This window comes from Gekko japonicus, unplaced genomic scaffold (assembly GCF_001447785.1).
Source record: "Gekko japonicus isolate JY-2015 unplaced genomic scaffold, Gekko_japonicus_V1.1 scaffold103, whole genome shotgun sequence".
Lineage (NCBI taxonomy): Eukaryota > Metazoa > Chordata > Lepidosauria > Squamata > Gekkonidae > Gekko > Gekko japonicus.
Window position 1 is genome coordinate 629,202 of NW_015160210.1, and position 111,544 is coordinate 740,745.

Here is a 111,544-nt window from a genome sequence, read left to right on the forward strand (position 1 = left end):
ATCCGTTTCGATAATTTTTTTCAAGAACCGTGCCGGATTCAACATTTCAAAGAGACATGTAGGCATCCACAAAGTGTATTCCAAGACAGCAATCCTCAAGTGGTTCCCAGTGGTGAATCAACCATTTCTTGGAACCTCCCTTCAGAATTCTGAAGCATTTCAACACTATGCCATTGTCATTAGAGGGAATTCTTTTTGTAAAAACTCTACCTATGGGTTTCTACCTGTGATTAACTTCACTTGTGAATTTCTACCTGTCTGTTTATTGTGTCACAGGAAAATTCGTTCTGAGTACTATACATGTCATATCTGTATAACTTACTAAATCATTAGTGGCTGCAGGTTTTCCGGGATGTGCGGCCGTGGTCTTGGCACGTGGTTTCGCTGGGTCCTGCAATGCCAAGACCACGGCCGCACCACCCGGAAAATCTACAGCCACTAATGAATTCCAGCCAAGAAAGCCTTCAATAACATATTAAATAATGGGTTTTTGGTGTTTAAATTTGGGCATGTGCATTTCCCCCCCTCTCGTTTACATATATTGCTGTTTCCAGTGTTCCCTCTAAGCTGTGGAGTCTTGTGAGCAAAAATTCTACTTTGTGAGCTACTGGCATTAAAGTTCTGAGCGAGCAATTTGGCTGCTGCATTAAATCAGTGTGCTCTGGAGCCATCCTTCCTGAGCTGAGAAAAAAATGTGTGAGCCAGAGGCTAAAAAACTGTGAGCTAGCTCACACTGACTCAGCTTAGAGGGAACACTGGTTGCCACTGCCTTTCATCTTGTAGCCCATGGGTAGCAGGGCAGTCGCTGATACCTTTTGTGGTGCCCACTGAGTGTTTTTAGAAAGTGGTTGGTGCGCTCTGACCTGGATAGTCCAGGGAAGCCCCATTTCGGCTGACCCTGTATTGTGTAGTGGGTTGCCGCATGGAAGGATGACAGATGACGACGTAGTGCATAGCACACTTTATTAGGTACACAACAAGATGGGGGAACAATGGCCCGGGGGCCAACTATATACATCCCTGGGGACACACCCCTGGTCACCATTGGTGGGTTTGAATCTCCCGCCACGGATCCCATTGGCTCCCCAGTGGAGGGACTAGGAGCCTAGTCCCTATTGTTGTTCCAGAGTCAAGCTCTGGCAGCTCCGGCTGACCGCTGCCCCCCCCCGGTGGCAGTCCGCATACACAACATCCCTCCCCCCATAGTTCCGACCCATCCTAGGTGACATAGTCCTTCAAATAAGACGGGGACCGTCGTTCTCTGGTGGATCGTCAGGCATCCACTATACTCAACTTACCTTTTAGAGTGTATCTTTGGATTGATATTGGCCCCAGTTTTGTTTTCTTTGGAGTGTGGTTACTGGGAGGTCTGTTTTGTTTGGATTTGGCTCCCAGTTCCCAGCAGGGGGGGTTGTCTGCTTTTGGGGGCTCCGATCCACTGCCAGCCAGTGGGCCGGTGGGGGAAGCCCGACCCCCAAACAGGTACACTGTTGTGCAATGTCCCCGGCACGAGGACATCACCCAGAAGCAACACTGCACGTGACTCTGTGTTTTCGGGGGCACACTCTGTGATTTTGAAGCAGAAAACCCATATAGAGGTTTGGCCCAAAAACCAGACCGTCACGTGTGACGTCACCGACGTGATGATGTCACGTCTGGGTGATGTCATTGCAGCAGGGACATCGCACGTGGCAGCCCGCCCATGCTTTGAACGCCCCTCCAAATCACCACCACAATGGCAAGGGGACCTGTGGTGACCCTAAGAGGAGACTGCCAAGGAATCCAGGGCCTGGATGCAGAGGCAGGCCAACAGCAAGCTGCCTCTCCGAGACATCGACGCCCCACTAGGGAGTCAACAGAGGTCAGCCATGACTTCCAGGCACACATGCGCATACGCATGCACGCACATGCACACACTCACTCGCTTTGGGTCCCCCCTGGGGGAGAAAGGCGAGGTTACAAATGAATTAAATAAATACAGTTAATAAATACCTACTCTGCTCTCTCAGCAGGCCAGGGAATGGCCTGCTTCTCTGCTTTCGCACGTGGGAATCCCTATCGCTACGTCAGGGGTGGGGCGGGGCCATTCAAGGACTTGCCTCTTTGCCTGAAGGAACTGCATGGGTCCCTTTCAAGGTCTTTACACTCAACCGCAAGCCTTTACTCCCTGCCTGATCTGTGCCTGCCACTTCCTCTGGCCAAAAGGAATCAAATGGGGACATCTAGTGGACCGTCTTAAGTCCTGCAGTGGTTCCCAGACTTATTTGGCCAAATGACTCGACGCTCCCCCCTTGAAATCTACCTTCAAGAAGTGGACAAAGAGATGTAGTAATCAATTTGCACACAGCAAAGAAAGACGTTGTTGTAAATGAGACACTTTGGAGCTCGAAATCATAAAAGTATTTTTTAAAATCAACCATAGTAACATTTGCAGTAAAGGTTCCCTTGCTCGAAAGCCAGTCGAGTTCGACTCTAGGGTTGCGGTGCTCATTTCCGTTTCAAAGCCGAAGAGCCAGCGCTGTCTGAAGACGTTTCCGTGGTCATGTGGCCGGCATGACTAAACACCAATGCGCACGGAACGCTGTTACCTTCCCACCGTAGTGGTACCTATTTATCTACTTGCAATTTCTTGCTTTCAAACTGCTAGGTTGGCAGGAGCTGGAACTAGAGACGGGAGCTCACTCCGTCATGCGGCAACTCGGGTCTCAAACTGCTGAACTACTGACCTTCCACAGCCTGCAGTTCAGCGTCTTAACATACACACAGAAAATTAAGATAACAAAAGATAACATAAAAAAAATCACAAATCACAAATAACATTTATAAAAAATCCTAATGAGGCGGATGAACCTGGTGCGCCACTATCAATTTATTAGTGCTTGGCTCTATTTTTGTCAGCAGCAATCTTAAATCCCCACGATTAGCTACTTGCAGTCGGTTTCTTTTTTTAGTTAACAGACTTGTGACCGCACTGAACCCACGTTCCACTAAATACGTTGAAGGAAATGCAATTAGAAACTTTTGTACTATAGCCCATAATCAAGGATAAAGTGTAGGTATCTGCTTTTGCAGCCAGAACTGTTGGCCAGAGTTTTAAAGCCAAAGGAAAATACCTGCACAACACTCTCAGAGATCAGAAAAGCACAACAAGACAGAGACACAAAGCCCTGGCCTAAAACTGGGGAACACACTCCGAGAAGTGACTAAAGCAAACCCCAGTCCTCCCCCAAAAAAGATCAACCACAGAACACAACCAAACAGCCCCACAGCAGCAAGCCGCCCCCCGTCAAAAACCAGCAACAAACCAGCAAAAACACAACTGTTTGTCTGACACGCCACAGCACAGAAGCAAGGCCCACACACTCCCACACCCACCGCCAGTAACCCTCCCAAGCAACCAAAAGGAATAAATAAAGCAGAACTTTTAAAAAGAAGACCTTCACGAATCACAATGGAAAACCACAACAGAACAACACCAGAGCAATATCAGGGACAACCAACGCACAACACTGAACCCACAAACAGCAACAGCCCTCCCAGCTAACCAAAACACACAAAGGAAATGGCAGTGCAGTCTCAAGAAATATATTTAAAAACCCAAGCAGAAAACTATAATATTTAAACATCCACCAGTAACAAAAGCTCAATCTCAAAATTAAAAACGTTGAGCAAAACCCCCACCACACCAACAAGCAACTACTACAGCTAACTACAGTTAATCCTACAGAAATGCTCTTAAACGCAAACCAAACTTTTGAAACTGTCACCCAACATCTTTAACTTTAAAAGATTCAGCCAAACCCCCACCCCACCCCCAACAAGCAACTACAGTTAATTTAAAAACAATCCTACAGAAATACTTTTAAATGCAAACCAAACTTCTAAAACTTTCCCCCCAAATTATTAATTGTAAGAGAGTAAGGCTTGGCCAACCCCCACCCCACACCCAACAGAATTGTAACCCAAAGCTACCCCAGGCAGGCCGCCCAACCTAAAGTAAAGGGACACTAATTTAACAGGTCCTTTTACTAATATCCTCCATTTAAAAATATGTGTTTTCCCCAAATCTTACCTTTTAGATATCTTGTTCAGTACAGGTAGAGTCCACCACAATCCACGCAAGCAAGCCAAGGCAGGAACAGAGCAGCAGCAACTGAAGGCCTGAAGCCAGCAGTAGCCACCACACAATAGCCAAACAGCAACACCTGCCTTACAAGGGTGCACATGCATTTGCAATTTGCAAATGTATTTGCAAATGCATGGCTGTGATTGGCTCTGGGGATACCTCTCCCCCTCCCTCCATAAGAACATAAGAGAAGCCAATGTTGGATCAGGCCAATGGCCCATCTAGTCCAACACTCTGTCACACAGTGGCCAAAAATACCAGGTGCCATCAGGAGGTCCAGCAGTGGGGCCAGGACACTAGAAGCCCTCCCAGTGTTGCCCCCCAAGCACCAAGAATACAGAGCATCACTTGCCCCAGACATAAGAGCATAAGAGAAGCCAATGTTGGATCAGGCCAATGGCCCATCTAGTCCAACACTCTGTCACACAGTGGCCAAAAATACCACGTGCCATCAGGAGGTCCAGCAGTGGGGCCAGGACATGAGAAGCCCTCCCACTGTTGCCCCCCCCAAGCACCAAGAATACAGAGCATCACCTGCCCCAGCCTGAGAGTTCCTACCTATACCTTGTGGCTAAGAGCCACTGATGGACCTCTGCTCCATATTAAGAACATAAGAGAAGCCAATGTTGGATCAGGCCAATGGCCCATCTAGTCCAACACTCTGTCACACAGTGGCCAAGAATACCAGGTGCCATCAGGAGGTCCAGCAGTGGGGCCGGGACACTAGAAGCCCACCCACTGTTGCCCCCACTCCCCCAAGCACCAAGAATACAGAGCATCACCTGCCCCAGTCTGATAGTTCCTGTCTATACCTTATGGCTAATAGCCACTGATGGACCTCTGCTCTATATGCTTATCTAATTCCCTCTTGAAGCTGCCCATGCTTGTAGCCGCCACCACCTCCTGTGGCAGTGAATTCCATGTGTGAATCACTCTTTGGGTGAAGAAGTACTTCCTTTTATCCGTTCTAACCCGACCGCTCAGCAATTTCAGAGTGCCCACGAGTTCTTGTCTTGTGAGAAAGGGAGAAAAGTATTTCTTTCTCTACCTGCTCTATCCCATGCATAATTTTATAAACCTCGTCACCCCTCAGCCATCGTTTCTCCAAGCTAAAGAGCCCCAAGCGCTTTAACCTTTCTTCATAGGGAAAGTGTTCCAACCCTTTTGTCATTCTAGTTGCTCTGATCCCAGGGAAGACCAGAAGGCAGAAAAGGGCTGCTTTAAATAGTTTCTGGACTCTTCTTTCTTTATGCTTCCACCGCCCCCTTATTTTTATTCAACACCCCCCCCCCCCAATTGCACCCAAGGCTCCTACCGCCCACCTGGATCGTTCCAGCGTCCCCCAGGGGGCGGTATGGTCCACTTTGAGAACCAGTGCTCCAAAGCAATAGAACAAATTTGGAGTCCAGTGGCACCTTTAAGACCAACAAAGTTTTATTCAAGGTATGAACTTGAATACGTTGAATACAACTTTGTTTGGTCTTAAAGGTGCCACTGGACTCCAAATTTGTTCTATTGCTTCGGACCAACACGGCTAACCACCTGGGTTTACTTCTAAAGTTTGAGTCCAGTGGCACCTTTAACACCAACAAAGTTTAATTCTGGGTATAAGCTTTTGTGTTTCGTGTGCCTGCACACGAAAGCTTATACACCTTGAATAAAACTTTGTTGGTTTTAACGGTGCCACTGGACTTGAACTTTGTTCTGCATTAAAACAGTGTTAGTCATGACGGCATTTGCTTTTGCCTCCTGGCAGTTATAAATGTGTTGATTTTAACTAGTTTTTTACTATGGGTTTTTTTTACTGTGTTTTGTCATTGTTTACATTGTAAGCCGTCTGGAGTTTCTATATGGTGGAAAGGCGGCTCGCGAATATTTTACATAAATAAAGGAATAAGTACAATACATCCAATGTAACGGTATAATGCATACAAATAACATGAACTGGATTGCAAAAATTGGCAAGCTGGTCCATAAAATGGTATAATGTAACATCACGTATATATGAGCTGGGCTATATTTTCCCACCCTACTATTTAAAAATGTCCTCCAAAATAACTTCATTTGACACATTCTGTTGAATTTGTTTAGTAATTTATTTACATTCCCTTTTCTCCCGAGTGGTGATGCAATGCAGCTAACATTTCATCCTCGCAACAGCCCTGTGTGGTAGGTTCGCTGTGAGTGTGTGTGTGCGTGTGTGTGCGTGTGACTAGCCCAAGGCCACCCAGCAAGCTGCCGTGCCAGGGTGGGGGCCGCAACCAGGCTCTCCTAGAGTCTTATCCTCTCAACAACCCTGCAAGGTAGGCTAGGCTGAGAATGTGTGACTGGCCCAGGGTCACCCCACAATCTCCCATGGCAGAGCAGGGATTCAAACCTGGGTCCCCCAGAAACTTTCTCTAGTGCTCTAACCGCTACACCATGCTTGTTCCAAATATAATAACATAGTAATATTTACATGAAGTTGAGCAAACTCTGGAGGACGACGGAGGACAGGAGGGCCGGGCGTGATGTGGTCCACGGGGCTGCTAAGCCTCGGACTGCACTGTGCCACTGAACAACAACAACACATATTTATATTACAAATAATATTAGGTACATAATTAATATTGCTGTATAATATGTGTGTGGTTTTATTATCTGAAATTATGTAACTGATTTATTAATTTTAACACTGCTTTAACTGTTGTACATCACCCAGAGCCTTGTGCGCAATGCTCCCTCTAACCTGTGAAGCCTCCTGGACAAAAATTCTACTTTGTGAGGGACAAAAAATCTACTTTGTGAACTATTGACATTAAAGTTGTGAGTGAGGAATTTGGCTCCTGCATCAATTAGTTTGCTCTGGAGCCCTCCTTCCTGGGCTAAGACAAAAATGTGTGAGCCAGAGGCTAAAAGACTGTGAGCTAGCTCACACTCAGTCAGCTTAGAGGGAACACTGCTTATGTGTGCAGGGATTGGGTGATTCACAAATCTTAAACAATAAATAAATAGTAAATGAATTAAAAATAAACACATGCATTAAAAAATTAAATTCCTGATAAATAAATACATAAAAATAAACGCTAGTTCCTGTTGTGCGTCTCTGCCCCGCTCCGCCCGCTCTCTCCTTCCCATTAGAACGGCCAGGCAACGTCGCCCCGCCCCTCCGCCGTCCCCGGCGCTGCGTCAGGAAGAAGATTGTCCCAGGCGGCTCGCCGTCGGCCCGGCCCGTTGCCAAGGAAGGCGCGCCGCGCGGCCCTTAGCAACGGGCCCGCTTTCAACCCCGCCAGGCCCCATGGCGGTCGCCGCCGCCAACCCCACCGTCTTCCTCCTCATGGTCAGCGGGCAGATCGAGAGCGCGCAGGTGGGCGAGCGGGGCCTGGCCGGGGGCCGGTTTCCTAGGAGAAGGTTGCCAACTTACCAAGCGCCTCTGCACGATGCCGTCGTGAGAGGTGGCTGGAGGGAGGGTCGGGCCCCGTCCGGAGAGTGCTTCTTCTCGAGAGTGTTCTCTCTCTCTCTCTTTGGAAGGGGGAGCCCTGTTTGGCAAATGAATCCTTTTTTTTAAATTATTATTAATGCATTAGCACAGCACCCTCCTGTTATTTTTTGCACGCTCCCCCGACATGCCGATATTTAAATAGGGGTTTGGGAGGGGAGGTCCTTGCGTTTAATTTGCAAAACCGAAGCTGGGGAGCGCACATGCTCCTGTGCAAATTAAGAGCCGCAAGCGTCCCTTTCATCCCCCCCCCCCCCCTTTCTTCCCCAGGGCAGGGAAAGGGCCGTCCGCCCCCCCCGCCGCCTCCCATTTGCAATGGGGTGGTGACAAACCAGGAGAGTTGGCAACCTCGGGTGGGAACTCGGTAGGGTTGCCATGTTTCCCAACCAGCTCTGCTCCTGTGTCTTTAGCACGCTCCCCAGCCTGGGGTTTTCCACTTAAAACGAAGAATTTCTGCATCTTGGGTTAGCATGCAAATATGCTGAATTGATGCACTGTAATGCATTAATGAAAAAGGCTTTGTTTGCAGACAGGGTTCCTTCCCCCCTTTCCCCCCAAAAAAACCCAACCAAAAAACACCATCCTCTCAAGCAGAAGCGCTTTTCTCCCAGGACTTTTCAACCGCTTCAACAATTGCATCATTTGTAGGAGCTGAGAAAAGCAGAGGAGCTCGGTCCTATACAGCATATGGCAATCCTATGTCTTCAGACTGCTTACAGACATCGTTTAAGTACTAAACTGTGGTCTTTCCTGCTTTATTACTGTTTAGTTACGTCATAAGCCTCCTTGAGTTCCACAAGATAGCAAGTGACTGATAAATGCTTTAAATAAAATAAATACCTACGAGTGAAGAATTTCGACTGAAGTCTCTTTTTCCTCCTCCCCAGTTCCCACAGTACGACGACCTCTACTGCAAATACTGCTTCGTGTACGGCCAAGACTGGGCCCCCACCACGGTAAACTCTTTCTCCAACCTCCTCTGGGTGTTTTTGGCACGATGCAAAAATAATGAAAATACGTAACGTTGCCTTTTAACAGCTTGATGGTTATCAGTTTTTGCATTATATTTTTACCTTTGCAGATCTGTCGACTCTGGAACAGAGCCTTGCTTTGCTCGGATTTGGCCGGCCCAGGTGCAATTTAATGTTGAAGTTTCAAGGCGGAGTAGATCGCTGCTGCCTTAAGATCTTGTTAATTCCCCCTTTTTAATTACTCATTGTTCAGTCCCTATAGCAATTGACACACACAAATGTGAAGCTGACTTCTACTGCTGAATCAGACCGTCGGTTCATCAAGGTCAATATTGTCTACTCAGACTGGCAGTGGTTCCCCAGGATCTCAGGCAGAGGTCTTTCCCATCACCTCCTCCCTGGTCCTTTTTAACTGGAAATGCTGGGGACTGAACCTGGGACCTTCGGCATGCCAAGCAGAGGCTCCGCCACTGAGCCACAGCCTCTCTTTACAGCTCTCCAGGGTCTCAGGCGGAGAAAGGTCTTTCCCGTCACCTCCTGCCTGATCCTTTTTAGCTGGAGATGCCGGGGACTGAACCTGGGACCTTCGGCATGCCAAGCAGAGGCTCCGCCACTGAGCCACAGCCTCTCTTTACAGCTCTCCAGGGTCTCAGGCGGAGAAAGGTCTTTCCCGTCACCTCCTGCCTGATCCTTTTTAGCTGGAGATGCCGGGGACTGAACCTGGGACCTTCGGCATGCCAAGCAGAGGCTCCGCCACTGAGCCACAGCCTCTCTTTACAGCTCTCCAGGGTCTCAGGCGGAGAAAGGTCTTTCCCGTCACCTCCTGCCTGATCCTTTTTAGCTGGAGATGCCGGGGACTGAACCTGGGACCTTCGGCATGCCAAGCAGAGGCTCCGCCACTGAGCCACAGCCTCTCTTTACAGCTCTCCAGGGTCTCAGGCGGAGAAAGGTCTTTCCCATCACCTCCTGCCTGGTCCTTTTTAAAGGGAGATGCTGCCAGGGACTGAACTAGGGACCTTCTGCATGCCAAGCAGATGCTCTTCCACTGAGCCACGGCCCCTCTTTACAGCTCTCCAGGGTCTCAGGCAGAAGTCTTTCCTATCACCTCCTGCCTGGTCCTTTTTAACTGGAGATGCCGGGGACTGAACCAGGGACCTTCTGCGTGCCAAGCAGATGCTCTCCCACTGAGCCACAGCACCTCTTTATGGCTCTCCAGGGTCTCAGGCGGAGGTCTTTCCCATCACCTCCTGCCTGGTCCTTTTTAACTGGAGATGCTGCCGGGGACTGAACCTGGGACCTTCTGCATGCCAAGCAGAGGCTCTGCCTCTGAGCCACAGCCCCTCTTTACAGCTCTCCAGGGTCTCAGGTGGAGGTCTTTCCCATCACCTCCTGCCTGGTCCTTTTCACTGGAGATTGAAACTGGGATCTTCTGCATGCCAAGCAAAGCCACTTCCACTGAGCCACTTCGGAGGCCACCTACCTCCCATTTTATCAGCTAGGCTCCAAATACCATGATTGGTTAACAACAGCTGTGATGATCAGTGTATGTATCCTAACAAGTACCTTATAATTTTAAGATCAGAAGAGGGGCAGAAATGTGCGGGATATGAGGTTTCAGGAGCACCTTAAAGACCAATGACACACTTGACGAAGGGCGCTTTGACACTTGAAAGCTCATATCCCAAAGATCTTGTTGGTCTCCGCGTTGATACTGGACTGCGATATCCCTGTTCGGAAGCACGTGATATATTTGTGAGTTTGCTCTGGCCTGCAGAAAAGCTTGTTGGTTTGCGGTTCTCCATTCTTTGGACGCTGGGTGATTGTAAGCACCGCTGTCTGCCTCCCACCCTCTCCCCTTGTTTTTAGGGTTTGGAAGAAGGTATCTCACAGATCACATCGAAGAACAGGGGCTCTCAGCAGGACCTGGTGTGGAACTTCCCCATCGACATCACCTTCAAAAGCACCAACCCCTTTGGCTGTAAGAGACGTTTCAGGAGGTCGGGAAGCCAGCAGGAACGGGGAGGGTGAGACTGGGCACCAGCTGTTCACAGGACGAGATTGGGTGTAACAAGTTCACAGGCCTCGCGTTGCGTGTTAGTGAGGCTTCGGGTCTTCCTGTACAGAGAGACTGAGCTGACTGAGGACATCAGAAGAGCCCTGCTGGATCAGACCAGGGGTCAATCTAATCCAGCATCCCATTTCACACAGTGGCCAACCAGTTTCTCTGGAGGGCCAACAACAGGGCACAGAGGCCGAGGCCTTACCCTGATAAGAACTTCGGAAGACGGAAGAGCCCTACTAGATCAGACCAGTGGGGGTCCACCTAGTCCAGCATCCCCTCTCCCACGGTGGCCAACCAGTTACTATGGAGGGCCAACAACAGGGCAGAGAGGCCGAGGCCTTCCCCTGATAAGGACACCAGAAGAGCCCTGATGGGTCAGACCAGTGAGGGTCCATCTAGTCCAGCATCTTGTCTCACACAGGGGCCAGCCAGTTCCTCTGGAGGGCCAACAACAGGGCAGAGAGGCTGAAGCCTTCCCCTGATAAGAACTTCAGAAGAGCCCTGCTGGATCAGACCAGGGGTCAATCAAATCCAGCCTCCCATCTCACACAGTGGCCAACCAGTTCCTCTGGAGGGCCAACAACAGGGCAGAGAGGTCGAGGCCTTCCCCTGATAAGAACCTCAGAAGAGCCCTGCTGGATCAGACCAGTGAGGGTCCACCTAGTCCAGCATCCCCTCTCACATGGTGGCCAACCAGTTACTATGGAGGGCCAACAACAGGGCACAGAGGCCGAAGCCTTCCCCTGATAAGAATATCAGAAGAGCCATGTGGGATCCAAGCAGTGAGGGTCCATCTAGTCCAGCATCCCATCTCACATGGTGGCCAACCGGTTACTATGGACAACAGGGCAGAGAGGCTGAGGCCTTCCCCTGATAAGAACTTCAGAAGAGCCCTGCTGGATCAAACCAGTGAGGGTCCATCTTGTCCACCATCCTGTCTCACACGGTGGCCAACCAGTTACTATGGAGGGCCAACAACAGGGCACAGAGGCCAAGGCTGGAGGTCAGCTGGAGGTCTCAGCTTTGCGTCCCTAGTTCTGACAAGAGCTGTCCTTGAAAAAGAGCAGTTTCTGTCAGAGCTCTCTCAGTCCCACCTACCTCACAGGCAATGTTCCCTCTAAGCCAGTTTGGTGTAGTGGTTAAGTGTATGGACTCTAATCTGGGAGAACCGGGTTTGATTCCCCACTCCTCCACTTGCACCTGCTGATGTGACCTTGGGTCAGTCACAAGCTCTGGCACAGCTGTCCTTGAAAAAGAGCAGTTTGTGTCAGAGTTCTCTCAGCCCCACCCACCTCACAGAGTGTCTGTTGTGGGGAGGGGAAGGGAAAGGAGTTTGTAAGCCGCTCTGAGACTCCAAGTGAAGGGCGGGGTATATATCAAATCTCTTCTTCTTCTTCTTCTTCTTCTTCTTCTTCTTCTTCTTCTTCTTCTTCTTCTTCTTCTTCTTCTTCTTCTTCTTCTTCTTCTTCTTAGCTGTGGAGTCTTGTGAGCAAACATTCTGCTTTGTGAGCTACCGGCATAAAAGTTGTGAGCAAACGATTTGGCTACTGCATAAATCAGTTTGCTCTGGAGCCATCCTCCCTGAGCTGAGACAAAATTCTGTGAGCCAAAGGCAAAAAAACTGTGAGCTGGCTCAAACTAACTCAGTTTAGAGGGAACGCTGCTCACAGGGTGCCTGTTGTGGGGAGGGGAAGGGAAAGGAGTTTGTAAGCCGCTCTGAGACTCCTCTGGGTAGTGAAGGGCGGGGTATAAATCCAATCTCTTCTTCTTAGCAGAACCATGTCATCTTTAGTAAGCCCCTGCACTTTCCTCAAGCTCCCTTTTTTGGGGTGGTTTGGTGCATTCCCCACCCAGAAAGAAGAGATTGTGCTTATACCCCGCCCTTCACTACCCAAAGGAGTCTCTGAGTGGCTTACAATCTCCTTTCCCTTCCCCTCCCCACAACAGACACCCTGTGAGGTAGGTGGGGCTGAGAAAGCACTGAGAGAACTGCTCCTGAGTGAACAGCTCTGAGAGAACTTGTGACTGACCCAAGGTCACACCAGCCAGCTGCATGTGAAGGAGTGGAGAATCAAACCCGGTTCTCCCAGGTTAGAGTCCGTGCTCCTAACCACTACGCCAAACTGGCTAATAGGTCATCTAGAAGGATAAGGTAATTCCCTTGCCACTGGGGGCACGTTTGGAAAAACCTGGAGTGGGCATCCTGCTTTGCCTTCTGTCTCAGAACAGACTGTTTCCTCCATTCTGAAATGACTCGAACAAAGGATCACACGTTGTCCTTGTTGTACCGGCTACGCAGGATAAACTTGGACGTTTCATGTTTTGCTTCGTTTATGCTTTTCCACTGCAATACCACAAGCCCTGGCTGTTTCTTGTGCCACTTTCCTGCACCGGGGCTGATCACTCAGTAGCGTCAGTTTGGTGTAGTGAGAACCGGGTTGGATTCCCCACTCCTCCACTTGCAGCTGCTGGTGTAACCTTGGGTGAGTTACAAGTTCTCTCAGAGCTGTTCTGGAAAGAGCTCTCTCAGCCCCACCCACCTCACAGGGTGTCTGTTGTGGGGAGGGGGAGGAAAAGGAGTTTGTAAGCCGCACTGAGACTCCGAGTGAAGTGCGGGGAAGAAATCCAATCTCTTCATCTTATTATTATTGTTAAAAGCCTTGCTCGGGTCTTGGTGAAGTCCGTCCGTCTCATGTTGGGCCTTCCTCATCTCCTGCTGCCTTCGACTTTTCCTAGCTTTTTTGTCTTTTTGGGTGAATCTTGTCTATAAATGGTTCGTAGATCGGCCTATAAACGAACAGCTGGAGAGACAGCACTCTGCCAGAGGTTTTGAGAGGTTTTTGACCTTGCTGAGGCAGTGAGATAAGCTGGGCGGGGGGGGGCACCGAGTAGGCATCTCAGGTATCCACCAACGGTGGGCAAACTCCTGGCAATTCTTTCCAGTGACCTCCAACGCCCATCAGGCTGGCAGGCAGGAAGCAGGCAGGCAAAACGGGAGGGAGGAATTATCTCCAGCAGGGCGCAGTGACATCACTTCCGGCATGACCTGGAAGCGCCAGCATCGGGGCGACGCTCTAGGCTTTGCCCAGAAACACTATGGTTTCCAGAGTTTCTAAGCAAGTGCTAGAGCATCAACCCCACTGTGATGCCAGCACTTCCCAGGTCATACTGTGAGTGACGTCATTGCGCAGCAACAAAGAACCACCACCCCACAATAAGGACAATGCCTCCCCCTTCTCCTGCTGTACAGAGTGACGGCTGAGATGTAATTCTACTTGCCACCCCCTTCCACTAGACCCAAGATGTCTGACAAAAGTGATCCTAGCCAGGACCTTGGAATTCCTGACTTAAGGGGTCCAAACCAGGTCTTTAGACCTGGCGATAAAATGCATATTCCCACTGATGTAAGATTCCCCACTCCTCCACATGCAGCTGCTGGTGTGACCTTGGGTCAGTCACAAGTTCTCTCAGCACTGTTCTCGCAAGTGCAGTTCTCTCAGTGCTCTCTCAGCCCCACCTACCTTACAGGGTGTCTGTTGTGGGAAAGGGATTGTAAGCCGCTCTGAGTGGGCGGGGTAGAAATACAATCTCTTCTTTGTGTCTTCCAGACCACACTTGGTTGATGCACAAGGTCAGTTATTTACAAAACTACAAAAAATGGCTATGGGCAAGGGACTAACCTGCTACCTTCCATTCAGGGGAAAAAAAACAAGGCCATATTGTCATAGTAACAAACGTAACTGCTCATAAGCCCGAGCTTTATAGACTCTCTCTCTCTCTGTTTCTTCCTCAGGGCCTCAGATAGTCTTAAGTGTGTACGGCCCAGATAGTTTCGGCAATGATGTGGTTCGAGGCTACGGAGCTGTCCACATTCCTTTCACTCCAGGAAGGTAAGTCCGTGTTTCCTTCCCACACTGAGCATCTGTGTTTGAGCAGACCGTAATCTTCATCGGCTGCTTCTTCTCAGGAAAACCCGGTTCCAAGCAAGCAAGACAGGTGATGAGGAAAATGTGAGATTTAAGCCACACCAAAAAAAATGCAAGGGGTATTATGGGCACACCCTGTACTGGTGGTTGACAAGGCCGGGCTCGTGACTGCTGTGGTGTGAGGATAATTTTTGACAACTTAATAATGTATAGTTTCATTAAGTCCTGGCCAAAGACGTTCCAGTCCCTTGTAGACCGTCACATCAAGCACTCCCACTGGGTCCTGCTTCACACACATTTGCTTCTTGAACTGCCACTGTTGGGCTGCATTTGGAGGGTATTCTGGTTTGAAAAAGTGCAACACACACACCCCCTGTTTTATTCCCAAAGGAAATGAGGCAGGTCATGACAAATCTATCATAATTTATTATCAGCTCCCTGTAAATCAGAGAATGCTTTCATGCCCCCTGGTGGGTGAGGGTCCTCTTGCTCACCATGATGCAAGTTGACCCTCCACTGCTTTCTGTCTTCCCTAAGTGCTTAAACCCCACTCACAGATCTAATCCAAGTGGTGAAATTCTGTTTCAGCCATAAAAGAACCATCCCGATGTTTGTCCCGGAATCGACGTCCAAGCTGCAGAAGTTCACAAGGTACTGAAAGAAATTAGCAATGTGGATTGAATTTTGACGGAGAGCGAAGATTCAAGGCCAGCACCACCTTAGAGACCAACAAGTTTCGGGGGCACGAGTTTTCGAGAGTCAAAGCTCTTTTCGACAGACACCTGGCGGAGGGAGCTGGTTAGGGGTGTGCATTCGGCAAAGAGGAATAAATACCCCAGGCCGGCTGGGGAAGTGAATGGGTGGGAGAGCGGGTCAGTTTCACTCCCCCTCCGCTTGGAAGTGGAGGGGCAGTGAAACTGACACGGCTCAAGTTACACCGAATATTTTCGGCAATGCCGAGTATTTCTTGAATCCCAGTATACTACCAGGATTTAGGAATATCGGTATTTACCAATATTTTTCGGGTTTGGTTTACCCGAACTGTAAAATACCGATATTTTTTCCTGTGCACACTCCTAGAGCTGGTGCACGGAGATATTTGACCAAGCGGGAACTTTGACTCTCGAAATCTCATACCCTAACAATCTTGTCGGTTTCTAATGTGCGACCGGGCGGGCTCTTCCTCTCCAGACCAAGGAAGCTGCCCTCCTAAAACTATTTTAATGGGGAGTCCTGCCCAAATGATCCATCTCTCTGAGCCACGTTGCGGCGGAATTCGTTCTGTGTCCCCTTGGGGGTGCCTGCTCATGTCGCTAGCCCTGGCCGAGGAGAAGTTTTGACTTACTGTGCCCCACATCTTGAGACTTGGCAAACTGGGATCTTGTGGGATTTGGCTCTACGAAAAGCGGGCCGGGCGGAGCTGTCTGGCTGCTGTAGTACTGACTTGGCCTGCCTCGGCTTTCCCCCCAGCTGGCTCATGGGACGACAGCCGGAGTTCACGGACCCCAAAGTGGTGGCGCAGGGAGAGGGCCGGGAAGGTGAGTGCTTGGAAACAGATGCCGCTTCTTTCTTTCTTTCTCTTTCTTTCTTTCTTTCTTTCTTTCTTTCTTTCTTTCTTTCTTTCTTTCTGCCGTCAAGTCACAGCTGACTTAGGGCAACCCTGTGGGGTTTTCAAGGCAAGAGACGTTCAGAGGTGATTTGCCTTTGCCTGCCTCTGCGTGGCAACCCAGGACTTACATAAGAACATAAGAGAAGCCAATGTTGGATCAGGCCAGTGGCCCATCCAGTCCAACACTCTGTGTCACACAGTGGCCAAAAATACCAGGTGCCCTCAGGAGGTCCACCAGTGGGGCCAGGACATTAGAAGCCCTCCCACTGTTGACCCCACCAAGCACCAAGAAGACAGAGGATCCCTTGCCCCAGACCGAAAGTTCCTATCTATATCTTGTGGCTAATAGCCACTGATGGACCTCTGCTCCATATTAAGAACATGAGAGAAGCCAATGTGGGATCAGGCCAAAGGCCCATCCAGTCCAACACTCTGTCACACAGTGGCCAAAAATACCAGGTGCCACCAGGAGGTCCAGCAGTGGGGCCAGGACACTAGAAGCCCTCCCACTGTTGCCCCCCCCCCCCAGGCACCAAGAATACAGAGCATCACTTGCCCCAGACCGAGAGTTCCTATCTCTACCTTGTGGCTAGGAGTCACGGATGGCCCTCTGCTCCATATGTTCATCCAATCCCCTCTTGAAGCTGACCAGGCTTGTAGCCGCCGCTACCTCCTGTGGCAGTGAGTTCCACGTGTTCATCATGACTTCCCTATAGGGTTCTCCCATCCAAGGACTAGCCAGGGCCGACCTTGCTTCGCTTCTGAGACTTGATGACATTGGGCTAGTGTGGGCTATCCATGCCAGGAGTTTTTAGTTGCAAGCAAGGCTCCCTCTAAGCTGTAGAATCTAGTGAGCAAAAATTCTACTTTGTGAGCGACTGGCATTAAAGTTGTGGGCGAGCGATTTAGCTACTGCATCAGTTAGTTTGCTCTGGAGCCATCCTTCCTGAGCTAAGACAAAAATGTGTGAGCCGGAGGCTAAAAACCTGTGAGCTGGCTCACACTGACTCAGCTTAGGGGGAACACTGGTTGCAGGTAAAGAGGTCTCTCCGGGCCTTGTAGGAGCACAGACTCTGGAGGGGGCAAGAGTCACGGACAGAGGATAAAACCGGGGCTTTACCAAACTTCAGAACAGGTTTAGAAGGGCACCGTCCCTGCCTACCCTTAAAGACTGTGCCAAGGGAGGGTTTTTGTCTGACCAAAAGGAAGGTGTTCACTGGTGAAATTAAAGGGTGTGTGAAAAAAATGACCACTTTGGTTTTAAAACTGCTAAATCCGGAGGAGAAATACACAGTCAGTATGTTGGAGGGGGGGGGGCACAGTGTTGCTGCAAGGAAGTTGTACGCCTTCGTTATCGGGTGCCTTAACCGCACAAGGCAGCGTGGCGTACATGCTTAAATAAAGATAAACGAAACATCGGTTATAAATACGTAGGGCGGGGTTCCCCAACTTGGTGCCCCTGCTTTTAGAAGCTGCTGGAGATTTGATTGCCTGTGTATATTTGGCAGCATCTGGCACCACAGCACGACTATCTTCGCTGTGTGACTGAGGATAAGCTGTGGCCGCCATTTTGTGGCCGGCTCCGCCCCCCTTGTGGCAGCCATTTTGTGGCTGGCTCCACCCCCTTGTGGCAGCCATTTTGTGGCCAGCTCCGCCCCTTGTGGCAGCCATTTTGTGGCTGCGCCCACCACGCCATGTCGTAATTCAAAGGTGCCCGCAGGCTCAACAAGGTCAGAGACCCCCGCCGTAGGGTACGGGATAACAGGCAGCATTATCCGCTACCGTCTTTTAAGGGAAGTTTCGTGTTTGTCTTTTGAGCCCCACTGACGGCTGGGTTGTCTCCTCTCCAGTGACCCGGGTGCGTTCCCAGGGCTTTGTGACTCTCTCGTTCAACGTGGTGACCAAGGAGATGAAGAAGCTGGGTTACGACGTGAGCCCAGCCGGAATGCCCAGCCCCTCGCTGGCCTCCATGGGAGACGGCCTCCATAGATACTAAAGCGGAGGATGGGCCCCGTTCGGCCTCCGCTCAACAGCTGCGTTTCCAACCAGCCGGGGGTTTGAACCGGACTGCCTGATGCCCATTCAGTTCTCACAGGATTCGTCTGCAGGGCGGTAGGGGATTCAGAACCTCGGGCGCTGGATAACAACATGTCAAAGTAGGTGCCGTTCAGCTTTTTAACGCCCTTTCGTGTGACGCGCTCCCTGCTCTTTAGGAAACTGAAGTTATCAGGGAGCGAAGATCTGCACAGCTCTCGTGGTGCAGGGCGTTTCGTTGCTGTGAACAGGCATGAGAGGGCAAGTTAAAATGACAATTCCACATTGCACCCCGCAGAGCGATGGCATTTTTAGTGACCTAATGCCTTTATGGGAGAGTGATGAATGAACTGTCACCCACACCGCTGGGGCCGCTCGAGTTATCCCGAGCGAGGTTGCTCACAGTATTTGCACTTGTGTTAAAGCAATATAAGAAAGAGCGACGGAAATGCCTCTCTCTGTACAAAACGAACCAGCTCCTTCATGTGTTACCGTTTTCCCTGAAAGCAGCGTTCCTGTAGATCTCCGAAATGTCACTGTTATCACTGGCCTTTAAGACTAAGGTCTTCAGATGTTACTTTGACCGTTTTCGAGAAGACATGTCTACTTGTTTAACTTTCCCACACATTTGGATGGCCATTTAGCATGCAGCCTACTGGGCATGAAGTAGAGAAGATCAATGTCAGGACACACAAGAGCTTTTTGCATGTTGTTCACAAGACGTTAAATGATACACACACACACCCAAGTCTCATCAAAAGCCACGTGGTCCACTTTGATGAAACCTCTCTTTGTCAAACCGTTCCCGTCTGTATGCAGATTTTTCGTAAATTCCGACAGAATTCGGAGCAGGCCAAAAAAGGGAACTTCGCTGCTGTCAACGCAATACTTTTTAAAGAAAAACTAAATAAAGATCTTTTTTTCATGGTTGTAGCAAAGAGCCTTGTGAATATTGGAGGATGCGTAAGAGAAAGAGAGTGAGACGGTTCCTACAAGGAAAGGAGAAGGGTTTTTGCAGAAAAATGCTATTCTGAGTTTCTGCGGCAGGTGTGGAAAGATTCAGGGATTCCCACGACCAACGCTCCCTCTAAGCTGTGGAGTCTTGTGAGCAAAAATTCTACTTTGTGAGCTACTGGCATTAAAGTTGTGAGCGGGCTGCATAAATTAGTTTGCTCTGGAGCCCCATCCTTCCCGAGCTAAGACAAAAATCTGTGCGCCAGAGGCTAAAAAACTGTGAGCTAGCTCACACTCACTCAGCTTAGAGGGAACACTGCCCACAACCTGGGCATCAGGCTAGAAGGTGAAAGGACAGATTTGCACATGGCTTCCAGCTAAAACACTTTCGCTAGGGGGAGTTGGAGATCTGTTCACACACTCTCACACAGCCAAACAATGCCCACTACGGATGTTGCCGCCACTGCAGGGAGTACTTGTTTGTTACGGACACATTCCCGTCCTTTCCCCAAGGAACTCAGTTTTAAAAGCGTTGGAAACGCAGTTGGTTAAACCTAAAGACAGAGCACACACACACAGACACCGTACAGAACAAAAAACAATTTTTAAGACGTTTTCTTTCAATTTCCAAACACTGATATGACAATTTGCTTAAGACGGGAGACCAAAAATGTGATCAATACCGACCTAATTTTATACTTCACGTTAAAAATGCACGTAGCAGCACATCTCTGAGCTGAAGGCAGAGTTCTTGATTAAAGGCACAGGAGATCTGCCTGGCTTCTCTCCTCTTGTACACGTTCGCCAGATACCGATTGTCTCTGCGCACAGGCAGCTTCCTGTTCCGTCTCTGGTTTCTGCTTCTATCGCCTTGACCTTTTCAGGAAATTCCAGCCACCTGCTCCGGGCGGCTCGCCAAGCGACTGGCGTAAAGGAGATTTGACAGAGATTTTCGACATACCGAAGAGAAGATTACATCAAGGTTATTTTACAGTCGTGACAAGTTGTAATTCTCCAGCAATTCCATTTATATTCTGATTACCTAGAAATGTTATCGGGAAGGTTATAAAAACCGGGCTGTTCACCCTCTTCCCTTTAATATCCCTCCCCAAAATTCAAGACCAAGAAGAAATTAGATCTACCTCCAAGCATCAATTTAAGCAGCTCGAGAAGAGAGAACAGAGAGAGAGGCACAAAGTAGGACGCCCCACATTCTTCTGCCCTACAAGTGTACTTCACGCTTTAATAAAAATGCAATAAATACTGAGAAAGTCAAAAGCCAAGAAAAATAACCACACGCAAAAAAAATCGAGCCAAAATGGCAGAGCCAGATCATAGATTTCCCTCTAAAGGAGAAAAAACAGCTCTGCTAAACATGCGGCTGTGTTACACATTCCGCTACACCCAGGGGTCATTTCGTAGAAAAAGAGATGCAGGAGCCTATTAGTATAACTCATTAGCATAACTTATTTGCATATGCCACACCCCCTGACATCACCAGAAGTGTGTCAGAAGGCAACACCCACCGCTCAGGCTTCACAGGACTCTGGGATTGCTAGCTATGGGGGGGATGCGCAGATCTGCCCTCACAGAGGAGGGAAAGCTTGTACCTGAATAAACCTTGGCCTTAAAGGTGCCAACTGGACTCCTTTGGATTGCTATTGGGGGGGGGGGCTCTGCAACTTACCTGGCTGCTTCTTGCTCCTTGTGGCCCCAGGGCTGCTAGGGGCAGGGCTTGTTGCATGTGCCCACCCCCTGGGCTCTTTACTGCCGGAGCTCCGCTCCTGTGCGCTCTTGCAGGAAATGACCCCCGGCTACACCCCTTTGAGACTGCAGATTTTTTGCACTTGCAAATGAGACACTGCAGATCCTACCAGAGGGAACTTTCCTGTCTCCTCCCATTGCTCATTGTCATTTATCAGTACATGGTCAGGTTCAAGTCAATGAGACGTATGCTCAGCCAGTTTCCAAACCAGCCCACTAAGGCAGTGGTCCCCAAGGTGGCATGCCTGGTTGCCACGGCGCTCGCCGAAGTGTTTCCTTCCTCCCCAGAGCTTCTCTTCCACAAAGCTAAGAGCCAATCCTGAACTTTTCTCCCCTTCACTGGAGTAGAAGAAGAAGAGGAGATTGGATGTATACCCCGTCCTTCACTACTCAAAGGTTTCTCAGAGCGGCTGACAAACTCCTTCCCCTTCCCCTCCCCACAACAGACACCCTGTGAGGTAGGTGGGGCTGAGAGATCTCTTGACAGAAACTGCTCTTTTTCAAGGACAGTTGTGCCAGAGCTTGTGACTGACCCAAGGTCACATCAGCAGGTGCAAGTGGAGGAGTGGGGAATCAAACCCGGTTCTCCCAGAGTAGAGTCCGTGCACTTAACCACTACACCAAACTGGCCCATGAAGCCTGTCCCCTCTGCGTCCACGGGGAGCACCAGGGTTGGGAACAGCCGCCTCCAGTCTGGAACGCCCAATATTTTGCAATTGGATGCTGCTCCCCCCCCCCGGCAGCCATTTTCTAGTGGCGCCCAATAATCTGTCCTAGAAATTCCAAAAATGCCCAGCATTTCAACAGAAGCAGGGCTCTCTGCTCCAAAAGCAAGCAGGGAAACAGTAACTAAGCCCACCCATTGTGAAGGTCTTGACTCCAAGGGGGCTGTGGCTCAGGAGCAGAGTACCTGCTTGGCATGCAGGATTGTTGAATCCCTGGCATCTCCAGTTTTTAAAACAATTATAATCAACAGAGGTTGCAGACGTCTTCTACCTGAGGCTCTGGAAAGCAGCTGCCAGTCAGAGTAGACAATACTGATCTTGAGGGACATTGATGGCCTGATGTAGTGGTGAAGTGCGCGAACTCTAATCTGGGAGAACCGTGTTTGATCCCCCACTTGCAGCTGCTGGATGACCTTGGACAAGCCCTAGTTCTGTCAGAGCTGTCCTTGAAAAAGAGCAGTTTCTGTCAGAGCTCTCTCAGCCCCACCTACCTCACAGGGTGCCTGTTGTGGGGAGGGGGAAGGGAAAGGAATCTGTAAGCTGCTCTCAGACTCCGAGTGAAGGGCGGGGTCTAAATCCAATCTCCTCCTCAGGAGGAGGGGGGTGTTATTTGTTTGGTGTCATGGTTAAGTGCGCGGACCCTAATCTGGGAGAACCAGGTTTGATCCCCCACTCCTCTACTTGCAGCTGCTGGATGACCTTGGGCAAGCGCTAGTTCTGTCAGAGGTATTCTTGAAAAGAGCAGTTTCTGTCAGAGCTCTCTCAGCCCTGCCTACCTCACAGGCAGTGTTCCCTCTAAGCTGAGTTAGTGTGCGCTAGCTCACAGTCTTTTAGCCTCCAGCTCACATTTTGCCTTCGCTCAGGAAGGATGGCGCCAGAGCAAACTAATTTATGTAGTAGCCAAATCGCTTGCTCACAACTTTAATGCCCGCAGCTCACAAAGTACAATGTTTGCTCACAAGACTCCACAGCTTAGAGGGAGCCTTGCTCACAGGGGGTGCCTGTTGTGGGGAGGGGAAGGGAAAGGAGACTGTAAGCCGCTGTGAGACACCTTTGGGTAGTGAAGGGCCATGGGGTATAAGTCCAATCTCTTCTTATCTTCTTCTGATTCAGCGTAAGATAGCATCATGTGTCATCCTGTTGAGGACATACCTGAAGAACTGTGGACTCAAGCCATGTAAGGCAACTCAAATCAAACGGTGGTGCTGAATTAGGGGTGTGAACCCCCAAAGTTGTTGTGTTTCTCCCCCCCCCCCCCACAAATGTATTGAACTGAAAAAAATGGTCAGGTTTCCCAAAAAATGTTTAAATCCCAATATAGGTGCAGTATTTGGGTCTGGGATTTTTTGGAAATCCCAAATTTTGGGGGGAGGGGGTCCAATAGACCTGAGAATAAAAAGAACAGTTTAAACTGAGCTGCAAGAGAAGCTTACCATCTGGAGGAGAAGGAGGAGGAGGAGATTGGATTTATACCCCGCCCTTCACTACCCGAAGGAGGCTCAGAGTGGCTTACAAACTCCTCTCCCTTCCCCTCCCCACAACAGACACCCTGGGAGGTGGGCGGGGCTGAGAGAACTCTGACACAAACGGCTCTTTTTCAAGGACAGCTGTGCCAGAGCTTGTGACTGACCCAAGGTCACATCAGCAGGTGCAAGTGGAGGAGTGGGGAATCAAACCCGGTTCTCCCAGATTAGAGTCTGTTCTGTACAGACCAGGGGTAGCCAAACTGTGGTTCGGGTGCCGCATGCGGCTCTTTCACACACGTTGTCCAGCTCCCGGCAGGGCGGCCGGGGAAGCTCAATATCATTCGCAAAAAGGTATCACTGGACAAATAAATATCATGACCCATGTCTGCTTTTACCCCTTTTGTTGTTATTTCCGGCAGTCTCATTTATAACATTAATAAAAACCAGATTTGCTTCTTTTCCAATAAAAACATGTAATGTCTGTTCGTGTCCGGCAGCTCTTACGTTAAGCGGGTTTGGCCACCCCTGGAATGGACAAACATACCTGAATAAAAGCCGGGGGGGGGGGGGGGGGGCGCCAAAATAGGGCCGGGGGGGGGGGGGGGGAGCTATACCGGTAGCCAGTCAGCTATACCGGGACTCAGCTATACCGGTAGCCAGTCAGATTCTCTGATCCGTATTTGGCTTAAATGATATTTTAAAAAAATAACGGGGAGATATTTGGCCGGTATTTCTCCAGCTCAATTTATGCCAAATGCACACCCGTATTCTGACTTCTGGACATCGAACAGGGGTCACTGGGGGTGTGGGGGGGAGGTATTTGTGAATTTCCTGCATTGTGCAGGGGGTTGGACTAGATGACCCTGGAGGTCCCTTCCAACTCGGATTCTATGATTAATAGCTGGTCTGTTGAAGAAGAGCTTGGATTTATACCCCGCCCTTCACTCAGAGTGGCTTACAAACTCCTTTCCCCTCCCCACAACAGCCACTCTGTGAGGTAGGTGGGGCTGAGAGAGCACTGACAGAAACTGCTCTTTTTCAAGAACAGCTCTGACAGAACTATGGCTTGCCCAAGGTCATCCAGCAGCTGCGAGTGGAGAAGTGGGGAATCCAACCCGGTTCTCCCAGATTAGAGTCCGCGCACTTAACCACACTGAACCCAAGAAGGCGACTTCAAGCTCAAACCAAAACACTCCTTTTAAAAAGTTAAAACCCCAGTTGCAGCAGGCGAGGTTCTCAGCTGCCAAGAAAGACTTCTGGAAAACTCCAGAGCATTTCAGGACTGGTCGAAGGAGCGGTAAACGTTAAAAGCTGAGCAACAATAAACCACCACGGCGGCTGGACAAGGGGGGGGGGGATCGCAAGCCCGCATACACAAAGAAAAAATTCTAAAAATCAGGCCTGCTGAGAAACCAGAACAGCTGTCCAGTGACGAGAACAGGAAGGGGGGGGGAGGCAGGGTGGTGGAATCTGCAGGCCTGTCGCACTCGGCAGCAGATGGCCCCGTGCATTGGCTCAGCAGAGGAACCAAAAAGAAAAAACGGATACAGAATTAATCGCCCTGAGAAGACTTGATAGAGCTGTTCAGTCCTGAGGGCCTGGAGGCAGCAGGAACACCGCTACAGACCAGCCCCAGCTCTGCCACTCATTTTTCAGTGGGGCCAACGCTCCCTCTAAGCCGTGGAGTCTTGTGAGCAAAAATCCTACTTTGTGAGTGACCGGCATTGGAGTTGGGAGCGAGCTATTTGGCTCCTGCATAAATGAGTTTGCCCTGGAGCCCTCCTCCCTGAGCGGAGGCGGAAATATGTGAGCCGGAGGCTAATGAACTGTGAGCTGGCTCAAACTGACTCAGCTTAGAGGGAGCACCGGCTGGGACCGGGGAGACCCAAGGACAAGGCCCCACTCAGCTGCCAGAACCCTCTAGTGGGTCCAGCGTCCCCTCAAGCCACACCCGACTTTACAGTGACACTGCAGAATTTCAAAGCCAGTTCCGTGCGCCTTGGTGTTTAGTCATGCCGGCCACATGACCACGGAAACGTCTTCGGACAGCGCTGGCTCTTCGGCTTGGAAACGGAGATGAGCACTGCAACCCTAGAGTCGGACTCGACTGGCTTTTGAGCAAGGGAACCTTTACCTTTATAAAGAACACAGGTGGTTTGCCTTTGACTCCACAGAGCTGCGCAACCCTCGGTGGTCTCCCCTCTGAGTCCTAACCGAGGCCAACCCTGCTTAGCTTCCCAAATCTGACAAGATCAAGCTAGCTGGGGCGATCCAGGTCAGGGCAAGAGAGAAAAAGAGGAGAGATTGGACTTACACCCCATGGCCCTTCACTACCCGAAGGAGTCTCAGAGCGGCTGACAATCTCCGTTCCCTTCCTCTCCCCACCACAGGCACCCTGTGAGGTAGGCGGGGCTGAGAGAGGTCTTTTGAGAGAACAGCTCTGAGAGAACTTGTGACTGACCCAAGGTCACACCACCAGCTGAATGTGGAGGAGTGGGGAATCAAGCCCCACCTAGCGCGTGCATTTCTCCCGGACTGCGGTGGGTTTGGGCTGGAGAAGATTTCAGGCGCTGTGAAGCCTGAAACGCCCACGTCTTCGCAGTAGCCTGCCTCCCACACATGTAAGGTTAAGGGAGAGCAGCCTGTCTGGCTAAAACCACAGCGTCTCTTTTCGACCCCCACCTCCCCACGCCTACCCTCCAAAGCCGAGCCGGAATTGCACGCGGCTTCCAGCAACCTTCCCGTTCAGAGCCACATTTGCACACGTAAGAAACATGAGACTGGCAGCCAGGTCTGAGCCCAACGAGATTTGGGGGGACATGAGCTTTCACGGAAGAAGGGAGCTTTGACCCCTCGACAGGTCATGCCCCCCAAAAATCTTGTTGGGCTCTCAGGCGCTACTGGGCTCGAATTGAGCTCTTCTACTGGACACCGACACAACTACCCTCTGAGACAAAACTGGCACAGAGCTCCAACACAAAGAAGTACTTCATTCTTCCTCACTGAGAGTCTCAGCCCTGGATCTGTACAGGAACCGCACTGGGCAGGGAGGGCCTGGGGAACAACGTCAACGTTACGTCCCCGGGGGAGTGGGCGTTGTGCTCCTCAGATAACAACTTGCTGGTGGGTCCCCGGCCCTACAGTTATTCAGGTGTCCTCGACCAGGGCCGGGGCCTTTTCGGGGCTGGCCCCAACCCGGTGGGACTCTCTACCAATTACCATCAGGGCCCTACAGTTTGGTGTGGTGGTTAAGTGCAGGAGGACTCTAATCTGGGAGAACCGGGTTTGATTCCCCACTCCTCCACTTGCAGCTGCTGGTGTGACCTTGGGCAAGCCATAGTTCTCTCAGGGCTGTTCTCTCAAGGACAGTTCTGGAAAAAGCTCTCTCGGCCCCACCGACCTGACAGGGTGTCTGTTGTGGGGAGGGGAAGGCGTTTGTAAGCCATTCTGAGACTCCGAGTGGAGGGCGGGTTATAAATCCAATCTCCTCTTCTTCTGCAGGGCCTGTAAAGCAGAGATGTTCCGCCACGCTTTTTGGCTGAGGGCGGCAACGGTTTCCATCCTAGCGGGCAGCCTTTCCCGCTCCGGCTGCTTTTCACACCTTCCTTGCCCTCCTCTCCCCTGCCCACAAAGCAGCCAGGAACTGGATACATTAGTACATGCCATCTGATCTGTTTGAAATGTGTTATTAGTGTTTTTATGTTGAATGTGTTTTTATGAATGTTGTACATTGGCCAGAGCCCTGCACTAGCAGGGATCGGGAAATTTAACAAATTTAATATAGAAACAAATATAGAAATAAACGGGGACCAATTCAGTTTTAAAGACTCAAAATAAGCACCTGGAAAGGCATGCCGACTCAGAGGTCAAAAGGTAAAGGTTTCCCTTGCTCGAAAGCCAGTCGAATCCGACTCTAGGGTTGCGGTGCTTATCTCCGCTTCAAAGCTGAAGAGCCAGTGCTGTCCGAAGACATTTCCGTAATCATGTGGCCGGCATGACTAAACACCAAGGCGAACGGAACGCTGTTACCTTCCCACCGAAGTGGTACCTATTTATCTGCTTGCAATTTCTTGCTTTCGAACTGCTAGGTTGGCAGGAGATGGAACTAGAGACGGGAGCTCACTCTGTCATGCGGCACCCGGGTCTCCAACTGCTGAACTACCGACCTTCCACAGCCTGCAGTTTAGCATCTTAACCACTTGAGCCACCGCAGCTCAAGAACCCCCCTTCTATCCCATTCATGCACAGGTGAACGTAGTATGGATCACAGCAAGTCTTCCCACCCGCCAAATCCAGTGTTTTCTGGGCTGCGTCCCCCTTCACCCAACTCTTCCCTGCTCTCTGGCCCTTTTCAGCCCCTGCGCAACGCAGCAGAAAGGTTCACCACAGGTGGCATCGCTTAGAAGCAGCGTCTGCTCGCCAACCTCTTCCCTCCCCCCCAGGGCTTCGAGCCCCCAAGAGTTCACGAACCCCAGAGTAAACAACAGGTGAAAAAGTCATGAGTACTACCGTGCCACTAAGACAGAGAGTCTGGTTTTAAAAGGAGAGGGGGGTTGCAGAAGGTGTGGTCCTTGCCATTTTCCCACCAGCCCACGTCACGTGCCACTGAGGCACTTCTCGAGTGGGAGACCCACGAATACTGCAGAGAACGCCCTGCCTAGGGTTCAAAAGGCTAAAGCCACTCTGGAATATAAGCGACGCACAATAAATTCTGACAACACACCCTTCCTACCAAGAGGAGGAGGAGATTGGATTTATACCCCGCCCTTCACTTGGCGTCTCAGAGCGGCTTACAAACTCCTTTCCCTCCCCCCCCCAAACAGACACCCTTGTGAGGTAGGTGGGGCTGAGAGAGCTCTGACAGAAACTGCTCTTTTTTTCAAGAACAGCTCTTATCAGAACTACGGCTTGCCCAAGGTCATCCAGCAGCTGCATGTGGAGGAGGAGTGGGGAATCAAACCTGGTCCTCCCAAATTAGAGTCTGTGCACTTAACCACTATACCAAACTTGCTCTCAATGCTCCTTCTAAACTCTGGAGTCTTGTGAGCAGAAATTCTACTTTGTGAGCTCCTGGCATCTTAAAGTTGTGAGTGAGCAATTTGGCTACTGCTTAAATTAGTTTGCTCTGGAGCCACCCCTTCCTGAGCCGAGACAAAAATGTGTGAGCCGGAGGCTAAAAAACTGTGAGCTAGCTCACACTAACTCAGCTTAGAGGGAACACTGCTTCCTACTTTTTAAAAAGGCGTTTAACAACCCATTTCTGCAATGCAGCTGAAGGAGAAAAGAGGGCTCGATAAGAGCATTATGATGCATAATAAATTCAAGCCACACAATAAAACATGAGCAGCTCAAATGCCATCAAAAGTTACCTGCTCCCGGTTTTAAGAAAATAGCTTGCGGGCGGTTAACATTTTGTTCTAAACAGCAGAGGCTTTTCGTACACTTGCGTGTTTTTAAGGCCCTGCCATGAAAAATAAAAAAACACAGATATTATTCCATGACATCTACAAGAGTAATGTCTTCAGTACACGGTAAAAAGTGCTCCAAAGGGAAGAGAAACTGGTTGTTTTTGTAAGAGCTGTCCTAAGGAGCCATTTTAGGGTGAACCGGCAGAGATACATTCCGAACTTCGCTCACAGTTAAGAGCTCCGAAGCAAGGCACTAGAGCAGTGATGGTGAACCTTTTGGAGACCGAGTGCCCAAACTGCGACCCAAAACCCACTTATTTATCGCAAAGTGCCAACACGGCAATCTAACCTGAATGCTGAGGTTTTACTTTAGAAAAAACACACACAATAACTTAAGATGATCCAAACAAAGTAAGGAAAGCAATCCCAAATGCTTTCATTTGCTTAAAATTATTTGGCAGAGAATTCGACACTTTAATGATGGTCTGGGCCTGGCTGGGGCGATGGCACGCGTGCCCACAGAGAGTGCCACCTCTGGCACCCGTGCCATAGGTTCGCCACCATTGCACTAGAGATCAGAGGGTCGGCGGAAAAGGCTGTCAAGCTGCGGCCGACCTACGGTGACCCCAGAGGGTTTTCAAGGCAAGTGTCATTCAGAGGTGGTTTTGCCCATTGCCTGCCTCTGCGTAGCAACCCTGGACTTCCTTGGTGGTCTCCCATCCAAGTACTAACCAGGGCCGACCCTGCTTAGCTTCTGAGACCTGATCAGACTGGGCTAACACGTGTGGTCTTTAGGAAGCTTCAACCTTGGAGAAGCAGAGAAACATCCCATTAGCCAACATTAGCACTGACGTCCTGCTTATCTAAAGCACTGGGATTTGGCGAGGTAAGGAACCTAGGACAGCAGGCTCTGTGAGCACTGGGCCTCATTGCCGGCCCTTGGAACAGCAGACGGCCACAACATAAATTTGGGATTCTTCGTTTCAAAAGTATCTCTTTGCCAGCGTGGCATGGGAGACAACAACTATTTGAGAAATGGAAACCTAAAGTCCCTGGAGCCTGAAGATCTAGGGAGACATAAAGTTTCCCTTGTTCGAAAGCGAGTCGAATCCAACTCTAGGGGGCGGTGCTCATCTCCGCTTCGAAGCCGAAGAGCCAGCGCTGTCCGAAGACTTCTCCATGGTCACGTGGCCGACATGACTAGACGCCGAGGGCCACAGAATGCTGTTCCCTTCCCACTGAAGCGGTGCCTATTTATCTACCTGCAATTTCTTGCTTTTGAACTGCTAGGTTGGCAAGAGCTGGGGCCCGAGACAGGAGCTCACTCCCGTCACGCGGCACTCAGGTCTCGAACTGCTGAACTACAGACCCTTCAGTCTGCAGCTTCAGCATCTTAACCTCTGAGCCGCGGAGGCTCCTTCTAGGGAGACGTTTGTCAGCTTAAAAGTCAGGCTAAACTGCCAAGTGAGAAGAGCACTGAAACGCTCAGTACCAGTGTCCACTCTTTTGAGAAATTCTTTGGTAGTCTGAGTTTGTGTTACAGCACGGAGTGTCAGCTCGCTGCCATGCTTTCATTGTTTTCGTTCATCCTTTGCTTAACTATCGGGAGGCACTCAAGAGACCGTGCAAACTGGCTCTGCCAGAGGGTGTTCTCTCTGTAACCTTGAGGAGGAGGGGGAGCTTGCATTCCACCGCTGGTGTGACTATTTCTGCTCTCATGGAGCGAGGAGAGTCTCCCGTTCATGATGTAATGTCCCGCCGGGAGAAGGATTTCATTTGCTTAGCCAACTGCCGCATCAGAGTATATGTACTGATGCATCTGCTCTAACCGTTATTCCTAACAATGTACTTGTATAACCTGGCAACAGACTTGTATTCTAATAAAGCATAACTTTTCCCTGAGAAGTATGTGGAGACTTGCATGCTGCGCTGAACCTCACGCAGAGCAACCCTCCATAAGACATGTTTCAGTTTTAAGGCGCAACGTGGTTATGATGATAAAAGAGTTCGTTCTTTTTGAAATTCCTTTATTTGGAAGAAGCAAGAAGAGCAATGGCTGGACCCCGTCAGAAGTGCACACTACCGGCCCATCTCCAGTCACTCTCCCCTTTCTGGAGGAGAGCAAGAAAACAACTATTTCGGTATTCGGCTCACTGTGCCACGATAGTCCGGGCGCACTGTGCCACGAGCACGCGCTGCATTTTGACAAAAGGTATATGAAACAAGTAGGAAGAACACCAAAACGTCACTAAATCAAAGTCACCGGCACGAGGAAGGTAAGTTGCAGCAGCAATTTTGCGGCTACGCCCACCACCCCGTGTCCGAATCCCAAAAGTGCCCATGGACTCGAAAAGGTTGGAGGAGGACCCCTGGCTTAGAGTCTTCCTTCCAGCCCAGTAATATGTTTTCAAAGCATCTCTCGACTCCCACTCGGACGGACGAGACGCTAGAAAGATGGCCAGAACGTTGGCACCGACAGAAAGAAATGGAACTGCCGCGTTTGCAGACTTTCTTCCTCTGCGTTCGTCCGAGTCCTGTGAGCTGGAATTTCCCGCAAAATATTCACAAAGGAGACTTCATCAAAGTGAAATGTGTATGTTGTCTAAATCTATCCATCTAACCCATCATAGGAAAATGAAGAAGCCAAAGAATAAATATACAAGATAAATATCCAAAAAGTCTAAGTATCCGAAAAGTCCAACACTTTTCCTAGGTAATTTTTCCAGTGTTTCAGACTTCTGGTCCTGAATCACTGAAGCAGCCTTTAGGGGTGCAGATTAGAGCTAAGGAGACCTGACCCAATGTTGAAGTAAGAGAAAAGCATTCTCTTAAGAGAAAAGCATTCTCTTAAAAGGAGACGGCATGAGACTCTCAGTAGTCATTCCTTGTTCCGGAGGAAGGAACAGAAGTCTGAAACGCTGGGGAAATTGCCTAGGAAAAGTGTTGGACTTTTCGGATATTTATCTTCTATATTTATTCTTTGGCTTCTGCATTTTCCTATGATTATATTGATAGATTCAGACAACAGATGCATCATCATCATCATCATCATCATCATCATTTCGTTTTGACAAAGTCTTCTTTGTCAATTTTTTGTGGGAAATTCCAGCTCACACAGTTGTCTTTTGTTATTCTTTGCTACTTTTGACTGTGTGCTGTGCTGTTGTTGTAGTTAGTTCAAGTTTGCCATTCTGGCAGGGCAGACGGTCCCTTGAGACCACACACAGCTGGAACCGACGTTGCCTTCCTTCTAGCCTAGGGGTCCTCAGCACCTGCGGACGCCTTCCCTGGTGCCTGCCAAGTGTTTTCAGAAAGCGGGCAAGGCCAGGCGGGGCTTTTACAGAATCATAAGAGTCGGAAGGGACCTCCAGAGTCGTCTAGTCCAACCACCTGCACGATGCAGGGAATTCACAACTACTTCCACCCAAGCTTCTGATCGGCTACACCAGTTTGGTGTAGTGGTGAAGTCTGCGGACTCTCATCTGGGAGAACCAGGTTTGATTCCGCACTCCTCCACTTGCACCTGGCTGGATGACCTTGGGCAAGCCGTAGTTCTCTCAGAGCTGTTCTTGAAAAAGAGCCATTTCTGTCAGAGCTCTCTCAGCCCCACCTGCCTCACAGGGTGCCTGTTGTGGGGAGGTGAAGGGAAAGGATTTTGTAAGCTGCTCTGAGACTCCCTTGGGTAGTGAAGGGCGGGGTAGAAATCCAATATCTTCTTCTTCTCTTTGTAGATTTTTAAAAAAACATTGGTTTGGCAACAACTGCCACCACAACTCTGTATGACTGAACGGAAAGCTGTGTGTACGCAAGAAAATATTTCTTAAAGGGCATGTTCATTTTAAAAAAAGTATTCTGTCAAGAGGACCTGCCTGCCTGCCAAATTGGAGAGTTACTGTCGGAGTTACGTGTTACCTCATTCCCTGGTATTTTGTGGTTGGCTTCGCCTCTTACGGCAGCCATTTTGTGGCTGCACCCACCACACTGTGTCAGAATTTCAAAGATATCTGTATGCTCAAAAAGGTCGGGGAACCCCTGCAATTCTCCCTCTAAGCTGTGGAGTCTTGTGAGCAGAAATTCAGCTTTGTGGTTCAGGTTCAGGCTTCAGTTTATGTGCCTTATTAGCCACAGGCCGTGTTCATCAGCTCCGTAACTCGCATGGTACTGGCTTTGACTCTTCGCATGGGACATATACATACGTCTCCTCTCGAGGCGCTAGTACAATCGATTATATTTGTGTTTCATCCTCGCTCCTACCTCATGATCTTCACTTTAGTGTTGAAGACAGGCCTGAGAGCGAGCATAGTCCATGAAGTCTAACCGCAACCCAAAGAATACACCTGATGGCGTTCGTTTCGGAGAAAGCAGAATTAGATGGTCCTTGCGGCTAAGCCAAAATATTGAGGAGCTTTGTGAGCTACTGGCATTAAAGTTGTGAGCGAGTAATTTGGCTACTGCATAAATTAGTTTGCTCTGGAGCCATCCTTCCTGGGCGAAGACAACAATGTGTGAGCCGGAGGCTAAAAAACTGTGAGCTAGCTCACACCAACTCAGCTTAGAGGGAACACTGGACCCCTGTTCTAGCGTCTCCTCGACTAAAAGCTTACACCTCGGATGTTTCTGTGGTCTTTGCTACAAAGCGTGGAGAATTTCAAAGCAAGTTTTTTAAAAAACACGGTAACTTCAAATGAAGCTTATTGACAATGTAAGTCCAGGGATTTTTTTTTTTAAAGTTCACCTGCAATGAAACTGTAAACAGAGTCTGTTGTTAGCACAGAGTGCACCTTTAGTTAGAAGAATTTAGTCGATTAGAATTAACAACATTCATACAACAGTATTTGTTCATTTTTTAAAGTTTCCCAAAGTATTACAAGAGAGAAGTTGCTCCTTTTGTGATCTTCTGGCTATAAAAGGCTTTAAAAGTCTTTTCATTTGGATTGGGAAGGGAGATTAATCGTAGAACAGGAAGGGAAAAGGCAAAAAAGGCAACTTTAGTGTTTTCCTTTTGAAACGCTGCATTCGTGTCCCACTCCGAATTTCTGCCGCGTCAGCACGTCTCTTTTCATTAAGAAACCTGTTTGTTCCAAAGCAAAACAGCTCGCAAATATTTCCCTTTTAAAATGTTCTTTACAGAAACAAAAGAGCTAAAATATATATATATATATATATATATTTATAAATAAGAGGGCATCAAATCATAAAAACTGACAGTGTCTTGATTTTTTTTTTCCAGCCAGACCTGATAAAAGTCTCAGCGATGCTACAGACTTGTTAAATAAGAACATTATAAAAATTAGCAAGAGAGAAACTTCAGGGCCCAATTATGCCCGTTCAGGTCTGAAACGGTACTAAAATCCCCACCCCTCCGCCCCCCCCAAAAAAACCCAAAAGTGCAAAAGTATACAAGGATAACTGCATAATAATGGCAAAGTTCATCCCAAAACTATTTCCCCAAACATGCCCCGGTTGAAACGGAATTCATTGCTGCCCCACTGTTTCCCTATTTTCGCAAGAACTTGCAATGCAAGTCAAATTTAAAAAAAAAACAAAAAACACCCCACACACGCGCACAATAATTTCCAAACGAAGTCACTTATCGGACAAGCACGAAGCAGAGAGCCACTCCGGAACGCGGCAACGCCAGCCGCTCGGACAGGAAAGTCCTTTTAAGAGTCCCCCGGGAAGAAGAAAGAAGCACACAGATTTCAACACTGCATATGGAAACGGCACACTTCGAGAAGTTCACAACTGGAGGGGAGAGCTGTGCTTCGGTCCCTCCCCCTCCCCTCCTGACAAATTCGCCTTCTGGGTCAACCCCAACCCCCCCAACCGACCCCCGGGGTGGGGGGGCGGGAAGGGGAGAGTTTTGCATGACAGTTTTGTTGTTGCTTTTTGTTGTTGTTGTTGCTTTTTTTTAGAGAGAGAGAGATCCAGTTTGGTGTAGTGGTTAACTGCGCAGACGCTAATCTGGGAGAACCGGGTTTGATTCCCCACTCCTCCACTTGCGCCGTAGTTCTGACAAGAGCTGTCCTTGAATAAGAGCAGTTTCTGTCAGAGCTCTCTCAGCCTCACCTACCTCCCAGGGTGTCTGTTGTGGGGAGGGGAAGGGAAAGGAGTTTGTAAGCCGCTCTGAGACACCTTTGGGTAGTGAAGAGCGGGGTATAAATCCAATCTCTTCTTCTTCTTCTTCTTCTTCTTAAAGTGTGCAAGGGGGAAAAATTATATATATAAATAACTTCTGTCCACTGCAAATCCTCCTTTTTTCCTACGATTTCATAAGGACGATGGGTGACCCAACAGTCTAGAACACTACGGATGTTCTGTGCAAATGCAGACACACCAGCACTTTAGGTCTGTATTCTTTGTGAACGCGGGACCCCTACAGACCTGGGTCGCGGCCTGCTTCGGGGCTGAGGGCATCGTCTACAAAATATAGCAAAAAGGGGCGGGGGGGGAGTTTAAAACAGGGCAAGGTTCTTCCTATGATCTGGGAGGAGAGAGAGAAGGAATCTAAAACTTTGGCGACAGGAGCTCCGGGCATTTTACGCAAACTCTCCCACAAGCCAAAAGTTAAGCACCACCATCTGCAGGGGAAAGTTGAGATTAAATAGGTGGGGGGGGCGGGGAGAGAGAGAGAGAGAGAGAGAGAGAGAGAGAGAGAGAGAGAGAGAACTCTTCCAAGAACCTAACCGTAAACCGAAAAAGTCTCTTGCGTGTTCTGGCTCGGTCCAAAGGAGCCTAGGGCATTTCCAGCTCAGTTCCGCAAACCCCGTAAGCAGAGTCATATTCCCGGTGCCGGAGCTCTTATAGGAGGAAAGGGTTAGTCATGTTTGCAGGCTGTGAGGCGGAGGGGGGGATTCCAGTACTGTGGAGAGGCGCTGCCAGAGGCCCTATGATGCTCACGCCCATTCCCGGGCCCATCCTGGCGAGGGACACCGTTGTGCCCATGGTGGGCACGGGCGCCATCCCCACCGCCATGGGCGCCACGGCTGGGAGAGGTACGGGCTCCACGCCCACCGCCGGCACGGCGTGGAAGGACGGACTGGTGCCCATGACGGGGCTCGACCGCATCTGATTGAGGGTGAGCGGCTGGGGCTGATTCACTTGGAAAGGGTTGATTGGAGCAGGAGCGGCAGGCGCAGCAGCGGCCCCTAGTGGTGAGGAAGGGGAATAAAAAAGAGAGAGAGAGAAAGAGAGAATCCAACTGGTCAGTATTTCCAATCCGAAGGAGAGCCCTGTACAGAATCTCACGGCAGTAACCTTCTCAGCCTCCCCCAAAAGCTACGCTTGTCCAAGCTGACCAAGTTGCGTGAGACAGTAGGCGTCTCTTGCATTGTCCCCTTTCTGTTCTCTGGGCAGGAGCCACAGACCAAAGAAAGGCACGTGGGAAGCAGGGCGTCTCTATGTTTCAACAAGAGCTGCTATCCGAACACCGGGGGGGGGGAGTAGAAAGAAAAAGCCGTCGTCCCGTGGTTGACAGAAGCAAGATACATTCAGGAGGGTTCCCCCCATCTTTAAAACAAAGAGGAGGAGGAGGAGAGGAGATTGGATTTATACCCCGCCCTTCACTCGGAGTTTCAGAGCGGCTCACAAACTCCTTTCCCTTCCCCTCCCCACAACAGGCACCCTGTGAGGCAGGTGGGGCTGAGAGTGCTCTAAGAGAACTGCCCTTTCAAGGACAGCTCTGACAGAAGTATGGCTTGCCCAAGGTCATCCAGCAGGTGCAAGTGGAGGAGTGGGGAATCAAACCTGGTTCTCCCAGATTAGAGTCTGCACACTTAACCACTCCACCAAACTGACTCTCAGGTACACTAAATAAATAAAGTATTAACGTGAACCGCCTTGAACCATGAGGAAAGACGGGATGTAAACATTTTAATTAACAAACAAATAAATCTGAGGTAGGTTCTAGACAATCTATTCCACTGGTTCCCAGAGTGGGCAATACCGCCCCCTCGGAGGCGCTAGAACGATCCAGGTGCAGATCCACAAACTGCATCTTTTTGTCCACTCCTTGAAGGTAGATGTCCCGGGGGGGAGGGGGGGCGCTGAGTAATTTCTTTTTTCTGAAAAGGGTGCGGGTAGGCCAAATATGTTTGGGAACCTCTGATCTATTCAGATCAGCTCTCGCAGGCAAGCGTGGAATATCAGCAGTTGAATCCCTGCTCCGGAAAGAGCATGCATGGATCAGGTTTGTTAACCAGACCACCGATGATTTCTAAAGCCACACTTTTAGCCGGACGAACAGCAGCATCCCTCCCGGTCAAGGGTAAGAGCTATGCCAGAGGAATGTGCGTGGACCGGTGGACATCCGGGAGGACTTCCGGCCACTTTCACATGGCACAGAGGGCCTGCAGTCTGAGAAACAAAATCCCAAAGCTACGCAGGAATGTGCAGAACTCAGGGCACAGTCCTTTGGATCCTGATCCACATTTAACAGCTTTGTTGACTTTATTTATATATAAAAGCTATTTCCAAATACACCAGCCGCTAGGAAAGAGGAAAGAAGAACTTTCCCAGGATATGACGCTTTGGCCTACTGCCAAAACGACAAATTCCTTGTAATATAAACAACACAACTGGGTTTCCGGGGACAGCTTTGGTGACCTCTGCTGGGGGGGGGGGGGGGGGTTCTGTGGCTACTGATAGCAGAGGGGAAGAGCATTTCCTGGTGAATTTGACAAGGCCCTTTGTCAGACACGGCACCAACCCCGAAAACAAGCTTCCATGATTTTAGAAGGGGGGGGGGGCACGCAACCAGGGGACCACGGCATAATGATACAGCCTCTGCTTGTCACACGGAAGGTCCCAGATTCAATCCCTGGCATCTCCAGTTAAAAAGACCAGGCAGGAGGTGACGGGAAAGACCTCTGCCTGAGGTCCTGGAGAGCTGTCAAGAGGGGCCGTGGCTCAGTGGTGGAGCCTCTGCTTGGCATGCAGAAGGTCCCAGGTTCAATCCCCAGCCGCATCTCCAGGTAAAAAGTACCAGGCAGGAGGGGATGGGAAAGACCTCCGCCTGAGACCCTGGAGAGCTGTCAAGAGGGGCCGTGGCTCAGTGGTGGAGCCTCTGCTTGGCATGCAGAAGGTCCCAGGTTCAATCCCCAGCCGCATCTCCAGGTAAAAAGTACCAGGCAGGAGGGGATGGGAAAGACCTCCGCCTGAGACCCTGGAGAGCTGTCAAGAGGGGCCGTGGCTCAGTGGTGGAGCCTCTGCTTGGCATGCAGAAGGTCCCTGGTTCAGTCCCCAGCAGCAACTCCAGTTCAAAGGAAATAACAGCAGGTGGTGGGAAAGACGTCATGCTTGAGCCCTTGGAGAGCTGCACTGGCTGATGAGGAGTCCAGGCCAAGCAGCCTCTGAATCTCCTGGAAAGTTAAATGGCCAGTCCGACTCTCCTCATCTGCTCAGCTTGGCCAGTGAGAACTTTCCAGAAGAAAGAATGAGGACTGTTTTGCATAGAGACCTCTTTAAAATAAATTCACCTCACTTTCTTGGAAAGCCAGTTTGATGTAGTGGTGAAGTGCGCAAACTTTAATCTGGGAGAACCGGGTTTAATTTCCCACTCCTCCACTTGCAGCTGCTGGATGACCTTGGTCAAGCCATAGCTCTGTCAGAGCTGTTCTTGAAAAAGAGCAGTTCTCAAAAGAGCTCTCTCAGCCCCGCCTACCTCACAGGGTGTCTGTTGTGGGGAGGGGGAAGGGAAAGGAGACTGTAAGCTGCTGTGAGACTCCGAGTGAAGGGTGGGGTATAAATCCAATCTCTTCGTCTTCTTCTTGATGCCGCTAAGAGAGAGGTCCATCCTTCACTTCAGCTTCCATTTTCCAAGGCAGTGTTTGCCTCTAGCTAGAGCAGCGGGTGAGTGCGTATGCTGGGGTAGCTCCGGTTCAAATCTGTCTCCAGTTGGCACCTCGCTGGCTACTCTTTCAGCCTCTTTTGCTCTGGCTTTCACACCAGCTGCGGTGTGGCCGTAACAACCTACAGGAAGGCCTCTGGGCCCAGTTCTGTAGACGGGCTCTCTCCCTGATCGTGAACGCCCCTGGCAAGAGGGAGACGGCACTAGGTGGAGCCCAACGGCTTGGCACAACATATCAGTTGACCACCAACTTTTTTTAAAGATCTGCTGTCCCCACCCCGGTTCCAAGAACAAAACCTTTGTTAAGACATACCTGCCGCCAAGAACGGATTCAGTGAAGGGGCAGGTTGTGTCGGCTTTGATATCAACGAATCCAGGTTGACCAAGGCAGCGTTGGGGCCCAAGAAAGACTCCGGGGTTTTCCGTGCGGTGTTCTGTTTATCCAGCGCCGAATTTGAAGGCTGGGACTCAAAGAGATCGGGGCTGGTTGTACCGCTGTTCTGGGCCGACAAGCTGGAAACTGAATCAGCTGGAACGAAACAGGGAAATTCCAAGGATGATAAAGAATTGCTCATGTTCACGTCAGAATAAATCATTCACCTCTCCTCGTTACTTACTGTCAAATTAAAGGCCGCGATCCTAAGCTGGTGTACTTGGAATTCAGCGAGCCTGCTTCCAAGTACATGCGCTTAGGAGAGAGGCAAAAACCTGATAAAGGGATTGGGGGAATTAAGAGCGCAAGAGAATTTCCGATCCGTTCATTTTCATTTTCATTTCCCCAGAAATAATTTAATGGGATCATTTAAAAAGCAGGCGCTGCCGTCTTTACCCAGGTCCAGACGCAAGCCCTACCCTATCTTGCAGAAAATTTTAGGACTCTAGAATTGCAATCACGGGGGTGAAGAGAAAATAAAGTTTCTACAAACTGACCTTGGTATCCTTCTTTAGAATGCTGTTGGATACAGACACGGATTAACTGTCTCTATGGAGAAGACATATCAGAAGCATCAGATATATTTTTTTAACCCTCCCCCTCTCTAATCTATTGCCGTTATAAAACTGCGCATTCACTCACACCTCCCAATCAGAGGTATTGACCCTTTAAAAAAGAAAAGACAGAGAGAGAGAGAGAGAAAGAACCTGACCGGCCTTCAGCCCGATCAAACGAACAGTGTTTTAATAAAATTAATGATCCAGTTGGTCTGAAGCAGTGCAACAAATTCAGAGTCCAGCGGCACCTTTAAGACCAACGATGGTTCATTCAAGGTAGGCGCTTTCGTGTGCAAGGCGCACTTGATCGAATACGTAGAATGGCAACAAAGGTTCAAACTTATAGCCAGATAATTAGCAGCAAATTAACATGCAACATGATGAGGATCAAGATATGCAAAGTGACACTAAATAACAAGTTAACGTTAAAAGGTCAATAAATATGTCAGACTAGCAGATAAATGTCTAAAGGTGTATTTTCTAATTGTGGGAAGCGACTGGGAATCTTCATTCTCTCCTGTCAGGTGGGGGGGGGCACTTAACACTACACCCCCCTCCAAAAAATGCTGCTATGTCAGCAGACATCCTAATATCTCTTGCATACATTCAGTATTCTAATATACTATTATGAAAAAGAAATACACTAAAATACATTTAAAAGACTGAGGATTTATAGTCCTTCTTGTTGAGAATACATATGTGAGGACTGAATGAGTTAGCATATGTAATGGGATAAAAAACCCAATATCCCTGTTGAGTCCTGGGGAGGTTTTTGTTCCAAGTGTTGTAATAAGTTGTCATTCAGCAATTTCCCTTTCCATTCTGTTTCTGAAATTCCTTTGTAATAAAACAGCTACTTTGAGGTCACAAAATAAATGGTTCTAAATACGCAAGTTGAAATCAGTTTCAGGGGGTAGCCATGTTGGTCTGCAGTAGAAGAGCCAGGTTCAAGTCCTGCAGCACCTCAGAGGTGAGCATGATTTTCAGGGCATAAGCTTTCAAACAGAAAGAAGAAGAGACTGGATTTATACCCCACTCTTCACTCGGAGTCTCAGAATGGCTTACAATCTCCTTCCCTTCCTCTCCCCACCACTAAGAGAGCTCTGGGAGAACTGCTCTTGAGAGAACAGCTCCGAAAGAACGTGTGACTGACCCAAGGTCACCCAGCTGACTGCATGTGGAGGAGGAGTGGGGAATCAAACCCGGTTCCCCCAGATTAGAGTCTGCGCTCCTAAGCACTACACTAAACTGGCTTTTCTCATGAGAAAGGGAGCTTTGACGCGCAAAAGCTCATCCCCTGTCACAGATTTTAATACGTCTTTAAGGTGCTCCTGGACTCTATTGCTCTCTTCAGGCAGGGATATAAAGACACCAAGATCTCCATCCCTACTAATATCTGATGAAGGGATCTTTGACTCTCGAAAGCTTATACCCTGAAAATCCTGTTGGTCTCTAAGGAGCCACTGAACTCAAATCTAGGTTGAAATAAAGACTTTTTTTTTTTTTTTAACATTCCACACAAAACGATTTCTGCCATCTCCAAGATATGGGAATCGAGCGTGCATCCGCGCAACCCTGGACTATGCAGATGCCTCTCATCTGAGCGGAGTCACCACAATTTTGGAACGGCAATGGAGATTTCTGCCACCTGAACTTCTGCAGAACCTTGGAGCTGGGGCGGGCATGCCCAAACAACCCTGGGCAAAGATGGCCTCAAGTCCAGTGGAAACTTTGCAGCGACTGAAACGAACCAGAGCCAACCCGCTGCAAGGATCTTGTGTGATCTGGATCTACTTTAACAGCAACTGCACAGGGGTAACTGACTTGTCTCGGCTCGCCTGCTTTTCGAATCCACAGCTCAATAGTCTCCATCTAAATAAAGCTCCATCAAGTTCCAGTTTCTAGGAAACTCTCCACTAAATTACCATTGACTGAATCTCACCGTTTCCAACCTCCAAAGACCAACAGCTGGAAACATTACGTCTTCATTAAATTATCAAAGGACAACAATTTAACCCCCCCCAAATAAATAAAATACTACCGCTCAGGGAACAAGAGGGCTAGAACGCCCTCCAAAAAATATCGGCATTTTACGGATATTCCATTTATAGTAAACAGAACATTTTTTGCTGCCTGAGCTTTGGGTGGGGGAAAAGGACACGCAGCTGAAGTTCTGTATTTCAGTCCGCCACAAGCTCTGGCACGCTACAACTTTGCTTTGAGGCTTATTTCACACGTACCTTGCTTTTTAGACGTCCGAAGTCTGTCAAAGTCGGAAAAGTCGTCTTTAACCGTCCCGTTCAGATTGCTGAAGAGGTCAAAGGATTTGCTTCCTGCAGGGCACAGCAAGAAGGCAGTTATGCCATCGGTGGTATAACGTGGCCAGGGCTAGATCCACAAATCTAAGAGGGAACCGTGTCCTCCCTTTTCCCACCAGCAGCTAAAACACTCCCAGAGCCAGTTTGGTGTAGTGGTTAAGTGCGCGGAATCTAATCTGGGAAAACCAGGTCTGATTCGCCAATCCTCCACTTGCAGCTGCTGGATGACCTTGGGCAAGCCATAGTTCTGTCAGAGCTGTTCCTTCAAGGACTGTTCTCTCAGAGCTCTCTCTCAGCCCCACCTACCTTCACAGGGTGTCTGTTGTGGGGAGGGGGAGGGGAAGAAGAAGAAGAGATTGGATTTATACCCAGCCCTTCACTACCCAAAGGTGTCTCAGAGCGGCTTACAAACTCCTTTCCCTTCCCCTCCCCACAACAGACACCCTGTGAGGTGGGTGGGGCTGAGAGAGTGACAGAAACTGCTCTTTTTCAAGAACAGCTCTTATCAGAACTACGACTTGCCCAAGGTCATCCAGCCAGGTGCAAGTGGAGGAGTAGGGAATCAAACCTGGTTCTCCCAGATTAGAGTCCGAGCACTTCACCACTACACCAAACTGGGAAGGGAAAGGAGTTTGTATGCCGCTCTGAGACTCCAAGTGAAGAGCGGGGTATAAATCCAATCTCTTTTTCTTCTTCTTCTTCTACTAATTCTCTAGGATTAGCAGGACAAAGGGATTTGCCTCCTTTGGAAAGACTGGAAGTCTTTCATTTTTAAAATCTTTCTTACTTCACTAATTAACCAGCTCTTCCTCCATGGAACAGTTCGGGCCATACTGCTTCAATAGCAGAGTTATCCGCGTGAAGTGGGGGCAGGTGTCCAGTGGACATTTCCAGAAGTGGCCTCCTGGACGTGGCACTCCCTCTTGGCATAGTTGCCTGGCACCTTTCTGACACAGGGCAACAGGCTAACTCCACCGTAAACCTTTAAGGGCAATTAAGATCTTTCCGACTGCAACTGTTGATGAACACGGTCCATCACCTATCTTAATCTGGACCGTATTGTTGCTGTTTGATACCTGAGATATTTTACAAGCGCACACAGAAGCAACCTGGAGGATTTTCCTCAGTGGAAAAGTGGGGTGCACAGGATAGTGGTTAGGGTACAGTTGAGGGTCTAGGAGACCCAGGTTCGAATGTGCCACGGTCCAGCCTTTGCCCACTCACATCTGCTCAGCCTCGCCTACTTCACAAGGTCGTTTTGAGGATAAAATGAAGGAGAGGAGAATGAGGTAAGGCTATCTGGGTCCCCTTGTTGGGGAGAAAGACGGCTTGCAGGTGAAGTCGATTAAATTTAATTTAAATCAGATCCCTGGGCTATCACAGGGCTATTGCAACATTTGAAACAAGGTAGTCTGAATTCAGAGCTGTGGTGGCTCAGAGGTCAAGATACTGAGTTGCAGACCGGAAGGTGTGTAGTTCTGCAGTTCGAGACCCGTCTCTGGCCCCAGCCAGCCTAGCAGTTCGAAAGCAAGAAATTGCAAGTCAATAAATAGGTACTGCTTCGGTGGGAAGGGAACAGCATTCCATGCACCTCGGCATTTAGTCATGCCAGCCACATGACCACGGAAACGTCTTCGGACAGCGCTGGCTCTTCGGCTTGGAAGCAGAGATGGGCACCGCCTCCTAGAGTTGGATTCAACTGGCTTTCGAGCAAGGGAAACCTTTACCTTTAAGCCTGAATCCAGACAATTCAAAAGAGAACACAAAAGTCATAGTGCCCCCCCGTGACCTAAGATCCTTGGGGAGATAAACCATGCCTAGAAGCACATCTCTGAGCCTAATGCATTCTGAGCCTCTCCACCCGCTGAAAAGAATGGAAGACCATCAGGTGATTTTGATAACGGCCTACAGCTGAACAAAGTCACCTTTGAATGGAGTAGGCAAAATAAGCTGCTAACAACCGTCGCTCACCAGAAGTGGAAATGGGCTTGTTCACAGAGGTGGGCCCCCACGGGTCAGCGGGGGCTTTGGCCGCCACAGAAGGTGGCTGTGAGGAATGCCAGGGGTCTACATTCTTCGAGAGGGGCTGGGGGGGAGGCAAGGCTGCAGGAGATCCCCAGGGGTCAACGGAGGCGGCTGGCTTGGCACCTGCAGGCAAAAGGAAAGCAGAGACACACAACCCATCGTGGGCGTATACAAGGAAGCCATTCGACACAGTTAAAATGTCCCCGTGTGCATTCCTACGGGGATTATGGACCGGTGATATTGTCTGTACCCCTTTAACTGCTTATTACTTATTTATTTATTAGTTAGATTTCTATCCTGCTCTTCTGCCGAAGCGGCTCAGGGCGGCTTACATACAGTTCTAAAACCAGCAAATGCATAGATAAAATACAATAAAATTCCAAATAAATAAAGTTAAAACCATTAAATGTGGCGGCATCGTATAAAAAAGCGCAAGTGCAGTGCAGCCGATGAAATCGATTCTTACAAAAACGCCTGACGGAAAAGCTCAGTTTCCACGGCCCCGCGGAATTGCTGGAGGTCCCGCAGTGCTCTGATCTCACTGGGGAGCTCGTTCCAGAGCATCGGTGCCACTAGGGAGAACGCCCTGGTCCTAGTCGCCGCCAACCTGGCATCCCTAGGCCCGGGGGGGGGGGGGGGGGGGGGTTTTGGTTTCCGTGCTCTCCGGGGGACATACGGGGAAAGGCGGTTCCTCAGGTAGGCAGGCCCCTGGCCATTAAGGGCTTTAAAGGTCAAAACCAGCACCCTGAAGTGAATCCGGAACGGAATTGGTAGCCAGTGCAATGACTTTAGCACAGGCTGGATGTGCTCCCACATATTATCTTACTTTTTTGGCTTTTCAAGGGGTAGATGGATACAATTCATTCACGGTCATTGACCAACACATAAAACGATGACATTTTGTAACATGGGTAAAAGATGATCACATTAAAATAGGAACAGAATGTTAAGACCAGTTATTAAAAAAACACCATAAAAACCATAATGGTTAAAATTAATAAAACTTAATCTTAATTTTTCCTCTTTTCGGGCTACTATAGATTTTCTAGTTCTTCGGGCAAGCCGTCCGAACCTAACCACCCGATAAGTAACTTCTGCCCCAGCTATCCGATAGCAAATTTCTTAAAAGGCAGGTTCTACAGACTCAATACCATCCACACAACAGCGGCGTATCCTTTCTTCGTCAGGAGTCATTCTATTTCCCTTCCAGGACTGCAGATGGGAGTACATCCCAACGCGTTAGTGTAAACGTTCTTCTGTAGTCCTGATTTAATAAACGGGAAAGGCAAGGCATAGGGATTACTCTGTTATCTGGAGCCACTTTTCAAGGGGGAAGAGACGGATGCAAGAGGAAATTAACCTCAGGTCACTCCATCCATAGGAGGTTTCTCCCCAGATATCAGGAAAGCTCCCGCTAAAGTATGTTTTTACACAAACTACTTGACGTATTTTATTTTGTAAGCCACCCTGAGCTTCACTCCAGGTTCTTCCCCAGAGAAGTCAGTTTTGCTGGTGTTACCCCAAGTTTAGTTTTTCATCTGAAAAGATCACAGCCTACACCTTGCAGGGCTGCAACAAGCTACCAGTGCACTGGTACCTCCGACCCTCAAAGGCACCGAACACTCAGGTGCTGCAGAAAAGATAGATTCAAGTCCAGTAGCACCTGACTTCAATCACCCAGGCTCCCCCGATCCTGTCAGATCTTGGAAACTAAGCAGGGTCGGCCTTGGCTAGTATTTGGAAAGGTGACCTCCAAGGAACACCAGAGGCATGACGCAAAGGCAAACCACTTCTGAAACGTCTCTTGCCTTGAAAACAAGTCTAGCTTGCCACCTGGTGGTGCATAGCACTAAAAGGGCTAGAACTTCAGGCTGCCAGACAATCTTAGGATCTCCTGGCTAGTCTACGCACCATGCCATACGATCATTAATTAATTAGTACCTCGGAAACCAACAAAATAATACTCGGGCTCTCGAGAGTTTATATCCCAGAAATCTTGTTGGTCTCGAAATCTGCCTCCATGGATACGCTCTGAAACTACCAGGCGCTATAAAAAGGTCTGGAAGGGACCCTCTTGTCTTCCCCCCCCCCCTCTCTCTCTCTCTCTCTGTCTGTCTCTCTCTGTCTCTCTCTCTCAGATTCTGCCTCTAACCAGGGAGTGTTTCCACCCCCACCCCCACCCTCACCCCCTCCCCATTTCGTCATGTGCTTTCCCAAACCACCCCCAGCCAAGCACCGACACACGCACTTGTAGATCAACCTAAAGCACCAGCCAGTATTTTTGTTAAACAGAACGTGTGTTTACTAAAACAGCACAACATAAAACAGTTTTTGTTCTGATACCCTGAATAACTTCTAAGTTATTCTTCAGCGGATGCTGGCTTCCATCTAGGTTTCCAGCACTAAGGACAGATGTGGAAAAAGAAATTAGGGCCGCGACTCAAGAACGGCACTGGATGGACATAGGTATGTACGGAGCTGCCTTGTACTGAATTGGTCCAGCAAGGTCAGTATTGCATACTCAGACTGGCAGCAGCTCTCCAGGGTCCCAGGCTGAGGTCTTCCCCGTCACCTGATCCTTTTAATTGGAGAGATCGGGGATTGAACCTGGGATATTCTGCATGCCAAACAGATGGGCTACCACTAGGTTTCCCTTGCTCGAAAGCCAGTCGAATCCGACTCTAGGCTCATCTCCGTTTCCAAGCCGAAGAGCCAGCGCTGTCTGAAGACGTTTCTGTTGTCATGTGGCCACCGTGACTAAACGCCGAGGCGCACGGAACGCTGTTACATTCCCACCAAAGTGGTACCTATTTATCTACTTGCAATTTCTGCTTTCGAACTGCTCGGTTGGCAGGAGGCTCTACCACCAGCTCGGGGTAATAAGGTGACTCTGTTTGCCTCGGGTGCAGCCGATGCAGTTAAGCTGAACTTCTGCTCTTAAAACCTCATTCCCATTTACGAAAGGCACGCCAGCAGGAAAGAAGCGCTGTCGGGATTTCTGAACTGCAGACCTCACAGGTGGCAGGGGTGTGTGTCTGCGTGTGTGTGTGTGTTCCAGCTTCTGCTGTTTCCCAACGACAGGAAACACCGAAATGCTTTTAAGAGAAATGGGCTCCGTTTCCTCCCCCCCCCCCTTTGCCTTTCTATCAATGATGCCATGCAGGAAAATGCTAATCGGCAAGGGCTGCCGTAAATGGAAGTTTCCAGAACAGGCGCTCTATTCACGAGACAGATAACAAAAGACAGAGACAACGGGGAAGGAGAAGCGTGGAGGGCGACACCTTCCTCTGAGGGATCTCTTATTCCCACTCCCACTAAAATGCCACGGCCCCGGCGAAGGAAGAATTTAAAATCTCTGTTCCGCTCTGAGTAGCTCGCTCTTTCTTTCTTTCTTTCTTTCTTTCTTTCTTTCTTTCTTTCTTTCTTTCTTTCTTTCTTTCTTTCTTTCTTTCTTTCTTTTAAACCAGCTTTAAGATACATAAATCTGGGTCCTTCAGAACGATTCTCGGGGCACCCAAAGAGTTTGGCAGCGTAGAACAAGGGGATGGTTATCACCGGCCCAGATGAATGCTGAAAAGGAGGAGAAAACGCCGCAGCTGTGGCGGAGAGCGTGACGCGAGACTCTGGCTTCTTTCTTTCTCTTCACACACAGAGCCGATTTAGTTCGGCCGCACAAGGCGGAACTTCAAGGAGAGCCATCACAGCCTGAGAACCAGGGTTTCCTCGGCCTCTGCCAGCAACAAAGTGCAAGTCACCCTAGGGATTGTGCCACTCCGAGAAGAAATGCACGCCCAGAATTAGCTGTTAAATTGTTGAACTCGGGACACTACTGATGCAGACCCCCAAGTTCATTAGGGTCAGTAGTATCTACTCAGACCGGCAGCAGCCCTCCAGGGTCTCAGGCGGAGGTCTTTCCCATTCCCTCCTGCCTGGTCCTTTTTAACTGGAGATGCTGCGGATTGAACCTGGGACCTCCTGCATGCCAAGCAAAGGCTCTGCCACTGAGCCACAGCCCCTCTTGACAACTCTCCAGAGTCTCAGGCAGAGGTCTTTCCCATCACCTCCTGCTTGGTCCTTTTTAACTGGAGATGCTTCTGGGAATTGAACCTGGGACCTCCTGCAGGCCAAGTAGACGTTCTGCCACTGAGCCACGGCCCCCTCTTTACAGCTCTCTGGGGTCTCAGGTGGAGGTCTTTCCCGTCACCTCCTGCCTGGTCTTTTTAACTGGAGATGCCGGGGAGTCCAGGACTGGACCTGGGACCTTCTACATGCCAAGTAGACGCTCTGCCACTGAGCCACAGCTCCTCTTGACAACTCTCCAGGGTCTCAGGCAGAGGTCTTTCCCACCACCTCCTGCCTGGTTCTTTTTAACTGGAGATGCTGGAAACTGAATCTGGGACCTTCTGCATGCCAAGCAGAGGCTCTGCCACTGAGCCACAGCCCCTCTTGACAGCTCTCAATGGTCTTGGGAGGAGGTCTTTCCCATCACCTTCTGCCTGGTCCTTTTTAACTGGAGATGCCGGGGATTGAACCTGGGACCTCCTGCCTGCCAAGCAGGGGCTCTGCCACTGAGCCACAGCCCCTATTGACAGCTCTCCAGGGTCTCAGGCGGAGGTCTTTCCCATCACCTCCTGCCTGGTTCTTTTTAACTGGAGATGCCGGGGACTGAACCTGGGACCTTCTGCATGCCAAGCAGAGGCTCTGCCACTGAGCCACAGCCCCTCTTTACAGCTCTCCAGGGTCTCAGGCAGAGGTCTTTCCCATCACCTCCTGCCTGGTCCTTTTAACTGGAGATGCCGGGGACTGAACCTGGGACCCTCTGCATGCCAAGCAGATGCTTTACCACTGAGTCACAGCCCCTCCCTAAAGGAAACCTTGAGTCAGACTCTTGGTCTATCAAGAGCAGTATTGTCTACTCAGACTAGCAGTGGCTCTCCAGGGTCAGTCTGAGGTCTTCCACATCACCTACACTTCCCGTGCTTTTCAGCTAGAGATGCCAAGGACTGAACCTTCTGCATGCCAAGCAAAGGCTCCATCAGTAAGCCACAGCTGCTTCCCAACTTAAAATACTAACAGACCCGCCCACCCCGCCAAAAAGACAAGTAGGGAGGCTCTATCTCTGAGCCACAGCCCCCCTATACTGGGGATCCCGCCCCCTCCCCAGGAACTACAGACCTTTACTCGACAATCTTGCGTTTCCAGCCAAAAATTGCCAGCCAAGGAAGCTGTTAATAAACAGCTCCAAGAATCCCTGGGTGAAACAGGTTCCTTCGATTTCAATATGAAGTAGAAACTCCCCTTTCATTGGGGAGGAGGAGAAAAAGGGAGGGGCGTGACCACCTGTCTGTACCAGGGGAGGCAGCAAGCCAGTTTGGTTTAGTGGCTAGCAGCGCGGACTCTAGTCCGGGAGAACCGGGGTTGATTCCCCACTCCTCCTCCACATGCAGCCGGCTGGGTGACCTTGGGTCAGTCACAAGTTCCTTCAGAGCCGTTTTCTCACAAGCAGTTCTCTCAGAGCTCTCTCAGTGGTGGGGAGAGGAAGGGAAGGAGACTGTAAGGCACGCTCTCTCAGCCCCACCTACCTCACAGGCAGTGTTCCCTCTAAGCTGAGATAGTGTGAGCTAGCTCACAGTCTTTTAGCCTCCGGCTCACGCATTTTTGTCTTAGCTCAGGAAGGGTGGGGCTCCAGAGCAAACTAATTTATTCAACAGCCAAATCGCTCGCTCACCACTTTAATGCCAGGAGCTCACAAAGTGGAATTTGTGCTCACAAGACTCCACAGCTTAGAGGGAGCATTGCTCACAGGGTGTCTGTTGTGGGGAGGAGAAGGGAAAGGAGATGGTAAGCCGCTCTGAGACTCCGCCGGGTAGTGAAGGGCCGGGTACAAATCCAATCTCTTCCTCTTTCTCTTCTTAAGACAGAAGAAGGTGGTCTTGGTGGGTATTAGGGGCGGCCAGAAGTCTGGTGGGGTGCACTGTAGCTTTAAAAGGGCCCTGGAGGCGAAAGGTCTCCCAGCAGGCATCACTGGGACCCAGCTTATTTCCCTCCCAGGTCCTCCGCTGCTGGGTCCTTCCCGTCCCAGAGGCTTGGCTTAACCTCTGCCTTCCGCCTCCTGCTCCCACGGTCCTGAGTTCAGGGGACGCGGTGTCACTACTAGTACACGGATGAGCTCTGTTCCTCCTCTCCCTCGCCACCAAGCAAGGCAGTTTCACTCCTGAACGACGGCCTGAAGTTGGCGGCAAATTGCACGAGGACGACAAAGGCAAAGCTTAAGCCTGACAAGGACGGAACTGGTCACTCCCGACCAGGAGTCATTTCCTGCGGGAGCGCACAGGAGCGGAGCTCCGGCAGTAAGGAGCCCAGGGGGGCGGGCACATGCAACAAGCCCCGCCCCCTGCTCCCAGCAGCCCTCAGTCAGAGCAAGAAGCAGCCAGGTGCAGAGCCCCCCCGAGCCCGCCCTCCGGGACCCGCTCTCCCTCCTCTGTGAGGGCAGATCTGCACGTTCCCCCTCCCCATAGCTAGCAATCCAAAACAGTCCAGTGGCACCTTTAAGACCAAGTTTTATTCAGGTACAAGCTCTCCCTCCTCTGTGAAGGCAGATCTGCACATCCCCCCCCCCCAAAATTGCTAGCAATCCAAAACAGTCCAGTGGAGCCTGAGCGGTGGGTGTTGCCTTCTGACACACTTCTGGTGATGTCAGGGGGTGTGGCATATGCAAATAAGTTATACTAATGAGCTCCTACACCTCTTCTTCAACTAAATGACCCCTACTCCCGACAATCCCTAGTTTTGGTGGAAATGGTCTGAACGGAAACTAGCAGACAAGCACCTTGGGAGCACTTCTGGAGCCAGGCCTCCTCCTGGACACCAGAGGTGGAAACACTGGCCAGGATCTGCTTTGGCTACTCTGCCAATTACTCCCCACCCCACGGTCTTGAAAGAATCCGGCTGCCACGACGCACGCCCTGGTAAATGCTCCCTCTAAGCTATGGAGTCTTGTGAGCAAAAATTCTACATTGCGAGCTACCGGCATTAAAGTCGGTGAGCGAGCGATTTGGGCGCTGCATAAATTAGTTTGCTCTGGAGCCATCCCTTCCTGAGCGAAGACAAAAATGTGTGAGACGGAGGCTTAAAAAACTGTGAGCTAGCCCACACTAACTCAGCTTAGAGGGAACACTGGCCCTGGTCGTTTCCCAAAGAGAACTCTTGATTTTCACCAAATCATAAAATCATTTTTAGGGCTTGCTCCCAGAAGAGCTTTCCTAGGACTGCACAGAAGACTGTGTAAGGGGGGGGGAAATTATGAAGCACTGCTTTTAGAGTTGCTTTGTTCCTCATAGAAAAAAGACTCTATTGAAGAGAGCGTGAGAGGGGTGCTCCTTCTTATCCAGAGCTTCATGCGCTTACCGAACGATTGCCAAGGGTCTGAGGTGGTACTGCCCGCTGTACTGCCCGCTGCACGGCCCCCCCAGGGGTCGGTTTTGTTGGCTGCCGCCGGAGGGCCCCACGGTTCTGTTTTCTGGGGAGCCGGGGCCGAGGAGGGCAGGGCGTCCATCAGATCCAACAGAGTCGTGTGCTGCTAAAAACACAGAGGGTTTTTTTTTTAAAAAGAGCTTTGCACAAACATGCCACATTTCATTCTTTTGCACGCCCTTATTTTGATTCTTCCGGCATTTATCCCAACACAGAAAGGATTTTAATGACCTCTCTCTCTGGTCCTTTCCGCAGTTGGATCTCATCCCTGGTTTTATCAGAGTTCAACCCGGGACACCATACCTTGCATTTATCCCTGGTTATAACAGCATGAGAGCCAGTTCAGTGTAGTGCTTCAGTGCGTGGACTCTAGTGAAGGGCGGGGTATAAATCCAATCTCCTCCTCCTCCTCCAGTTTGGTGTAGTGGCTGAGTGCGCGGACTCTAATCTGGGAGAACCGGGTTTGATTCCCCACTCCTCCACTTGCAGCTGCTGAATGACCTTAGGCAAGCCATAGTTCTGTCAGAGCTGCTCTTGAAAAAGAGCAGTTTCTCTCAGAGCTATCTCACCCCATCCACCTCACAGGGTGTCTGTTGTGGGGAGGGGAAGGGACAGGAGTTTGTAAGCTGCTCTGAGACTCCTTCGGGTAGTGAAGGGCGGGGTATAAATCCTATCTCCTCGCTGAGTGCGCGGACTCTAATCTGGGAGAACCGGGTTTGATTCCCCACTCCTCCACTTGCATCTGACTGGATGACCTTGGGCAAGCCGTAGTTCTGACAAGAGCTGTTCTTGAAAAAGAGCAGTTTCTGTCAGAGCTCTCTCGGCCCCACCCACCTCACAGGGTGTCTGTTGTGGGGAGGGAAAGGGAAAGGAGTTTGTAAGCCGCTCTGAGACTCCTTCGGGTAGTGAAGGGCGGGGTATAAATCCAATCTCCTCCTCCTCCTCCAGTTTGGTGTAGTGGTTAAGTGCGCAGACTCTAATCTGGGAGAACCAGGTTTGATCCCCCACTCTCTCTCTTGCTGGATGATCTTGGGCAAGCCATAGTTCTGTCAGAGCTGTCCTTGAAAAAGAGCCGTTTCTCTCAGAGCTCTCTCAGCCCCACCCACCTCACAGGGTGTCTGTCGTGGGGAAGGGAAGGGAAAGGAGATTGTCAGCCGCTCTGAGACTCCTTCAGGTAGTGAAGGGCGGGGTATAAATCCAATCTCCTCCTCCTCCAGTTTGGTGTAGTGGTTAAGTGCGTGGACTCTAATCTGGGAGAACCGGGTTTGATCCCCCACTCCTCCACTTGCACCTGCTGGATGACCTTGGGCAAGCCGTAGTTCTCTCAGAGCTGTCCTTGAAAAGGAGCAGTTTCTGTCAGAGCTCTCCCAGCCCCACCCGCCTCACAGGGTGTCTGTTATGGGGAGGGGAAGGGAAAGGAGATTGTCAGTCGCTCTGAGATTCCTTTGGATAGTGAAGGGTGGGGGTATAAATCTAATCTCTTCTCCTCCTTCTTTTATCCTGGGACAAGGGTGGGACGAAACTGGGGTGACCTCAATGTAATGTGGAAACAAAAAATACCCAGAGATAATTACAGGGGTGAACTCGTGTTTAGTGTAGAATGTAAGTTCGAGGACAAGGCTAAACCAGGATTTAAGGTCTAGTGTGGAAAGAACTTCTCTCTCTCTCTCTCACACACACACACACACACACACACACACACACACCAGGGGTATCCCAAGAATGCAATAATCCTGAAGCATGTCTCTAGTGCAAACTCACTTTCTCTGCAAAAATGGGATCCCCCCACCCCCGCCCACCCCTGGCCAGGGCCTACCTCTTTCTTTTTGGGAATTTTCACTGTATCTCTGCGACTCTCCTCCAAAGCCATCTGCAATCTCAGATCATCGCCACGTCGAAGGCGTTCCTCCTGGCAAAATGTCAGGCAACCATTACCACTTGTTACCTACTTCAAACTAAATGACCGTTTGTTTTTGTAAAGGTCGATGGAGCTGGGCGTGTTTCACAATAAAGGGGGGAGGCCAGTTCCTTCCAAGGAGACCTCGATATTTAATTTCTGAAAACACTCCAAAAGTCTCGAGGTCATCCCCGTCGTCTGCGAGATCCCTTTTCTAGGTCCAGAAACAAAAGCAGAACCTTGACGAGGCAACTGGAACGGAACCCAAGTTACCCATGGAGCTGCAGAATAATTACCGAGCATAAACACTGGAATCCACTCACAGTTTAAAAAAATGTAAAACTTATGTAGAAACAGTTGCAGCGCAACAAGAAGTCCCGTTCAGGAAATGCCTTCTGAGCATCTTGGCTCGGCAATGAAAACAAGCGGAAAGAGAGCAGGCGGATCTCATTTCCGAAGGACTTTACAGAGTGTGGGGTGCCAACACCAAGAAAGCCCTGCCTGACATAAAACGAGGCCTCCCTGCAAATGTACAAAGATGAGTCAAAATACTTCCCCCACACCCAGTTTCACAGCTTCCGACACTTTGCCCCAAACAGCCTTTGCTTTCTGACATATCCCACTTCAGTAGCAGGACTTTCTGCTCAGAGAGTTTTTCTTTCTTATTTACAGAGGACACAAAACCCACCAGCCTCCCAGAGGTAACGTTTGACTGCCCAGACCAAAAACCAGACCGGCACAGTAAACCCATTGTCCTGCACTGTAAACTGAGCTTCTTCTTTCAGACAAGTGGTTTCGTTATTTCCATACAGACTATGTTCTCTCTCTCACATGCTCACACACACAAACAGGGAGAGGGAGCTGTTTTGCAAGACGGCCGTCCTAATTCAATAACCCAAGGTGTGAAAACTGCTCATTGCCACATCGGGCAATCATCCCACAACAGAAGCCAGGGAGGTGGCTTCTCACATATGCCTGTCACATGAGCACGGAATTCCTTAATAAGAGGAGAAACCACCTAGTCCCAGATGGTTCCTCCTCCCCCCTCCCCGCCCACCCGGGGTGGGTGTCTTAAGGCAGGCCGTGGTGAACGGTAGCCTGCAAAGGAACTAACCTGCTCCGCAACCTCTCTGCTCATAGCCAGGGCAAGCTGCAACTGGAGTTCTTCCTCCCCGCTCGTCTGCGGCCGCGCCTGCTCCAGTTCGGAAGACACTCGAGGCGAGGTGGCTGTGGACGAAAGCAGAGAGAGAGAGAGAGAGAGAGGGGGGGGGGGCACAATCATGAACGTGTGCATTTAACTGCAGCTGGCAAGTCGGCGTTGTCAAACCCACATTCTCCCCTTTTTAATAGCCCTTCTTCAAAACTAGCTTGTTCTAAACTAGCAGCAGGACTGAGAAGTTGATGTTTCCTGTTTGACGCAACTGTACGTGCACGGCTCCCGGGGAGGTTGGGAGCCCGAACCACAAGCGAAGAGGTTGGGGCGATTCTGATATGGGAGGAATCTGGACGTCGATCCAGCAACTTCAGCATGTAGCATTACATTTATTTAGTTAGATCGTTTAAACTCCACCTTTCTCCCTAAAGGGGAGAAACAACAACAACAACTCTGAGACTGGCCCCTGTGTGAGACGAGATGCCGGACTAGATGGACCCTCACTGGTCTGATCCAGCAGGGCTCTTCTGAGGTTCTTATGAGGGGAAGGCCTCGGCCTCTATGCCCTGTTGCTGGCCCTCCAGAGGAACTGGTTGGCCACTGTGTGAGAGGGGATGCTGGACTAGATGGACCCTCACTGGTCTGATCCAGCAGGGCTCTTCTGAGGTTCTTATCAGGGGAAGGCCTCGGCCTCTATGCCCTGTTGTTGGCCCTCCAGAGGAACTGGTTGGCCACTGTGTGAGACAAGATGCTGGACTAGATGGGCCCTCACTGGTCTGGTCCAGCAGGGCTCTTCTGAGGTTCTTATCAGGGGAAGGTCTCGGCCTCTCTGCCCTGTTGCTGGCCCTCCGGAGGAACTGGTTGGCCACTGTGTGAGACAGGATGCTGGACTGGATGGACCCTCCTTGGTCTGATCCAGCAGGGCTCTTCTGGTGTTTGTATCAAGGAAAGACCTCGGCCTCTGTGCCCTGTTGTTGACCATCAGAGGAACTGGTTGCCCACTGGGTGAGACGGGATGCTGGACTAGATGGACCCTCACTGGTCTGATCCAGCAGGACTCTTCTGGTGTTTGTACCAAGACCTCGACCTCCATGCCCTGTTGTTGGCCCTCCAAAGGAACTCTGTGTGAGGCAGGATGCTGGGCTGGATGGACCCCTCACTGGTCTGATCCAGCAGGGCTCTTATCCGATCCAGTAGCACCTTAAAGAACAAATAAGATTTCCAGGGCATAAGCTTTAGAGTGTCAATCCTGGGAATCCGGTTGGTCTTCTAAGGTGCTCCTGGACTTAGATTTAGGTCTCCTATCGCAGACTAGGGATGGGCATGAACCCACAAATGAACCCCAGTTCGAGCACGAACCAGGCCTGTTTGTGGTTTGCAAACCAGGGGTTCAAGAGAACTGCCTCCCACAATCCGCCCACAAACCTCCATGGAGGTTCGTGGGAGGGTTTGTGCAGGCGCCGACGACATTTAAATGCCTTCAGAGCTTACTTCCAGGTTGGCGGCCTGACCCCAGTGAGCTCCGAAGGCATTTAAATCCCTCTGGAGCCCACCTCCAGGTTAGGCCACCCCAACTGAGCTCACTCTCGGAGCTTAGTCGGGTCGGCCTGACCCGGAGGAGGGCTCCAGAGGGATTTAAATGCCTTCGGAGCTCACTTCCAGAGGGGACTACGACCCCACGAACTTCCCCGAAGCATGAACTGGTTCGTGCAGTGGACAAGTTCGTAGAAGTTCATGGTTCAGTGGTTCGCAAAAACCCAGAACCACAAACCTCCATTTTGTTCGCGGCTACCCCTACTGCTGACCAATACAAAGACCCACGTGAAACAAATCTTCAAAATGTACTCAAGGCCATTTATGGTTTGGTTTGTTTTCAAAGTGACAGACAACCCTCAGTTGCCGGCTACCTAGTCACAAACGGCTTCAACATCATTCTGCAAGGATGTTTATGCTATACAACCCCCCACATCCTTTTTGCACTAAGCATTACTTTCTTTTTCTTAAACATTATCTTTATTAGAATGTTAGCAAATTTACTAGAACAAAATATCCCTTATCAACACAACATCTTATTGCAGATACGTTCCAATTTTTCACAAAGTATTAACTTTCCATTTTCTTATCTTATTTGTCATAACCAAACAATTATATACTGCTATATTTACATATATCTATTATATCCAAATTAATCACCATCAGCTAAATTCAACTATTCTTCCCTACCGTCTTTCCTTTAACCATCTATAAAATTTTGGCCAATATTTATCAAATTTTTCAAAACCTTTTTCCTGTAGAAAAAAAGTTAATTTCTCCATCTCCGCCACCTCTAACAGTCTCGAGATCACTTCTGCCCTAAGCATGACTTCCAATGCCTTGCCACACGGGAAAGATTTGCTAACAGAAGTGGAATCCAGACTATACCACTTTATCATCATCCCTTCTGTGTTATTCGAGCCCAGTTAGCGCCTTAGAGACCATCAAGATTTTTGACGTATGAGCTTTCAAGTCAAGACTCTCAAAAACTCATGCCCCGAAAATCTTTGTGGTCCCTGAGGTGCTGCTGGACTCGAATTCAGCTGTTCTTACTACAGAACAACAGGGCCGCCCTCTGAAATTCCCTTCTGCTTCGCTGGAAGGCTGATTTTATTCTTCTTCTTTGCTACCTAAACCTTTGTCAAACAGCTTGCAGCCGTCGTGTCAAAGTCATTTATTACAAGGGCCGGAGCTGACATAAACGTCACTTTGTCGGGCCGGCCCATGTGCGCCATAAAACGTAATGCCAGGTACCAGAGATAGAAATGGTATAAAGGACAGCGGCTGGTAAGCTCCGAGTTGGTGTGTCCTCACTGCAAGGCCCCCTGGGCTGGGAGAGGGGTGCAAAGGAAAACCCACCTGGGCGGACCGGAGAGGTTGGGGTGCAGCGCTGGGCAGATGCTCCCATGATGCTTGACTGCTGCAGACGAGGTTGTTCTGCCGTGCTGAAGCCACAATGGAGTGGCCCCGCCCACTCCCCCCAGCACTCCCTCCCTTGCAGCAGTTGCTTGTGGGCTGCATAAGAGCCCTTTCCGGCCCCCGGGCCTTATGTTTGACACCTCTGGCTTGCAGGGTGCAATTCTTGAGCTGAGCACTGAAACAAAACTTAATCCTTTGCTGTTTCCTACAATGGCCAGCATCGACTTTGGGGAAAAGGGGTACAATTCTATACACACCGGTGTTCCCTCTAAGCTGAGTTAATGTGAGCTAGCTCACAGCTTTTTAGCCTCTGGCTCACACTTTTTTTTCCCTCTGCTCAGGAAGGACAAACTGATTTATGCAGCAGCCAAATTACTTACTTACAACTTTAATGCCAGTAGCTCACAAAGTAGAATTTTCGCCCACAAGACTCCACAGCTTAGAGGGAGAGCATTGATACACACTATATGAACTTGTTACTTGCTTCTAAGTAAACATACACAGGCTTGTGCCATAAAACCACACAACTGAGATGTTACTGCAACTCAAGTTTTCAGCAAAGCTATTTGGTCACGTTTCCTTTTAAATGAACCCCCCTTCATTTAAAGTAATGGCTCTGGTTTTTGTTTTTTTAAAAAGATACTTCCTAAAGTGAACATGTTTTCATTCAGGGGTTGTTTTTTTTGGGGGGGGGGGGGGATAAAAATGCATCTAACCCTCTGCCATGTCCCACCAATCTCATTTTGGCACGAGATTCAGGTCCCTGAATAAAGCTAGTGTTGCCATTGATCTCCTGCCCCCCCCCCCCTTAAAATCCTCCAGCTATAACGGTAGTATCAGCAAAACGCTTTGTGTGCCAGGATCCAGCGTAAAAGGGATTGCCTTCGCAATACTGCCAAACAATGCAACTTTTATCTCACAGTGCATGACAGTTAACTCAGATGCTTATGTAAGATGGTACTGGATAGATCTGATTTTGACCTCCCAAGCCCTCCTTTGTTTCTGTTGTGAGATATTTTATTTTAAAAAGGGGAGGAAAAAAAAGATCTGGGATTCACAAACCACAGGGGAATCACTGAGGGAGATGTCTGCTGTGACTAAAACCCCGTTGCATGGTTTTTACTCTAGCCGAAGGCTGGCTGCAAAGAACGAAACATTCCCAGCTCCCAGTAATCGCTGGAGTGGGATCTCAGCTCTTCCCATCTGAACCTATCTATGACTTCGTATACATTTTGAAAAGAGCTAGATTCGAGCCCGGTAGCATCTTAGAGACCAGCAAGATTTTGGGGGCATTAGTTTCCAGGAGAAGGGAGCTTTGATGTTGTGGTTAGGAGTGCGGACTCTAATCTGGGAGAACCAGGTTTGATTTCCCCACGCCTCCACTCGCAGCTGCTGGATGACCTTGGGCAAGCCATAGTTCTGTCAGAGTTGTTCTTGAAAAAGAGCAGTTTCTCTCAGAGCTCTCTCAGCCCCACCTACCTCCCAAGAGTGTCTCTTGTGGGGAGGGGGAGGGAAAGGAGTTTGTGAGCCGCTCTGAGGCTCCTTTGGGTAGTGAAGGACGGGGTATAAATCCAATCTCTTCTTCTTCTTCTTCTACTACTGCAGGCCAACACAGTTACCCTCCTGCAAACTATTTTATCCAGACGGTGTTCTGCGAATTGCACTGGCTACCAATGGAGTCCCGGATCCACTTCAAGGTGTTGGGTGTTGACCACCTCTCCCACATGTGCCCCAGAGAAATGTCCGCTGGTTGTCCTTGGACCTAAAGATGCCCGCCTAGCCTCCGTTTTCGGTCCTGGCCCCAGCCTGGTGGACTCCCGGCTGAGATCTGGGCCCTGCGAAACGTGTTGCAATTGTGCGGGGCCTGTAAAACGGAGCTGTTCCACCAGGCCTTCGGTTCAGGCGGCGGGCATCTACCAGCTGGCCTCCCTACGGCGGCTACAGGAGACCACCATGGCTTAGCATCGGACCACTTATTTTCCTGGCTGTAGTAACGGGAATTGCATTGCATTGCACTGCCCCACTTTAAGTATTTTAAATACTTTAATCTTTAATCTGGTTTTATCATTTGTATTTATTGTATTAATATAGACTGTATTTATTGCTGTAAGCTGCCCTGAGCCCGTTCACAGGAAGGGCGGGATGTAAACTGAAATAATTAATTAATAAATTGTCCGCCTTTCTCACTTGGACTCAAGGAGTGATTCAAGACAATTGACGGGATGGGGGCGTCCAACAAACAATACAATAAAATCAGGGTTGCAGAACCAACCAGAGGCCTAGAAACAGAACTGAAGCAAAGCCTACGTCTTAACGTGACACACTGAATGATGCAAAATTACATAGCAGGATCCTAGTGTCTTGCAAGCCATACATGTAGACCACAGCCCCTAATAATTTGTCCAGGTAATCATTCAGTACAGTGTGACTCCACTGCCCATGTAGAAAAGCCTTCCCGGATAATTCAGTTTTGCATAGTTTGTGGAAAACCAGGAGGACACCCGGCAGGCCGTATGGAGGCAGTATGGGGAATTTTTTACCTTTTAGATGATTAACTTGTAATAGAGACTCTAAGGGTGTGTTCAGACGCGCCATTTGATCTGGTGTCGTGCCAGTTCACAGTCAACATCTGCCTCCCGTTCCCAGTCGTCGCTTTCCGGCTCAAATCCCCTTTAAACTGGAGTATTTTGATAACAGGTCCCCAAGTGTGTTTTCCTGATTCTCCGTTTCCAGTTGCATTTTCCCCCCTGTGTGATTGCTCCTCCAGTGTTGAGCCACTTCTGGTTTAAACCCCCTCCCCACTCAAAAGCTGCCCGAGGCTTCCTCTTTTCGCCCACCATTTTTTTAAAGCGTTGGTGGGCGCATAGGCGGAGCTCCGCCACCGCGTTATTAAAAACGTTTAAACGGTGCCTAGTTTTAGCCTTTAGACGAGTTCGGGGTAAACGTTTAAAGGGAAGTGTTCCTTTAAAGTTTAAAAGGAAGTGTTACAGCAGTTGGGTTGAAGTGGAAATCACTGTTCTGTGCACACTCGAAAATTTTAGTTCTACAGATGGCCGCCTGTGCACATGCCCAAACTGAGAGAGAAAAAAACAACACTGACACACGCTCCCACGTGTGGACGGCAGGGAGCGACGTGGCTGCGCAGCGATCCGGAGCAAGGAGGTGAGTGTGATCACGATTCTCCAGGTTAAAAAAACCCGCATCGGGGCCGGAGCAATTTAAACTGCTCCCAGCACGCCACCGTCTGACCGCACCCTAAGTGGCGTCCGCTTGAGCCCTGTGACCCGTTTCTGTTGAAGACCTGGGTGTTGTTTTTCTTTAAGAGCTCCACACCTGCAAATAATAATTAGTTACGTGGCCTTGATTGGCGGGCAGGTGGTTTAATATTGGACACACCTTTCTTTAGAAGGGACTAACTCACCTTTCAAAACATGTGGGTCTCAGACCTTGAAACTTTGTCTATGCTGGTATGTTTGTTTTTTCACTGGCACCATACAGTGATTTGTTATTTTTCTTTGATCATCTTCAGTAAACTTTGTCGGGCTTCCCAAAAGCTGGAGTGTGGAGCGGCCTTGTCAATGGGTGACTCCCGCCCCTTTTCCCAGAGCCGAACGGGAGCCTGAAGAGGTGAGCCCTTAAAGAGCAGAGTGCTGAGAAGGACTCTGAATTGTGCCTTTGAGAACTTTGGTTCCTGGGGATGATTGGGGGCACTGTTATTGGGCAGTTAAATGTAAATTGGGAGGGTAAAAAGTTCTAAAAGTTTGACACAGTTCATAAAAAGAACGAGGAAAAGACTGGATGCATATAAGCTAGTTGGAGGATCTCCTCTCTTGGGTTTTTAGATAGTAGTGGATATTTTACTTTCTCCCGTATGTGTAGTTTTCCCCTCCCCTTTTTTCTGTTGTACTTTTTTGTAGTGATAAAAAATCAATAAAAAATCCCCTCCGGGGGCTTAAAAAAATAAAAAAGAGCAGAGTGCTGTGAGTCCTGCCAAAGTAAATAAACTGCTTCTTGCCAACTTGAGGCCTGGAGCTCCTGTAGACTTTGGGAGAAGAACCAAGAGAGAAGCTCCTGGTCCATACAGCCAATGCTCCCTCTAAGCTACGGAGTCCTGTGAGCAAAAATCCTGCTTTGTGAGCTACTGGCATTGAAGCTGTGAGCAAGTGATCTGGCTACTGCATAACTTAAGTCTGCTCTGGAGCCATCCCTTCCTGAGCTAAAACAAAAAATCTGTGAGCCGGAGGCTAAAAAACTGAGCTGGCTCACACTAACTCAGCTTAGAGGGAACACTGGTGGGGGCCACTTTTGGAAGAGGATTTCCTGTATTCTGGCTAGCTTCCCGCATTCTGGGGTGCTTCAGAGCCCCCACCCTTAGAATATTTGTGGCTCCCGTAAATGTCACACACACACAGGTCGCAAAAACTCTTTTTAACGGTACAGGGCAATTATCACCTGGAAAGGAGGAGGGAAACAGACATTTCAGCAAGTGACGTCTGACTCGGGGACTGAGGGAGCAACAAGCATGTTACTCTACACCAACGGCTGCAACCAAAAATGGCAGCCTTCGATCACATGTACATGGCTTCGTCACGCTCTGACTTCTCCTGACTCGACCAGACAACGTGGGCAGAGACAGGAGTCACGTGACACAATGACATCACAGCACAGCTAAACATTCCCGAAATTGCCCCGGGGGGTGGGTCAACACATTATAGAGCCACATTACTGACCACATTGGAGCTGCGGTGGCTCAAGTGGTTAAGACGCTGAATTGCAGGCTGTGGAAGGTCAGTAGTTCAGCAGTTCGAGACCCAAGTGTGCCGCATGACGGAGGGAGCTCCCGTCTCTAGTTCCAGCTCCTGCCAACCTAGCAGTTCGAAAGCAAGAAATTGCAAGTAGATAAATAGGTACCACTTCGGTGGGAAGGTAACAGCGTTCCGTGCGCCTCGGTGTTTAGTCATGCCAGCCACATGACCATGGAAACATCTTCGGACAGCGCTGGCTCTTCGGCTTTGAAACGGAGATGAGCAACGCACCCCTAGAGTCGGATTCGACTGGCTTTTGAGCAAGGGAAACCTTTACCTTTACTTACTGACCACATTATAATGTGGGTCAGCACATTATAGAGCCAGTCTGATGTAGTGGTTAAGCGTGCAGACTCTAATCTGGGAGAACCGGGTTTGATTCCCCACTCCTCCACTTGCAGCTGCTGGTGTGACCTTGGGCAAGTCGTAGTTCTGTCAGAGCTGTTCTTGAAAAAGAGCAGTTTCTGTCAGAACTCTCTCAGCCCCACCTACCTCACAGGGTGCCTGTTGTGGGGAGGGGGAGGGAAAGGAGTTTGTAAGCCGCTCTGAGACTCCTTTAGGTAGTGAAGGGCGGGGTATAAATCCAATCTCCTCTTCTTCTTCTTCTTATAGCAGTAGCCCCATGCCAAGAACGACACAGACTGTTCTACCTTTAGATGGATGCTGCGGGGGGAAACAGTACTGTAGGCACCCCAAAACTATCCGGATAAAGGGCCAGTATTAAAAACCTAGTGTTAACTTATTACATACAAAAAATGCATGTATTTATTAGAAAGACAATTAAAAACAAATAAGGGCCCAATGAAAGCCTCATTACAAAGTGCAAGTGGCCTGATTTGTTTTTAATACTGGCCCTTTAAAGGAACAATTGTGGTGCCTGATTCCGGTTTTTGGGTCAAGTTTTCCCCTCCCCTGTGTTTTGCCCCAAAACTGTCCTCCTAGAGACCCACCCTAAGGCAATCCTTAAAGCAGATAAGACTTGGAAGCATTTCACCAATCAGCCACGTTGATCTGCGGAAGAAGAGCGAAATTCAAGTCTACTGACACCTTAAACAGCAGCAAGATTTCCAAAGTACAGCCCTGACCATGGGGAGCCCAGGCAAACCCGATCTCGTCAGCTCTCGGAAGCTAAGCAGGACCAACTCTGGCAAGTACGTGGATGGGAGACCTCCTTCGAATACCAGCGGTCGGGAGGCAGGGGCGGGCTTTATTCAGCCGCCTCTCTGAATATTCTCCCGGCCCCCAGTTGGGGTTACTCACCAGAGGTCACCATGACTTCCGGGTGCACGCACACTCCGTCACCCTGACTTCCGGGTGCACGCACACTCGGTCACCCTGACGTCCGGGTGCACGCACACTCGGTCACCCTGACTTCCGGGTGCACGCACACTCGGTCACCCTGACCTCCGGGTGCACGCACACTCGGTCACCCTGACCTCCGGGTGCACGCACACTCGGTCACCCTGACTTCCGGGTGCACGCACACTCGGTCACCCTGACTTCCGGGTGCACGCACACTCGGTCACCCTGACTTCCGGGTGCACGCACACTCCGTCACCCTGACTTCCGGGTGCACGCACACTCGGTCACCCTGACTTCCGGGTGCACGCACACTCCGTCACCCTGACTTCCGGGTGCACGCACACTCAGTCACCCTGATTTCCGGGTGCACGCACACTCAGTCACCATGATTTCCGGGTGCACGCACACTACACCATGACTTCCGGGTGCGTACACACATATGAAAAACACAAAACAAACAGAAAGATTTCCAGGGTACAAACTGGAAAGTCGAAACTCCCTTCCGCAGCTATCTGACGCTCTCAAAAAGCCTGTACCCCTGTAAATCCTGCTGGTCTTTAAGGCGCCACTGGGACTCAGATCTCGGAGAAGGATGAAGCCCTATGCCCCGCTCCCATCATCAAGTGGAAGAAACACAAGAGGGTGTCATTACAGGAAGGATGAAAGGAGAAGCCAAAGTCTAAGATGGCAGGGTAAACTGAGATTTTAATTTAGTTTGGATTTTCTTAAATCTTTGCTTAACAGAGAAGAGCCTTTGAGGGCGCACACAGAGGGTCTGGTTTTCGTTTTGTCCTTCTCCAGCGCATAGTAAGCAAGCCCTTAACCCTCAGAGCTATATGGAAGGTAATTCCTCCCTTTCCAAACCACCAGCATTCCAGTAGTAACTCTACACTGATCCTATATTCTGGCCTTTGATCGTGAATTAGCTTCGGGAAGTGGCAGGCAGCAGTTTTCACCCTCAATTAATTTACCGGAATCTGTGAGAATGAAAGCGGCCGAGGGAACAAAAAGGGGGGGGGGGACTTCCAGACACCAGAGCACTGTTTTTCACTAACTGCAAGGCATTAGGATACAAAAGCAAATGGATATTACGAACAGATGGTCTTTCCAGGAAAGAAGCAAAAAACAGTCAGGATGCTATTCAGAGAGTTTTCACTCACAGCAACCTTCTTGGCTTCAGAGAGCCAGTTTGGTGTCGTGGTTAAGTGTGCAGACTCTAATTTGGGAGAACCAGGTTTGATTCCCCACTCCTCTTCTTCTTCTATGTAATTTTTGCTTTTATGTGATGTGTCATGTTAATACTTGTGCTGTGCTTCACCTCTGCACAGTTTCCAGATTTCCAGGGGTCAGATCATAGAATCATAGAATATTAGAGTTGGAAGGGACCTTGCAGGTCATCTAGTCCAACCCCCTGCACTCTGCAGGAGCAGAGCCGAAAGATAGCCCTACATACCTACAACATACCCGAAAGACGGTTGTCAAGTCTCCGCTTGAAAACGTCCAGCGAAAACGTCCATTTTTACTTGGCATGAAGAAGAGGAGGAGGAGGAGATTGGGTTTCTACCCGGCCCTTCACTCCCCAAAGGAGCCTCAGAGCAGCTTACAATCTCCTTTACCTTCCCCTCCCCACAAAGGACACCCTGTGAGGTAGGTGGGGCTGAGAGAACTCTTTCAAGAACTGCCCTTGAGAGAAAAGCTCTGAAAGAACTTGTAACCGACCCAAGGTCACACCAGCAGCCGCATGTGGAGGAGTGGGGAATCAAACCTGGTTCTCCCAGATTAGAGTCCGCGCTCCTAACCACTACACCAAACTGGCTCTCTCATAGCACAAACCTACCTACAGCAACAGATATGACGAACCGAAGACAGTGGCATAGCCTACAGCAGAGGTGTCAAACTCATTTGTTACAAGGGCCGGATCTGACATAAATGTCACTATGTTGGGCCAGGCCACGTGTAATGCCAGGTACTGGAGACGTAAACTGTATAAAGGACAGCAGCTGGTAAGCTCCAAGTTGTTGTATCCCCACTGCAAAGTCCCATAGGCTGGGAGGGGGTGCAAAGGAAAACCCATATGGGCGGATTGGAGAGCCAGGCATCCCCATGCCGCTTGACTGCTGCAGACAAGCCACGCTGAAGCCACAATTGGAGTGGCTCCACCTACTTCCCCCCCGAGCAGTCTCTTGTTCATTCCCTTGCACCAGCTGCTTATAGGCGGGCCGCTTTCGGCCCCCGGGCCTTACGTTTGACGCCTCCGGTCTACAGTCTCTAACTCTTTATCCCAAGATTCTTTCTGAACCACACTCTTCCAAGTGCACTCCTGTTTTAGCCTGTGCCAAGAGCCCTCTAATTCCATTTTGCACAGTTTGCGGGAAGCTAGTAGAGTGGGAGTCTTCCTAACCTCATCAGGCAGCCCATTACACAAGGGGGGGGGCACCACATCAGAGAATGCACGCGTAGATGCAGTAGTTGGTTTGGCTCATTTGCAGGCTAGCCATTTATGGAAGGCCCTGATCACATGAGCAAAGCTGTCGTGGTGGAGCAGAGAAAGAGAGAGGAGGAGAAGGAGAGGAAGAAGGAGAAGAAGGACGGCAAGAAGAAGGAGCAGGAGAGGAAGAAGGAGAGGAAGAGGAAGGAGGAGAGGAAGAGGAAAGAGGAGGAGGAGGAGAAGAAGAAGAAGAAGGAGAAGGAGAAGAAGGAAGAGAAAGAGGAGGAGGAGGAGGAGGAGGAGGAGAAGAAGAAAAGAGATTGTATTTATACCCCGCCCTTCACAACCCGAAGGAGTCTCAGAGAAGCTTACAATCGCCTTTCCCTTCCCCTCCCCGCAACAGACACCCTGTGAAGTGGGTGGGGCTGAGAGAGCTCTCTCGAAAATGCCCTTGAGAGAAAAGCTCTGAAAGAACTTGTGACTGACCCAAGGCCACACCAGCAGCTGCATGTGGAGGAGTGGGGAGTCAAACACGGTTCTCCCAGATTAGAGTCTGTGCTCCTAACCACTACACCAAACTGGCGGTCCTGCAGCTGTGAGGGACCAAGGCTATCTGATAGCCAGTCCCTTAAAATGAGCCCAGTAACCAACGGAGTGATTGCAGAATGGGAGTGATATGCACTCTCCATCTGGCCCCTCACAGCAACCAACCTCTGAGGTTTCTCATGTACATTGTCACAGTGCAGCGTTGTATGCTCACACCTCACCAAAGGGTCCAATTTATACAACTCACCCTGACCTGGCTATAGACCAGGCAAGCCCAATCTCGTCAGATCTCGGAAGCTAAGCAGGGCCAACTCTGGCAAGTATTTGGATGGGAGACCTCCAAGGAATACCAGGGCCAGGAGGCCAGAGACAGGCTATCAAGGCACTTCTCTGAATGTCCTCCGTGCCCCAGTAGGAGTTGCCAGAGGTCACCATGACTTCCAGGCATGAGCACACGCACAAAAGTTGAAAGGTAGAGAACCCTGTCCCCCTGGAGCCATTAACAACAGCCTGTGCCAGCCGTATAAGGGATTAGAGCTGTGGGCCAATCACCAGAATACATTATTGACTGATGGTCGCCATTGTTTAATAACATGATTATTACCAGTATTATCTAACGTCCGTAGCAACTTTATAATGTTGGAATGTTTTTAGATTATTTTAGAGGATTGTTTAGAGGATTGTTTAAATTGGTAGTGATGTGTTTTATTCTTTTATGTAAGCCACCATGAGCCGGCCTCAGCTGGAAGGGCTGATAAATAGATAGATAGATAAATAATAAAATACTGAAAAAAATTATGCAACTCATTTAGAGATGTAAAATTTCGGGAAATTTTAAAGCTCGGGAAAAAACGGAAATGTTCAGAAAAATTGAAAAAATGCCACATTAGCACTTCTTTCTTCTTTTCCAGATTGAAAGTCATTCTGTTACTTTAGGAACATAAAAAATGACCATGGACATTTTTACTTGGCATGAAATTATCACAACTAGCATATTAAAAATATAGTCCATCCAAACAATTATTAATACCCACCCACATGCAAAAACAAAACTGAAACCTTTTTCTTTTCTTGTGACAACAGCACCTCCTAAAGGAAGGAATGCATCTTTTTCTTGCATTGGAGAGTTCAGTTTGTAACCTAGGCCCTGCTTGTCCTCAGTGCACAGAAATTAGATCAATGTGATGCCATACATATTTTTTAGAAATGATCTGGAAAATATTTGAACACCTTGTCTTAAAATATTTTATTCATCATGTTAAAATAAAATGTTCCATAATCAATTTTGTTTTGTTTTGTTTTCTTTTCTCAATTTTTCCAATTTTTCGGAAAAAAACGAGGGGAAACGTGTTTTTGTTTTTTTTCAAATTTTTCCAGTTTTTTCCCGGACCTTCACATCTCTAAACTCATTCCAAAGATCTTTATTCCTCTGATCCTCACCCACGTCAGAACAGCCACAGCTACGAAGCTCCCCAGAAACCTGCTGGGCCCATAACCTACTGAGGTTAAGGTGTGTTTAGTCTAATCGCCGGTAGTTAGCAGAGTGCTTAAATAAAGCTACAAACACGGCAGTTGTCACTATACCAGGTTACTGAGGTTAACCAGTACTGGTATCTCTGCAAAAATCTACGGATGTAGCTGGGCACCCTGCTGTGCACATTCCTTCCTTAATGGCTCCAAAGGTCGATGGTTGCCAAGTCTGTGATGGGCTGAATGGGCTCTAGCGCTGGAGACTCCACAGTTGAAAAGCAACCTTGTTTAAAAACTGATCTGGTAACATTTGTAAATCTTGAAACAATCTTCACCTAAAGAGTGATTAACACAATCTTCACCCAAAGGGTGATTAACACATGGAATTCACTGCCACAGGAGGTGGTGGCAGCTTCAAGAGGGAATTGGATAAACATATGGAGCAGAGGTCCATCAGTGGCTATTAGCCACAAGGTGTATAGATAGGAACTCTCGGTCTGGGGCAAGTGATGCTCTATATCTTTGGTGCTGGGGGGAGGCAACAGTGGGAGGACTTCTAGTGTCCTGGCCCCACTGGTGGGCCTCCTGATGGCACCTGGTATTTTTGGCCACTGTGTGACAGAGTTCTGGACTGGATGGGCCATTGGCCTGATCCAACATTGGCTTCTCTTATGTTCTTATGTAATGCTTTTCTACGGGAGCGCTCTAAAGACACTTCAGTTACAGCCTGGTCAAAATTTAAGTCTCCTTTCATTTCCAGGTTATGAAATTACTGGAACGAAACTTAACTTCCGACGAAACCCAGCCCACTCGCCCAGTTGTACTTACACCCGTGATAAGAAGCCGGCGACCCTCCAGATTTGCCGTATTCTTGCTCCGAGTAGCTGGTGGACAGGTTAGGCTGGCTGGAGCCTCGGCCAAAGGTGATCTGGTTATTCCCAAGCCCAGTGGCCACCTGGGCCATCCGCTCTTTGGTTTTCAGGGCTTGGGCCCTCTCCGTCTTGAGCCGCTCATCATCCTTCAGGAGGGAGACCAGCTGCTTGGACTTCTCCCGCACATTGATGCCCTGGTCCTTGCCGTCCCTGTCGATGTACTGGAAATCCTTCAGCGTCTGGATGGCAAAGATATTCTCTTTGCACTGCTGGGCCACCCGCTCCGACCCAGTCTTAATCAGGTAATCCAACAGGGTTAAGGCCTTGTACACGTGCCTCCAGTTCTTGCCGTGGTCATTGAGGCGCTTCCAAATCATGCTCATGATTTCGGAGAAGGCCACCACGTTGTACGTCAGGTCGGCGATTTCGGTCATCAAGGAGCTGGAAGGGCCCCAGGGGTCATTGGAAGTCGCTTCCCGGACTTTTATTTCGGCCTCGGAGTAATTGTTCACAATGTTTTTCATCTGCCGCCGGATGGATGAAGTTGTCATGTTTCTCTCCTTCTACACCAAAGCAGAGTCCAAGCCAAAAAAAACCCACCACAAACCACAAATAAAACCCTCAGGGAACGGTCACCGTTCTTCCCTCTTTGCAAGTCCCTGGTATATGAAGACACTGTACACACGGCCAACTTGGAGTGAGTTCTGCTAAAGACATTTCCTCCCCTCGTGCAAGGTACAGAGGAAACTGGAAATCCTGACCTAAGGATGAAAACAAACACCAAAATTAGTTATGTTGTTAATTGTTCTGTTGTATATTTTTAGTGACCCCAAGCAAGTGTCAAAATCCCCTCTTGATTCACCACAAGAACATAACACTAAATTTTCTTTCTTTTTTCATAAAGTTTTTTATTATATATCTAACACAGACAAACAAACAACATATATTACAAGCAAGTTGGGTGTCATATCCATCTTATTACATCTATTTTGTTACCTCCTCCAATATCTGAATGTTAAATAATTTTTCCACCAAAACCATTAGTATACATTTTTTGCTTTAAGTTTAAAAATGTAAAGTTATTTTTCTGTCCATTTTATGTCACCATTTGTTCATTTAACATAATCGTCTAACCATTTGTAAAACCTTGACCATGTATTTTTGAATCTTTCTTCTCCTTGTCCCCCAAAAAATAAAGTTAGTCTGTCCATCTCTGCTGTTTCAAAAGTTTTATCATTTCTTCTTTTGATGGAACATCATTCTTTCTCTAATATTTAGCATATAGTATTCTTGCTGTGGACTAAATTTTCATATTACTGAGCAAGAAACAAACCTGGGATGAGGTTTCCCCTTCTGGACATCTTTCAAAACTCATCTATATCTGATCCCCGAGATAAAGGTAAGCCAGTTTTAGAACAACCCTTGTTGCATGACAAAGGGCCAGGTGCGGAAGATTGCAAATAGGATGCACAGAAATAACACTCTAACCTCAGAATGAGAGAAATCCTTCAAAAGAGTAAGCACATCACAAGTTTGAGAAGCAATCCATCCTAGAATGAGCAGAGCAACCATGCAGAGAAGCAGTGGCACTGAGAAATTTCTTTGTGCCACACAGTGTTTTCAGCAACGATTGTATTGCAACCCTGGGTAAATCTCACTGAAAAGTACAACGTTTTTTTCATCACTTCGCATGGGAAAGTTTTCTTGTTTGGCCTGCAAATAAACGTGTGAGAAGATCTTGCCGTTGCTTATTTTATGTAAACTTAACCTTTGCGTCGTTGGTGAAGGTGGAATTCATTTCTTAACCAGCTTCTATACTGGCTCCTATATTCAATAAAAAGGAGGAGGTTTTTAAAAAAAAAAAGCAATAATGGAATTATGAGAAATTGGGGAAGCAATAAGGTTAACATTAGAGGTTAGCTTTTTGTTAACGGTGAGGACAACCAGAAGTATGCCTACATTTACCCACCCCATTTTCAAGGCAAAAGACATTCAGAGGTAGGTTGCCACCAGTGCTCCCTCTAAGCTGAGTTAGTGTGAGCTAGCTCACAGTTTTTTAGCCTCCTGCTCACAGACTTTTCTCTTGGCTCAGGAAGGAGGGCTCCAGAGCAAACTAATTTATGCAACAGCCAAATTGCTGGCTCAAATCTTTAATGCTGGTAGCTCACAAAGAAGAATTTTTGCTCACAAGACTCCACAGCTTAGAGGGAGGATTGGTTGCCACTGCCTGCCTCTGAATAGAAACCCTGGTATTCCTTGATGGTCTCCAAGTTACTAGCCAGGGGCAACCCTCTTCCGTTTCCAAGATCTGATGAGACTGCGCCAGGCTAAACTATCCAGATAAGGGCACATTTACCTATAATGAGAAATCGTGAAGAAATTACGATTAGGTTTCGTGGTAGCAGTAATGACAAAGTTCAGTCATTAAATTACAAAACCCTGGAAGGTTTGAAAATGAGTCTGGTTCTTAGGTTTCTGGGCTGGCTGTAGTGGTTAAGTGCACGGACTCTAATCTGGGAGAACCGGGTTTCATTCCCCCACTCCTCCTCCACTTGCACCTGGCTGGATGACCTTGGGCAAGCCATAGTTCCGTCAGAGCTGTCCTTAAAAGAGCAGTCCTTGAAAGACCTCTCTCAGCCCCACCTACCTCACAGTAGACTCCGAGTGAAGGGCGGGTTATAAATCCAATCTCTTCTTCTTCTAAGGCCAGAGAAACTGTCTCAGGCCCTGCACGGTGGCAGCGGAGGAGGAGGAGTTGGATTATACTCTGCCCTTCACTCAGAATCTCAGACCAGTTTACAATCTCCTTCACTTCCTCTCCCCACAACAGACACCCTGTGAGGTAGGTGGGGCTGAGAGAGCTCTGAGAGAATTGTGACTGACCCAAGGTCACCCAGCTATCTGCATATGGAGGAATGGGGAATCAGACCTGGTTCTCCACCGCTCTTAACCACTACACCAAAGTGGAATCAGCAATTAGCTCAATGGAACTCCACAGGCAACTCCAACCCACGCACCAACACTATAACCACCAAGGACATTAGTGGAAATTCAAAAGCCCATGCCTTTCTCTCCAGACAAATCTGGCTCTCACTCTCATCCAGATCTATCATACATCTCTGTCGAGACGTCACTCGCCAGACGACGGAAAGAACGCAGCATGTTAAATCACTTTCATTAAAAGCGTAGCATCACATTCATAAGAAATTAACATTGTTAACTGGACCTTAGCGGATTACCCGTTTACCGATGAACCACTGAGAAAACGTGCAAGTTCAGCAAAAACACGGTCCCTGCAGAGCAAGCAAAGTCGCAACTGCGAGCAGGAAAAAAAAAAGAAATTTCATGCCACAGCTGTTCATTGCAAATACCAGAACAAAAACACCCACGGAAGCCAACTTAAAAGGGGGAGGGGACTCTGCTAACACACTCGCAGTAACCCGACTGCTCACTGATAGACATTCACAATCTTTTCTTGATTATCTTTATTTTTTCCTCCTTGTTTCTCCAACAGGAGCAGCATTTGCATATGTGCAATTAATGCTTCTGGGGGGCTGGCAGCGGCTTTGGTGAAAGAAGCGCAGGGGGGGGGGATCCTACCTTTTTCATACTGCTTCGCTGAAACCATGACAGCCCAGCTGCACGTCAATCCACACCCAGGATGACTCAGATGGTGGGTGGGGTACTGAAAGGAAAAAGAACTATATACCGTACACCCAACCCACAACTCTACCAGGCTACATGGAGCAGGTGGTGGGTGGAAGAGCTACTAGGACAGCCTCTGCTTGGCGTGCAGAAAGTCCCAGGTTCAAACCCCAGCATCTCCAGTTAAAAGGACCAGGCGGGAGGTGATGGGGAAAGACCTCCTTCTGAGTCCCCGGAGAGCTGTACAGAGGGGCCGTGGCTCAGTGGAAGAGCTTCTGCTTGACATGCAGAAGGTCCCAGGTTCAGTCCCCAGCATCTCCAGTTAAAAGGACCAGGCGGGAGGTGATGGGGAAAGACCTCCTTCTGAGTCCCCGGAGAGCTGTACAGAGGGGCCGTGGCTCAGTGGAAGAGCTTCTGCTTGACATGCAGAAGGTCCCAGGTTCAGTCCCCAGCATCTCCAGTTAAAAGGACCAGGCGGGAGGTGATGGGGAAAGACCTCCTTCTGAGTCCCCGGAGAGCTGTACAGAGGGGCCGTGGCTCAGTGGAAGAGCTTCTGCTTGACATGCAGAAGGTCCCAGGTTCAGTCCCCAGCATCTCCAGTTAAAAGGACCAGGCGGGAGGTGATGGGGAAAGACCTCCTTCTGAGTCCCCGGAGAGCTGTACAGAGGGGCTGTGGCTCAGTGGTACAGCATCTGCTCTACCACCCAGGTTCAGTCCCCGGCATCTCCAGTTAAAAAGGACCAGGCAATAGCTGATGGGAAAGACCTCTGCCCGAGACCCTGGAGAGCAGCTGCCAGTCTGAGTAGACAATACTGACTTTGATGAACCCATGGTCTGATTCAGGTTAAGGCAGCTTTCACGTGTTCATGAGTGTTCACCCGGGGATGTGCGCTTTCCACGAAAAACTGTACCGGAAAAGGTTGAATGAAATAATTTAAGTTAATGTCAGCAATGTTTCAAGGACGTTAGCAAAAGAAGGCAAGTATACCACACATTTCTGTCCATTCTTCACATCCCACATTTACAGCATTACAGCCCCCCAGCTTACAGATAAACAGAAGTTACATTCACCCATGCGGAGAATTTTCCATGGGGAAAAATGTCTCTGTGCTATGCGGCAGGAAGTCACTTCTGAGACTTAGGGCGACCCTATGAATTTATTGCCTCCGAAACACCCTACGGTTAAAAGCCTTGCTCAGATCTTTCAGACAGCTGCTTCCTTTACTGAGTTGATCCGTCTCATACTGGGTCCTCCTGTGGTCCTATAGCACATAACCTCAGAAAAATTTCCACCCCACATCACCGATTCTAACCTTTCCTCAACAGTTTGGTTTGGACAGGGGTCCCGCTGAGCGCAAACTCCCCCAACTCTGTTGAAACACTAGCTGAGAGTCGGAGGACTCATGTGGGTGTGGGCGAGGGAAGCAAAATTCCAGTCATTCCAGTCTTAGAGGTGACACCAACTTAATTGATGTGTGTGGAGTTCCGCCTTTTGGTGACCCTCTGAATTCATGACCTCCCAAACTTCCTATTGTTAACACCCTCCCTCAGGTCTTGCAAACGGGCGGCTTCCTTTCTTGAGTCGATCCTTCTCATGTTGGGTCTTTCGATATGAAGTGCTTCCTACACTAATGAAGTGTTATAGCAATAAAAAGGTAAAGGTTTCCCTTGCTCGAAAGCCAGTCGAATCCGACTCTAGGGGGCGGCGCGCATCTCCATTTTCAAGCCGAAGAGCCAGGCTGTCCAAAGACTTCTCTGTGGTCATGTGGCCAGCATGAAAAGACACCAAGGTGCACAGAATGCTGTTCCCTTCCCACCGAAGCGGGACCTATTTATCTACTTGCAACTTCTTGCTTTCAAACTGCTAGGGTGGCAGGAGCTGGGGCCAGAGACGGGAGCTCACTCCATCACGTGGCAATTGGGTCTCGAACTGCCGAACTACAGACCTTCCGGCCTGCAGCTCAGCGTCTTAACCTCTGAGCCACTGCAGCCCACTTTCCTTACTACCTTATCAACTTAATTGATACAACAAAGAAAATAGTATTTCTGTTACGGATGAGCCTGGCTCTTAAATGTGGGGGGGAGGGGCCTCCTAAAATCCAAAGAAAGATGGTAAAGGCCATTATACGGCATGAACCCATGAAACTGCCTTATACTGAACTAGACCCTGGGTCCATCAAAGTCAGTATTGTCTACACAGACTGGCAGCGGCTATCCAGGGTATCAGGTGGAGGTCTTTCACATCACCTACTCCCAGGTCTTATAACTGGAGATAAAGGGGATTGAACCTGGGACCTTCTGCATGCCAAGTAGAGGGCCGACCACGAGTGCCAGCCCTCCCTTTAATAATAAGAAGAAAGAGACCGTGAAATTAACAGACGCACAACCGGGAAGCTGCATAACTAATTCTATGCCAGGTATTAAAATCCATGCCAAAGACTCTGGAGGTTCAATCAAATGAAGACGAAGAAGAGATTGGATTTAGACCCCACCCTTCACTCGGAGTCTCAGAGCGGCTTACAATCTCCTTTCCCTTCCCCGCCCCACAACAGACACTCTGTGAGGTACGTGGGGCTGAGAGAGCTCTGAGAGAACAGCCCTTAACAGAACAGCTCTGACAGAACTATGGCTTGCCCAAGGTCATCCAGCAGCTGCAAGTGGAGGAGTGGGAAATCAAACCCGGTTGTCCCAGATTAGAGTCCGCGCACTTAACCACGACACCAAACTGGCTCTCACTCTGCAATATGCATTGCACTTTTCCATCCTTTACAACACCTCTCACACTTTCTAGCTAGGATAAAAAGACTCGGAGATCTCAATTTCTACTCACGTCTGACTCTAGAAACCCCATAACCTGAATCTCTTGCTGGTCCATAAGATGCTCTGGACTGAAGTCTAAAGACCAACACAGCTAGCCTCTGAAATATCACTTTAGAACATCCTCCACACTAGTTCCTAAAAGGTCGGCTTTGAAACATACACATACTTCAGTTGCGCCATGAAAGATGGAAGCAACCCTTATACTCAACTGGGCTATGAGAAAGTCCTCATTTCGCCAGATAATAAGAGGTAGTTAAATACAAAAAGTCAAAAGAGTCGACAACAAATGAAAGTCACTGAAACAAAGGGAAAGAGCAGAAAACATCCATGCACCAACAAGGAAACCAGGCAGCGGTATGAGTATTACGTATTTCTTGCCTTTATCTATTTGAAATATTTATTAGACCCCTTTCTCCCTTGCAGAACTGAAGGCAGCATACAACATAATACCTACGTGAAAAATACTTGATCTCCAGTTTAACCAAAACAGAGTGAGAAATACAGCGGCAACCGCAAATCATGAAATAACCGCGTCAAGGTGTCCATACCAATATCTCATGCAAACAATAAAGAGATTTAAAAACCAAGTTGTATATATTATTAATGGGAATCAGAAACACATCAGCAATTGAAATACTATCAATAAGGGACAAATATATTATGTGTTTTCCCCTTATTGATTGTATTCCAATTGCTAACATGTCAGATTATTTTTGATTCCCATTAATAATACATACGACTTGGTTTTTAAATCTCTTTATTGCTTGTACGAAATATTGCTATGGACACCTTGACACGGTTATGACTTCCAATGCAGGAAGAGGAGGAGAATGGGTTTATACCCTGTCCTTCACTACCTGAAGGAGTCTCGGAGAGGCTTAAAATTCCTTTCCCTTCCCCTCCCCCACAACACAAACCCTGTGAGGGCTGAGAGAGCTCTTTTGAGAACTGCTCTTGAGAGAACAGCCCTGAAAGAACTTGTGACTGACCCAAGGTCACACCAGCAGCTGCATGTGGAGGAGTGGGGAATCAAACCCGGCTCTCCCAATTAGAGTCTGTGCTCCAGAGAGTCTGAGAGCCAGGTTAAGTATGTGGACTCTAATCTGGGAGAACCGGGTTTGATTCCCCACTCCTCCACATGCAGCTGCTGGTGTGACCTTGGGTCAGTCACAAGTTCTTTCAGGGCTGTTCTTGAAAAAGAGCAGTTTCTGGCAGAGCTCTCTCACCCCCGCCTACCTCACAGGGTGCCTGTTGTGGGAAAGGAAAAGGCGTTTGTAAGTCGCTCTGAGACTCCTTCGGGTAGTGAAGTGCGGGGTATAAATCCAATCCCTTCTTCTTCTTACCACTACACCAAACTGGCTCCCATACAAGGCAGCATACAGAGACTGGTCCTATCTACGCTCGCTCAGCATTAAGCCCCACTGGTTTCACCAGCTGGATTCCAGTTCAGTAGTACGTTACAAACTCTAAGGCGCTACTGGACTCAAATCTAGTATCCAACAAAGAGAGCTCTGACTCTCGAAAACTCATATCCTGAAAATCTTGTCGATCTCCAAGGTGCCGCTGGACTCAAACCTAGTACCTGACGAAGGGGGCATTGACTCTCGAAATCGCATTTCCCGAAGATCTGAACTGCAGGCTGTGGAAGGTCGGTAGTTCAGCAGTTCGAGACCCGGGTGCCGCATGATGGAGTGAGCTCCTGTCTCTAGTTCCAGCTCCTGCCAACCTAGCAGTTCGGAAGCAAGAAATTGCAAGTAGATAAATAGGTACCACTTCGGTGGGAAGGTAACAGCGTTCTGTGCGCCTCGGTGTTCAGTCATGCCAGCCACATGACCACGGAAACGTCTTCGGACAGCGCTGGCTCTTCGGCTTTGAAACAGAGATGAGCACCGCAACCCTAGAGTCGGATTCGACTGGCTTTCGAGCAAGGGAACCTTTACCTTTAAGGTGCTTCTGGACTCGAATCCAGCTCTCCTACTGCAGACCAACAACGTTGGCTACCCTCTTGAAACTGATTCCAACGGGACACGCTTGGGACTAAGTTGTACGAAGGACTGCAGCCTTCGGGTCTAAACGCACACAAACGTCGTTGCTGCCAAGCAGCGTGGGGAAATCAGTAATTCTGTACGGCATCCCTGCTCCAAAATGTCCCCTCCCCACGCTGTTTTGTGGGGAAGCAAGATGGCTTTCATTAATACTTGCATTCCCACGCAACGAGAAGTCAAATATTCGGATGAAAGAGCAAGTCGCTTTATGTACCAGCAGCATTTCTTAAGAACATGTGCTTTAAAAAGAAAAAAAGAAATCCAAAGACTTGTTTCCAAAGCCAAGCAGGGGGAAAGAACAACTGTACTTCACAGCACCACGACCGGGGTAGGGGTGGGGGGTATAGAGTATTTATTTACTGTATTTATATCCTAGTGGGGAACCAAAGCCGCTTACATCCTTCTCCTCTCCTCCATTTTATCCTCATAACAACCCTGTGAGGTAGGTTAGGCTGACAGCGTGTGACTCGCCCAAGGTCACCCAGCGAGCTTCCACGGCACAAGCGGGGATTCAAACCTGAGTTTCCTTGATGCTACTCCAACGCTTTAACCACTACACCACGCTGGCCGCAAAGCTAGGTATAATGCTCGTAAACTCATATATGGTAGACATATTTCACTAAGAGCATAAGAACACAAGAGAAGCCAATGCTGGATCAGGCCAATGGCCCATCCGGTCCAACACGCTGTCACACTGGCCAAAAATACCAGATTCTCTCATGTCATTTGGCTCCCTACCTGTCCCGCCCGTGACTTAGCCACAGTGATCCATGCAATAGTCACCTCCAGACTGGATTACCGTAGTGCGCTCTATGCAGGGCTACCCTTGAGACTGACCCAGAAATTGCAGCCAGTCCAGAATGCAGCGGTGCACGTTCTCAGAGGAATACCATTAAGAGCACATATATGACCAGTGCGCCACCAGGTGCACTGGCTCCCAGTTGAGTTCAAGGTATCTGGTCTTGACAGTCAAAACCCTAAGCAGTCTGGGACTACCATACCTTCAGGACCGTCTTCTCTCAGTATGCCCCTCAAAGAGCATTACGTTAGATGGATTGACATCTACTGGTGGTCCCCAGCCCAAAGGAGGTTCAGGGCTTTTCTCGGCCCTGGCACCAGCCCGGTGGAATGCTCTCCCAGGTGAGATCCGGGCCCTGCGGGACTTATTACAGTATCACGGGGCCTGTAAAATGGAGATGTTCCGCCAGGCCTAAGGTTGAGGTGGTGGAGCTCAATCAGTACTGGTGTTTCCAGAACATCTTAATTTTATAGGATGTCATCTGACCGCCGCCCACAACACTGGTCTACCATCTGTTACACACACACGTATGGAGCAGCCTCGGAAATAGCTGTATTGGCATCACAAATGAAATGAAATGATTTTATAGCTGGATTTTTAATAATGTATGGATATTGCTGATTGCTTTATTGTAATCTATTATGTTTGTATTATATCGTTATATTGTGGTTGGTTTGCGTATTAGTGTAACCCACCCTGAGCCTTGCAAGGGTGGGCTAGAAATTCAATTAAATAAATAAATAAATATCTGACCTCGTACATCACGGTGCAGGAGAAGAAAAAGCGATTCATGTCAACAGAATGTCACAGAGCATCAGGACTGCCCCACACAAACATGCACTACACCATAGTTGCCACACAAACACAGAGTTGCCCTGACCTGGATAGACCAGGCTAGCCAATCCTATCAGATCTTGGAAGCTAAGCAGGGTCGGGCCTTCGCTAGTATTTGGAAGGGCAACGACCTCCAAGGAATACCAGGGTCATGACCAGTGTTCCCTCTAAGCTGAGTTAGTGTGAGCTGGCTCACAGTTCTTTAGCCTCCGGATCACCCATTTTCGTCTTCGCTCAGGAAGGAGGGCTCCAGAGCAGACTCATTTATGCAGCAGCCAAACTGCTCGCTCACAACTTTAATGCCAGGAGCTCACAAAGTAGAATTTTTGCTCACAGGGCTCCACAGCTTAGAGGGAACATTGGTCATGACCAAGGCTCCCTCTAAGCTGTGGAGTCCTGTGAGCAAAAATTCTTCTTGGTGAGCTCCTGGCATTAAAGTTGTGAGCAAGCGATTTGGCTGCTGCATGAATTAGTTTGCTCTGAAGCCCTCCTTCCTGAGCTAAGACAAAAATCTGTGAGCTGGAGGCTAAAAAACTATGAGCTAGCTCACACTAACTCAGCTTAGAGGGAACACTGGTCATGACACCGTGGCAGGCAATGGCAAACCATCTCTGAAACTTCTCTTGCCTTAAAATGAGCCTCGCTCGCCACATACTGGTGCACAACTCTAAAAGAGCTAGAACTTCTGGCTGCCAGACAATCTTAGGATCTCCTGGCTATTCTACACATCGTGCCATACAATAATGATCTATTATTTATTCCCCACAGACTAAACATGAAGCTATTAAGAGATGGGGGTCAAATGAGATTTGAGAAGCCGGGTGAAATTTAGTTGGGCGACAGGCGATCCACTCCTGTCAAAACTCGACATTTGATGACCGCGAGGGTGCAAGCCCTATGAAAAGATGACAAACCTGAAAATTACAGAAGCTCTCCATTTCCAGTTTCATAACTCAAGGACCACACCTGACTGTGAGAGCCAGCTTGGTGTAGTGGTTAAGTGCGCGGACTCTAATCTGGAAGAACCGGGTTTGATTCCCCACTCCTCCACTTGCACCTGGCTGGATGACCTTGGGCAAGCCGTAGTTCTGATAAGAGCTGTTCTTGAAAAAAGAGCAGTTTCTGTCAAGAGCTCTCTCAGCCCCACCTACCTCACAGGGTGTCTGTTGTGGGGAGGGGAAGGGGAAGGAGTTTGTCAGCCGCTCTGAGACAGCTTTGGGTAGTGAAGCGCGGGGTATAAATCCAATCTCTTCTTCTATACTGGGGGAAACAGACTATCCCAAGAAATGAAAGTCTCCAAGAGAAAAGCATATTCGTCGTTTACTTTTCACCCCGAGTATTATTTAATAACGCTAGGGAAAGTATTCGTGGGCGGTGGAAACCTGACTGTGCCACAGATCGCCACGGCGAGTGCTCAAAACTTCTATCTAGTCCCTTTTACTTATTCATTTGAAATACATTCTTTCTGATAGTATATTTGCCACAATGGAGACGATGGGGGGAAATGCACTGATCTCTATCGCAGGAATTCCTGATAGAAGTGCTTTTCTGCATGTTATTTCCACATCTGTTCTGGCTCCAGGCTGCTTTGGTTTATCCCCCAATTTCCACATGCATTTTTTTTTTTAGCCTTTAGTTTGGTTGGGTGGCGTGTCTCTCTCCTTATTCCCCAGTTTCCGGTTCTTCTGAATCAACGTTTACCCCAATCTTTTTCTGGAAGCTGATTTTAAGTCAGCTTTTTTCGTCATGGGTAATGTCTCCATCAGTTTCTTCTGTCCCACTCACCTCCATGACTGGATTGTCATGATTGTCCGACCACAAACCACACGACAAGTGGATGTGTTCTTCCTTTTTACAAAAGCCCTAAAATATCAATACAGTGTTGTGATCAGGGCTTTTTTTTTTGTAGAAAAAGCCCAGCAGGAACTCATTAGCATAATAGGCCACACCCAACAGCTGAAACTCATTTTAGCATATTAGGTCACACCCCTGACCATGCAGCTCATTAGCATATTAGGCCACACCCCGATGCCTTCCCTTGGCTTTCCTGGGCGCCCCACGGCTGCAGGGAGCCCAGGCAAGCCCCCTGTTGAAGGGAAGGCAGTTTAAAGCCAGCCCTCAGACAGGTCAGGGAAGACACGGGGAGGCATTTAAATGCCTCCCCGATCCTTCCGGGGGGGGGCGGTCCCCCCCCCTCGGAGTTGCGGGGGGGGGGGTCACTCTCCCGGCCTTCCCTCTGTAGCCAGGCACACAGAGGTTTTGGCTGTAGTGGGCGTGGCCAACTCTGAAGCCAACCGGAACTCCGTTCCTGTGCGTTCCTGCCCAAAAATAGCCCTGGTTGTGATGATAGTTTAAGCAGGTTCTCTGACTTCCCAGCTTTCATTAAAAAATGAGGTAAGTCTCCAGTCTTCACCTCACAGAGATAAGCCTTTCCCCTTATATCTCCACACGGGAGGGGACGGAGACATACCTTTTTTGAGGGGAAAATGCACGCTCGACATTCAGAGAACCTGCTTAAACTTTCATTACAACACTATATCAATATTTTAGGGCCTTTTTTAAAAAAGAAGGGATGTGCCGGGACACCCACCTTTGAAACAGCACCCACCTTTGAAAATCGTCATTATTTAAGGCACGGGGGGTGGGGATACTGACTCAACATCTGTGAAAAAGCGCAGGGAGGGCAGACCTGCGGAAGAACCCTGCCGAAACCGATTCCAGTGTTTGTAGATCCTGCCCAAACTGATTCCAATTCTTGTGGATCGATTGCCAAGAAAAACAGGAGTAAGTCGAGTGTGCAGAAAAGGTCGACATGAAGTGCTTCCTACACTAATGAAGTGTTATAGCAATAAAAAGGTAAAGGTTTCCCTTGCTCAAAAGCCTGTCGAATCCCACTCTAGGGGGAGGTGCTCATCTCCGTTTCCAAGCTGAAGAGCCTGCGCTGTCCGAAGATGCTTCCATGGTCATGTGGCTGGCATGACTAAATGCCGAGGTGCACAGAACGCTGTTACCTTCCCACTGAAGCGGGACCTATTTATCCACTTGCAGTTTCTTGCTTTCGAACTGCTAGGTTGGCAAGAGCTGGGGCCAGAGACGGGAGTTCACTCCCTCACGCGGCGCTAGGGTCTCGAACTGCCGAGCTGCTGACCTTCCGGTCTGCAGCTCAACGTCTTAACCACTCAGCCTTCGCAGCCCCTGTTATAGCAATGCATAGTTAGAATTCTCATGCACTAATAGTGGTCAGATCCTTGAAAATAACAGTGGCCAGGGCTTTGCGGTTTCACCATGGACCCTCAAGAGTGACAGAGTAAGAAAGCATTTAAAAAAACCTCATAACAATAACAGTAGCAATAATCCAGCAGAACAAAGAAGGAAGATAGGAAACGGGATTCAAGAGGAGCCAGAGCGTACCGTCAACAAGAAGGAATTCCAAACAAACAAACCCACCCCATAACTTTCTTCACTACCATATAAACAGCAAGAAGAAAGCCGAAATGTTGTAAACGAGTGGAGCAGCTATCCAGCCTCAGTCACCCCGCCCATTTAATCAAGTGACATCACTGGACTACACAACATGGGTTTGTTATCAAATGTACGGAAACAGAAAAGACAAGACGCACATATACACACAAGAGCCACCAGTAAGGACTCTCCAGTAAGTGCAGTAAGTGCGCGGACTCTAATCTGGGAGGACTGGGTTTGATTTCCCACTCCTCCACTCACATCTGCTGGATGACCTTGGGCAAGCCATAGTTCTGTCAGAGCTGTTCTGGAAAGAACAGACCTTGAAAAAGCTTTCTCAGCCCCACCTACTTCACAGGGTGTCTGTTGTGGGGAGGGGAAGGGAAAGGAATTTGTAAGCCACTCTGAGACTCCGAGTGAAAGGTGGGGTATAAATCCAATCTCTTCTTCCTCTTCTTCTCTGGACCTTTACTCTCTTAGTTTAACAGCATAAAGGGGAAAAAAGTGTATTCAATGCCAGCAACACTTGAGGTCATTACAGGATGCGGACGGTACCTGGGTGATCAGAACTACGTCATCCACAACTGAATCTCCAGAGATGGAAATACACTTCAAAGATGTCCACTGGTGAAAGTTCTGATTTGCCATTTTTTAAAAAAATAAACAATTAGGTTAATAAAAAACCACAATTTTTATATATGAAAGTGACTGGAATATCAGAGATTCCCTGGAGGCCTCAGGGATGATAATGATGGAGGAGGAGGAGATTGGATTTATACCCCGCCCTTCCCTCGGTGTCTCAGAAAGGCTTACAAACGCCTTTTCCTTCCCCTCCCCACAACAGACACCATGTGAAGGAGATGGGGCTGAGAGAGCACTGACAGAAACTGCTCTTTCAAGAACAGCTCTGAAAGAACTATGGCTTGCCCAAGGTCACCCAGCAGCTGCAAGTGAAGGAGTGGGGAATCAAACCCAGTTCTCCCAGATTAGAGTCCGCGCACTTAACCACTACACCAAAGAACCACAGAGAACTCCTGGAGTATTTACATGTACTTGTGACACATGAAAATGCCTTATACTGAATCAGACCATTGGTCCATCAAGGTGAGTGACATCTGCTCAGATCAGCGGCAGCTCTACGAGGTCTCAGGCAGAGGTCTTAAACATCACCTACTACCTGATCCTTTTAACTGGGAGATGCTAGGGATTGAACCTTGGACCTTTGGCATGCCAACAAGAAGATCTGCCACTGAGCAGTGGCCTTTCCGCTTTGACTCTGGGGAAACTACTTAAATTTATTTAATTTATTAATTTCGATTTATATCCCGCACATTGCCTGCACAGGCAGGCTCAAGGCGGCGTACAAAAAGTTAAAGTACAATAAAACACAGGTGCGAAAACACAATACTATAAATCAGTATAAAACAAATAAATCGGTCCCTGTATTAACAGACTTGCAACCAACTGAAAACTGAAAACTCACTCAGACCAGATATAAAGACTTAAAATAACCTCAACAGGTCTAACTGGAGCCATCCAGAACAGTTGTGGGTGTGCAAAAAAAAATTAAATCAAAATAGGGGGTCCTTCGATCAAAACAGGAGCCTCTCAGGCCTGCTAACAACTGCCATGAGCTCTCTTCCTCCTATCGCCCAACACGCCCACTCCACAAGTGGACTGTCCGTATGCTAAAGCTCGATAGCATCAATTCACTTCTGAAGATACACTAATTCATCATGATTTCTCATCCCGTCCCCGCGACATACACCCAGTTTTTACCCCCTCCTTTCACTGAGAACAGTTCGCTGGAGTATTTCATGGGCGGATATTCGCTTGACCTTAAAGGGTATGGAGAGCAGGGAATCTTGTTTCCAGAAGGCATTTCCTGTCTTTTGCTTTTCCAAACATCACCCCCTATAAGCCGTCTCCAGAAAGATGTATTCCAGCATTTCAGATCCGCAATTTTATCGTAACCGAATTTATAAAGGCTCTTATTGCAACAGACAGGCCAGACTGCTGTGTCTAGAACAGCCAAAGCCCAGAGAGATTAATCTAAATTTATTAAAACGTTTTAAAAAAAACAACAACAACCCTTCCACCTTTGGGATTCCACTACCAGGAACGATGCTTCCACTGAAAAAAACGACCCTTTTAAAAAGCGTTTTCAAATTCGACAATACCCTCGGCCCCGAAAACTACTTAGCTTTATTCCTTCATCATTTATACTGCATTTTCTAGAATGAAAAGGAGCATTACCATTATTTCCCATTTATCTTTGGAAAATTGGACTACAGGAGCACTCAAGCATTACGAACCATTTTGTTTTTCTAAAGCCCTGGGACATAAAACAAAAAAAACCAAATGAATATACCGTAATTTCAAAACCGAGAGGAGAGGGAGAGGGAAAGGAGGAGGAGGGAGAGGAGGAACAATTTCAAATGCCCTGGTTAATGTGCTTCTGAACTATTCCGCCCTTTATGGGTGTGTACATAAAAGACCAAAAGGCAGTTTTAAAACTGCAAGCATCAGGGTTTTAGATTAAAAATCAAGCGATGGCAACAGACTGGCAGCCACAATTCAGACACTGTGGGTCACCAATGTTCCCTCTAAGCTGTGGAGCCCTGTGAGCAGAAATTCTACTTTGTGAGCTACCAGCACTAAAGTTGTGAGCAGGCAGGTGATCGGGCTACTGCACAGATTTCTTTGCTCTGGACTGGAGCCATCCTTCCTGAGCTAAGACGAAAATGTGTGAGCCGGAGGGTAAAAAAACTGTGAGCTAGCTCACTCTGACTGCGCTTAGAGGGAACACTGGTCACCTGTGGCTCGATAAGGCCTGAACTGCATTTCTGCTCCCCCAACCTGACCATTTTTCTTCTTCATTTATTTGATTTCTACCCCGCCCTCCCCACCATACATATTTAGGAATCCTCCCCCCCCCCGCACACATCTTAACGTCTCTTTCTTGTATGGACGTTTCTCTCTTTGGTCTCTATTCCGTAGCCATGACTCAGAGCTTCCTGACCCAAATCGTCCTTTCCATGACTGCAGGGACATTTGTGAGATAACCATTTCCTCCATTATCCTATCAGACAACCCACAGTTTTCAGTGAGACTGACAAAGGAAGCAAAAGGCGACACCATTGAACTCAATATTTCCTCCCTTTAAATGGACATCTATCGGCACAATGATATTTTTTCAGACATCTATCGGGACAATAATATTTTGACTTTTAAAAAACACAGACGCAGCTTTGAGGGAAGTTGACATCTTCTCAGCTTCACCGGAAATCCAAGAAAGGGGTAGTAAAGGATGGAGGAAATCAAAGACAGACAACAAGCACATCTTTCCGCATTGACTCCTGTCCCACAGGCTATGGTTTCATGAGGACACTACATTCAGGAGCCGTGGCTCAGTGGCGGAGCATCTGCTTGGCATGCAGAAGGTCCCAGGTTCAATAGGAACATAAGACAAGCCAGTTTTGGATCAGGCCAATGGCCCCTCCAGTCCAGCACTCTGTGTCACAAAGTGCCCAAAAATACCAGGTGCCATCAGGAGGTCCACCAGTGGGGCCAGGACACTAGGAGCCCTCCCACTGTTGCCCCCCCCAGCAACAAGAATACCGAGCTTCACTTGCCCCAGACGGAGAGTTCCTGTCTATACCTTGTGGCTAAGAGCCACTGATGGACCTCTGCTCCAAATGCTTATCCAATTCCCTCTTGAAGCCGTCCATGCTTGTAGAAGCTGCCACCTCCTGTGGCCGTAAATTCCATGTGTTAATTACTCTTTGGGTGAAGAAGGACTTCCTTTTAACCATTCTAGCCTGACGGCTCAGCAATTTCATTGAGTGCCCACCAGTTCTTGTGTTGTGAGAAAGGGAGAAAAGTACCTCTTTCCCAAATTGCCCTACCTGCTCTATCCCATGCATCATCTTATAAACCTCAATCATGTCACCCCGAGTCAGCCATCGTTTCTCCAAGCTAAAGAGCCCCAAGTGCTTTAACCTGTCTTCCTAGGGGAAGCGTTCCAACCCTTTTATCCTTCTAGTTGCCCTTTTCTGCACTTTTCCCAAAGCTATAATATCCTTTTTGAGGTGTGGTGACCAGAACTGTACACAGTACTCCAAATGAGGTCGCACCATTGATTTATACAGGGGTATTACGATACTGGCTGGTTTGTTTTCAATTCCCTTCCTAATAACCCCCAGCATAGCGTTGGCCTTCTTCAGTACAATCCCCGCCAACTCCAATTAAAAGGACACGGTAGTAGGCAATGTGAAAGACCTCCGCCTGAGACCCTGGAGAGCTGCTGCCTGTCTGAGTAGACAGTATTGACCTTGACGGACCAATGGTCTGGTTCAGCAAAACGGCAGCTTCATGCATTCAAGTTCAATCATAGCTCAAAAAGGGGGAGCACTTGGAACAGGCAAGTGGAAACGCTTCTTCTATGCCACCATGTCGTAATGTTCAAAATGGGGAGGGATCTTATAAAGTAGACCGCGGCAATGCTCATTAGATGGGGCAAGGGGAGAAAGGTAAAGGTAAAGGTTTCCCTTGCTCGAAAGCCAGTCGAATCTAACTCTAGAGATGAGATGCTCCTCTCCGTTTCCATGCCAAAGAGCCAGCGCTGTCCGAAGACTTCTCCGTGGTCATGTGGCTGGCATGATTAGACACCAAGGCACAAGGAACGCTGTTACCTCCCCACCAAAGCGACACCTATTCATCTACTCACAGTTTCTTGCTTTCGAACTGCTAGGCTGGCAGGAGCTGGGGCCAGAGACGGGAGCTCACTCCGTCATGCGGCATTCAGGTCTCGAATTGCTGAACTACCGACCTTCCGGTCTGCAGTTCAGTGTCTTAACCTCTGAGCCACCGCAGCCCCTCGGGGGAGAAAGTCCGGGCTTAAATGAAGTAAATTAACACAGTGGGTTAAAAGCCTCTGGCATGAAAAATTTCCTTACTGTACTTTTTTAAATATTACTCAAAAGCAGCAGTTGCCACGGAGGGACCAGAATTCTTGCTGTTCATCATTTTAAATTGCCTTAAGTCTTACTCCCTAGCTGCGCTCCACCAAGGCCTCCTCTGCCATCTGTTTAAGGATAAGCTCTTTAGAAAAGCAGAAACGCTCTTCTGTTGAAAGTCACCTTCGATATTTCAACACCATTCATTCAATTAAGACTGGAAACTCCCAAGATAAGGCACAAGGGCTACCGACACGTTAACGTCAAGACCTCGTGACACAAAGAACGGAGGACGGGAAGACACGGCAACACTGCACGTCAGTGTTCCCTCTAAGCTGAGTTGGAGTGAGCTAGCTCACAGTTTTTTAGCCCCCGGCTGACACATTTTTGCCTTCGCTCAGGAAGGAGGGCTCCAGAGCAAACTAATTTATGCGGTAACCAAATCGCTCGCTCCCGACTTTAATGCCAGTAGCTCACAAAGTAGCATTTTTGCTCACAGGACTCCACAGCTTAGAGGGAGCATTGCTGCATGTGGGTAAAAAAATGAACAGCCAGGTAGGCAGGCCCCAAAAGAAAAGCGGGTTTGTGTTGCACACCCTCGGCATCTCCAAATAATAATAAGGCTCATCAATTTGGTGCTGCTCTGTCCCTTTACTCTTTCACAATGCAATGAGCTGCAGGTTCTCAGCCATCCTCTCCTCCTGAAAATAACCTTCTACCAAAACAAAACTGGGGGGACAACGACCCACAGAACAGTACAAACCAAGGTCACCCAGTGAGCATCCATGGCACGATTTGAGCCTAGGTTTCTCAGAGACTAGTCTAACGCTTTTAACCTTCGCACATTCCAACACACAGCATGTGAGCTGAAGTTACAGAGGTGCGCAAGTTTTAAGATTTAGGGTGTGACAGAAAGACCGGGTCTCTGCTGTTAATGAGTGGTCTGGATAACCAAGAGGGTGATTTAAACAGGGAGGGAAAGCAGCTCAGGGTATCATCCACGAAACCTGCAGAAGAAGGACGGACTGGAGAGGAGAGCCAACAAACAGACACACCTGGAGAGACTGAGACAAGGTCCCGATCAAGTGGCAAAACGTGCAGGCAAGTGTTGGAAGAGCCCGGCCCCGTCTCAAAGACTCAATGAGAAACAGGACTGAACTTTCGCCTATGTATGGGAAGTAAAAGGTGAAGGTAAAGGTTTCCCTTGCTCGAAAGCCAGTTGAATCCAACTCTAGGGGGCGGTGCTCACCTCTGTTTCCAAGCTGAAGAACCAGCACTGTCCGAAGACTTCTCCATGGTCATGTGGCCGGCACGACTAAACACCAAGGCGCATGGAACGCTGTTACCTTCCTACCGAAGCAGTACCTATTTACCTACTTGCAATTTCTTGCTTTCGAACTCCTAGGTTGGCAGGAGCTGGGGCCAGAGACAGGAGCTCACTCTGTCATGCGGCACTCGGGTCTCGAACTGCCGAGCTACCGACCTTCCGGACTGCAACTCAGCGTCTTAACCTCTGAGCCACTGCGGTCCCCTATGTATGGGAAAGGGAGCACTAAATGTTAAATAATGCTGTAAGGTGCCTGTTTGGAGGCTCTTCATGTCCAACTGTTGACATAGGGTTTATGTAAAAAGAAGTCAAATTACTATGGTTACTAAAATATTACTTTTTAATTATTTGCGTGACTCCGGGGAGGAATATAGGCTTGACACTTATTGACCTATAATTTCAGACGGTCGCCATGTTTGTCTGCAGTAAGAATATCTATATCCAGTAGCCCTTGAGATACCAACATGATTGTCAGGTAGAAGTTCTGACCCCTAAAATCTTCTCATTCCAAAACTTTGTTGATCTCTAAAATGCTACTGAACTCAAATCTAGCTATTAACCTATTATTTGTTGCTGCTGTTCAGTCGCACAGTCGAGTCCAACTCTTTGCGACCCCATGGACCACATCACACCAGGCCCTCCTGTCCTCCACCTTCCCCTGGAGTCCGTTCAACTTCATGTTCACTGCATCGATAACACTGTCTAACCATCTCATCCTTTGCCGTCCCCGTCTTCTTTGACCTTCAGTCTTTCCCAGCACCAGGGCCTTCTCCAGTGAGGACTCCCTTTCTCATTTGGAGACCAAAGTATTTGAGCTTCCGCTTCAGTATCTTGCCTTCCAGGGAACAGTCAGGGTTGATTTCCTTTAGGATCGACCCAGCGTTTTCTTTTTATTCCTGATCCCCATCTGCTTATTCTAAAAAACCCTCAATTCAACTGGCGTTAGCAATATGCTCATTAACAGCCTGACAAGGCCACGGTGTGCTTTTTTTTCAACAAGTGCTTTAGAACAGATATCCTACTTCCAAGTGGTTATTACGAACAGAATGTACCGGATATGAAATACCTACACACGGAGAGCGTTCGAGAGGGACAAAAATTCAACACAACTGATTTAGCTATGCACAAGATTCTGTGACCTCTTTAAAACTTCCTTCTGAGTGAAAAAAGACCATTCAGGGTATTAATTCTGTATGCTTAGTTTCTCAAAATTACAAACTGTGCTTCTGTGGCACCCTGAGAAGCAAAGAATCGTCCTACCTGCAGCGCTTAAAATGGCGGGATTGGTTGCAAACTCTTGCCTACTTGCATCAGGAGAAGTAAAACTGGTTAACAGTTCACAATTCGGTAATCGGTGCTTAGGAGAGCTGGTTGCTTTCTGGGAATCCCAATCGTGCGTAAATAGAGAAGAAAAATCAGCCAGCAAAATTCATTAACCCTGGCCCCTGCTGGATATCACAAACGTGACCAAGAACCCACCCAGGTTACTCTAAAATCAGGTGACTCCAATGAGCAATTACAGGAGCTACAGAAACCTGTGATACGATCAGACACTGAAATCTATTGAACTAGTTTGGTGTAGTGGTTAAGGGCGCGGACTCTAATCTGGGAGAACTGGGTTTCTCCCCACTCCTCCACTTGCACTTGCTGGATGACCTTGGGCAAGCCATAGTTCTGGCACAGCTGTTCTTGAAAAAGGAGTTTGTAAGCCGCTCTGAGACTCCTTTGGGTAGTGAAGGGTGGGGTATAAATCCAATCTCTTCTTCTTCTTCTTCTTCTTCTTCTTCTTCTTCTATTTCAAAGGCTGATAGCATAAAACACACATTTCTTTTCACGGCTTGGTTATTTCTGTGGGATTTACTTAAAAGCAGGCCTGTCTAGGACTGGAATGCGAGAGAACAGCGCACCATTATGTCCCTCTCCACAAAGACGCCACCGATCACCATTCTTCTCGGCCAGGGATTGATTACTCTATGGAAGAAGAAGCCACAAGAAGCGTTTCAAGACAGAATTAACTGCTTCCAAGCTGTCCACAAGTTTTATGCGTGTTGTCGCGCTTCCAAAAAGACAGGTATTTCATTTCTCGGTTTCTTCGGAGACTGCTTGTGGCCGAAACGTGTCAACAACGCTTTATATTTTATAAAGGCAAGTTAAGAACTCGAACCACTAAAGCAGACTACATCGGAGACAAGCTGACTGGATTCCTGGGCTTACCCCAGGGTTTGGCACCAAAGTAGAAATCAAGGGAGAAGATCACCGTATTTCTGTTTGTTCAGCCGACAGTTGTACCCCAGCTTAGAAGATGGGTGCGCACCTTTCTAAGCCTTGCAAAGACATTTCGAGGCAAACTACCCTGAAAGCGGGGCTGTGCTGGCTCAAGTGGTTAAGACGCTGAACTGCAGACCAGAAGGTCGGTAGTTCAGCAGTTTGAGACCCGAGTGCCACGTGACGGAGTGAGCCCCAGCTCCTGCCAACCTAGCAGTTCGAAAGCAAGAAACTGCAAGTAGATAAGTAGGTTCTGTTTTGGTGGGAAGGTAACAGCGTTCCGTGCACCTCAGCATTTAGACATGCCAACCACATGACCACGGAGAAGTCTTCAGACAGCGCTGGCTCTTCGGCTTGGAAACGGAGATGAGCACTGCCCCCTTGAGTCATATTTGACTGGCTTTCGAGCAAGGGAAACCTTTTGTTTTTACACTTCCTAAGATCAGGGTCTGACCTGGATGGCCCAGGCTAGCCCAGTCCCACGAGATCTCAGAAGCTAAGCAGGATCGGCCCTAGTTAGTACTTGGATGGGAGACCACCAAGGACGTCCGGGGTTGTGACGCAAAGGCAGGCAATGCCAAACTGCCTCTGAACGTTTCTCACACTTGACAACTTGACAACAGTCTACACACGCAAAACTCTAGGGTTCCATTTTCATGCCTTACGAAGGTTTCCAGAGAGCATTTTAGGTTGCACCACGCATCCAGAAAGGGCAAAACCAGACCGGTTCACCCTCACTACTGCCCCACACAGCCGATGCACTGGCTTAGTTAGCACTGCTACCCCACCTTTCTTCTGTGGGGCACAAGGCAGTGGGTGTGGGGAGGTATGGGCAAACCCGCAATGCGGCTACAACCCATACTTCCACCCAAGAATGGAAACCATTAGTCCCATGGCTCTGGTGGGTTATGGAGACCCTACAAGGTGTTCTTTTTTTGTTGCTCTTGGGGGAAAGTGCTACTATTAGTACCCACATGCACATGTGGGAGACAGATTTCCTCAAAATTTTGGCAAAGGCATGCTGCCTCTTGTTTCTCCTTGCGTGTACACTGATGGGACGATCCCTCAACGGGGGAAAGGATTCCCTATTAGCACAAGCAAGTTAGGAGACACTGGCTCTTCCTTTCCGTCCCATGCCTGTGAGGTCATGCGACTTCCTGTCATGTGTTCAGGAGATTCCATGCAGCCACTTCAGGGCTTGGGTCCCAGGAAGGCGGAAGACCGATGCTTCAGAGAACATCCAACACTCCCAGCAGCTACAGGCCACAACGGTAGTTCACCGACAGTGTTATGTATTTCAAGGAAAGTTGTCTTCCCTTCGTGGTCTTCTGACTGAGGAATGCCTGGTAAGCGTCCAGGAAAACTCGGGATTTCCTCAAAGACGGTCCGAAATACATGCGGCGACAACATCACAAGCAGAAGCCAGTAGTCTAAGAGAAGTCATTTGACTGAAGCCGCAAAACACATTCAACGGTATCTTCAGAGACACGGTATGGAGAACCTGACCTGGATGGCCCCGGGTAGCCCCATCTCGTCAGCTCTCAGAAGCCAAGCAGGGTCAGCCCCGGTTAGTACGTAGACTGGAGGCCACCAAGGAAGTCCAGGGTTGCTGCGCAGAGGCAGGCCACGGCAAACCACTTCTGCTCCTCTCTTGCCTTGAAAACCCTGCGGGTTTGCCCTAAGTCGGCTGTGACTTGACACCATTGTCTACCACCACCAACAGTTTTAGGGGGGGATTCTGAGCTGACCAGAAGGAATAACACACCCTGCTACTTGCACACAGGAAAGATTTGCTTGCAGGAAAAAAGAAAAGCTGTAACGTAATGCCCAGGGAGCAAGCAGACCTATAAATAAATCAAAAAATCAATGTAACTGCCATGCTGCCTGCATTCGGGGGGCTTCCCCAACCCCACAGAGGGGCAGCAAAAGAGGAGATTAGTCTCAGGACTGCCTAACATGACTTGGGGAAAACTTCCATTTTGGTGTAGTGCTTAAGAGCGGCAGACTCTAATTTTGATCCCCCACTCCTCCAACATGCAGCCAGCTGGGTGACTTTGGGTCAGTCACAGTTCTGAGCTGTTCTCTCAAGAGCAGGTCTCAAAGATCTCTCTCAGCCCCACTTACCTCACAAGGTGTCTGTTGTGGGGAGGGGAAGGGAAAGGAGATTGTAAGCAGCTCTGAGACTCTGAGTGAAGGGCGGGGTATAAAGCCAACTCTTCTTCGTCTCTTCTTCTTCCTCCTCCTTCTCCAGCGTTGCACAGATGATCCCCAAACACACACACACACACACACACAAGCACATAGTGTCCCAATTTATTTATACCACACACACACAGACTCCCTGTTTATTTATACCCTAAACAAAATAATTCTACTGTATTCTTAAAAGCGCCAAACACACACCTCAAAATATTCATGTCTACAAGTTGGTACTTGAAGATCCGCCTGCCTAGTTCAGCTGGTTTACTTCTAATCCTTGACAAACACCAGCGGCGGCTGTTCTGTGCAAAAAATTACACATGAGACATCTGTTAACATCAGAGGGAATTAAGGTAACCCGAGAAACCCTACGTAAAGAACTCCACTGCAGAATTTTGCCACTCCAGTTAGGAATTTCGTTTAGTTAAGAGGTGATATTACAGAACATCCATCATTCAATTACATAGCCGTAGTTCAAGAGAAACCAGAACAATCCAGGAAGAACTTTTCTCTCTGTCTCACAATCTCTGGTTTTTCCAAAGTCACAAAACTGTAATACCAGACCGGTATATCATACCCCCAACATGTCTGTCGGGGTAAGAAGAAGAAGAGATTGGATTTATACCCCGCCCTTCAACTATTTCAAGAACAGCTCTGACAGAACTATGGCTTGCTCAAGGTCATCCAGCCAGGTGCAAGTGGAGAAGTGGGGAATCAAACCCGGTTCTCCCAGAGTAGAGTCCGTGCACTTAACCACAACATGGCACACAGCAAAAGCCCTGTTTTGTTTTTTGTCTATAAGTTCAGAGGCTGGATTTCATTTGTTGTGTTCAAACCACAACTGCAAAAGACACACATGCCCCAGGCTACTGAAGTAACTACGGGAGGCACAACCTGACTAATCCCATAACCGGGGAATATATCCCCTGGGTATCAGTGGGACTTTACTTCTGAGAAACCCGCAAGCCTGTCAGGAGGCACAAAATTATATACTCGAAACCAGAGAGAGAGAACATGTCATTGAGAACACAACACACAGATTTATGCGCATTTATATGGTTGGTTTTAAAGAAATCAAAATGAAATTTAGGTTTACAATTCTGTCGAATTGCTGATGGTACTAGAAATGTCAGACCGCTTTATAACAGGCATACCAATAGTTGATGTTGACACAGAAACTGAATCACCTTCATGGCCAATAATTCCTTCCGACACATCTAAAAAAAAGCCAGTATGGTTTCCGTTCCGTTACGAAGCACTTATAACCAATCTACCTGCGCTAGCAAAATGTTTTTGTTCTCTTCAACAAAGTTACTTCCCTGTGGAACACAACCACTGGTGACGCCTATTTTTAACATTATCCCTATTCCCACACCAACCCCACGATCCCAAGAGAAGAAAATTACAAGTTCGGAAGTCCCTCCAACTAAGCAGATGTCTATATAAAAGGAGAGGTGGACAAAATTTCAGCGCAGGGTCACCGGGTGCCTGTGGAGGAAGGAAAGGGTGGGATATGATAAACCGCGCAGGGATGCAGAACTACAACGTAAGATGGTAGCAAATAAAAATGAAGAATTTTAATCAAATCTAGGCTAGACAGATGTGGGAAATGGATATTCGGCTCCATTAACGGTTCCGGCACTGCCACAAGAGCTTTTGCAGGATCTGAGAAATCGGCCACCACCGACATGGAGATTCGGAACAAAGGCCTGTTGGAATGCAGGGTGTTAATTTCCCCGCCTGCATCACACGCCCCCACCGTGGCAACTCCCCTCCAGCAACTCTGCAAAGCACACAACCTCCCCACACCGCGTGTTCAACCAAGCCCACAGAACACCCCTGCACACAAGCACCACCCCCCTTCATCACATTTCAAGTGCAACCCGAAGGCCCAGATCTGCACACACAAGTCCACACCCTTGTGTATTTCCAGCCCAGTTTCCCACTAACCATCCTTTTCCATGAAAAAATCCTGAGCTTGTCCTTAAACCCCAGAGACGTCTAGCTCCTCCTGAGCCTCTTCTGCACAGCAACATCAGTAGCCAGTGTCCTGTCCACACACACACACCCCATAAAACTTCCCCGAAAGCTGCTGGATTCCACCCCACTTGCCTCATGCCTAACTCCATCCACCCCATCTCCAAAACCCACTGGCCCCCAAAGCGCCACCGCCCATATATTTCCCTCACCTCCTTCCATATTCTGTCCCCATTTCAGGGACCCCACAACGTATCCTTGTAATCTTTGGTTTATATCTGTATTTGGAGACTAGTTATGCATATGTGTGGATACAGAAGCGTGTGGATACAGAAGGCATGTTGTTTGCATATCTTTTGTTCTAAATTATTTAAATCCTATACCAATGCATGTGTATACTAATGAATATACACACACGTTTTTTGCATATGACATGTTAATGCATTTTCTAAATTATTTAAATTGCACACTCAATATGCATATCCATGTCTATACGGATATACGGCTTTTCTGCATATGGCATTTTTGAGCAGACAGAATTTAAATCATGCAAAACAAAACCTATGTTAAGATACACGCATTTTTTTGCAGATGGCATTTTAATGCAGAGTGCTTGTTTTCCATGAGTGATACATGTGATTTTTGCATACAGCATTCTCATGCACGCAGATTAAGTTTATATGACTTATAAACACTATGCTAATACACACCCATTTCTTTATGTGGCATTTTACTGCAGATAAGCTTTTGCTCAGTGTGATTTAAATTCTCCATAATAATTATGCCCATTTACGCGTGCGTAGATACGCATTTTTTATTATGCTCATATACACGTTTTACAATGTGTCATTTAAACGTGGTTATCTTGTGTGCATATATACATACCTTGTGTTATATATATATACATATACACACACACTCGATAATGAGATGACAGGTAGAGGAGCTATCAGCATTTTTGTTGATATCCGAATTTTTGTGTGTGTCAGCCGACAAGCACGTTGTTGTTGTTTTTTTAAAGGCAGCAACAACAACAAAGGTGTCCCGTCGTTCCCCCCACCCCCAAAAAATGAATTAAATGCATTAGGGGAACTGCCAATCTGCCTTCCAGCGCTTGCCAGCACGGTGCAATAATAAAAAAAACCCCTATTCCCCAGCCTATCCAACGCGTGCAAGGCGAACGTGTGCATTGCATTGCACTGCACCCCACAACAGCAAAAGAAATCTCATCTCCCCACTTGGGGGGGGGGGAAATCTTGCAAGCAAAAAGCTCCTTTATGCAAAAGAAGAAGAGGAGGAAGAAGAAGATTTTGCAAAATGGGGTTGGGAGCTTAAGGTTGCAACCTTGCACAGGGGGCGTGTTTTAAAAGGGGGGGGATCTGGAACCCCAGAAAAGAAAAAAACCCAAGCCCCCTTTTACTGCTCCTCTCCATTGGAAGCAGACAAGCCCCCCCTCCACCCCCCCACCCCAGCCTAACCCCTCCAAGGAGCAGCAGCGAGGGAAGAGGGGCCCCCCCCACCCAAACTCCTCCCTCAACCCCGAGGAGGGGGGCTTCTTCCATGGGGAGGGGGTGTTTTCTTTCTCCCTCTCTGTCTCCCCCACCAGCCCCCCTAAAAACAAAACCCCCCCCACACACACACACACCGACCTGCTGCGGCTCCGGCGGCCGAGGCTGAGGCGCCGGCCTGCGAGGACTGCCTCTGACACCCGCCGCCCTCCCGCCCGCCAACATGGCGGCGGCTGACGGGAGGAAGGGGAAGGGGACGCCCGGGGGCGCGCGCGGGGCGGGATCGGCGCAGGCGCACTGCTCCCTCGCCCTCTCTCCCCCCGCGGTGCTGTCCGAGGCAGAGCGAGATGGAATCCTGTCTGCGTCCCCCGATCGCTCGCTTGCTCGCGCACGCGCGCGGCGACCCCCTTCCTTCGCCTCAGACTCTCGCTGAGGGAGCCTCGTCGTTCCCATAGGGGGGCGGGGGAGTAGGAGGAGGAGAAAGGGGGGGAAAGCGCGGGAACGCTGTCTGCCGCCTCATCGCACGCATGCGCGCCTGGCATCGCCTCATGCGTGCTCTTGGAGGCGGTCTGAGGCGTGAGAGAATCGCCGCCGGCCTTCTCGTCGTCCTCAAAAATTGAATTGTTTTCTATTGTGTGTTAAAAACTTTGAGGAGTGTGGAAGAGATCGAATGAAGAAGAAATGAGATAACCGGGGGGGGGGGGCGCCCTCCTCATCGTCAAAAAATGGATGGTTTTCTGTCATGTAAAAAAAAAATTGAGGAGTTGGAAGAGATCGAATGAAGAAAGAATAGTCGAAAAACGGGGGTGCCCTCCTCACCGTCAAAAAATGGATGGTTTTCTGTCATGTAAAAAAAAAATTTGAGGAGTTGGAAGAGATCGCAATGAAGAAAAAATAGTCAAAATAACCGGGGTGCCCTCCTCATCGTCAAAAATTGAATGGTTTTCTGTCATGTAAGAAAAATTTGAGGAGTTGGAAGAGATTGAAGGAAGAAAGAATAGTCGCAGTGGGGGGGCACCTTCTCTGACACCGTCATCATCGTCAAAAATTGAATTGTTTTCTGCCATGTAAAAAATTTTTTTGAGGAGGTGGAAGAGATCGAATGACGAAATAGTAGTTGAGATAATGGGGGACCCCCACCTTCTTTGACGCCCTCATTATTGTCAAAAAATTGAATGGTTTTCGGTCGTGTAAAAAGAAGGGGTGGAAGAAGAGATCAAAGGAAGAAATAGTAGTTGGGATAACGGGGACTCCCACCTTCTTTGAGTCCTCATCGTCATCAAAAATTGAATGGTTTTCAGTTGTGTAAAGAAAAATGTTTTGAGGGGGTGGAAGAGATCGAAGGAAGAAATAGCAGTCAAATTAATGGGGGACCCTCACCTTCATTGTCGTCAAAAATTGAATGTTTTTTGGTTGTGTAAAGAATTTTTTTTTGAGGGGGTGGAAGAGATCGAATGAAGAAATAGCAGTCAGAATAACGGGGGGTGGAAGAGATCGAAGGAAGACATAGCAGTCAAGTTAATGGACCCTCACCTTCATCATCGTCAAAAAATTGAATGGTTTTCTGTCCTGTAAAAAAAAAAAATTTAAGGGGGTGGAAGAGATTGAATGAAGAAATAATAATGGAAATGATGCCCCTCCCCATCTTCTCTGATGCCCTCATCATCAAAACTGTGAGCTAGCTCACAATAACTCAGCTTAGAGGGAACACTGCCCCCCACCTTCTCCAACCCCCTCATCGTAGTTAAAAACCAAGGCCCTCACACACACACACAAACCGCTTGTCGTTCTTATTTGTATTATGGTCTGCCGTGTAAAAAAAATATACCCCCCCTCTTTTTGATGGGGGTGGAAGTGATCAATTGAAGAAGTAATAGTTGAAATAATGGGGGCCCTACCTTCTCCAGCCCCCTCATCCTCCACATGGAGCCAGCTGGGTGACTTTGAGCCAGTCACAGTTCTCTCAGAGCTGTTCTCTCAAGAACAGTTGTCTCGGACCTCTCTCAGTCCCACCTACCTACCTCACAGGGTGTCTGTTGTGGGAATAGGAAAGAAGGGAAGGAGATTGTAAGCCGCTCTGAGACTCTTGGTGAAGGTTAGGGTATAAATCCAACTCTTCTTCTTCTCTGCGAATATTACTATGGAAAACCCTTTCAAGTGCCAGTTTGTTCCCGTTGGGAGAAAGGCACTCCATAGATTATTTATTTATTTACTTCATTTATATAATCCCACTTTTTTATCCTCACGACAACCCTGCGAGAGAGTGGAGTGGAGAGAGTGTGACTGGCTCAAGGTCACCAAGGAAGATTCCAGGACAGGTGGGTATTTGAACCTGCCTCTCTCAGATCCTAATCCTACACTGTAACCACTACACCACACCACGAGACACTTGGCATGAGGACTTTTTTGAAACCTCAGAAGTACAATCTTATACACTTACTCTGGTCTACATTTTCTTAAATCAACACGTTCATACCGAAATAACGCTGCACAGCTGCCAGATTTTCAGTGCAATCCTTTGATGGCTGCACGTGTTCCCAGAAAAGCACATTTCTTAACCCCTCCCTCAAAGAATGACACGATGACAGGTTCCTTCCTTTTCCACCCTATTTAATCTCTTAATATAAGAGGGCGAGGGGATGGGACAGACTCCACCTCTCCGAATTGCGGGTTGCACTTCCAGCTCCGGAACCGAAAAATCCATGCAAACAGCGTCATATGGGAGAGGGTTTTTCTGGCTGTGTTGCCCTGCAACTTGCAGATAATATTTAACAAAAGGGGGCATTCCTCAATGTTGTAGTGGTTGGTGTTGTAATGTATTGAAACGATTACATGAATCACCTCATAGGACTCCCATGTTAAGCTTCGAGCCAGGCCAGGGCTCCTCTGAGCGAACTTCCTATTGGTCGCTTCGTAACAGCGACCAATCAGAACGATACCATTCCCTAGGAGGGAAAGACTCCCATTGGTCCTTAACTAAGCAATCTCATTGGTTGTTAATTGTAAATAGGCGTGGCTACATTAGCCCGGTTATGTTTAAAAGGAGCATAAGCTCCCACTGTTTTCTGTTCTGGTTTCTTACTGAGTTGAGTGCTTGTTCGTTACTTCCAATAAAGCTGAATCACTTGCTGAATCACTCTAAGAGTCCTTTGTTAGTGCGATCTAACAATTGGCGACGAAGGTGGGATGTTAGAGCAGGTAGGCAGCCCTGCGGACATCCACACTTCGGACTCGGAAGAAAGCGGGCAAAGCACAGCAGCCGATCCGGCGGAGGCACCACCAGCTCCGGTGCCCAAGTCTCCCACGATGGCTGGAAGCCAGAAGTTCGAGTGCTTCGAACCTTCCTCAGAAGACTGGGACTCCTACCTTTCCAGGTTCGAGTTCCATCTGGAGACACACGACATTACAGACGAGGCCAAGAAACGGGCGTGTCTCCTGAGTTCCTGCGGGAAGGGGACCTTCGACATAGCCAGGTCGTTGGTGGCCCCAACTAATATAAAGACTGTCACCTACGCTGACATCACTGAGAAGCTTAAGGCTCACTATTCTCCACAACCGTCGGAGATCGCCTGCCGGCACGCGTTTTACAAGCGGAGCCAGGCCGGAGGCGAGACCATCGCGGATTTCGTGGCGGCCCTTCGCAAAGCCGCACGGCCGTGCAACTTCCATGACGTGGAAGAAGCCCTCCGAGACCGTCTTGTGTGCGGCCTCAGAGACGAGAAGCTACAACAAAGGCTGTTCGCCCGTACCACTCTGACCTGGGCAGTGGCCTACGAAGAGGCCTTGGCCGCAGAAGCAGCGGATAGGTCCACGAAGGAGGTCCGCCAGCGGATGGCAGAGCACAGCGTCCACTCGCAGCGGGACAGCGAGAGCGAGGAAGCAGACGATGACGTCAACGCGGTTCGAGGCAAGCGGACCCCAGCGAAGCCTACCATCGTCAAGCCTTGCTCCGGTTGTGGCGGGAAACACCAGCGCGACTCCTGTTGGGCCCGGGATGTCGACTGCAGAGCCTGTGGACGGCGTGGTCATCAGGCCAGAGTCTGCAGATCGGCACGGAAGGATCCCTCACCTACCAGCAGGTCGGCACAAAGGAATACCCCCGCAAATTCCCGAAGCAGCAAGCAGCGTTTCCCGGCATCGGAAGCAAGCTGCCAGACTACAACGACCCGGACAAGCGCATCGGCTGTAAACCGCACCAGTTGCCAAGGGAAGATCACCGTGACCCCACTCCTCGACGGCAGACCATGCACTATGGAGGTGGACTCCGGCTCTTCTGTAACGGTGATTTCTGCAGCATCCTGGCAACAGCTGTTTCCGACCAGAAGCAGACGGCGGCTCCAGCCTGCGGAGACCAGAGTGTCCGACTTCCAGGGCAACCGGATTCCCCTGGCCGGAAGAGACACTGTACATGTTGAGTATAAGGGGAAATGTGTTAAACTGTCATGTCTTATTGCTGAGGGAGACCGGGTCAACCTGCTGGGGTTGGACTGGTTTGAGCCATTGGGCATTGGTATTTCAGGGATTAACAAATTGCTTGAGAATAAATGGGATATGATGTATGACCTGTTCCCTGATGTGTTTGCAGAGGGTCTGGGGCGGTACAAAGGGCCCCCGGTTGCTTTTGAACTTGACCCATCTGTAAAGCCGATCAGACTGAAATATCGGAAGGTTCCAATTCCCCTCAGGCCTAAAGTAGAGAGGGAAATTGATAAACTCGTGGAACAAGGAATTTTGGAACCTGTTCCTCACAGCAAGTGGGAGACGCCTATAGTAACACCAGTTAAGCCTGATGGGTCCATACGCTTATGCGCAGACTATAAATGCACCCTTAACAAGGCGTTACAACAACACTCCTATCCCGTCCCGGTTATTAGCCACATCCTGGCTTCATTGGGGGGCGGAAAGATCTTTGCCAAATTAGACTTGGCACAGGCATACCAGCAGTTGCCTGTCACTCCTGAGGCTGCAGAGGCTCAGACTATTGTTACCCATAGGGGGGCTTTTAAGGTGAATCGCCTACAGTTCGGGGTAAATGTGGCGCCCGGCATCTTTCAGGGCCTGATGGAGCAACTCTTGAGGGGGGTACCAGGGACGGTGCCCTACTTCGACGACGTGTTAATTGCGGGGAGGTCTGAAAATGAGTTGATGGACCGGGTGAAGGAGGTCTTGAAGCGTTTCCAAAACGCTGGGCTCAGAGTAAAACGTTCAAAATGTACACTGGGAGTTAGCAGTGTAGAGTTCTTGGGGTTCAGGATTGATGCAGACGGGGTGCACCCCACTACTGACAAGGTGACTGCAATCCGAGACGCCCCCAGGCCGGTGAGTAAGAAGGAGCTCCAATCATTTTTAGGACTCCTCAATTTTTATCATGCGTTTTTACCGCATAAGGCATCAGTGGCGGCCCCTTTGCACGCACTTTTGCATAAGGAGGCGAAATGGAAGTGGGGACAGGCCGAAGAAAGGGCTTTCGTGGGGGTTAAGGAGCTGTTGGTGTCTAATGACGTGCTGACGCATTATGATGACCAGAAGCTCCTGGTGTTAGCTGCGGACGCTTCACCGTTTGGAATTGGCGCGGTTTTGAGCCACCTGATGCCTGATGGGAGCGAGGCGCCAATCGCTTTTTACTCAAGATCTCTTTCTGAGGCAGAAAGGAACTATGCCCAGATTGACAAGGAGGGTCTGGCTTTAGTAGCGGCTGTCAAAAAGTTCCATGACTTTATTTTTGGCAGGCGATTTTTGCTGGTCACTGACCAAAAGCCGCTACTGGGGATTTTTGCACCCGATAAGCAACTGCCGAATATCATGTCCCCGCGCATGCTTAGATGGGCGCTCTTTTTGCAGGCGTACGATTATGACCTTGAACACCGGCCTGGGAAGGCAATCGGACATGCGGACGCCCTCAGCCGCTGCCCATTGCCCTGTGCGGGACCCGACCCTGCTCCTGCTTGTGAGGTCTTGGCACTGGACGAACTCCCTCAGGCTCCTGTATCGTCCAGGGACATTGCTGCACACACGGCTAAAGATAGCGTGCTGTCCCGTGTTTTAAACTGGGTTTGGAGGGGGTGGCCAGTTGGGAGTGTTGAACCTGAATTTGGACCCTACAAATGCCGCCAAAGTGAACTGTCCATTTCTAAGGGCTGTGTTTTATGGGGCAACAGGGTGGTGGTCCCTGACAAGCTCAGGAACAGAGTTCTAGAATCTCTGCACGAGGGGCACCCTGGAATGGTGCACACCAAAGCGTTGGCCAGGGGGTATGTCTGGTGGCCTGGGCTGGATAAAGAGATTGAGGATTGGGTTCGCGTGTGTTCCCAGTGTCAGCAAGTCAGGCCGGAACCCCCACAAGCTCCGCCTCAGAGGTGGGAGTCTTCAGGGAAACCCTGGGCCAGATTGCATCTGGATTTCGCTGGCCCGTTCCAGGGGAACATGTTTCTCATAGTAGTGGATGCAATGTCTAAATGGTTAGAGGTTGTGCGCATGAAAACAACCACTTCACTAGCCGTGATCCATGCGCTCCGCCATCTTTTCGCCACGCACGGGTTGCCTGACGTCCTCGTCAGTGACAACGGGCCTCAATTTGTCTCTGAGGAGTTTAAGCAGTTCCTCACGAGTAATGGCATCCGCCAAATGACTTCGGCCCCCTTCCATCCGGCATCTAATGGCCAGGCCGAACGGATGGTAAGGACGGCAAAAGAGGCCCTAGGGAAAATGAACGAAGGTGACTGGAGCCAAAGGCTGGGTGCTTTCCTCTTGCGGCAGCATACCACCCCTTGCAGTTCTACAGGCCGTAGTCCGGCCGAATTGTTAATGGGACGCAGACTCACAACCTGCTTAAACAGGTTACATCCGGATCTAACTGACGATCACTCCGAGCGTACAGAACCGCAACCGAAGGTGCGCATGTTTGAAAAAGGAGACAAGGTTTTCGCCCGAAATTATGCTAATGGTCACTTATGGCTTCCTGGGGTAATATCCGACTCTGTGGGTACTCGCATGTATGTGGTACAGTTGGCTGACGGTCGAGTATGGCGGCGCCACATAGATCAGCTAAGGAGACGTTGGGCTAAGGACAGCGCTGACTCTCCGACGGCTGAATTCCCCAATGTTGAGTGGAGACCCCCAGAGCAGGCGGTGAGTACCGAAGGGCCCGGTACTGTCCCCGAGTCAGGGCAGACCCCTGTGTGCGGGGCTGAAACCCCAGTAGAGTTTGTGCCTGAACCAGGCTGTAGTGAACCCCACAGTGACTCACAACCTTGTGTGCCCATAGAGCCTGCACCGCTTCGCAGGTCTCAGCGTACGCGGCAGATGCCGACTTATCTAAAAGACTATGATTGTAATAAAGTATTTTGGAACAGTCGATGTACAACAGCATGACTTGAATGTTTGTAAATAATAAAACAAATGGATGATGACTTAACTTAGGGGGGAGGAATTGTAATGTATTGAAACGATTACATGAATCACCTCATAGGACTCCCATGTTAAGCTTCGAGCCAGGCCAGGGCTCCTCTGAGTGAACTTCCTATTGGTCGCTTCGTAACAGCGACCAATCAGAACGATACCATTCCCTAGGAGGGAAAGACTCCCATTGGTCCTTAACTAAGCAATCTCATTGGTTGTTAATTGTAAATAGGCGTGGCTACATTAGCCCGGTTATGTTTAAAAGGAGCATAAGCTCCCACTGTTTTCTGTTCTGGTTTCTTACTGAGTTGAGTGCTTGTTCGTTACTTCCAATAAAGCTGAATCACTTGCTGAATCACTCTAAGAGTCCTTTGTTAGTGCGATCTAACAGGTGTAGACATGGGGGAGATCTGGATTTGATTCTCCACTCAGCTATGGAGCTGACTGGGTATCCCTGAGCTGGTCAGTCTCTCTCAAGCTAACCTACCACCATGGAACAAAGTTTGAGTCCAGTGGCACCTTTAAGACCAACAAGTTTAATTCTAGCTGTGCATGCACATGAAAGCTTATACCGAGAATTAAACTTTGTTGGTCTTAAAGGTGCCACTGGACTCAAACGTTTGTTCTATTGCTTCAGACCAACATGGCTCCCCACCTGAATCTACCTCACTGGGTTGGTGTGAGGTAGAAGAGGTCTATAGCACAAAGAGCACTTAACAACATTCACACATGAAACAAAAAGCTCAAAACTGGTTCTCTGAGAACAGGAGTTGACTCATCTTTTTGAGAGCCGAGCTGGAAATCTGCAGAGCACCTTCCCAAACTGGGCACAAAAGGCGATTCAGTTTCTGGAAGTTAGCAACCCACTCCTTCCCAGTTTTTGAACAGCCAGATTCTCTGTTGCTCTGATGGGAAGGTGGGAGTAAGAAATGCTCCTGCTTCCCAGAACTCAGAGGCCGTTCCCGAGACCACAAAATGAACAAAAAGAAACCGGTGGGGTGGGAACAAAAAGAAACCGGTGGGGTGGGGGGCTCAGGGGAGCGTAGTCAGAGCAGAAAGCCCCGAAACCAAGAGCGGCCCTAACCAAAAGATCCTTGGGGACAGTTCAGGAGAAATTTCTCCTAAACTAGGAATTAGCTTTCACATGCATGCACAACCAGAAATTACTCCTTGAGAAATATCCCCTAAAAGGTAAAGAAGAAGAGAGCAAAATGATATCAGAAGTAGCTTCAGGGCTCCACTAGAGAGAAAATCGCCCTGCAAAGGCCTCTTTCTTTGGATGTTATAGATTTTCTGGGCTGTATCGCTGTGGTCTTGGCATAGTAGGACCTAACGTTTCGCCAGCAGCTGTGACTGGCATCCTCAGAGGTATAACGCAGAAAGATGGCGTACTGTCTGTGTCAAGGTGAGAAGGAAAATGGTAGGCAGGTAATTTAGATCTACTCAGGAAGGTGGGGTAGAGCTGAGTCATTATCTTGTATCTTCTTTCATGAAATAGGTTAACCAACCACTAGGTGGGGCCTGGCGACACCCCCCCCTCCAGAATTACAGTTGATCAGTCGACAAGAGACCAGTTTTCCTGGAGAAAATGGCTGCTTTGGAAAGTGGACTCTGTGGTGTTACACCTCACTGAGGTCCTTCCCCTCCTCAAGTACTGTCCTCCTCAGGCTCCACTGTCAAAATCTTAAGATGTTTCCCAACCTCACGGAGGCAACCAAAAGTAGCCCACAGGTATATGCTTCGAAAAAGTGGGGGAATGGTATTTTGCCCACTCAAGTAACGAACAGCAAAGACCTTTTTATTTATTTGACTCATTCATACCTCGCCTTTCTCCCCTTTTGACTCATTCATACCTCGCCTTTCTCCCCAAAGAGGACCCAAAGCGGCTTACATCATTCTGCTCTTTCCCACTTTATCCTCAAGACAATCCTGTGAGAGTGTGACTGGCTTCCATGGCACAAGTAGAGATTCTTAACCAATGCTCCCCTCTAAGCTGTGGAGTCTTGTGAGCAACAATTCTACTTTGTGAGCTGCTGGCATTAAAGTTGTGAGCCAGCGATTTGGCTGCTGCACAAATTAGTTTGCTCTGAAGCCCTCCTTCCTGAGCTAAGACAAAAACGTGTGAGCCGGAGGCTAAAAAAACTGTAAGCAGGCTCACACTAACTTAGCTTAGAGGGAACACTGCACTGGTTCTCTTGTGGCTCCCTTGACTATTTTGGCAGAAGCTTTTGTGGGTTGCTCGTCAGCCTGCTAAGCATCACACTCACTTTTTGAAAAATTCTGTCCAAAGCTTTTGAGAATTACTACCAATAAGACTCCTGAGATGTAACCAATCGTCCGTTCTAAGTCCCTTACCTTCAGTCTGACATTTCTTCGGCCTTACATCCCTTTCCATCCCATTCTCTGTTGACTAGCTGACTTTCACGCCTGTTCTGCCCATTCCTCCAGTGACAGAATATTTCCTATGTTGTTTCAAGAGGCCACGCCAAATAGCACACGTTTGGGTCGCTGCCACCCCTCTGCAGCTCTGGGAGTCACAGGAAGCTGCCCCGCCCACTCCAACACCCTCGTTTCCCTTCCCGGTGCTGGCCGCACCCATTCCCCCAGTCAGTGCTCCAAAACCTTCTGTGCACGTCACACAAGGCACAAATCCTTCCTCGGAGCCAAAACCTTCCCTCCGAATCCATTCCCCTGGCAGTGTTCAGTGGAATGGGAAAGACAAACCTCATTTCCAAAAACCACTTTGAAGGGTTGTTTATAATGCTCCTCAGCGCATATGCTATAGACATGCCAATTGTAGTTTTACGGCCGCTGAAATTATGCAGCCGTTTTACACAGCTTTGTGGCATTGTTCGTTAACTCATTCACATTTATATAGCACTTTAGACAGTTCAAAGTGCATCATATCCGCATGATACCATTATTATATATCATGATACATAATCCCAACACTGTAGATGCAAAAATACATTTGCTGATTGACACCAAGAGAATCAAAGCCTTAGTCATTCTTAACCACTGCAATGTTATTTATATTTATACTGCACTTTTCTCCTCAGTGGGGGCCCCAAAGTGTTTTACAACATCATTCTCTCCCCTTCCACCATATCCTCACAACAGCCCTGTGAGATAGTCTAAGCTGAGAGCATACAAGATCATCCAAGATAGCCCAGCAAGCTTCCACAGCAATGTGGGGATCTGAACTTGGGTCTCCCAGATCCTCGCCCGATACAGACCACTACCCCACACTGTCTCTTGCTCTTGAAAATCCCACAAACATGTGACAGAGAATGTCTCCAGGACAGTCCACCACCACCAACGCGCGGCTGATGTTAAAATGCACACCACCAAACTTGTCTTTTCTGGGAAATTGTCCTGCATGAGTTGAGCAATTCCTTGACTGCTTGCTTCTGCAGAGGCCCACTGAGTACCTGTCAGTCTCGGCCAGTTAGAGATATTCCCTTAACCTCTGAAAACAGCGGTCAAGTATCGAGCAGGAGCTACAAGCTGGAGGAATTTAATGGTCTCCCTGGAGCTCCCAGAGGTCCTTCATCTCCAACCGGCACGCTCCGGCAAAAGGTGAAATAAAGACATAGTCCTGGCGAGCAGGGAGAAAGCTTTTAACTTGGTGCATGACTTAACTCCTGTCTGTGCTAAGGATGATCAAATGGAACCGCACTCCTGGGGAGTTCTGAAAAAGAAAAAAGAAATAACATCCCTAGAACAAAAAGCCAGTTTGAAGGCCAGGGTTTTCCCAAAGGAAGGAACCTCATAAATACCCATCATACTGGAGGGCCCAACCTCAGGTCTCTAAAATTAACTTGTCGATTTGTCTGGCTTTCAGCAATGCCTGAATGGCATTGTAAGGATGCTGGAGCTCCTGATCCATTAAAAAAAGAAAAGCAGATTTCCAGGAACAGCCACTTCATTCACTTTCAAATTACAAATAATTCTGCATTAAGCTACACTGGTCAGGATCTCTCACAAGTAGGCCATAAAGCCAGGAGGGGAGAAACAGGGTGGCTTCGGGAAGCCGAGGGACAAACCTGGGTTCATCTCTTCAGAATGTCAGAAATGGTTCTGAAATACAGCGCAATAATGTCATCTTATGTCTACTAGTCAAGCCTGGCCTAATATGCGGATACCTAAATCCGCAGAACAGGGCTATACTGGCTTTCACGGCCAGAGTTCATTAGTTGTAGATTGTCCGGGTTATATGGCCGTGGTCTTGGCATTGTAGGACCTGACGTTTTGCCAGCAGTTGTGACTGGCATCCTCAGAGGTATAACACAGAAAAATGGAGTACTCTCTGTGTCAAGGTGAGAAGAAAAATGGTAGGCAGTTAATTTAGATCTCCTCAAGAGGGTGGGGTAGGGCTGAGTCATTATCTTGTAGGAGTTCCCCAGGCTGTGACATGCTAATGGAGGAGCTTTCCTGAGGAGGTTCTTTTGCATGTGGATTGGCAGTTGAAAAAAAAGCAGATACTTTCGCAAACTCAGGGGGGCCCCTCAGGTTGGAAGAAAAAAATCTGAAAACAAATTATATTTGGGGGGTTTAATCCCCCCCCAATAAAAGTATTGTCTGAACTAGGGGTCATTTCTTAGAAAAAGAGGTCCAGGAGCTCATTAGCATAACTTATTAGCATAACTTATTTGCATATACCACAACCCCTGACATCACCGGAAGTGTGTCAGAAGGCAACACCCACCGTTCAGGCTCCACTGGACTGTTTTGGATTGCTAGCTGGGGGGGGGGGATGTGCAGATCTGCCCTCACAGAAGAAGGAGAGCTTGTACCTGAAGGCAGGTGGGGGGGGGGCTCTGCAACTTACCTGGCTGCTTCTTGCTCCTCGTGGTCTGACTGAGGGCTGCTGGGAGCAGGGGGCGGGGCTTGGTGCATGTGCCCGCCCCCTGGGCTCCTTACTGCCGGAACTCCGCTCCTGTGCGCTCCCGCAGGAAATGACCCCTGGTCTGAACACTTGCAGACAATGGACTTACCTCCTGTGTCCTGGGGAAGTCCAGAAGCCAGTGTGGAGATGTAATCCTGGAGACACACGGGCTTAGCGATGCAGGGTGGGTGTTGGAAGGGAGCCCTGCCCGGTCTTGGGCCAAGTGGAAGGGAAGGATGGGATCCCCAGCGAGTGTCCCGGTCCCCCACTTGTATATTTATGATTAACAGACATGAGAAATACCTTATCCACTTGTTCGATGTTACCTGATGCAAAATTCCTGCATTTTAGGTGGGAAGGGAAACAGTACATTGGGATTCTTTTGCAGCTGAGTCCTGAACACTACATATGACACTGACAATCCCGGGCAGTTACTCCCCTCTAAGTCCAACCTGACGTCATTTTGCACAGGACTGGCAGTATTACTGGGTCCCCCAAAGTAGAACAACTTTAAAAGTGGGTATCACTTTACAAAAAAGTGTGAGAGCCGCTGCTCTAAGAACTCACCAATGGAGACCCAAAGTGTTTAAATGTCAACATTCAGCTGTTGACTACCTGCAGTGGAGCAAAGTCCCACATGAATACCCACCGTTAACCACATAAATGTGCAATGTGACATGTACAGAGCTATACGATTCGATGTGTGCAATGTCCTCCTTTCTCCCTTCCCCTTTTTAAGGGGAAAGGGTCGTGGAAAATAGACACCTCAGGTACCTCTTCGTAGACACAGCTCTGACAAAGAGAGTTGTGTTTCTGAAAAGCTTATGCTACAATAGAGTTTGTTAGTCTTAAAGGTGCTCCTGGGCTTTTTACTAAGGTTACCCTAAAAACCGCCAATGGAACGCCTATCTCAACCTGTCTTTGGATTTAACCCACCGGTTAGATTTAGCCAACACGAAGCCACAAAATTAGCAAATTCCATTTTAATGAGACGATCCTCTCTGGCCTTATGCCAGCCAGGACTTGGGAGTTGCAAACAACAGTCCCGACGTATTTGCAAACTGGAAACTGATGCTGCTTCTTTTCTTTCTCTTTCCCATCTGTTCTCAGTCCTAAGCCTATCCGCCTTGGCAGATCACGTTTTCGGCCACTCTGTCTCCAGCCCTTTGTCTTTCAACCTGGACGGATCTCGTCTGGCTGGTCTCCGGCTCTGCTTGCGTGCAATCCGATCTCCAAATTGCAGTGGGAATTTGCCCCATTAGAAGTCCCAAGCCCCCGCCCGCCCCTCCCCCCCACTGCACAAACACTGTACCTCCTTTCCCATCTTTGGAGTCATTAAAGAAATCAATAAGAACACAGGGTGGCCTTTCTTCTCGGCTGGGATGCAAAATTCATATTTACGGCTGCAGCACAAGATTTATAGGGTTACCAGCCTCCGGGTGGCATTACAATGGATCTGCAGACTACAGGGACCAGCTCCCTTGAAGAAAACAGCAACTTGAGAAGGTGGACTCTGTGGCATTATACCCTGCTGAGTCTCTTCCCTGCACAAACTATGCCTCTTCCTGGACCCACCCACCCCAGATCTCAAGGAATTTCCCCGCCCGGATCTGGCCGTCCTAGAGTAAAAGTAAAGGTAAAGGTTCCCTTGCTCGAAAGCCAGTCGAGTCCGACTCTAGGGTTGCGGTGCTCATCTCCGTTTCAAAGCCGAAGAGCCGGCGCTGTCCGAAGACGTTCCCGTGGTCATGTGGCCGGCATGACTAAACGCCAAGGCGCACGGAACACTGTTACCTTCCCACCGAAGTGGTACCTATTTATCTACTTGCAATTTCTTGCTTTCAAACTGCTAGGTTGGCAGGAGCTGGAACGAGAGACGGGAGCTCATTCCGTCATGCGGCACCCGGGTCTCGAACTGCTGAACTACCGACCTTCCACAGCCTGCAGTTCAGCATCTTAACCACTTGAGCCACCGTCCTAGAGTATCCAACTCTAAATGTAGATCCCCGTCCAGAATCTAGAGGAGTAACTCACCCCTACAACTGATCCAGATTGGGGACGTGGCACTGGGAAAGCAGCAATTTGTCTTATTTATTGCAAAAAAAAAAAAAGATTTGTATCCCACTTTTCCACCCAATTGGGCCCCTCAAAGCCACAAATAGTTTAAATTCAAAATCAACTTTAAAACCGTACGTTTCTATATAGAACCAACAAAAGAAGAAAAAGAAGGAGGAGGAGGAGATTGGATTTATACCCTGCCCTTTACTACCCAAAGGAGTCGCAGAGTGGCTGACAAACTTCTTTCCCTTCCCCTCCCCACAACAGGCACCCTGTGAGCAGTGTTCTCTCTAAGCTGAGTTAGTGTGAGCTAGCTCACAGTTCTTTAGCCTCCAGCTCACAGCGTCTTGTCTCGGTTCAGGAAGGAGGGCTCTAGAGCAAACTAATTGATGCAGCCGCCAAATCGCTCGCTCACAACTTTCATGCCAGTCGCTCACAAAGTAGAATTTTTGCTCACAAGACTCCACAGCTTAGAGGGAGCATTGCCTGTGAGGAAGGTGGGGCTGAGAGAACTCTTCCGAGGACTGCCCGTGAGAGAACAGCTCTGAGAGAACTTGTAACTGACCCAAGGTCACGCCAGCAGCTGCATGTGGAGGAGTGGGGAATCAAACCCGGTTCTCCCACATTAGAGTCCGCGCTCCTAACCACTACACCAAACTGGTTCTCAATGCCACAAATAGTTTAAAAGGCATTCAAAATCGTCTTTAAAGCAGTGCATTTCTATATATAGCCAACAATTAGATAGAAAACAGGAAGGAGGGGT

General features: G+C 48.8%; 2 protein-coding genes across 4 annotated transcripts; one reads left to right on the forward strand and one right to left on the reverse strand.

Annotated features, from left to right (window-relative positions):
- The first annotated feature begins 7,327 nt into the window (after positions 1-7,327).
- On the forward strand, positions 7,328-19,084 carry B9D1 (B9 protein domain 1). Its single transcript, XM_015409411.1, has 7 exons — positions 7,328-7,472; positions 8,492-8,560; positions 10,442-10,553; positions 14,431-14,527; positions 15,152-15,214; positions 16,034-16,101; positions 18,023-19,084. The coding sequence occupies exons 1-7, from the start codon at positions 7,404-7,406 to the stop codon at positions 18,166-18,168; spliced, it is 624 nt and encodes a 207-aa protein (XP_015264897.1). The 5' UTR covers positions 7,328-7,403; the 3' UTR covers positions 18,169-19,084.
- Positions 19,085-34,700: 15,616 nt separating this feature from the next.
- EPN2 (epsin 2) lies at positions 34,701-96,677 on the reverse strand. Of its 3 annotated transcripts, none has more exons than XM_015409286.1 (9): positions 96,582-96,677; positions 68,558-69,362; positions 54,188-54,300; positions 52,993-53,085; positions 51,111-51,279; positions 43,650-43,826; positions 41,601-41,693; positions 38,684-38,899; positions 34,701-35,671 (listed from the first exon to the last, which is right to left on the reverse strand). In XM_015409286.1, the coding sequence occupies exons 2-9, from the start codon at positions 69,150-69,152 to the stop codon at positions 35,325-35,327; spliced, it is 1,803 nt and encodes a 600-aa protein (XP_015264772.1). In that variant the 5' UTR covers positions 69,153-69,362; positions 96,582-96,677; the 3' UTR covers positions 34,701-35,324. The 3 variants fall into 3 exon arrangements, with proteins under 3 accessions (XP_015264772.1, XP_015264764.1, XP_015264779.1); XM_015409278.1 differs by having other exon boundaries at positions 51,111-51,282; XM_015409293.1 differs by lacking the exon at positions 52,993-53,085.
- Between the last annotated feature and the right edge of the window lie 14,867 nt (positions 96,678-111,544).

What these genes read in the sequence shown, in the direction of transcription:
- B9D1 (XM_015409411.1), top strand. Translation starts at nt 7,404, where the DNA reads ATGGCGGTCGCCGCCGCCAACCCCACCGTCTTCCTCCTCATGGTCAGC. An exon ending in AAGCACCAACCCCTTTGGCT is followed by an intron (nt 10,554 to 14,430) that starts GTAAGAGACGTT and finishes TTTCTTCCTCAG; the next exon opens with GGCCTCAGATAGTCTTAAGT. An exon ending in ATTCCTTTCACTCCAGGAAG is followed by an intron (nt 14,528 to 15,151) that starts GTAAGTCCGTGT and finishes ATTCTGTTTCAG; the next exon opens with CCATAAAAGAACCATCCCGA.
- EPN2 (XM_015409278.1), bottom strand. Translation starts at nt 69,152, where the DNA reads ATGACAACTTCATCCATCCGGCGGCAGATGAAAAACATTGTGAACAAT. An exon ending in CAAGCCCATTTCCACTTCTG is followed by an intron (nt 41,694 to 43,649) that starts GTGAGCGACGGT and finishes TGTGCCCTGCAG; the next exon opens with GAAGCAAATCCTTTGACCTC. An exon ending in GAATCCGTTCTTGGCGGCAG is followed by an intron (nt 35,672 to 38,683) that starts GTATGTCTTAAC and finishes CCTCACCACTAG; the next exon opens with GGGCCGCTGCTGCGCCTGCC.